Source organism: Schistocerca cancellata, chromosome 5, assembly GCF_023864275.1.
Source record: "Schistocerca cancellata isolate TAMUIC-IGC-003103 chromosome 5, iqSchCanc2.1, whole genome shotgun sequence".
Taxonomy (NCBI): domain Eukaryota; kingdom Metazoa; phylum Arthropoda; class Insecta; order Orthoptera; family Acrididae; genus Schistocerca; species Schistocerca cancellata.
In genome coordinates this window covers 169,972,637-170,116,815 of record NC_064630.1, presented here as the reverse complement: position 1 = coordinate 170,116,815, position 144,179 = coordinate 169,972,637, and positions in this window count along the sequence as shown.

Here is a 144,179-nt window from a genome sequence, read left to right as displayed (position 1 = left end):
CTGCTTGTAGGGAAATTTACCAGAGATCTTCGATATTCTCTGCCGTGCTAACCTGGACTCCCCAGAGTGCGAAAATCCAACTGCCGCCTATCGGTGGCCAGGTTGTGTACCACCTGGGGTAAAGTTACATTTGCTTGCATAGTTCAGGTTTTCTTGTGTTTCATTGGTTTGGCCTGGGTGATACCGGGACCACACAGGACCAGAGGGTGTTGAAGCCTTTGGAAGCAAATATTTTCAGCCAAGCTCATTGAGCTAACAGACGGTGACCAGAGTAGCGGTGATTTTCACTCAGATGTGTCTGGATTTTGGGTTCAACGGATTGAGTAGCCGTTCAGAATTGTGTTAGTATTTGGTTCACCCTAAGTATTTGATTTCCTCGGTACCATCCATATGGGGGAGGGTTTCCCCAATCGGACACACGGGATTTTTATTATTACTATTATTGTCATTATGTGATTAGCAAATCTGATATGGAGTATCTTCTCACCACTGAGATAGATGTGTATTGTTCGATTCAGTATTTCCATCACACAAATATGGGTTATAATTACGTTACATTGCAGCTAGTCGACATATTTCTCACTTTTCCTTAGACAGTTGCCAGCTGTTACTCCATCATAGGAATTTATGTGCCCAGCATTGTTGCGATACAGATGTTCAAATTATCCGATTTCTGTAATTTCACATCGATACAAGATCGTCCTAATCGGATTCAGCCAGTCAGTCTGAATGTGGATATCCGACTACGACTCTCATCAAATGATAGTCTGGGGATAGAATGGGTGAACCACATTCTTAATCGGACTGTTGAATCCAGATCAATAATGTATGACAGGGCCTGAATTCTTAAACACTGTGGAAAATAATAATCCAAAGTGCTTATTACAAATACGTTATTTAAATATAAATATATGAACTAACGAGATAACAGTTTATTTACAGGAGCAGAGACCCATCCATCATAGCAGAGCAGTGCGAGATTGGTTTCAGGGCCAAGAGAGGATAAAGCTTTTGCCGATTGTTCCACGATCACCGAACATCAACCAGATAGAGAATATGTGGGCAGAGGTAACAAGGTCATTGCCATGTGTCCCTACAAATGCAAGCGACCTTTGGACGAATATAGAAAACGTATGGTGGGAAGTAAACCATCACGCTACACTGTCGACGACTTAATGAAATCAGTTCCCCTACGCCATCGAGAAATCTTACGTAATGATCGTGGGTGGGTTGGTTACTAAAAGTATAATCGTCTACAAAACCCATGTGGACAATTATCTGATAATCGGTCTAGCTTTGCTTTGTCGCAGCTCTTTAGCATACAGCAAGTCCATTTACTTTCAGTCCCCTCCTTACAATTCTCGCAATGCAAGGTAATTGAAAAATCTCATCCACTCGACGCCAGCTGAGGAACTTACTGGTGGATGTGTTGTTCAACACACAGTAGTTGTCACCCGCACTGGAATCAATAACTGTTTGTGTGTGTGCGTGCGTGCGTGTGTGTGTGTGTGTGTGTGTGTGTGTGTGTGTGTGTATGTGTGTGAATTTTCGTGTTAACGCACAATCTGAATCAATACTATTAATATTGGAGAGACAACCAACAATAAATATTGCAGCAAATATGACTGTAAAGAATTTTAATGCGATGGGAAGTTACAAACTGAATTTTTAACCATCCGACGTCCTGCGTATTACGTTAAGTAAGATGTATTAACTCCATAGTATCGTTAGCATAGACAGTGCGCTTTGTTGTCGAGGATCGCGACAAGTGCGGCATTTAGCAGTGCCCAATGGCGCCGCGATTTGTTTATGTTGGCTGAGCGTGGACACTGCAGAAGACGCTTCGCCCTAAACAGAAAGAAATCACCTTGGCTCTGACTGCAGTGAGCGGACATCACTGCCTGCGTGATCTTATAGTAACCAACGGTAGACTCTACTCACAGGCGCCATGGAGCAATTCCAACGGGTATCATGTCATCAGTCGTCAGAATATTAACCAGTGATGAAATGTCCACTCTATTTGAATCCCAAGAAAATAGGAACCTTCTCACAAAGGTATGTGAGGTGATATCAAACTTTATCCAACATACAATAATTAATTGCAGGGCTTTCATGTATGCAGTAATAGCACACAAAGAAATATTATGTCTTGTAAGCGTATATTTCATTTGCTCTTCTCATATTAACGCCCTTATTTTAACATGAAGTGAGAAAATAAACACGAAAAACTAATGTTCCTGAGAAGCATATAAGTCATTTTCTCTTCTCATATCACAACTTTTGTTTTAGTATGAAGTAAAAAAATAAACAATTTAGGGTTCTGAAGCACAATATGACACCAGAGTCTCATCGTAGGCGCTATCGGAAACGCCAAAAGCAGGGATCTGTCCATTCTTTTGTGCAACAGTCTGTTTCCTTTCATGTATTACTCCCGCTAGGAAATTCTTATTTAAGGACTTGTGGCCATCAAGTTCTTCAGCAGAACAAGACTTATGTTATTGTGCTAATTACGGTATGGAAAAAATGCAACAAAGACGAGTTCCGCTGGAGCAGTGAGGATATTTGCACATGTGTGTATTCAGCAATGACTGCCAGCTGCCACAACACTTCACAGAATCCTTGCGGCAGGCAACACAACTGTGCTTGCACTTCAGACTTCATTCAGTGAGACGTCAGGAGATGGATGAAAACGTCAAATTAACGTCGCTTTCCGAGTCTTATTCAATCCAGAATGAGGTGTTATTATGCTAGTTGAGCGTTCTAACAATTACACTTTTATGATTCCCATATGAGTATTTTGATAGCCAAAAGAATCCGTTAGTGTGAAACTATCGGGAACTGCATTAATATCTAACTGCAAGAACGTGAGACAATATGTGGACTCTTCTCATCGCTGCGTGACCTATTAATGTAATTTAGCATTCTCTATGTCCTAGTCGTAATGCAAATGGGACTTCAGAGGCGCTTTCCGCTATTCTTGACAAACATCAGCAACCTGAAATCACTGAGAGTCACAACTGCGTGATGATAATGGTTCAGGTTGTCAGTAGCTGTGGTGGTGTTATGCTGTCAAACTGCTTACAGTAACGCTAATGGTGGCGCACATAATTTACCGCTGACTACCTACGTAAGTAAAGATAGTGTTGTGGCGTCGTCGCTTGACTTTATTTGGCCTCAGCTTGAGTAATCCGATTTAACGAACATAGTACTCCAATCGCGGGCTCCTAATACAGTATGACTTCAGAGATTATCGTGCGGATATTACATTAATTCTGCAATGAAATGCTTAACATATCTTACCCTCAGCTATGCAGCTGGAATGACTCATTACACAGGTATTCCATGTTGCACTTGGTTAAGTGATCAGTTCGATGCAATCCTGCTCGCACTGTTCGTAAATACTCGTATACTTCAAAAAGTTCAAATGGCTCTGAGCACTATGGGACTTAAATTCTGAGGTTATCAGTCTGCTAGAACTTAGAACTAGTTAAACCAAACCATCCTAAGGATCGCAGAGACATCCATGTCCGTGACAGGATTCGAACCTGCGACCGTAGCGGTCGCGCGGTTCTAGACTGTAGCGCCTGGAACCGCTCGGCCTTCCCGGCCGGCATACTTGTATTCTGACCATTCGTTATTTGACTAAATATTAACTACAATCTAATTCGCATATATATGACGTCGGCTAGCGTTGGCACGAAGTAATAACTAAGGATTGGATGCCGTTGATGTCCTGTTACATTGATGGCAAGACAAATGTTCGCAAATCACCTCTATTGCCTCAAAAAACAATTGCATCTTAAATATCGAAGGACCGACGACCACACTGTCACAGCGTGTTGAAATACAGCAACGACGGCAGATGAAAATTTGTGACCGACTGGGCTTCGAACCCAGACATCCTGCTTACTAGACAGACGTTCTGATCACTGGACTATTTTTTCTTTAATGTTTGAGAAGACTTTCAGCATCAGGTAGGCGGAGGCAAAGAGGGCAGGGGTCGAAGATCCGGTCCTGTCATGGTCCTTCAGCAAGGTTCGGATGACATTCCGCTCCCAGTTGTTAGTGGCCATGCGCTTGGGAATCGCCCTTAACCACAGTTGGAGTTGGAGACTCTCTTCAGTTACATCTAAACAGTGCGCAATATGTTGCACTATTGTAAGAACCGAGATGCAGTATTTTGGTATTAAAATTTTGTAAATTTGTGGTGAGAACATAGGAGACCAAGCTGCTTAGGTCATCGTTCCCTAAGCTTACACATTACTTAATCTAACTTAAACTAACTTACGCTATGGAGAACACACACACCCATACCGGAGGGAGGATTCGAACCTCCGACGGTGGACACTATGATGACACAGCATTCAACCTCTTTGCAGCACCTATCTACACACGCTCCTCGTCAGACGCAAATACCCATTTTTGCCGCATACCACATGCGCGGTACTCCCCGGCCATTGTTCCACTAGCTTGCGTCCACACTTCATACCCGTGAGGGTCGGACGATGTCGTGCGTCTAGCACTGAAAACTTTCGATGACCCGTGGAGACCCAAATAGTTATACAGGATGTTTCAGGAGGAATAGTAAATATTCTAGGAGATGGTAGTATAGACAAATTGTTGAAATAATGACATATAACATGCGTCCAATTGTTATTGAACATACAGATAGCTGAGTTCAATGCATTTTCGTTTCGTATGTTGGCCCTTACAGGACCCAGTTGTCTACACTTCCTTGACAATGAGCTTCCAGCGTCAATGGAAGAGGTTCATTTGTCTACAAGAATGCGTATGTTCCTCCAGCTTGACGGGGCTCCTGCACATTGTAGTCGTCAGGTGACACATTATCCAAACCTAACATATATTGGAAGATGGATCATTAGATATGGGCACTTGTCTTGGCCTTCAAGGTCCCCGGACCTTATCTCTTTCGATTTTTGCCTGCGGGGATGGTTAAAGGCGAAGTCTACAAAGTAAACCCAAGAGCCGATTTGATCGTTCGGATTATGAATAGTGCAGCCCTCATAAAAGAACGCAAAGACGACCTACACGTGGTCTTATCAAGAGAAGTCAAATGTGCATTGAAGTTGGAGGGGGAATTTTTGAAAATCAACTTTGAATGTCCTCGATGGCTTTGCTTTGAGTTTGTTAGGGTTACGTACTAACAGCTGTATCCCTGTACACAATAAAAAATGGACGCATTTATATGGAATTTTGTATGCAATTCCTCTGTACTACCACCTGCTAAAATATCTAATATTCCTCCTGAAACACTTTGTATATGGATATATGTGTGGTGTCTGTTCTTTCAGACATGTCCGAAAGAAAATGCTTCATTGCATTCTGCAACGACCTTCGGTCGCAGGGGCTGATAGAGATTTCAGAGCTGCTTGGCTGTCTGAATAAAAGTAGATGCTACGGTTTTTGTAGGGTCTACTCTAATTCTCCTCCGTGCACATGCTGATAGAAGATATTATGTAATACTGTGGCCATCTTCCATAAAGAGATTCTAGGCAGTACACCAGACCCGGTGGTTTTTTCTGTTTTCGACCTGTCAGTATACCACTATATTATGTCTCCTGAACGGTGCAGTGGTTCGTTCTTCCATTGCTCCCTGCTTCCAACTGTTACATGGCAAAGTTTATTGAAACAGCTACAAGTTATTGTATAGTTAGTCGGCATTTCCCCAGCCATCGCCATACTGATTTGGGATTCCATATATTCTAACTATATCCAGTTATTTACAATTTTTAGCCTTTATGTCCCTGCTGCGGCCTCCATTTTAAATCACAAGTGTAAGGCGGGCATGTCTAGCCTAATATCCATCCCAAGAGTGGATGTCCTGCTAATTCCGTCTGTTTGTGAAAGCAGGCCAGTCTCTGCACTTTGCCAGACTCCCTAGCAGCCACCTTCTGTTCGACTTTGTTCATATTATATGACAATAAATTATCATTGGTATTTTTGCAGAGGAGTATATCCAATACGTACTGGGTTTAGACCCCAGTTTACCCTACAGCAGCTTCTAGTGCTTATAAGATTGTCTTTCGCAGTGGAATATATTCTTTATGTGAGGTGTTCATAATAGTTTTCCATCCAGGGCTACCTCTAGATACACTACAGCCCTCTCTAAAGTTTCATCGAGAAACATAATTTTTCAGTATATGTGCTGCACATGCTTCCCCATAAATAATACTACACCAATTTTCGTGGGGCTTGTGTTTAAATACTTTTTCACAATGTTCAGTGCACATAGGTTTAACAATACTATCAAATTTTCTAAGTCTTACTGTGAATAAATCGTCTACTTATTCTTTTCAAGAGTAGTCTCTCGCATTCAGCTCATCTATGAGTTCATTCACCATTAGGTTCTTCATCTCTAACCATTTACTCGAAGGTCGTATTACTAGAACCCCCTCGACATCCGGGAAGATACAGAGAGCATCCAGAAAGGGTAGTGCTTCTTCCACCTTCCCAACAAGTTGGTGAAGTGTTACCTCACATGATTTGCTTCGTAAGTATTATGAAAATGTGTCAGTTCATAGATAAAATTACGTATTCAGAACAACAAAAAAGATTGTCGGCAGAAAATAAAAGTGGCCTTATTAATTTGGCAGTACCGTAAGGTTTTTCGCTTTGACACTAAGGGTTACTAAAAGTAGCAAGACGAATTTTGCTAGAGCGTTGTCTTACAATTACCTCATTGAATTTGTATCTGTCTGCTTATAGTTCTGCTACAAAAGAATTAAAAATCTTGCATTCAGCGAGTCTCGAAAGGCGAACAAAGGCAGCATTCACCTGCCAGTCAAGCATGTTACCTTTCTTTTTTTTTCATGTTGTTCGTTGTTGATCGTTGTGTTTGGTCGTTGCGGACGTCACATGACATCCAGTCTAGTTCGTTTTGTTGATCCTTTCACTCGATTTTTTTATTACAAAGGCCAACCGGCTCTCTGACCGAACACGCTGAGCTACCGTGCCGGCATTACCTAGGAGCTAGCGAACAGGTGGGGCTCTTTGACGTACTTACTGGCTCAGTAGCCGCTATGGCAAATAAATCGCAACATAAGAGACGAGAGTAGTTGTATTTCCCGTGTGGAACCACTTTCGTTGACTCAAAAGCATTAACTGATATCCTTATGTCACGTCTCAAGAGAAAATCACTTACAGTATTCAATTGAAATGACACGATAATATCAAGTGAATTTAGCAGGATAGTTCTATGCCATGAAGGAAGTAACTCGTCGGTCACAGAGTTGAAAAACATATTCTGCGCTGTTGCCAAGTTTCAGTTATAGTGCCAGGAAGGATACAAGCTGATGTGTTCTGTGAGTGACCTCGGAAGTGACTATAGCTTCATCTCAAAGTTGCGGGTGGCAAGGGCCGCAAGATCATCATTATATGCCCATGAGTCTTATTTGCATTTCTGTAACTAGGTTTAGAGGCTAGAGTGCAATTACTTGTAATACATCGATCCACTGAATGCAAACTAAATGTCATATATTAATAACTGCGACAATTATTTGTGTTTTACTCTCTTAATCGGATCGAAACTTTGAAAGCGTATTCACCAGACGCGATTCACAATTTTGAAGCTTCTCCAGTGGTTGAGTTGGCAATGCCTCTTTGCTGTACAATATTGTTATTGAGATCACTGTCATTGGCACATCCACCAGAAGACAGGCATGGCCTGGCTTATTGTTGTCAGCTTTCCTGACGGATATTCTGCCTTTGCTCGAAACGTGAAGACTTGAGGTGAATTAGAACATTCCATATGGCGAAAATTTGATGTTTCTATTCTTCCAGCTCTAACATACAAATAACAGTTTCAATAAGCGCCAGAAAAGCACCTGTGAACCAACAGTTAATGATGCAATCATAATTAGTGGAATCTGACAAATTCCATCTGTCTGTTGATAATTGTGAAAACTACTTTTTCATCTTCACAGCACCGCAGTATGAACTCAAGGGTTTCATAGAATACCTGTACTTAATTTCGTTGTGATCGTTTTCAATGACAGTAGGGGAGGAGCAAAACCATCTGACTTGAAACATACTTTTCCAGTGGGATTTGAATCTTTGGCTACAGTTGCAGTAGCACGTCCAGTGAGGTATCAAGAATGTGAGCAATCACTCTTTGCTATAGTATAGCCTAGGGCAGAAAGAAGCAGGTTTCCGACAAAGTAAACGATGAGAGACACTGTCGCTGTCACTTATTAAACAGTAATTGTTCAGAAAATTACAACAATATCTAGTGAAATGAGTAGGTTGATGTAGCTCCAGTCTGGCACTATCATTGAGTTGCCAAACGTTTTCCGAATAGCACTTATGATATAAATGTGTGTGTGTGTGTGTGTGTGTGTGTGTGTGTGTGCGTGTCTGTTCTTAGGACATTTCCGAAAGAACGGACACTACGAATCGAAATAGACAGACTTCTTAATCAACTAAAGATTGAAGGACAGATGTCCAGGCTGTCATGGGCATTAAAATAGAACAACAGCGTCAGATGAAAATTGGTGCCTGACCAGATTCGAAACCGGATTTACAAAATTTTAATACGAAAATACTGCATCTCGGTTCTTACAATAGTGCAATAGGTGCGCACTGGTTAGATGTAACTGAAGAGAGACTCCAACTCGGATTGTAGTTCAGGGCGAATCCCAAGCGCATGGCCACGAAGAATTGGGAGCGGAAACTTAATGTCATCAGAACCTTGTTGAAGGACCATGACATGCGATCGTTAGACCGACTGCACAAAGTTCAGATTATAAATACATACATACTTAGAAAAATATATTACGTCGGAGCAGTCTTACCGATACTGCAGGTCACTGCACATAAAAATATAAGCTGTAGCCTCTTGGTATGTGCGGAAACAAAATATCATCAAAGTATCCTTCGACACGGCGACTTTTCAGAGGCAAAACGGTGGACTTGGAATTTAAGACGTGCTTTTAAACTAATGCACGCCACTAAGATAGGCATCACGAAACTTCTGTTCCTCTCGTTAGATCCTGGGGATAGGAACGCTCCTGTTAATGTAGCACGCCAGCCTAGATTACGCCCGAAAGTATTATGGCGATTGGAGCTGTATAAGACCTCTACGAGCACAAACCCACACTAGAAACGTTTATGATTATATTACCAGACATCGTCTTCACAACCAATTCTGGTAACTTAACCTACAAAAAACTGGAGGAACGTCTCGAAAAATATCAACAATAAAATTATACCAACTAGAGTAAGTGCCGTATGGTACGACTTTGTAATTGAAACCATACCCACAGCGGAACGATTATGGAAAATCAAATTGAGACCCATCTCCATAAGGCGACAAATTACGGCTTGTAGAAACTGTAGTGCACATCTTCTCATGTGAAAATAGAATCAGAATTTGGAACTGGGCTAGGAAGAAATTAGCACTCTCAATAGAACCGCAGAAAGTCAAATACCGATACCTGAAGCTTTACAACCCGACTGGAAATGTTACCCGTCCGCAAAGAATAACAGTTATTCGTGGCTTCTGGGACAGTTTGTGTTTTACGTCAAAACAAACAAATCTTAGAACTTAGTAGAGTACATGTTCTATATTGCAGTAGAACATTTTAAGCTGAAGAAGAATAACAAATATAAGGAATGGTTTTAAATTTTTTATCTATTGCTTTATGTGGGCTACAAAGAGGTGGTCAGTTTTATTCATTAGAAGAGGAATACTATTCTTTAACTTTTTCTATTCCTGGAATATTCTTTTACGTTGGATTTAAAATCAGAACTGTTCTAATTTAGCAAAACCCCACCGGCTCCGAAATTTCTTTTATTTGTTGAAAAATATATGGCTTCCTTACAGGCCTCATATGCATCCAGTGCATAATAAATTAAAATGTGAATATATTACTCAATGAATGTTTGTTATGTACATTTCCGTCACCCTTTCCATTGTTATAAGTTATGTTCTACAAGGAACGCACGCCATAGGAGGCGGCAATCTGTAATTTATTTTACCTAAATTAGTACTTCAATTTTGTTCTACAATTTAAAAGAATATACGGGTGCAAATATGGAATACATGGGAATAATGCAGCTGCTCAGTACCAGGTATGGGGGAGGCATTGTGGCCAGGCCTCGGATCTTCGACCCCTGCCCTCTTTGCCTCCGCCTACCTGGTGCTGAAAGTCTTCTCAAACATTTTAAAAAAATAATAGTGCAGTGATCAGATCGTCTGTCTAGTAAGCAGGAGGTCTGGGTTCAAAGCCCAGTCGGTCACAAATTTTCATCTGCCGTCGTTGCTGTATTTAAACGCGCTCTGACAGTGTGGACGTCGGTCCTTCGATATTTAAGATGCAATTGTTTTTTGAGGCAATAGAGTAGATTTGCGAACATTTGTCTTGCCATCAATGTAATAGGACTTCAACGGCATCCAACCCTTAGTCATACCTTTGTGCCCGCGCTAACCCATGTCATATACATGCGATTTAGTTTGTAGTTAATATTTAGTCAAATAACGAATGGTCAGTATACAAGTATGTAGGCCGGGAAGGCCGAGCGGTTCCAGGCGCTACAGTCTGGAACCGCGCGACCGCTACGGTCGTAGGTTCGAATCCTGTCTCGGGCATGGATGTATTTGATGTCCTTAGGTTAGTTAGGTTTAAGTAGTTCTAAGTTCTAGCGGACTGATAACCTCAGAATTTAAGTCCCATAGAGCTCAGAGCCATTTGAACCATTTCTGAAGTATACGAGTATTTACGAACAGTGCGAGCAGGATTGCAGCGAACTGATCACTTAACCAAGTGCAACATGGGGTACCCGTGTAATGAGTCATTCTAGTTGCATAGCTGCTGGTTTAAATTTGTTAAACATGTCATTGCAGAATTAATGTAATACACGCACGATAATCTCTGCAGTCATACTGTATTAGGAGCCCGCGACTGGAGTAATATGTTCCTTGAATCGGATTACTGAAACTGAGGCCAAATAAAGACAAGCGATGACGCCACAACACTATCTTTACTTAAGTAGGTAGTCAGCGCTAAATTATGTGCGCCACCATTAGCGTTACTGTAAGCAGTTTGACAGCATAACACCACCACAACTACTGACAACCTGAACCATTATCATCACGCAGTTGTGACTCTCAGTGATTTCAGGTTGCTGATGTTTGTCAAGAATAGCGGAAAGCGCCTCTGAAGTCCCATTTGCATTACGACTAGGACGGAGAGAATGCTAAATAACAGTAATAGGTAACCCAGCGAAGAGAAGAGTCCACGTATTGTCTCACGTTCTTGCAGTTAGATATTAATGCAGTTCCCGATTGTTTCACACTAACGGGTTCTTTTGGCTATCGAAATACTCATATGGGAATCATAAAAGTGTAATTGCTAGAACGCTCAACTACCTTAATAACACCTCAATCTCAGTCGGCCGGAGTGGCCGTGCGGTTCTGGGCGCTACAGTCTGGAACCGAGCGACCGCTACGGTCGCAGGTTCGAGTCCTGCCTCGGGCATGGATGTGTGTGATGTCCTTAGGTTAGTTAGGTTTAATTAGTTCTACGTTCTAGGCGACTAATGACCTCAGCAGTTGAGTCGCTTAGTGCTCAGAGCCATTTGAACCATTAACACCTCATTCTGGATTGAATACGACTCGGAAAGCGACGTTAATTTGACGTTTTCATCCATCTCCTGAAGTGCACGCACAGTTATGTTGCCTGCCGCAAGGATTCTGTGAAGTGTTGTGGCAGCTGGCAGTCATTGCTGAATACACACATGTGCAAATATCCTCACTGCTCTAGCGGAACTCGTCTTTGTTGCATTTCTTCCATACCGTAATTAGCACAATAACATAAGGCTTGTTCTGCTTAAGAACGTGATGCCCACAAGTCCTTAAATAAGAATCTCCTAGCGGGAGTAGCACATGAAAGGAAACAGACTGTTGGACAAAAGAATGGACAGCTCCCTGCTTTTGGCGTTTCCGATAGCGCCTACGATGAGAATCTTGTGTCATATTATGTTTCAGAGCTCTAAACTGTTTATTTTTTTACTTGATACTAAAACAAAAGTTGTGATATGAGAAGAGGAAATGACTTATATGCTTCTCAGGAACTTTAGTTTTTCGTGTTTATTTTCTCACTTCATATTAAAACAAGGGCGTTAATATGAGAAGAGGAATTGAAATATACGCTTCCAAGACATAATATTTCCTTGTGTGCTATTACTGCATATGAGAGCCCTGCAATTAATTTTTGTATGTTGGATAAATTTTTATATCACCTGACATACCTTTGTGAGAAGGTTCCTATTTTCTTGGGATTCAAATAGAGTGGACATTTCATCACTGGTTATTATTCTGATGGCTAATGACATGATACCCGTTGCAATTGCTCCATGGCACCTGCAGTCAGAGCCAAGGTGATATCTTTGTGTTTAGGGCGAAGCGTCTTCTGCAGTGTCCACGCTCAGCCAACATAAGCAAATCGCGGCAGCATTGGGCACTGCTAAATGCCGCACTTGTCGCGAGCCTTGACAACAAGAACGCACTGTCTCTGCTGACGATATTATGGAGTTAATACATCTTACTTAACGTAATACGCAGGACGTGGGATGGGTAAAAATTCAGTTTGTAACTTCCTATCGCATTAAAATTCTTTACAGTCATATTTGATGCAATATTTATTGTTGGTTGTCTCTCTAATGTTTATACACTCCTGGAAATGGAAAAAAGAACACATTGACACCGGTGTGTCAGCCCCACCATACTTGCTCCGGACACTGCGAGAGGGCTGTACAAGCAATGATCACACTCACGGCACAGCGGACACACCAGGAACCGCGGTGTTGGCCGTCGAATGGCGCTAGCTGCGCAGCATTTGTGCACCGCCGCCGTCAGTGTCAGCCAGTTTGCCGTGGCATACGGAGCTCCATCGCAGTCTTTAACACTGGTAGCATGCCGCGACAGCGTGGACGTGAACCGTATGTGCAGTTGACGGACTTTGAGCGAGGGCGTATAGTGGGCATGCGGGAGGCCGGGTGGACGTACCGCCGAATTGCTCAACACGTGGGGCGTGAGGTCTCCACAGTACATCGATGTTGTCGCCAGTGGTCGGCGGAAGGTGCACGTGCCCGTCGACCTGGGACCGGACCGCAGCGACGCACGGATGCACGCCAAGACCGTAGGATCCTACGCAGTGCCATAGGGGACCGCACCGCCACTTCCCAGCAAATTAGGGACACTGTTGCTCCTGGGGTATCGGCGAGGACCATTCGCAACCGTCTCCATGAAGTTGAGCTTCGGTCCCGCACACCGTTAGGCCGTCTTCCGCTCACGCCCCAACATCGTGCAGCCCGCCTCCAGTGGTGTCGCGACAGGCGTGAATGAAGGGACGAATGGAGACGTGTCGTCTTCAGCGATGAGAGTCGCTTCTGCCTTGGTGCCAATGATGGTCGTATGTGTGTTTGGCGCCGTGCAGGTGAGCGCCACAATCAGGACTGCATACGACCGAGGCACACAGGGCCAACACCCGGCATCATGGTGTGGGGAGCGATCTCCTACACTGGCCGTACACCACTGGTGATCGTCGAGGGGACACTGAATAGCGCACGGTACATCCAAACCGTCATCGAACCCATCGTTCTACCATTCCTAGACCGGCAAGGGAACTTGCTGTTCCAACAGGACAATGCACGTCCACATGTATCCCGTGCCACCCAACGTGCTCTAGAAGGTGTAAGTCAACTACCCTGGCCAGCAAGATCTCCGGATCTGTCCCCCATTGAGCATGTTTGGGACTGGATGAAGCGTCGTCTCACGCGGTCTGCACGTCCAGCACGAACGCTGGTCCAACTGAGGCGCCAGGTGGAAATGGCATGGCAAGCCGTTCCACAGGACTACATCCAGCATCTCTACGATCGTCTCCATGGGAGAATAGCAGCCTGCATTGCTGCGAAAGGTGGATATACACTGTACTAGTGCCGACATTGTGCATGCTCTGTTGCCTGTGTCTATGTGCCTGTGGTTCTGTCAGTGTGATCATGTGATGTATCTGACCCCAGGAATGTGTCAATAAAGTTTCCCCTTCCTGGGACAATGAATTCACGGTGTTCTTATTTCAATTTCCTGGAGTGTAGTATTGATTCAGATTGTGCGTTAACACGAAAGCACACACACACACACACACGAACACACACACGCACACACACACACACACACACACACACTCACACACACACACACACACACACACACACACACACACACACACACACACACGCACGCACACAAACAGTTATTGATTCCAGTGCGGGTGACAACTACTGTGTGCTGAGCAACACATCCACCAGTAAGTTCCTCAGCTGGCGTCGAGTGGATGAGATTTTTCAATTACCTTGCATTGCAAGAATTGTAAGGAGGGGACTGAAAGTAAATGGACTTGCTGTATGCTAAAGAGCTGCGACAAAGCAAAGCTAGACCGATTATCAGATAATTGTCCACATGGGTTTTGTGGACGAGTACACTTTTAGTAATCAACCCACCCACGATCATTACGTAAGATATCTCTACAGGGCGTAGGGGAATTGATTTCATTAAGTCGTCGACAGTGTAGCGTGATGGTTTACTTCCCACCATACGTTTTCTATAATCCTCCAAAGGTCGCTTGCATTTGTAGGGACACATGGCAATGACCTTGTTACCTCTGTCCACATATTCTCTATCTGGTTGATGTTCGGTGATCGTGGAACAAACGCCAAAAGCTTTATCCTCTCTTGGCCCTGAAACCAATCTCGCACTGCTCTACTACGATGGATGGGTCTCTGCTACTGTAAATACATTATTATCACGTTAGTTCATATATATATATTTAAATAACGTATTTGTAATAAGCATATTGGATTATTATTTTCCACAGTGTTTAAGAATTCAGGCCCTTATCTGGATTCAACAGTGCGATTAAGAATGTGGTTCACCCATTCTATCCCCAGACTATCATTTGATGAGAGTCGTAGTCGGATATCCACATTCAGACTGACTGGCTGAATCCGATTAGGACGATCTTGTATCGATGTGAAATTACAGAAATCGGATAATTTGAACATCTGTATCGCAACAATGCTGGGCACATAAATTCCTATGATGGAGTAACAGCTGGCAACTGTCTAAGGAAAAGTGAGAAATATGTCGACTAGCAGCAATGTAACGTAAATATAACCCATATTTGTGTGATGGAAATACTGAATCGAACAATACACATCTATTTCAGTGGAGGGAAGATACACCATATCGGATTTGCTGATAATAAAATGACAATAATAATAATAATAAAAATCCCGTGTGGCCGATACGGAAAACCCTCCCCCATATGGATGGTACCGAGGAAATCAAATACTTGGGGTGAACCAAATACTAACTCAATCCGTTGAACCCAAAATCCAGACACATCTGAGTGAAAATCACCGCTACTCTGGTCACCGTCTGTTAGCTCAATGAGCTTGGCTGAAAATATTTGCTTCCAAAGGCTTCAACACCCTCTGGTCCTGTGTGGTCCCTGTATCACCCAGGCCAAACCAATGAAACACAAGAAAACCTGAACTATGCAAGCAAATGTAACTTTACCCCAGGTGGTACACAACCTGGCCACCGATAGGCGGCAGTTGGATTTTCGCACTCTGGGGAGTCCAGGTTAGCACGGCAGAGAATATCGAAGAACTCTGGTAAATTTCCCTACAAGCAGAAAACATTGACTTGAAAACTAAACATCGATACATTGATGCAAACAAGAAACCTAAATAATCTCACAAAAGAAATCGTCCACCAAAAAATCCTCATCCTTACTCTTCAAGAATCACGATTATTTGACAATTAAAACTTGCGTTACGGAAACCATGGCATCTTAAAGAGCACAATACAACAAAAGGTAGGGAAAGGCGTACCAATCTTCGGCACTGCGTTTCTCGAACACAGATCTATCATCAACTCTGTCGAAGAAATCGAGTTATGACTATGCTCATTCAGAGCCCCTATAAAAATTATATACTCATAAATGCACATGCCCCCACCAACATCGAAAATAAGGAAAACACCGAAAATGTCGAAAAATTGTGGAACACACTCGAAAATACTATGAACTAAATTCACCAAGATGTTGTGAAAATACTAATGGGAGACTTCAACTCTCTATTTGGGACAGAAAAAACCTGTAGATAATCATTGGTACAAATTCAACACACCGAAACGCTTAGACCAACGGCACACGTCTGACTGACATTTGCCAACAATTCAACCACAAAAGAATGTCTTCCCACTTTAGGAAGTAGCCTGTTCCCAAGAAACATGTTTGGCTACCAGGTGCAAGCTGCTTTCGTTCGCCTTTCGAGACTCGCTGAAAGCCAGATTTTTAATTCTTTTGTAGCAGACCTACAAGCAGGCAGATACAAACGCAATAAGGGAATCGTAAGACAACGCGCCTTGCTACTTTCAGTAACCGTTAGTATCAGAGCGAAAACCTTACGGTACTGCCGAATTCATAATGACGACATATTTGTTGTTGTTGTGAATACATAATTATATCTATGAAATGCCACTTTCCATAATAATTGCGAATGATACAGGAAATGAAGAAAATACAGATCTTTTCGAAGTCAAAAATCGGTAATGTCCTACTAATTCGTGGTAAAATAGGCTCAATCGTCTTACAGATACTTAATGCTTTATTAAGATAGTCTGCCGTCGTGATGATTCTGTAGTAAGCTAAATTTAATTTGTATTAGTACAGTGAATATTTTAACTGGATTATCCATTAGTTTACTAACCGCAACAGTAATCATCAAAGAGAAATTAATCAGCAAAAGAATTTTTTTTCACGATATCTAAAACGATCTGATAATGCTAAAGTTGTTTACAAATTCTACGCCAGTTGAAACCTACTGGTTCCAACGATATCATTATACCAGAGTAGTTTTAAGGGTATTTTCGTCTAGAAATGAATTGCGCTGACGGTTGATCGATCAAGAGCTGGAAAGGTAAAACTTTACGAATATATGACGAGAGGGACAAGTGCTTGAGAGAGGACTTCTCTATCAATACAAGTGCCTGAGAGACGACTTTAGTTTCAATCTCCTGGATAGTTTTGTTCCTCAAATCAAGAAGTGCGTTATCATGCAGTAGCACATGTGATGTAATTGTGTTGCTCGATTTTCTTACGCTGAGACCGAAAGGTGTCTCAGTTGTTGGCAACAAATTCCAGCTGTGTTGCACACAGCCCTTGGGGCAGAATTCGTAGCCCAAAACACACTTTTGGAGCTATCAGATGTAAAATATTATGTTCACACTACTCTTTGCTCGAGTTTATGTCTTTTGGAGGGGCTCAGCCTTTTATTTCTTCTCAGGACGTTAACGATAAAAGCATCATAACACGTCACCAGTAACAGTACTGCATATGAATGCTCAATGAGCGACCTGATGACATTCAATAATAGTCACTCCGTTGACTTTTGTTGTTTCGAATTAGAGCAGGCAGTACTCCTACACCAGACTTCTGAACTTTGCCTGTTGAATGCAAATGTCGCGTGATGGTAAAATGGTAATCTATCACATATATCAGTAGTCGAGACTTGCTTAAAGTGGAAAATCATTCATGCCAGAACGATCTTTGTTGAAACAAGAATATCTTTTTCTGGCGTATTTTTCCCAAAAGCACTCGCTCCACACACAATTCAAATCTTCCTAGCTGCCTCCTCTGCATTCACCCCTCTGTTATACAAAAAGTAAACGTTGTGTTGCAGATGTTACCCCTATTTCCACTTGCGACTCAATTTTACAATGCTTAACTGTAGTTCATGATTTTCAAGTATGTAAAATCCAATGCTTAACTGCAAGATGATAACTAGAACTTAAAATTCGAAAATGACAGTTGGTACATACACTGACAGCGTGGCGCCGCGTTCACATGGGCGGCGCCGGATTTCAGGCGGCGGGTGGCGTCTAGCCGGTGGCCGGTAGCCGCTGCAGCGCGAGGAAACGCTCGAGCGTAAGCTGTTCTGATCGCGACGCAGCCACGAGCTGTCCTGCGGAATTGTTTCTGGAATACTTGTTATTGCTGGTGGGTAGAATGTTAAGCGAATTATCTTCGATGTTCAGTCATACTCATAGCCTTAGACCGACTGTGGTAAAAAAAAAAATACAATTGGAAGCGAACAGGCGACTATAAGTTTAGAACGGACGAGGCTTGCCACTTTTTTTTTCGCTGACCACATTTTTTGTTTTTATTAAGCGAGCAAGTGCTCTACCAACTTCTTTTATTGTTTTTTTTCTACCAACATTTTTTTGAAAGCCCCTTAATTAAAAAAAATTAAATGCCACCGCCACTTTTCATACTATTAAAAAAAATCTGGTCCACTTCAGGCGTTGGCTCCTGGCTAAACCTACTACAGAGAGCTGCGTATATACCAGGGGAAATATGGGAAATCAAGGTTAGGGCTATCCTTACAAACAACAAAATCTTCCTTTTTTTTAAATTTTATTTTTATTTTTTTATTTTGTATTGTGTAGTTTTGTTGCGTATTTGATCAGAGGCCTTCTGCGCCCCGCTGATAATATGTTGAGTCACGTCTTCTCGAAATTGATGTGTTCCGTAGAATTGTTCAGAAATGTTCATTGGTTCAAACAGGAAACCTTCTTCTCTCTTGGCTTAACACATTCCAGCTGCGAGGCGGCTCGTGGAAAGCACTCCCAAGGAAGTTCGAGAAAAATTGTCTGTATTTTGGGTGGCGGACAACGACATAATGACGGTCATTGAGGTATGTCCAAAAATCGGGTACAGAGTCTACAGTTTGTCCAAATAGGTAGTGAATGGCATGTCCGCGAATTCAATTCACTGCATTGGTCTTTGTCCGAGGAAAATAGGCACGTTCCGGAAATAATAATGAAAGGGGTGTAATCCGATCCGGAATGTCCCGCGTGAGAAAAGCCACAATACGTCGAACCAAGTGCCAAACCTCCGCCGCCGGTCCGCAAACAAACCGATGTTCATCATTGTCTGGCACTCCAGACGTGGAACATAGAGGTGATTGGGCGAGGTGGATACGATGAAGGCGAAATTGATTGATTTGCTTACCATTGACCAGTTAGGTACCAGACAGATTGAACATTCGTGTCAAGGTAACAGGCGAACACCGCGCGCCATACATGACGCCAGTCAACCTTGGGGAACTTTTGTTCAATCGGTTTAGGTGGACGACCTAATTGGAGGACATTATATACTTCCTTTGTCTTGAGTAAAAGCGGTCTTGGTAAGGTGAGGCGTAGATAACTGAGTTCAAGAAAGAAGTACCGTATATAATGGAACTGGGCCGGAACATCCGAGATCATCACTGGGGCTGACATTGAGACCGGCGAATATGCCGACAGGTGGAGACCAGTGAGGCTCGTTGGGCAACGTGTCCATACCGTCATCTGGGAGCTGACAAATAGGGCGCGAGCTCTATCCGGCACGTGAAACAGACCTATCCCACCTCGTTCACGGGGAAGAGTAAGGGTTGCATAGTTAACTTTGAACAACAGCCCAGAGCTGACGAAAGATGCCATCGCTGCCAACATGCGACGTGCCACAGTAAGCGGGAAAGGTAGAACTTGTGCTACATGGGGAACTCGGGATGCGATATATATATTGACATATCGAGCTCGTTGGAGAATATCTAGGGATCGAAGGCGATGGTCCATAAGACCTGCTCTGATCATTAAAAGGAGGCGTCGGCAGTTGATGGTGGCTGAACGCTGGAGATCAGATGAAAAATCTATTCCCAAACAGCGAATGGTATCAACGGTGGTGAGAGGTGTAACGCACTCCACGGGAAGTCCCGTGCCAATGAACATAACTTGTGACTTACGTACGTTTAAAGAGCTACCCCACACCTCACCATAAGTCGCTACCCACGTCAAAACAGCTCGAACCTCGTCGGCATTACGTAAACAGATGACTACATCGTCAGCACAGGCCGTGCAACAGGATCGGTAGCAATCTATGGACAACTCTACCAAACGTTGTCTTAGTCCACATAGCAAGGATTCCAAGGAAAAGGCGTACAAAATTGCTGATAGAGGGCAACCGTGACGTACGGATCGACATATTTTTATCGGTGGAGTGAGTCTGCCATTGTACATAATCCTGGACGAGGCACCCCGCAAAAGGCGCATCACTACCGTGATAACGGCGACTGGAAAACCCATATGCTGGAGAACGGCCGTGAGGAACGAATGGTCAACCCTATCAAAAGCTTGACTAAAGTCCAAAGACGCAAGTGCCCCAGAGAGGCGTTGTGCCTGGGTAACGGCGATCATATCCCTGTAGTGGCATAAAGCCGTGCGGATATTATTATCCCCTCCCAAAGATGCTTGGTCTGGCGACACAACATATCGGGCAACGTTTTTAAGTCGTGCCACCAAAAGGCGAGTGAAGATTTTCATATCAGTGTTAAGGAGGGTGAGTGGCCGATAATCACTGATATTGTTGCCACCATGCGGTTTATGTACAGGAATAATAATTCCTTCCATGAAAGCGTCCGGCACAGGTACTTCCGGAGACATCAGTTCCCGACAGATGGAGGTGAAGGTGGACTCTAACAAATCACGGAAGGTGCGACAAAATTCGAGGGGAAGACCGTCGGGTCCTGGGGAGCGGTTAATGGTTCCTGCCCGGATCGCATCGCGGACTTCCTCATCAGTCACCTCTGACATCAAGTCAATTGCCGCATCTCCTGGGATACCACCGAAGTTAAGCTGTGTGACTTCCTCGATCAACTCTGGGGAATGTGGAATTGCGGCGTATAGCTGCTGGTAGTGGGTGTGAAGCACATTCCCTATTGCAGATTGGGTTACGTAGCGACGCCCTTCTTGATGTGTTAGGACGTGAATCAATTTTCGGCGTCGATTTTGACGTTCTTGGATGATATGGTACATCGACGGATGTTCATGAGGAATGCGATCATCAGTACGAGATCGTACTATCGCTCCTTCCAAATGCCTTCGCATGAGATTGGAGATTTGGGCCTTAGCATGATTCATCCTTGTATGGCGCTCAGGGGTGGCTGCCATCGTGGAGCATTCTCGTAGGATCCTGTAATAAAAGTCCATAGTGCTCTTCCTCCAGGCGACAACATCTTTGCCATACCGGAGCAAAGTTTTTCGAAGAGCAGGTTTTGCACACTGGATTGGGTCGGCGTCTATTACATGTGATTCAAGTGTCTTCTATTAGAAGTCGACAGTCAGGTGAATTAAGAAGTGCCGTGTTCAGTTTCCATAAACCACGTCCGTGCCATACTGCATGTCTTGTGAGAACAACATCACAGAAGTAAGCCTCATGATCTGAGATAGCAACAGGCCAGATTTCAGCCTGTCGAGTGTGTTGAATTAGGGATCGCGAGATGTAGATGCGATCCAGTCGGCTAGAGGAATGCACAGTGTTGTACGTAAAGCCCAAAAGATAAAGATCACCGTGCACATGTCTCCACGTGTCAACAAATTGTAGCCGCGTGACGACTGTTTCCAGAGCTGCGCATGGTGAGTGACGCGGCAATTGATCCTGAGGTCGCTGGGAGCAGTTGAAGTCTCCACCCATGACCCAGTCATCGTGTGGTCCCATAAAAAGGGGTGTAACTTCATTCGCTAAGAAGGCATTGCGTTCACGACGGTAGCTGGAGCCCGACGGCGCATAAATGTTGATGACGCGTACACCAAAGAGAATAAGGGCCATACCTCTGCCGTTGGGGAGGTATAGGACATCTTCGGCAGGAAGACCTTCGCGTAAGATGATGGCAACACCACTACCGGTGTCTGAAGCGGGAGAAAGATGCACCGTGAAGCCGTGTGGTGGTGAAAAATCGGCGACATGCACTTCCTGAAAAAGCGCAATATCTACGTCCGCATCATAAATCATATCGCGAAGCTGCGCTAGTTTGTGGGGCGCACGAATGGTCGCGAGGTTAATCGTTGCGACACGATAATGCTGGTGTTGGAGTCCCACAGGCACAGGTGGGGCTTCTTCTAAAGGAGCGAGAGGTCGTCGATCTTGCCGGTCCGCTGAAGAGGCTGCTATTGTGGAGAGTTTGCGGGCGCGGGCGCAACCGATGGGGGCGCCCCATCATCAGCACCGTCCACCCCAGTCCCGTCGATCTCCACGTCGTCTGCCCAGGAGACAGATTCTGCGGTAGGGCATCGGCCGTGCACATCATCCACGTGGAGAGGAGACGTAGTTTTCGTCTCATCGGATAGGCTCTCTTCAACGTCGACCTGTGGGGGCGACGGCGCCAGTACGGAGGGATGGTCGTTGCCAGTGGTCGCCAGTCGTTCGCATCAGACTTTTGGTCATCAAAGAGCGGTTTGGCGTCCATCTTCAGGTCTGCATCCCTGGTATCCACCCGTAGAATGGATTCATCAGGGGGTGTACGGCTACGTTTCTTTCTCTTTCGTGTCGTCTCTTGTTTTCGAACATGTCGTACAGAGTCTGATTGCGGGTGGCTTTCGTCTGACTCCGGACCAGTCTGAAGGAAAGCAGAAGTAGGTACCACTCCCGGATCAACGTCCATCTCGGTAGCATTTTCAGTCACATTGCTGCGAAGATTCGGCATTCAGGATCTGGCGTCTGTGGCACCTCAGAAGGATTCTCAGTAGCGATTGCATCTACCTGATCAGACGACGTCAACGAAGTAGAAAGACCCTGTGGAGAGGTGCTACCTTCCTTGGCAACCTTGGCATATGTGACAGGGATCTGAGTGATCACCACTGGGGACGCTTCCTCGCCGACCGGCGTCTGAATCAGGCGGCGTCGCATTCAGGCGGATCTGACGTGGCCTTCTTGTCCACAACCCGCACATGTTCGGGGTTGGCCGTCGTACATGACAATGGCTCGCACCCCGCCAATTGTCAGATATGATGGTATATGTTTTTTCAGTTCAATTTTGACCTGACGCACACCATTAAGGACGTGGTAGGTCGTGAAGGTTTGCCATTTTTCCTCTACGTAACCGATGACGTTACCGTATGGTTGTAACGCAGAGACAGCTTCGTCCTTCGGCACTTCAAAAGGTAGTTCAAACACCCTAATTGTGCGTTGACCGTACTCTGCGAGTTCAAGTGTTACAGCTCCGACGTGACCATCAGAGTATTTGAACTTAAGTCCATTGGCATGGCGGCGAATAACAACTTCACACACCTTGGTGTTTGTCATTTTAATATAAACGACACTACTCATGATCGAAAAATGGATTCCGATAACGTGGTTAGGATCTAAACGAACTTCTTCACGTATGAACGTTTCAACTTCATGTGCACGAGGTCGCGCATGTTCAGCTGGGAAGGAAACTATAAGGGTCGCACGGCGGTAAGCGCTCGACATGTTGTTCACGGTGGACGGACACAAGCCTTGAAGCTACGGCGCGGAAGTAAACAACGCCTGCAACGGAGCACTGGCCGGCGCGCGGGGCCGTCCGCACGCTGCCACGGCTGAGAGCTGACTTACCACTAGACCACGGCCTCACGTAGTCCGACGACGTCTCGGAAGTAGACAACACTTCCTCCTACCACTTCTTACAGTGTTGCCAGATTGTGCATATGGCCGGACTTAAGTTGTCAGGGGCGGTCAGTTTTATTGGCCACCTGAAGTGAATGACTCGGACTTAAGTCTCTGTGGCGGCCGGCCGGCGGTCAGTTTTATTGTCTAAGATTGTACGTCTACATGAGTCTTATTAAAAATGTCAGTGCCGGTTCAAACATTACCGGAAAAAGTATTGCCTCTTAATGGTGTATTTTTGAAAATAATTACACATGAATATACAATAAATACTATCAACTGGTTTGCGTCACATGCAATCGACTGCCACATAGATTTACTACTCATGTCGACCAAGTCATTAACTTTGCACGAAAAAATAATAAACAGATGCGCTTCCACATATTCCTCTCTCTTTTTCTCCTGGGACCCACTGCTGACCAAAGTTTTCGTGAAGTTTCCCTTTATTTTAACGCAAATGCTAGAAATGGAAATCTCCCACACCAGCCGCCTGGCGTTTGACTGAATCGTCCGGACCTCACTGTGGGTCCTCACTCGATGGACCAACTCTATCTAGAAAAATGAAAAATGCGATAGGCGCTCAATAAGTGACACATCAATTTCAGTTGAAAAAGAGCGGAATTTATTGTGGGACATCATGAAATTTTCCTGCTTCAGCCCCTATAGTTTCAGGAAGTTCTGATAGCATGAGGCAACATACATAGCCTTCAAATTGGCGTCTATAACAGAGGTGCGTTCCAAGCACAGAACTGCCGTTGAGTTTCTTTTGGTGGAAAACCAGTTCATCGTAGATCTCCATGGGTGCTTACAGAATGTCTACGGAGACCTCTCAGTGAACAAAACCACAATGAGTCGTTGTACGATGCGTCTATCATCATTGCAACAAGAGCTGTGACTCTTGCAGTGTCGGAAACGTGCGGACACTCTCATTCGATTTGATCGCTGGATCACAGTCAAGCACCTCGTTGCTCAACTGGACGTTTCTGTTGGTAGTACTGACACACTCGTCAGCCAGCTCGGATAGTCAAAGATATAATCCTGGTGTATATTACCTCTTCCAGATCTCCATTAAGAGTAACGAAGGACCACTTCTGCAGAACTGCATGCTACGATGCTGATAGTGACAATTTTTGTCGAACGTCGTCACATACGATGAACCATGATTTCTAACTGGAAATAGAACGGTAATTCATGGAGTCCATAGATAGTGGCGCCACACCACCTCACCTCCAAAGGAAAAGTTCAGAGCCACACCCTCAGCTGGTAAGGTCATGGCGACGCTCTCTTGGGACACTGAAGGGATTTTTCTGGTTGATGTTCTCTCTCATGATACGATGATCAACTCTAAAGTGTAATTTGATACCATAACAAAATTAAAGAAGATTCACACAGACTTCTCCATGACCGCAAAAGGCCTCACGAGGGGAGCTCACGAATCATTATTGGACTCTTTATCCTCATCCACCCTACAGCCCAGATATCACACCTTCGAGCATCCATCTGTTTGAGCCAAAGAAGGATGCAGTTCGCAGGAAGCAGTGCATGGATGAAGGGAAGGTTATTGAAGCAGCAAGACATTGGCTACGACATCGACCGATAGAGTGGTACCATGCAGACATACAGATCAACCTAGTTACTTGTTGCAAGGTCGTCACAGTGAATGGAGGTCATGTTGAAAAATAGGATTTTGTAGCGAAAAGAGTGAGAGTTAATATGGTTATTGGAATCCTGAGTAAAACCAATCTGTTTTCTGCAAAAAAAGTGCTGGATTACTTACTAAATACCCCTCCTACATAAAATGTTGGGGATCAACATACCCAATGAAAAGAATTTCCGTAGGACATTTGCAGGAGGTGAAATGCTGCCATGTCGTCTCATGGTCCATACTTAGTTTTTCAAGCTTACATTCTCAGCAGTGCCCAACCGTCCTCCTTACATCTTTATAGAGCGAGGGTGAAGTCGCAAGTTCCTTGATCTTAAGTGTGGTTCTGTAAGTAGCTAACTGGCTTATTAAAATATTTAAAGATGGCGGGAATGAGATCCTGAGGCAAATAAATTTTCTACTGACCATCGATCTGGGTTTGTAAACACAAAATTCTCTTTTTAAGCTTGTACCTGAACACTTCATCAACCTAGATTAAAGATTAATAAGTGACAATCCCTGGTTGAAATCTTGTTGCTGAGTAAGATCACCAAACAACTCAACCAAGAGTGCACTAATAGTTGCTCTCTAGTCGGTCACTAATGGAAATGAAAACTCCTCATTTTGCAGAGGAACATACTGGTTAGCACATCAGAAACGATGACTTTACTGCCGCTTAAACACTTTACTGAGAACTTGAACGCAAAAAAGTCTACGGACCATCTCGCAATACGCGCAGTGAGCCAAGTGTGGCGCATTTCTTTCTGTAAACAACATGAGAACCAGTAACTACGGGTTTTAATTGCTCGAAATTACAAATACCTAAGCCAAAGGTACTGTTCTTAGCTCAATACGGGCACCAAACCACCAAAATCAAGGAGACCACCTTGATTAATACTCATGCAAGCTCAAGGCAGGAGATGGAGATCAGTCACACTTGGGCTGTTTACAAGGGTGAGGGATAGAGGCTGAGCCTCGGCGTCTGTTTGTCCTATGGCGTCAGCTGTTTTGAGCTGGCTTAGATATTTGGTGACATGAGCGGGTAAAATACCCCAGCTGGCCACAATGGAGACTCTGTTAGTTATTATAGTTCTTTCACCTGGAGGGCCCCTGGATTCCCTAACACTCACGTCTAGCATCCACTTGAGAAATCCCAATGATGTCAGAAACAGGAAGCTGCAAGTCCTGATACGTGGTAGGCCTTTCCGACAACAAAACCTGGGAGCGATCCTCTTGATTGATGACCAATACAATTGTAGCCACTATATCTGACTCTGAAAGTTGCACATCAAACACTAAGGCAGTAGTATGCACTTCACACATGTGATCAGTCACAGGTTCCCCAACCAGCTGTATGTGAATATATATTGGTTAATTAACTCGTTCGTGACCTGAGCAGACACTCTTTGCTGAAGGATCATGGTGTGGACACTGCTCATCAATTCAGCTAAAGAACTCTTACCGCCCGCATCTCGTGGTCGTGCGGTAGCGTTCTCGCTTCCCACGCCCGGGTTCCCGGGTTCGATTCCCGGCGGGGTCAGGGATTTTCTCTGCCCCGTGATGGCTGGGTGTTGTGTGCTGTCCTTAGGTTAGTTAGGTTTAAGTAGTTCTAAGTTCTAGGTGACTGATGACCATAGATGTTAAGTCCCATAGTGCTCAGAGCCATTTGAACCATTTTTGAACTCTTACCTGAGGAAAGTGCCATGCTTCTCTAGGTTTGAAGAAAACCACAAAAATTTCACCAAATGATTGGTGGTATCTATAAAAAGACAGTCTATGACCTTATTCACGCTAAGGAACGGATCTGGAAGTTTGGCAAAACAGGCTGCCTCACTAGGCGTATTCCGTTCTATGACGCTCCTCTGTCACACTACTCGCCCCCCCCCCTCCCCTCCCACTACTCTCGGGATCGCTGGTCTCATTCTAAAGCACTTTGCTTTCTTTTCACAGGCGTTACTGCCGTCAGTAATTCATTCACTTCGGTCTTAGAGGGAACATCAAAAATTACGGATCCCAAGTCCTTCACTCACCTCGACAAATGCATGATATCCACTTGGAGGCGATATATTTGTGTGCAGGGGAGAACTCCAAGAACTCCACACTCTTGTATACGTCTACCAGGGAAGCGGCGCATCTCTCAAGCATTGCACTAACCTGGACTGCACGTTCCGCTGTGACATCCATGGGAAGCGTGACTGTTGCTTGGAGTCGTGCGCATAACTCACTGCCATCACCATCCTCGCTCTGGTTTCGTACTCGCATTTCGTTCTTAAGCTGATCCTTCTTCAACGTTCCCACATCGATCATGGCACAAGCTTCCATGTTGCATAGGGTACTTCAAACAATAATGCGAGCAGTTTCCAAGCAATACAAATGTTACACAATAAAAAACGTTTACCAGAAAACAAACGGTGTTCGATGTTGAATGAAAGGAGAGCTAGACTAGACTGTAACCACACTGTAGCTACCAGAATCGCAACAAGGGCGTGTACGTAGTTAGAGGTCAAACAGTTAGTTCCTAGAGGAAGACTGGGGCACAATTTGTTACAAAGCATCTCCTCCCAAAATTTATTAACTAACAAGGGATTCTTTTCCAAAACAGTAACAAGATACAATCATCAATATTTTCGTTTCTATTAAAAAAAGGAAAAATACTAAAGATCAATTTTAAGAATTATTGAACTCTAAATACCACATGATAAACAATTTAGATACGCTTCAAGATTTTATGAAGACTACAAAGATAAAACACATAAAATACTAATAAGTTACAATTGACCACCTTGATGTAAGTTCGAGACACTAGCCTGCTGGTGGCACAACGGACCCCTGGTGCAGACCATGGGCTCCAGTCCCCAGCGACAACAAGGCATGCGAGAGTAAGTTAACCGCTGACATGTACAGGAAACACCCTCTTAAACAGTGAAAGAAGAAAAAAAGTCTTTGGCTCAGCTCTGAAATGTATCACAATTAGAGTGGATATAAACATGGGGGTAGCCATTATCAAAGGGTATATATATATATATATATATATATATATATATATATATATATGTGTGTGTGTGTGTGTGTGTGTGTGTGTGTGTGTGTGTGTGTGTGTGTGTGTTTGTGCGTGTAAAGCAAGTATCACCACAATCTTGAGCCGCGCGGTTAGAGGCGCCATGTCACTGATTGCGCGACCTCTCCCTCGGGCATGGGTGTGTATGTGTTGTTCTTATCATAAGTTAGTTTAAGCAGTGCGTAAGCCTAGGGACCGATGACCTCGGAAGTTTGGTTAGGAATTCACACACATTTGAACACAATCTTGACAAATTCAAAAGCCGCATTCAAAACTAGTATGTACGACTCAGAATGGACCTTAAGATTTCTTACAGTATCATATATAATCTAAAGGATGGAAGCACGGTTTGATAATCATATAAAATATTCCGCTTATTCCGCTAAAAAGTGTAGTTCCGCTGTCTAAGAAGGGAGACATGCTACTGACTGCAAGAACTACTGATTAAAGTTGATCCCATTCTTCTAGTTCAACACAGTGGTAAGATGAAGTCTAAACTTAAAATTGAGCAAAAATCGCAAGGCCTTAAAATCAAATCAAAAGAAAACAAAAGTGTGAACTTTGACTTAAGTTCGGGCGTCTTTTGTCGTTAATATCGATGTGTCTGCTTCCATTATGATGGCCAGTTGGTGCCAAAAAAAGCTGCCCATATTGTCGCGGTAAGTAAAAAACTAAATTTTGGAACCAAGTCGGCAGAGAAACAGTACTCATATAGATGCATTAAAGCAGGTTCCATCTTCTTGACACAGAGTGAGCACCTATCATTATGCTTGAAATATCTATGTAACGTACTGTACACCATCTGAAGATGAGCCTGGAAAGGTTCGAAAACCGGTTCATGGAATGAATAAACAACTATTTAAAAAAGTGACTGGTTACAATGTATTTGCATTCGATAAACAGTTAGGTCTTGACGCAGTGGTAACACCAGTTCCCGTGAGATCACCGAAGTTGAGCGCTGTCAGGCTGGGCTAGCACTCAGATGGGTGACCATTCGGTTTGTCGAGCGCTGTTGGAAAGTGAGTGCACTCAGCCCTTGTGAGGCAAACTGAGGAGCTACTTGACTGAGAAGTAGCGGCTTCGGTCTCGTAATCTGATATACGGCCGGGAGAGCGGTGTGCTGACCATATGCCCCTCTGCATCCGCATCCAGTGACGCCTGAGGGCTGAGGATGAGGCGGCAGCCAGTCGGTACCGGTGGGCCTTCATGGCCTTTACTTTATATCCTCATACGGAGAGAGGTATGAGCACGTGATGGACCCAGTAACAATGTCGAACAAGATCGTTTTGGCGGTCAGAGTCTTATGGTGCCGGAAGACGATGGGCATACTGACCTCCAAATAACAGAGAAAACTTACCGAGGGACGTTATTGTGACACTGTAGTCTTTCGTCATAAGCGTGTTTTCATGGATGCTTCGGCCCTCACTTCATTGCTTAGGATGACAATGCAAGCCTTAACCGAACAGCTCATGTGGAGGATCTTTTGGAACAAGAGGCTTTTCGGTGAGCTAACTGGCTTCCCGTTTTCCGCCCCTCACTCCCCCCCCCCCCCCCACATCCCCTCACAACTTACATGCCGTCTGTTGTCAATTGAACGCCCTACTACAAGAAGTCCTTGCTCACGTACGGGCAGAGCACGAACTGCTGTCCGTGGTAATCACACACCCTATTAAAAACCGTGTCCCGCCTCCTGTCATGTCCAGGGGCCGTCATAATTCGCTGTGACTTCAGTGTAATTATTGTCTTTGAATAAAAGTGCGTTTTTGTTCGCTCATGAAACGTATTTGCCAATTGCGAATACGATACCAGCACAGTAATTAAATTTACTGGAAATAAGTGGAAATTTTGTACTGGACTGGGACTCCAACCTCGATTTCCTGCTTTGTGCGAGACTTAATAGCTGTGATATCTCAGCACGCTTCATGAACAGAACCAAACTTACACCTGTCCCAGTATCTGCTACCCACAGAGATTGCACAGTTATTTCATTTCCACACAGGGAGAGACTTGCTTTGTTTTCTCATGAGTTTGCTTTGGCGTTGGCTTGAAATACATAAGTGAAGTAAGTGTACGCTTTTGACAGTGTCTGTAAATTATGAAATCTATTCGCAGACTGCGAGTACAGCTGTAAACAGGTTATACGATTTACTAGTAACGTTTCCAGTTTTACGCAAACTGTTGCCTTAACTGCTTTGGCTATCCGTGTACGATTCATAGTCAGACCCAGACTAAAAAAAAAAAATGGCTCTGAGCACTATGGGACTTAACTTCTGAGGTCATCAGTCCCCTAGAACTTAGAACTACTTAAACCTAACTAACCTATGGACATCACACACAACCATGCCCGAGGCAGGATTGGAACCTGCTACCGTAGCGGTCGCGCGGTTCCAAACTGTAGCGCCTAGAACCGGTCGGCCACCCCGACCGGCACCAGACTTTTATATGTGCTAGTGTCTAGGTCCCATAGTGCTCGAGTACAGATCGTATGATTCCCGCAGAGGCAGAGACATTCTGTTTGCTCGTCATCTTGCCTTGCTTTCGCCAGAAATACGGTAGAGCAGTGGCTACTTTTTCCAGTGTCTATGAACTTCGATACAGTGTTCCTTCGGATGCGCTTGCATGTCTGAAGGAACATTCCATCGAACCTTATAGACACCGCCCTACTGTATTTCACTCCAAAGCAACGCAATATGACGAGCGATGTCCAAAGGAACAATACAGACACTGCAGTAATCCATTTCTGACGTCTCATTGAGTATTTCTTTCCGTTACCCTCTGTACTTTGGTGTTGCAGTTCTGTCTATGTATGGTCCGAGAGACATTGAACTACGTTACTTTTTAGTTACATCATGTGAAAAATAATTGTGTCCTTCTGTTTGATGCGCCAGTGTATTACGCGAGTTCCTCTGCTTTGTTGAAGCGATTTAAATCCTGGCACTTCTCTGCCAGTGTTTCAATATTTGATCACTAGAAGGTACTTCCAGACAGCACCTGCTGAAGAGAACTACTCACGTTATCGAAATATTGTGCACGGACGACACATATCTCACAGATTACATGACACTTAAAAATGTCCGCAGCTGGTTGGGAAAGTCTGAAAAATTACAGAATTTAAACAGTTTTGTGAAAAAAAAGGAATACACCGTTTTGCTCAATACGCTCAAACTACAGTCACCTGGCCAGCCGCTTCTGCTGTGTTGTGCACACTTGGCGCATTAGGGCCACCTTTTTCTTGTGAACATGATGAGTAATTATCAATAATGCTCACATAAGATGTGACACAGACAAACGTGGTATTTTTTACTCCAGGGATATCATTTCTCGAGTTCGGGTTATGAGCTACCAACTTTCGCCACCATCTGAGAAACGAGAGAGTGGTGCAAAGGGAATCTCAAACTAGAATATCTGTATCTTCAGCTGCAACGGCATCGTCTAGAAACCACTTGATTGTACGTCTAAATATCTGTGAGGTAGGGCACTTGATACCGACGCATATCTTAATTTAATAACGGTGGTTCATATCTCGCTGCAGAACCACTTGAAGTCAGTTTTTCGTCACTCCATTTCAATCAATTTGCAAATAGCCAGAGTGTTATGTAGTACCGGAATTGTGGGGAAACCTGAGCATTCTCAATGCGTAGACTTAATCAGCCTTTGACAATCATTACCACTCAGATAGTCAAAACTGATACAATATTGGTACTTTATTATCACATATACACTCCAAGGGAAAAAAAGAAAAGAAACGACGCAACAAATGACATTATCCGAATGTGACAGATACGGGTAGACGTGATGATGTACTTGTATAGACGCATAAATGGTTGTAGTTCCTGAGAAATTGGATGATTTACTCTAAAGAAAGAGCTTAACAAATTGAACAAGTCAGTAACGCTTTGACCTACCTCTGGCCCTTATGCAGTTATTCCGCTTTGCAATGATTGACAGAGTTGTTGGATGTTGTCCAAAGGGATATCATGCCAAAATGTTGGACAACTGGCGCGTTATATTGCGAAAATACCGAGCTGCTTGAATAGTCCTGCCACGATGCTCCAAACGTTTTCTATTGGAGAGAGCCCTTACTGTCCAAGATAAGGTTTTGCAAGCATGAAGGCAAGCAGTAGAAACTGCCGGTGTATGAGAGGGCATCATCTTTGCTGGAATGAAATCACAGGATGGCTTGGCATGAGGAGCAACAAACCGGTGAGTAGAATATTGTCGACGTCCCGTTGGGGCATAATGGTGCCACTGTTGACAAGCAAAGAGGTCCGTCGTGCTATGAAAATAAAAAGGCAGACCAAATCAACACTGGTTGTCGGGCTGTAGGGCGAGTGACCGCTGTTCGAGCAATTCTGCTCCAGTATTGGAGATTCCAGGCCGAAGACATGTGTGAAAATTTTCATATCATGTTCACCGCACATGTAAAAACTGTAAACATGTTCATCCTGTGGCTCTTTTGTTCTATGGTTAGAAAACACGTTTGTTGCCTGTCTGTATTACATTGATGTGGTTTTGTACTTATCTACACTTAACAAAGTCTAATTACACCCCAATTGTTGCACTTGATAATGGCTTAAGGGCAAAATCATGATCGTATAATAAAATTAATTTTGTACAGTCAAATAACAGAAATACCATTCAAGCATTTGTTCTGGATTGAAGAAATATAATTTCACGAGAAGCACGTGGTGGGACGGGCTTGAAAGGAGCAGAGTATTTGTGGAGTGCAGCTAAGGGTTTTTAAGCTTGGCAGTACTTTGAGGTGCTTTGATGAACACTTGCCAGGGAAGTCAAACGGCGTTCATAGCAAAGACACTTCGACTGTCAAAATTTTATCAGTAAACTGTCGGAGTATTTGTAATAAAGTTCCCGAATTTACTGCCCTCCAGGAAAAGTACTTGCACTCAAATTATTCTTGCGGCTGAGAGCTGGCTGAAACCCGAAGCGAGTCTTGGAACGTCATCGGAAAGACAGATTAGGTACAGTAGGAAGGGGAGTGTGCTTTGCAGTTGCCAAAAAATATTGTCTCTACTGATGTCGAAGCTGAGTGTCACAGTGAAGTCATCTGATAGAGTATAACAAGTGTAGGTGAAACAAAGTTAATTGTTGGATGTTTTTACCGGTCTCCCGATTCTGCTGTGACTGTTCTAGAGCCATTCAAAGGAAATCTACGGTCAGTAGTGCGTAAATACCCAGATCTTGCAATACTGCTTGGGGGTGACTAACCTGCTGGGTATAGACTGGGATGTCTATGGATTCACTGCTGGGGGTACAGACAGAAGGTCATACGAAATACATTTGAACACGTTTTCTGATAAATGTCTTGAGCAATTAGCTCGGCAGCCCACTCGCAATGGAAATAACTTATAACTTGTGGCTACAAATTGACAGGACCGTACTGGCAGTGTCAGTACTGAAACGGGGATTAGCGATCATGATGTCATTATAGCAGCTATGATTACGAAAGTTAATAAATCAGTCAAGAAGGCTAGGAGAGTTTCTGATAGATAGAGCAGATAAGCATTTATTAGCATCTCTCTTAGAATAGGCATCACTTAGTTCTACTAAGATGTGGAGGAATCATGAGCAACGTTTCAGCAGATTGTAAATCGTGGTCTTGCGAGTTATGTGCCGAGTAAGTTGACGAAGCATGGAAAAGACCCAGTTTGCAGCTCGTGGTCGTGCGGTAGCGTTCTCGTTTCCCGCGCCCGGGTTCCCGGGTTCGATTCTCGGTGGGGTCAGGGATTTTCTCTGCCTCGTGATGACTGGGTGTTGTATGATGTCCTTAGGTAAGTTAGGTTTAAGTAGTTCTAAGTTCTAGGGGACTGATGACCATAGATGTTAAGTCCCATAGTGCTCAGAGCCATTTGAACCATTCTTTTGAAAAGACCCACCATCGTTTAATACGGAAATTCGGTGGATAATGATAAAGCAGAGGCTGTTGAACTTTCGTTTCAAAAGGGAACACACAAATGACAACAAGCGAAGGTTAGTAGAGATTCGTTCGTCTGTGAAAAGATCTATGCGCGAAGCATACACAACTACCGCGTCACACCTTAGCAAAATATCTGGCAAATCAGTGAAAATTTTGGTAAAATAGCTAAGCGGGCCTAAGTCTTCCATTCAGTCCCTTGTTGACCAGCCTGGTGTGGCAGTTGAAGATAAAAAAACGAAAACCGAAACTGAAAATTTCACGTTCAAGAAATTTTTCACTCAAGAGAACCGTACAAACTTACCTTCATTTGACCATTGGACAGACACTCGTATGGACGACATATTAATAAGCATGCCTGGAGTAGAGGAACAACTGAAAGATTTGAAAGCAAGTAAATCGCCACGTCCGGATGGAATCCCAGTTCAGTTTTACAAAGAGCACTCTACAGCAATGGCCACTTACCTAGCTTGCATTTATCGTCAATCTCTCGCACAGCACAGAGTCCCAAGTGACGGGGAAAAAGCTCAGGTGACTCCAGTATATTATAAGGGTTGACGAACAGACGGGCAAAATTACAGACCCTTAACTTCTGTCTGCTCCAGAATACTTGAATATGTTCGCTGTTCGAATGTAATAAACTTTTTGAGACTGAGAAGCTTATGTCCACGAATCAGCATGACTTTAGAAAGCATCGCTCATGCGAAACACTGCTTACCCTTTTTTACATGATACATTGCCAATAATGGAGATTCCATATTGCTAGATTTCCGGAAAGCATCTGACACGATGTTAACTGATGTGTTGTATTTACAGGAGGCCGAAATGCATCCTAAGCTCACGCAGGATGGCGTGAGGTCTGGAACAGGTCAATGTAATTTAATGTAGCAAATAAAGTACGGAGTTGAAGTAATACTTAACTTTATTCCATAATTGGAATGCATCGGTCTGATGGTTCATGCTTCCTTAGATACATAGCAAAGGATAAATGGCACCTTGCTAGGTCGTAGCAATTGACGTAGCTGAAGGCTATACTAACTATCGTCTCGGCAAATGAGAGCGTATTTGTCAGTGTAGCTTCGCTAGCATAGTCGGCTGTACAACTGGGGCGAGCGCTAGTACGTCTCTCTAGACCTGCCGTGTGGCGGCGCTCGGTCTGCAATTACTGACAGTGGCGACACGCGGGTCCGACGTATACTACCGGACCGCGGCCGATTTAAAAGCTACCACCTAGCAAGTGTGGTGTCTGGCGGTGACACCACATTAACGAAGGTGCAAGCATATGGAGTAAGTTCACAGGTATGTGATTGGCATATCAAATAAGTTCACAGGTATGTGAGTGGCTCGAAGACACAGTATGTTGCACTCGATCGCGAGTGTTCATCAGAGACAAGGATATTATCAGGAGTACTCCAGAGAACTGCGATAGGACCGATGTTGTTCTGTATACAAGGTGTCTATTTATCTTGACCACCACAAATAGTTATTTGTCCAGATGCAGATTATAAAACATTTCAAGCAAATGTTCTTTAGCAGTCAGGGGACATCAATCAGCATGATTGCCTTCGTTGTAGCTTTGTTTTTTTTTCTACAAAGATATGAACAGCGGTATGACATTTTTAAATGGCACGCTGTATTTTTTTTCGGTAATTCGTTTCCTCTCCTAAAAATCTATTCAAAAATGTATCACAGTGTGACATTCACTGAAACATAACGTTATTAATTACGTAACACAACACTGACTTTGAGCCCGGGCTCACAAATTCGTTCACTTGCTGGAGTTGTCAGATAACAAATGAAAACCAAGTAAAAACATATCACAAAATTGACTTTGACTCTCCTGTACCATGGCCCAGGAGTAGAACATTCAAAGGTGCTCAAAGTGGTGACCCTGGACATCGATACACTGGTGCACTCGTTGAATGAAAGAATTATTTACTGCTTCCAGTGCTGCCTTCTGCAGAGAATTAAAAACAAGCACGATATGTTCCTGCGTGTCCTCTGGAGTTGTTGGAATATCGCGATAGGCAACGTCGTTAATGCATCCCCAAAGAAAACAGTCCAGAGGATTTAAATCAGGAGACCTAGCAGGCCAAATAACTGTTCCCCCTCGACCAATAGATCTGGTACCATACCTTCGGCTCATAACACGACGTGCACGCGAGGCATTATGTGCTGGACATCCATCGTGTTGATACCACATAAGCATTTTGGTTCTTAGCAGCACTTCATCCAGAAGTGCCGTTTAGTCTACCATTGATGAAATCAGGACCAATAATTGTAGTACCACATACGTTAACTCTCCATTGACTCTGATGTTCCACCTGTCTAAGTCATCGTGGGTTGTCACTGGACTAATAATGCATATTCCTTGTATTTACCTGTCCTTTGTTTGACAAGGTACATTCATCGGTAAACAGAACATTGGAGAAGAAGTTAGGGCTGGCGAGGATTTGTTGCTGTGCCTACTGACAGAACTGTACACGAGTCTGGAAGTCATTTCCATGCCATTCTTGATGTAGGCGTACATGGTAAAGATGGAACAGGTGACGTGTAAGAATACGATGTACACTAGTTTTAGGAATGCCAGTCTCGTGTTCAATCTGTCGTGTGCTCACACGTGGATTCATAGCAACGGAAGCGAGAACACTGACTTCGGCAGCTTCGTCTATGCGAGTGGTACGACGATTGCGATGTCGTGGGATGAAACTTCCCGTTTCCTGAAACGTCGCAACAAGACGAGAAATATCCTTTGGGAAGGTGGGTTCTTGTCAGGATATCGCTCCCTGTACAGTTCCGCTGCCTGAGTAGCATTTCGCCTACCTTCAACAACAACAACAAAAAAAGAAGCGTTATGTCGATGCAGTTTGTAGGAAGGACAGCCTTTACTGTATGCCTATTCTACACAACAGTATTTAAAAGGACTAAACTACTATACTAAATGTACCCGTACATAAGAAAACAGTATTGCATTTACTGTTCTGCTAACTTAAATTCCCAATAGATGAGTAGCATTTCTGCCTTCTCTTCGTTGATGTACATTCTACTCACACAACTCTTTAACTGACTATGGCTAACGAAATGATGGGTGTGCATTCTACTTATGTTTTCATCTGTCAACGTCATCTCGTGGATGTGTTCCATTCCCCGAGTACCTGTACTAAGGGCTGGTAGCGTCAATGTCAATGTTGTGTTATGTAATTAATAACGTTATGTTTCAGTGAATGTCACACTGTGATACATTTTTGAATAGATCTTTAGGAGAGGAAAGGAATTACCGAATAAAAAATACAGGGTGACATTTATAAAAGTCATACCGCTGTTCATATCTTTGTAAAAAAACAAAGCTACAACGAAGGCAGTCATGCTGATTAATGTCCCCCTGACGGCTAAAGAGCATTTGCTTAAAACATTTTGCAATTTGCATCTGGACAAACAGCTATTTAGGTTGGTCAAGATAAAGGGGACACCCTGAATATATTTAAATGATCTCGATGGACAGTGTGGGCAGCAATCTGCAATTATTTGCTAATGATCCCTTGGTACACGGTAAGGTGTCGACGTTGAATGACTCTAGAAAGATACAGGACGACTTAGAAAAAATTATGAGTTGGATGAATGTGGAGAAAAGTAAGTTAATGTTGGTGAGTAGGAAGATAAAACCTGTAATGTTCGCATTTAGTGTCGTGTGTAGTGTAGTGTAGTGTAGTCGTTTAAATATCTGGGTCTAATGTTGTAAAGCGATTTGAGGTGGAACGAGCATGTGATAACTGTGGTAGGAAAGGCGAATGGTCGACTTCGGTTTACTGAGAGAACTTTAGAATCGAGTGGTTCGCCTTTAAAGGAGACCGCTTATGGGATGATGGTACGACATATTCTTGAGTACTGCTAGAGTGTTTGGGATCCATACCGGATCGGACTGAAGTTAAGAGACTTAGGTTCGAACAACACATAAATATTACGGAGATGCTTCGGAAATTCAAATGGGAACCGCGGGAGGGAAGGTAACATTCTTTTCGAAAAACAATATTGAGAAAATTTAGAGAACCGGCATTTGAAGTTGACTGCCGAACGATTCTACTGCCGCCTTGATACACTAGGCGTAGGGAGCACGAAGGTAAGATACGAGAAATTAGGGCTTATTCGGATGCACATAGACAGTCGTTTGACCTTAGCTCTATTTGCAATTGGAAAAGGAAAGGAATGACAAGTAGTGGTACAGGGTACCCTCCACCACGCACCGTACGGTGGCTTGCAGAGTATCTATGTAGATGTAGATGTTGATGAAGGCGTAGCGCGTGGTTGGACGGGCTTGAGAGCTGTAGCCATGATATCCGGTTCTGTAGAAACTGTCCCACACAGTCAAGCACTCTGCTAGTAAATGTGTTGACTGTGAGCTAGTGTTGTATCACTTTTGCAGAGATGAAGGGGCCCGCACAGCATACACTAGCGTAGAGAGCATCATCATCTTCGGGCTGAAGACCACAACAAGAACAAAATGGCTCTGAGCACTATGGGACTCAACATCTTACGTCATAAGTCCCCTAGAACTTAAACCTAACTAACCTAACGACATCACACACACCCATGCCCGAGGCAGGATTCGAACCTGCGACCGTAGCAGTCCCGCGGTTCCGGACTGCAGCGCCAGAACCGCTAGACCACCGCGGCCGGCACAACAAGAACAGAGAACACTAATTTCGTCATATACAATTATATGATCACAAAGGCTTCAGTGAATGACAGTTTTTGTCACTTGCGAATACACAATTATAATAATCTGCATTTTAAGACTATTTTATTAGGTCGTTTTCTTTCCTGTTTGTTTATCTGTTCGGTACAAATTCTCGATGGGCTGGAGACTTGAAAATTTCAACGCTGCTCACAACTGGATGACAGTGCAATACAAACTTGCTTTTTGGCCTGTGTGCAGCCGAGGGGTCTCTGCGTACCACTGTCTATTCTCCCCTTTCTTTTTCCAGTCACGTATCTAATTTTTATCTTCACGCTATTTCCACTAGGTATGCGCAGGAAGAAGCATGGTATTGGTTGATTCAGGTGAACAGAAACTGAAATAAGGTGGAGTTTATGTTTCTCTGTTGTAATATCACCGAAATGTTTGACATCTATTGAAAAATTTCACACATACACAAGACTAGAAGGAGATATGTTCCTTTTTTGCAACGAAATGAAAGGCTGTTTTTGGTCGTACACGCTTTTGGTACTTTTATTTATGAAGCTTCTTCAGTGGCTTATATTAAATGTTTTATGTATATATAATGAATGCAATATTTAGTCATTACAGGTATATCATCATCCTTGTTTGTAACCTGGGAAAAATAGAGTGAAACACAAGTTTCATACGGTTAAATTATCGTTCCCTGTTACTTACGATTTCCAATGTTGCTAGTCCATATGTGTTGTCCTAGAGATCTGTTTATTTGGTCTCCGTACTCCAGATGGCTGATTTTCGGCGTTTTTTCACCCACATTTATTACAGAACTTCACTTGCACTCTTCACTGTGAGTTGAAAATGTGTATGCTGTTGCCAAATATCGCTTTGAGTTTATATGCAGACTACCGTTTACGTTGCGTATGTGTGGTTTGATATTTGTTCACTTGTTGTCTGTATGTGGGTGTGTGTGTGTGAGTGTGTGTGTGTGTGTGTGTGTGTATGAGGGAGAGAGAGAGAGAAAGAGAGAGAGAGAGGTTTAATTAATTATTTATTCTGGTTATGTTTTACATTTCTGTTTGTTATTGTTTTAGTGGCTAACATGATGAGTGACTTATTGCTTATACTGATTTGCTCATTAATTACGTTCTTTTCGATTGCAAGAGCTCTTTGTGTGTGAATGCTTTCCTGTAAACACACACACACACACACACACACACACACACACACACACACACACACACACACACACACACATACACACACACGCAACGAGTGAACAAATATGAAATCACACATACTCACCTCAGACAACAGACGAAAGACAAACACACAGCAGCAGGTGGTAACACTATACGCTATAAACATACACACGTTCAACACACCGTGGAAAGTGCAAGCGAAGTGTTGTGATAAATATGAGGGAAAAAAGGAAAACTGGCGAAATGGAGTACCAAATCGAGCAAACACACTTCCAGAACAACTCACATGGACTACCAACTTTGGAAATCTTAACACAAAACGATTATTTAATCTAACGAAACTTGTGCTGCAGAAGTTGTTTCTAACACGGAAAACAAGAGAATAACATAAGAAAACGTAACATGGTAACAGACTTATAACTACTACATAATGCATTTATCATATATATAAAAAGAAGATGTTAAGGACACTGAAAGTGCTTCATAAATAAAAGAAGCGAAACCCCTATGGCAAAAAATAAATTGCCTTTCATTTCGTTGCAAAGACGGAACATACCTCCACGAATGTCGAAGCAACTAAGAAACGACGGTAAACGGAAAAATTGGAGAAAATAATTATTTTAATAAAATTCGGTTTATAATGTGCCACATTCTTAAATCAGGCTAAGAAACGTAATATAATTTCTCATGGTCCTGTCATATTCCTAAACCTACACGGACAGTATCGAGAAATACGTGATTCTGACCTTTTTATAGCTTTGAAAATACTTGTAAGATCTGAAACGAAGAACACTGGGCTCGTGATATATCAAAATTGGTTTTGATTTAAATAATTGATATATATTCTTTCGCTTGTTTCCAGGGCTGTATATAGACTGATGCCTCATAAATTTCATGTATAGATGAGACGTTTTTATATGGGAACAAAATATCGTTGCTCATAGTAATTGTTTGAAAAAGCTTGTTCATTGTGTCAGTGATGGCAAGTCTTCTTAGACGTCCGCCCCCTGTAGCTGAGTGGTACAAGCTTTCTGCCGGCACGGTAGCTCAGCGTGTTCGGTCAGAGGGTTAGCTGCCCTCTGTAATAAAATAACTGAGTTAAGCGAGCAACAACGAACATAAACGGGTGTCTCGCGACGTCCGCACCGAGCAAATACAACGAACGAAAACGAACAAAATTAGAAAAAAAAAGAAAAAGAAAAAAAGTGGATAAGCTTTTTTTAAAAAATAAAAAAGTGGATAAGCTTGAAAAAAATTATAAAAAAGTGGTCAGCGCGACGGACTGTCAGTCCTAAGGGCCCGGGTTCGATTCCCGTCTGGGTCGGAGATTTTCTCCGCTCAGGGACTGGGTGTTGTGTTGTCCTAATCATCATCATTTCATCCCAATCGACGCACAAGTCGCCGGAGTGGCGTCAAATCGAAAGACTTGCACCAGGCGAGCGGTCTGCCCGGCGGGAGGCCCTCGTCACACGGCATTATTATTATTATATTCTATTACACAACTACTTTACCGATCTTTTCAGAAACTCTGGTCTCTTGTTTCGTTAAGAACTGTATTAAGCCATTAGAACGGCGTATCAATACGTTTCAACGTGTAGTTTTCAACTGACTGAAGAAATTAAGTATTCGCAGTGGACTTAAGCAGCTAACACCACTGATAGTGAAGTTAGGTGTCAACATATGTCAACGGAAAAAGTTCGTCGTTCTTGCTACTATAAAACGTACTCACTGTGACTGTCAATTAACCTCACGGAACGAGAATGGTGTGAAAAAACGTTGGACGGAAGTAACATACACATGATGTGACACTGCCAACTAATAAAGCTCGAACTTTGACTATACGTAGAAAAGAACCGCTACCATACAATAGAGAAGGTAACTGAAAAATCACACTTAGGCGAACAGAAATGACACTTTTATTCAAAGACAATAATTACACTGAAGTGCCCGCGATTGATAATGGTCCTGTGGACACGGGGCGGGTAAAGGCTGAGAATGTTTCTTAATAGGGTGTGTGATCACCAAGGACATGTTTTGGAAAGTGCTCCCATGTTGGTTGCTAAGGAGTTCCTAACGAGATGCTAAGGACTTGCAAGGTTGCTAAGGAGTTTTAGGGAGAGGGCTTTCCATTCCTCCACCAGCGTGGTTAACAACAGGTGAATGGTCGTCAGTGCATGTGGACGTGCGACAGTGCCCCTTCCCAACGCACCCCACGTGTTCTCATTAGGAATCCACAGACCAGCCCATTCACGAATAATGTAGCATGGGCCGACTGGCCTCCAGATCTCTGAACTCGGCAGACTCGCCGGTAATATTATAGTGACACTGTACTATTTTCCCATGTGCGCTTGTCCAGAGCTACATTCGGGTCTGACTTCATTTTTAAGGATGACAACACTCGTCAGCGTTTAACACCGCAGGTGAGGGAGCTATGTGAATGCGAGTATATTTAGCGAATAGACAGCCCTGTATGTTCCTCCCCCCCCCTCCCCCCCCCCCGACTCAAATCCGACAGAGAACATGAGGTATGCATTCTGGAGGGACACTGCAGTACGTTCACACTCACTAACCATAATTCCGCCGTTTCAACCAAATGGTTCGAATGGCTCTAACCACTATGGGACTTAACATCTGAGGACACCAGTCCCCTAGAACTTAGAACTGCTTAAACCTAACTAACCTAAGGATACCACACACATCCATGCTCGAGGCAGGATTCGAACCTGCGACCATAGTGGTCGCGCGGTTCCGGACTGAAGTGCCTAGAACCGCTCGGTCACAGCGGCCGGCACCGTTTCAATCCCGCTGGTGCATGAATGGGACGTCCGACCATAAGAACGTCTTGCCAACCTTAATGGCCAGCATGTGAGCACGTTGCAGATCATGAAGTTCTGTCCATGGTGATCACACACCCCATTAAAAACCATTTTCCACCATCTGTAATGTCCAGGGGAGGATCATAAATCTCGGTAATATCCAGGGGAGGATCATAAATCGACTTGACGTACTGGGGATAGGAAAATAATGTGAAAAGTGATAGTAATTTGATGCTTGTGTTTGACGGTCAACAACGCAGGTAAAGCACGTGTCGCGCTGGACTGTACGTGTTCAGCACTTTCTAGCTATCAGTGCAGATTGTTTACGAGCAGTGCACACTTCGTATTTGCATTCAGAGGCCGGGTCGACGTGCAATGAAACACCTAACAGAGTTCCAAAGAGGGCAGATTGTGGGGGCCCGATTAGCTGGAGCATCAGTAACCAAGACAGCCAACTTCCTGAATGTTTCAAGAGCAACTGTTTCAAAGTCATGACTGTCTACACTAAACAAGGAAAGACGTCATCATGTAAACGTAATAGTAGGCGCAAATCAAGACAAAATGACAGAGATCGTCGTACGCTAACACGCATTGCATCAAAACAACACAGAAATACGGCGGTTAAAGTGACTACAGAGATCAATAGCCATCTTGAACACCACCTGTCGATACTGTCCGCAGAGAACTCCATAAAGCGAATATTCATGGACGAGCTGCTATACCGAAGCCATTAGTCACGACAACCAACCCAAAGAAGCGTAAAAGTGTCAGGAGCATAATTCCTGGACGGCTAATCAGTGGAAATACGCCATGTGGTCCGACGAGTCAACGTTTTCGTTATTTCCAACATCGGGCCGCATCTACGTCTGGAGAACGTCAAAAGAAGCATACAATCCTGACTGGTTGATTCCGACGGTTAAGCATGAAGGTGGAAGTGTGATGGTGTGAGCAGCTGTATCATGGTATTCTGATGGTCGCATCATTACTCTCAAAGACCATGTTACAGCCAACGATTACGTGAACATTTCAGATGATCAGGAGCACCCCATGATCGAAATGTTGTTCCCCAACAAGGATGCCATATTTCAGGACGATAATGCACCCATTTACAAAGCCGTGACAGTGACAGTACAGTCGTGGTTTGAGGAGCACGCAACTGAACTGCTGCACCTTCCTTGGCCAGCACAGTCCACGGACTTGTGCATTACCGAACCCTTCCGGGCGATATTGGAGCGGAGGCTCGGGAGCAGATTTCCGCCTCCCTCATCATTACAGGAGTTAGAAGAGGTCCTGATCAAAGAATGGCATAACATTCAACTGGAGACTATACAATCATTATATGGCAGTATTCGAAGAAGAATCGCAACTGTGTTACAGGCAAACGGGGGTCCAACCCCCTATTAATAAACCATTCCCAATTACGTACTGGTGTTCACATTACTTTTCCTATCCCCTGTAAGTGAATTATTGTCTTTAAATGATAATGTCTGTTCTGTTTTGCACACCAATGTCCTTTGCCTGTCTACATTTTAATTTACCATTTGTAGCTAATGAAATCCGAACAGCCACGTCGCTAGATGCACCCGATAAAAGGAAATGTACAAAAAAGCACTTCGTCGAAATAAACGTGCAGCTTTCTTATACGTCCATTGCTTAATTCTTAATGGCTCATTAAGTTGCCGACTACTAAGGCATGCAAAAGTTTGAAATTGATAAAATTTTAATGATCTGTAAGTTAACGCGGCGGAATGGAACGAGCAAATTCCTTTGAACTTGTAAACGTTGAACATATTGACTAATGAATGTCGGTGAAACTTTTTGCAGCTTGCTCCCTCGTCCGCTCGCTTGGAGGAAAATTTATAGTGCGGACGAAGCCATTTGCACATCACAAGAGCTGGATTACACAGACCGATGCCGGCAGAGTTGGTGCAGAATTTACTTGGTTTTTGCTACTCTTACGCCCATAATTTATTTCTCGCTAGCGATCCCAAGAGTAACATTTTCTCCTTATCAACCAGTTTAGGTTACGTTACCACGTACAATGAGATCAACGGTGAAGTTAAACACGTACTCGTTTCCACGGAGCGAAACGGCAGACCGTTGCTAGTTAAGTGTAGAGAAATATATCGAACAGTTTTTCCTTTGCTGACGATGGTTTTCTGCTTCATAGCAAGACTTTTCTTAGCAAATTGTGGAACGGGCAACAATGGAGTGAAAGAACAAGTAGTTGTATTGAATAATTTGGAAGGCATAATAGATTTTCTTCACTGTGCAGAACGGACATTTTCCTCTCAGATTTGGAGATATTTCAAACAACGGAACTTTTGATTTTCTTCTTCTTCCAAACTCATGATAGGCCTTCAAGTGTTCGTGGCTTTGACGGTAATTACTTCCAGAAGAGTAACTGATGTAGATCCGGACAAATATGTCGGATGAAATTGGGTACATTATTCTTCCAGTACTTCTATTAGAAACTGAATCATCTTTTGACATGACTCAACATAAGAGCATTTAACTAGAAAATGCGCATGAATAAAACGAAACAGCTGATCTGCCAGAAAAGAAAAAAAAATACACGATGTAGTGGGGTCATACGAATGGGCAGTAATAAGATGTGAATATGTCTTACTGGTTTCCTCAACATTCTCTGGATATCAGGAAAGAACTAGGAACAGAGGTGGACGATTATATGAGGAGTAAGCGTGTAGACGTACGTATATCATAAACGACATGTCTATTCCTAGCATAGCTGCAGATAGCGCACTATCAGTTTCATAGGTCATTGCCAAGAGCAACCCAGAAATATATCACCATACAAATAAATTTTCAGTTTAAAATAAATTTAGAAAATGTTGAAATGCACAATGCAATGTAGTTTAATTTACTAATAATATTGTAGATGATATGATATTAATGCTCTTATGATAATTCATTCAAGTTGATATAATTATTTAAATTGTATTCTCCACTTTCAGACAACTGTTAAGCGACGATAAAAAAATACATTGCAGTACTAAATTAGCTCAGCGGTATCTGGTGTCAGTATAAAAGATTCATATCTCTTTACTAATGGGAAAAGGAGGGATCTGAGACCAGCATAACTGTCATGGAACCGAAAAGATAAACCGTTTAAAATTACGCCTATAGATGAATGCACATGAGGTCTAGTGTAGATTCATTGAGAGACTCCTCGGATTTGATTAATGCGGCACACAGTGCGCACTCAATCAAAATGTTCGGAAACAAGTGTAAATAGTAACCAGAATGTACACAATACATTCACATTACACAGAATTATTGCGGTTCTTCTATGGCTCGCCAGAGTCAGTATGTGGATCTCGTAACTAGTTACATGTCCTTCGTTCGGAACTCTGTTAATACATTTATATCTACATTAATAGATTGCGAACCACTTGCAGAGGGTGCATTTGCACCTTGCATTAGGGTTTCTAGCTCTTATTTTTATGGGTTTGTAACCTCCCCCTCACTTACCGACCTTAATGACAGTGAAAAATGAAACCGCGTGTACCTAATGGGAATTTTGGAAAAGCAATCGTCACCGAAGTTAATCTGTCGGTAAAGAGTTACATCTTAATGAAAGGAAATGTGCTAATGAAACTGGTGGAAATTAATTTTGAAAAGGGGTAAAGTTAATAAAGAAAGTAAATGTGCAGCCGTTACGTTAACAATTAACTAGCGGTAATTAGGTATTTGAGATTTGGGGGAAATCACGGTCGCCAGTCCTAAGGACAATTACTATAGTAACAGAAAAAGAAAGGTTATTACACATATAATTAGCACCTGAAGCGTGGCAACTGAAGGTTGACACGTGTAGTGTGAAAACTGAAAGTTTGTCAGAAGTAATAAATTTCGCTACACCCTGACTTAATTTAGCAAAAGAATTAATAAAACCGGAAAATCGAAAGTTAATTTAGTGACTGAAGTTAATAGTGAGCTTCCTTTCTGAAGCACATCGAAATTCAGTAAAATACGGTTAGTCTTGGACTACCTCAACAATCATTTCAAAAGCTACTTGAATCTACGCAATTTAGAAATAAGAGATTTAACTTTGAACTTGAATTAAATGATTCTGAACAATTAACAATTGTAAAATTTAGTACGTACCAAGCTGAGCTGCCGTCACAGGTAACTAAAATACGGGAACAAAACTCGCACTCTTAATTTGTGCTTGTGCAATCTAAATATTGTAGCCAGCTATAAATACTTTAATTGAAACTTTGAAATTAAAGCAGTGAAAACGAGTTAGCTATATTACTTTAATGCTGGCGTTTGAATTTCAACGACACTCGGGTTCATTTCGGAAAAGGAAGGGACTCTGCTTGGTAATGCAATTGGGACAATGAGCAACAAACGTTCATGCTAAGTTGCTGTAATTATAGTGACGAAAATGGAACAGTTTGAAAAGCTGAGGTCTGCCATACAGTTCTAAAACTTTACGTGCGTCCAGTCTTCCTTGTCGGTTGATTGAAGGCTTGAAGCCGTCGGTCGAGGAGGTGGCGACAGTCACTCATTGTCGGCCGTCGCTGTTGCAGAAGCTGGATGTTGGCGCGCCTTCTTCTCGACACGGTCACCAGACGAAACGGGCTCTTGATGTGCGCTAGTTAATGTTTCCCGTCCGCGACACCATGTCAGAAACTATCATCGCAAGTCGAGCGCAATTACATGCTGCCAAACCCCGAAAGCGCGGCAACTCGCGGGAGCGTCACACAACACACCTGCTCCACTCGCTACTCCCGCCACACTCCTGCACAGCCCGCGCTCCACGCGGCAGAGTTAACACTACCAAAGATCCTACACACTTTGATTCTTCACACGACCTATCGACGTAATCGTTCGATAGCAGTTTTCCCTAGGCAAGACCCAGCGTAAAAATACAAATAATATTTACGAAACAAACCAATTATACATCGACATAAATGTATATATATATATATATATATATATATATATATATATATATATATATACAAACAGTAAAACAATTATAATATACAAAGAGATAGAAATGTCATATCTTGAGGTAACAAAGCAAGGAAAAAAAATAATAGTACAATAGATGGAAATAGGAGGATATGCATTTCCGTCGTTACACGTGCCCCACATTGTCTGAGGATGTTCGTGTAACGTAAACAGACTCAGAAAATGTCCCAAAAAGGAAACAGCCGAAATGCAAATGCTCAAAACATCAACAAAATTTAGCATTCTTCCAATTAACCATAAACCAATTTTTAGACGATAATAATTGAGTGGAGACACTCCTAATCTTATTCCACTCTGTCATCTTGATCAAAATAAAACAGGTTGACAACATATTAAAATTCATAGAAAATATAGAAAATGGTTTAGCTATTCCAAAATCGTCAAATTCCGTAACACTATCAAGAAACGGAATACTATTTACAAAATTAATCAGAGTACATGGTCATAAAAACAGGTAGATCAAAATACGCAAATAAATTATTAATTACATAGAATACACATTTTATATAACCTTTTCATAATTAATACTCTCGCCATGAAAGTCCACGCTAAACAAGAAATAATATACAGCAGATCGACAAAAACATAAATATTGACAGCAGAATTCTTTCAGCTGTCCAGGAAGAAAAACAATTCCGCCTTCCGTACCCGCAAGTACAAAGAATGCCGACAGCGGCACAAGAGCCGACAGCGGCACAAGAGCCGACAGCGGCTTCGCCTCGCAGGTGTTGTTGCGCCCGCCTGTGCGGCACGCTTGATCTCACTCGCCTGTGTAACGGCATTTCCAGAACGTCCGTTTCACTGAATTCTTTAAGAAAAACTCACTCCCGAGTAATCTCAAGGAGTCCATTAATACTATCATAGTGGATAAATCAACACTGTCCATCATCACACGCATGTACAAGCCTGAAACTTAAAACAGCGTCTAAGTACATCGGCAATGACTAGTAAATTACACATTCATTAAATCTTACAGCTAGTTACAAAACCATATTTACATTCCTTAATCTACTGTGACTCAGCTGAAAACTTAAACTAGCAGCTTGGATTTTTCAGATGATTTGATCATGATTAAATTGACTAAAATTAAATTGATTAATCAAAATTAATTACTTATTAATTACAACTTCTTTAATGACCTCTAGGTCAGGCAAGACCATCGCAACATGGCACTTCCTTAAATCTTACACTCTATATTTACATACTGTACAAATTACCCTTTCTGTGGTATTAATCGATCCTAGGTTAGTACAATTTCAAGTCTACAATGTTCCGTATACCTAATAGCTTTCCAGAGCTTGGATACTCTAAGCAATAAGCATTTGTGTGAGGTATACCAATGACTTTATATGGTCCATTATAAACAAACTTAAATTTAGAGATTTCATGGTCTATCTCGCTCGATTTCTCATGAGCTTTTACAAATACTAAGTCTCCGATTGCAAACTTAGCAAAACGCGCTTTAGCGTCGTGACGACGTATGCGAGCATCGGCTTTTAGCTTCATTACTTCTCGCAAACGATCTTTTTTCACACCAATACTAATGTCAATCCGTGGAGGGAATTTGATTATCTCTTCCAATTCACTTTCTACACTTGTGTCAATGCCGAAATTCCTCACGTTACGGCAGTTCAAATTCATTCCTACGTCAATGTCATCCGGCCAGTTTGCTTGTGTATAGGCTGGTATTGCTTATGCACACCGTCTCCTGCCTCGTCAAAACTAACTACTATTGTTTTATCTTGTGACGTACATGTCAAAGTTTTGCATTCGCAATTAATCACTGCACGGTACTTTAATAGCCAATCTAACCCGATAATTACTTCCGTAGTCAAGTCTGGCACGACGACAAACTCTTGTTCAAATCGTGCCCCGCACATCTCGAAGTTGACAAAAATCTGTTTTGTGTCCGGTTTACTGGCCTTCCCAGTAGCACCGATAATTTTCACTCCTGTTACTGGCATAACTACGATGCCAGGTCTGTCTTTCAGTAACTCAAATATTTTCCCAGATACAGCACTCAATTCTGCACCGGTGTCAATCAACACGTTTAGTTGTAGGTCGTGCATATTAACAGACACTACTATCTGTCTACACTTGTCCTCGACTGTTTCTTTATTTTCCCACAGTAAATCCTCGTCTATATCCAGGTCAAACCAGAAAAAACCATCCGGCTTTGATCCTAAAGCCGGCTTATCTGGCGGCCTTTTCAGCCTCTGTTCACATACCGTTTGTCCTGAGGCGTAGTCTGTAGCTTCGCCTCCAATACCGAAACCTTTTCCTGTAACTCGTCAACTAGTGAGTGTTGCTTTGCTATCAATTCACTAATTGTCACCTTCGTTGATTCCACTTTGGTCAGATTGATCTCATCTGCCAATCTACCTGGAGGAATGTGCCCAGTAGTATCTACAATTACTTCCTCTGGACCTGCTCAATCCACACTGCTATCGTCTGAGCGTATAATGTCAGCTCTAACCTCATACACGCTGTAATCTATGTGCTTTTCTACCAGTCGTGTCCGGCTATCACTAAAATTTTCGTAATCTTTCTCCTTAATACTCTCGCAATGTTTAAACTGGAGGTTTGCGTCGGATGGGTCGGCTACTCCTACCACTATAACTTTCGGTAAAGTCTGCCGGTTAGGGCCAGAACTTTCCGTTACTACTTCAACATCCAACACGACGAATCTTGCTCGTGCTCCCCATTAACGTCAACTATTTCTAGTAAAGTCTGCCGGTTAGGGCCAGAACTTTCTATCATTTCACAAACACTATCTTCCTGCGGGACGAGGCGCGGAAAATCCTGCACGCGCTCCCCATAAACACTTCTCCCATACAGGCCCCTATAATCTCTTAGTTCGTCGTATAAGCGACCGAACTGCCTTAACCAGACTTCATCCCTCTCTGCATCCCCTCGCTCGATGACGGACATTTTATCCGACATCTGATCTTCTCTCAACACTTGCGAATCGTTCTTAAACTTAATCTCCAGTTCCGCTGTGGGTATTACAGCTGCCACTTTATAATCGATTTCCGAAACACTACTTAAATTGTCCTCACTGACAGTGAATGTATTTTCTACTGCCGTGTATACAGCTGATCTACTACTTGTGGGCGCACTCCTTTCTCCTAACACTGGCACACACTCCCGCCGTTGATTATTCCACACGGAATTTTCATAATGACGATACCTGGGTTTTCTCCTGTTATTGGGCCGCCAAAATTTCTCCACGCCCGCTCGGCCCCTCACCGGCGCGGCTAATGGTTTCCCTGTCTCGTCCCAGCAGATACGCTCCCCGGATGCTGCTGAGGCGGCTGATCACACCCTCTGGCGTTATTATTATTCTGTGAAGCCCGTATCACGTTAGTATGATACTGGTTTCTGTCATTCCTGTTATTATTTGCATTGTACCGATTGTTATTACGGTCCGAACCATTATTGTTATTGCTGCGGTATGCATTATTCCCATGGTTATCGTTGTTATGGTTGGGGTGGTACCAGTTGTTGTTACCACGGCCTCTACCACTGTCGCGATTATTGCGCCAATTGTCCTCGTCCTCAACTCTTTCCAGGAAATCATTGATTGTCCTGTAATTGCTTCCTACGTAGCGTTTTGTATCATCTGGAAGCTTCTTGTAGAGTTCCCAGACTATTTCGGATTCCGTGCGGCGATCACGCAAATATTTCAAGTTGCGGATCCAGCCCTCACAAAACTCCCTCATCGAACCACGCGAATTCGCATCGAAAGGCCTCGATACGACAAATTCGCGTCAGACACTTTGCTGTTTTTGCTCTGACCAGTATTCAGCCAGAAACAAATTTTTAAACTCGTCAAAAGTCAGGTTCGTAATGTTGAGGTTTAAGCCCCAACGCTTGGCATCACCAGCCAGCACATCAATAACCGCATTAATTTTTCTCTCATTAGTCCATGATCTGGGTAAAACTCTTTCACAATTCTTGATGAAATCCGTCGCGTGTATACCGCCTTTTTTCAAGGGGTCGAACCGCTCCTCTTTCGTCAACAATTCCGAACTATGTGCATAGATTGGCACATAGCTCTGTTTTTCGTCAAGTTTCTTTTCTAATTCCGACACTCTCGTAATTACTTGGAAAGTGGTTGTCGCAAGCGTTTCCACTTCCCTCCTTTTCTCTTCGCAGGTATTAGCCTGCTCCCTCACTTTAGTATCTACTTCGGACACTAAAGCCTTTAAAGTTTCCACTTTCTTTTGATCCTCTTTTTTCACTAATTGAATTTGTTCCGTCACCTTATTCTCGATGATCGGAGCAACTGACTCTCCTACACTTTTCTCGATTCTGCTAATTTCGGAATAAAAACGAGTATTTATGCTCGCAATTTCCGCCTGAACGCCTATCATTTCCTGTTTAAGATTACTGATTTCGGTATTAATTACAACAATATCTTCTTTGATTTTATCAACTTTTGTGTTAACAACTCCAACATTGTTGTTAACAACGTTAATAGCTTTGTTCTGATTGTCTAGCATCCGTTCAATTTTTTCAAACTGAGCTTCTTGCTTGGCAGCCTGAGCTTCTTGCTTGGCAGCCTGATCTTCTAGCTTGGCCGATTGACTCTTGATTTCGTTAATCAAAACATTCAATAAATCAGTTAAATTACCAGAAACTACCGGTTTCACTTCCGTAGCGGCTTCCTCTTTAATTGTCCCCCCGTATTCGTCATCAAGGGATTCAGATTTGGTTTTCACTTCCGATTCCGATACATTTTCTAAAGTTTGGAATTCCATTTCTGCTCTTTGTTGCGTTTCGGCGGTCGCGTCTTTCATGCTAGCCGCCTGCCCCTGAACAATGGGTACCGCGGTGCGCGTTTCCCACTTTTCGACCGATTGTTCCGTACCCAAGTCTACCAAATTTTGACAATTGTTGCCTTCACTCATTTTAATAATTTTCGATATAAATGCCAAATCTCAAATATAATTGGGATTTCTCCCACTACTTATTCTCGCTGACGTAACGGCCTGTACAATACTTTGTTACAAGATTTGCACAATGCAAAATTCGTGTCCAGAACAACCTCAAATCTGAAGATTGTCCTGTCACCAGGTCGCCACGTGTAACCTCCCCCTCACTTACCGACCTTAATGACAGTGAAAAATGAAACCGCGTGTACCTAATGGGAATTTTGGAAAAGCAATCGTCACCGAAGTCAATCTGTCGGTAAAGAGGGAGGAAAGAGTTACATCTTAATGAAAGGAAATGTGCTAATGAAACTGGTGGAAATTAATTTTGAAAAGAGGTAAAGTTAATAAAGGAAGTAAATGTGCAGCCGTTACTTTAACAATTAACTAGCGGTAATTAGGTATTTGAGATTTGGGGGAAATCACGGTCGCCAGTCCTAAGGACAATTACTATAGTAACTGAAAAAGAAAGGTTATTACACATATAATTAGCACTAGAAGCGTGGCAACTGAAGGTTGACACGTGTAGTGTGAAAACTGAAAGTTTGTCAGAAGTAATAAATTTCGCTACACCCTGACTTAATTTAGCAAAAGAATTAATAAAACCGGAAAATCGAAAGTTAATTTAGTGACTGAAGTTAATAGTGAGCTTTCTTTCTGAAGCACATCGAAATTCAGTAAAATACGGTTAGTCTTGGACTACCTCAACAATCATTTCAAAAGCTACTTGAATCTACGCAATTTAGAAATAAGAGATTTAACTTTGAACTTGAATTAAATGATTCTGAACAATTAACAATTGTAAAATTTAGTACGTACCAAGCTGAGCTGCAGTCACAGGTAACTAAAATACGGGAACAAAACTCGCACTCTTAATTTGTGCTTGTGCAATCTAAATATTGTAGCCAGCTATAAATACTTTAATTGAAACTTTGAAATTAAAGCAGTGAAAACGAGTTAGCTATATTACTTTAATGCTGGCGTTTGAATTTCAACGACACTCGGGTTCATTTCGGAAAAGGAAGGGACTCTGCTTGGTAATGCAATTGGGACAATGAGCAACAAACGTTCATGCTAAGTTGCTGTAATTATAGTGACGAAAATGGAACAGTTTGAAAAGCTGAGGTCTGCCATACAGTTCTAAAACTTTACGTGCGTCCAGTCTTCCTTGTCGGTTGATTGAAGGTTTGAAGCCGTCGGTCGAGGAGGTGGCAACAGTCACTCATTGTCGGCCGTCGCTGTTGCAGAAGCTGGATGTTGGCGCGCCTTCTTCTCGACACGGTCACCAGACGAAACGGGCTCTTGATGTGCGCTAGTTAATGTTTCCCGTCCGCGACACCATGTCAGAAACTATCATCGCAAGTCGAGCGCAATTACATGCTGCCAAACCCCGAAAGCGCGGCAACTCGCGGGAGCGTCACACAACACACCTGCTCCACTCGCTACTCCCGCCACACTCCTGCACAGCCCGCGCTCCACGCGGCAGAGTTAACACTACCAAAGATCCTACACACTTTGATTCTTCACACGACCTATCGACGTAATCGTTCGATAGCAGTTTTCCCTAGGCAAGACCCAGCGTAAAAATACAAATAATATTTACGAAACAAACCAATTATACATCGACATATATATATATATATATATATATATATATATATATATATATATATATATATATATATATATATATATACAAACAGTAAAACAATTATAATATATAAAGAGATAGAAATGTCATATCTTGAGGTAACAAAGCAAGGAAAAAAAATAATAGTACAATAGATGGAAATAGGAGGATATGCATTTCCGGCGTTACAGGTTTCTCGTAACATGCTTAGAGCGTAATCTAATTTTCTCTTCACGTTTTCTACGGCCAAGATAGGTGTGATTGTTCACGGATTCCAGTTTGGAAACTGGTTTCTGAATTTCTGTTACTTGATATTTAAGAGATACTAAACGTGATTCCTCCAAAGTCTGCTAACAGAGACTTTTCTACATTTTCTTGCGTGAAACTGGTCACGCTACCGTTTTTGCGTACGCTCCATGTCCTATGTTAGCCCCACCCACTGGGATCCTATAATTTTTGCCAATAATTCCTATCCATCGTACAAGCATTCTGAATGCACATTCGTTCGCAGATAAATCTGGCTTCCACAATTCGTAATTCTGTCAATAAACTGTAGCACGACATCTACTGTTGCCTATAACTGTGGGTCTGTAGAACATCCATTTAATATACACACACAGTAATGCTATCAGATATAATGAATTGAAAGACGGAGCAATGAGTACGAATAACCTCTTTGCCCGAAGTCTGTCATTTTGAGGAAGTGTTTGAGTTACTTTAAATAGAACCTGTAGTAATAGCCTTTCAGAAGAATATTAGTACACAGAAGAATATACAAGTAGTTCGAATGGCTCTAAGCACTATGGGATTTAACATCTGAGCTCATCAGTTCCCTAAACTTAGAACTACTTAAACCTAACTAACCTAAGGACATCACACACATCCATGCCCGCGGCAGGATTCGAACCTGCGACCGTAGCAGTACCGCGGTTCCGGACTACAGCGCCTAGAACCGCTCGGCCACAGCGGCCGGCTAGAATATACAGATCAATGACAAAGCTCCATCAAAATACAAAACAATAGAAATTCTGAATTAAACGAGTGGTGATGAAAGAAAAATCCATTTTAGTACTACAGCAAGCGTTGATACACTTACACTGGGCTAAAAAAAAAAAAAAAATGTCGTATATTACACGTGTGCAGCAACCACAAAGGATGAGGTGAATTTATAACATTTAGTGACCGTTTCTCTGGAGAGAATAATTTGATAGTGAACGCGTCATGTGAAAGAAAAGGATCAATAATGTGATAAGCGTCTGGTAGAAACGGTAACTTAGAGATACACTGCGCAAAAAAACTGTTACTTTTTCGAAAACCGTATTTGTCTGAAGTTGTGACGCAGAAGTTTGAAATTTGGCTCACAAATACCTTCAGCCTTCCTCTGTAATTTTTTAAGTTATTTAACAAAGAAATTCGTCAAAATTACGTTGCAAATTGAGAAGATAGTTCATTTTTGCTACCAGTTTCGGCAACTCAGTATGCCATCTTCGGGCCCTAAGTGCACCTCTCTGAAATTATCGATATTTGTGTACTGGGGCCATCTGTTTCTGGACGTCGAAAACTCTCAAGTGCTTCGTTCGAAGACTTGACCTCACTAATGGTGCCAAGGAGTGGTGCCCAGCGATACCACCCTCTGGCTCGATAACCCCACCAAAGGGGTGTCGAAGGGGTTGCCTGCGCTTATGCGCTAGATCAGCCGCGAGGCACTATTGAGTTGAAAGGGTGTCCAACTGTCTGACAGGTGCGTATTTATCGTGCTCAACAGGAGTGCGTGGGTGGCACCGACGGTGTTGGAGTGTTAGAGAGGCCGTTTCATTGAAGCACGTGACAAAATTGCACTCTTCCGTGATCAAGCCATAGGCGGGCGGAAAACAGGAAGGCTGAAAAGCTTAAATACGCTGGCTGGTTTGGATGAAGTTCAAGTTTCGTCGAGTTGCTATAAACTGTGCCCAGTGGTTTTGCCCTGTAGACCAGAGCAAAAATTCCAGTCGCATTACACTTCGGGTCATATCACGTTCAATTGGATTTCAGCCCCATAACGTCCTTAGTTCTGGATCGTCTGGGGGTGTCAGAAGCGTCGGACATTATCAAGAACATTGTCCTATTGCTCATCGCACTGTGAACTGTCGTTTTAGATCGGGATATATGTGGGAGTTAACGCCCCAAAGGAAGGGGTTGTTTCATTGCCGTCATTTGTGCCACCTGCCTGACAGTGCGTCTCAAGTATTTTCCAAGGCTATCCATTAGGAATCCGCCTGATTTTTTACCACGACAGAGGTATCAAAAGAAGGGGTGAAATGTGGGTAGGAGGTAGGATGACGACCTTTCCACCATGTGACACGTCCCCGATGGGGTTGGATAGAATTGTGGTGCATCTCGGTGCCGATGTTATGTCATTAACCCAGTTTAAACATCATGTTAACTTGTGAAACGCTGTATCTTTTTCGCTAGCTTCGTCACCTTGTTGTCCGATGCGTCGCTGAACTCGAGGATGATATCGCAGGGCGCCACGCTTTTACACCGTTACAGAGGCGGGCTGTACGTATCTTTGTACTAACCTTCAAACTTATGGGTCGCAATGGCAGGTAATTACGGGATTACGAGAAAGCGATAGCTTTTTTCTCATAGCGAGTATGCCAAAGGTGACGCACAGATCTGTTCGTAGTCGAATAGTCTTCTCTACCTAAGACCGTGCTGAAACTGGTTCGCTGGCCGGGGTGGCCGAGCGCTTCTAGGCGCTACAGTCTGGAACTGCGCGACCGCTATTGTCGCAGGTTCGAATCCAGCCTCGGGCAAGAATGTGTGTGATGTCCTTAGGTTAGTTAGATTTAAGTAGTTCTAAGTTCTGACCTCAGAAGTTAAGTCTAATAGTGCACTGACCTCAGAAGTTAAGTCTCATAGTGCACAGAGCCATTTTTTTTTTTTTTTTGAAACTGGTTCTTTTTCTTCATTCTGTTATCCGAGTGCACCACGTCTTTATTTTTTGGGTGGTTCCATTAGCATTACTATCCTTTTTAAGGTGTTCAGTTCGTTACTTATTTCGTCCCCTGTTAACGGTACTCGATAAATAGAAAATGGTGTAAATCAATCCGTCTTGTAACTCACCAGAGGACAAATATTAGCAATATTAATTGTTCCAGTTTATCTTGGCATCCCATAAACCACAAATTTATTTGACATCGTCTTTGAATTGCTATTCAAGAACCAGTATATGGTTAAGATACCAGATCCTAGAATGTACTGTTATCACAGTGCTAATATGTGAACAAGGTAATCAAATGTTCAAATGTGTGTGAATTCCTAAGGGACCAAACTGTTGAGGTCATCGGTCCCTAGGCTTACACACTACTTAAACTAACTTATGCTTAGAACAACACACACACCCATGCCCGAGGGAGAACTCAAACTGCCGGCCGGGGTGGCCGAGCGGTTCTAGGCGCTACAGTCTGGAACCGTACGACGGCTACGGTCGCAGGTTCGAATCCTGCCTCAGGCATGGATGTGTGTGATGTCCTTAGGTTAGTTAGGTTTAAGACTATCTCGCCAGAATACAAGCAGGAAGTCGATCTTACGACAGCCTAGCACAACTGCTTCGGCCCAAATCTCTCTTCAGACAGTTCAAGATTCGACTGTACAAAACCCTGACCCAGCTGTTGTTCTATATGGCTGTGAGACATGAAGTATCCGGAAACAGGACTTCCATAAGCTCCTTGTTTTTGAGAGAAAAGTGCTTCGGAAGATCTTCGGTCCGTTTCTGGATGCAGATACAGGGGAATGGAGGATCAGATACAACCAGGAGCTTGAGGAACTATACTAGCAGCCCAACATAGCAGGAACTGTCAAAGCCAAACGAATGTAGTGGCCCGGATGGAGGATCACAGATGGCCTCGGAAGCTCCTGGATTTCACACCTACAGGAAAGAGACCGCCAGGGAGACCCAAGAAGCGTTGGAGGGATGGACTCCATGAAGATTTAAACCAAGTATCAATAGATGTGGACGAATGGCGGATAGCAGCAATGCACAGAATACAGTGGAGGAGGAAGCTTGTAGATGTGTGCGATCCACTGGGCCTGATCACGTAGTAGTAGTAGTAGTAGTAGTAGTAGTAGTAAGTAGTTAGTTCTAAGTTCTAGGGGACTGATGATCTTAGAATTTAAGTCCCATAGTGTTCAGAGCCATTTGAACCATTTGACTCGAACCTCCGGCGGGAGGGTCCGCACGGCCCGTGACATAGCGCCTCAAACCTCGCGGCCACTCCGCGCCGTGAACAAGATGATCATGAAAGATAGGAAGTAAAAGTCCGATTTATTATAAATGAGAAGTGATTTGTGGACCTGTGGTGTACGGGTAGCGTTTCTTATTAGTAATCAAAATTATTGCGCGCCATTTTTCGAATTTAGGTATCTATGAGAAACCGTTCTTAGCAATGTGTTTGCAAAACAGATGATATACTGTATATTCATTACATACAGTGGCCCATTAAAACACACAGGCGACATGTGGTGAACGAAAACTTAAAAAATTATGTGTTCTATTCTGAGGGGCGTGCTAACGCTTCGGAGCCGGAGAAGTTAAAAATTTAATAGCCGCATCTGATAAATATGAATCGAAAGTGGTTTATTGCTTAGTACCAAATTCACCTCTAAGTGTCACGGACTGTTTATGCTGATGCTAATGCCAACAGACGCTAGTTAGCAGCAACATGACGCACGTATCGCAGTTGGTAGCTTCTGCTAAAATGGATAACAGCTCGAAATTAATAATGAAGCGCAGCGGTTAGCTGAGGCCAGCGCAAAAGTATGCAGAATTTGATTTTGCAGAGGACCTAAACACGAGCGCATACGCTCGTTGCGAACGTGGTGGTGCTATTAATGCATGATTAAACATCAGAATTTATTGGCTGTATTAATTTGAGCGCTGCGTGAAATTCGATAAATGGGGAAATGCTTACAGACTGCGAGGCCAAACGGAGACCGCGTGCTGGTAACGGCAGGGGAGACACAAGTGGTTGGAAGTCGATCGCTGTATCGTTGCGTCGCGATATTTACTGCACCACTCGCTCGCGCGCCGGTCGATCGCCAGATCGCTGTGTATTACCCATTAATCTTGTACGGAAAAATTGACGTTTGTCCGCAGTAATTAATGTCGGTGCTATAAACCACCTCTGTCCTGGTGTTCGCCTCTTGCCATTTAAATGCAGTAAAACACAATGGCTACCACGCCGCACGGCATCACTGCACAAACACTGGCGTCTGTAACAGTTTTTAGTCCACAAGTACACTGACTCGGGTTTTTCACGCCTTAGTAAATATACTAGCTTAGTACCCGCTGCTTCGTTCACGTATACTGTGCTCCCTGCACATATTTTTTGTTTTTCTTCATTTAATAGAATTTGTGGCCTTCAGATATTTTTTTCTTGTTTTCATTAATCGAATTTTTATGTTGTTCACAACTTGTAACACCCTCTAAGCTTTTCACGCCAACTGAAGCTATATAAGCTTCATGTTTTCCAAATGTACTTCTGACCAAAAAGCGATTCTGGTAGCTGGAGTTCAAAGTCCTTGTTAATCATACATTTTGCGTTCTTGTGGAGATATTTCCGTAGCAATTATTATCCCCTAACAAATAACTGATTTTCATAAATTTAGCTTAAAATTTGTTTGATACAAGGAAATATTTTCTTAAAAATTGTCATTCCCTATTGCACCCCATTAGGGGTTGAAATTACAGAAAAGCGTATTTTTTCTTTTATTTCTGACGGAGAAGTCAAATATCAGTTGTCATAGATGTAGCCGTAAAAATCCTTTAATAGTTCATTAGCATGCCGAACCCAGAAGAATGCAAATTCCCCAAGACTGGCTCGGTTTCACGGAAGCTCGAAATTTAGTGCGGACGTCAATGCGAGATGCTTTTAATAGGTTCCACAACGAAACATCGTCTCTAAATATGGTAGAAAACCCAAAGAGATTCTGGTCGTATGTAAAGTACACCAGCGACAAAAAAACAGTCAATACCGTCACTGCGCGATAGGGATGGAAATGTTACCAATGATGGTGCCACTAAAGCGGAGTTACTAGATACAGTTTTTCGTAATTCCTTAGTTGTGAGCATAAGTGACATGAAAGCAGATATCTTACGTGTTGCGAAGCAACTCAAGTCACTTAAGAAAGGGTAGCCTTCCGGTCCAGATTGTATACCAATCACGTTCCTTTCAGAGTATGCAGACGCAATAGCCCCTTTCTTAGCAATCATATACAACCGCTCACTTGACGAAAGGTCTGTTCTGAGGCTGGAAAGTAGCACAGGTCACACCAATATTCAAGAAAGGAACTAGAAGTAATCCACTGACCCATATCACTGACCTCAATTTGCAGTAGGATTTTGGAGCATATACGGTACTCGAACATTACGAATCACCTTGAAGAAAATGACTTATTGATACATAACCAACACGGATTCAGAAAATATTGTTCTTGTGCAACGCAGCTAGTTCTTTATTCCCATGAAGTAGTGAGTGCTGTCGACGAGGGATCTCAGATCGATTCCATATTCCTAGATTTCCAGAACGCCTTTGATACCGTTCCTCACAAGCGACTATTAATCAAATAGCGTACATACGGAATATCGTCTCAGTTGTGTGACTGGATTCGCGATTTCCTCTCAGAGAGGTCACAGTTCGTAGTGATAGACGGCAAATCATCGGGTAGACGAGAAGTGATATCTGGCCTTCGGCAAGGTGGTATCATAGGCCCTCTGCTGTTCCTGATTTACATAAATGATGTAGGTGATATTATGAGCAGCCCCCTTAGATTGTTTGCAGATGATGTTGTAATTTACCGTCTAGAAGAATCATCAAACGATCAATTCCAATTACAAATTTATCTAGAGAGAATTTCTGTATGGTGCGAAAAGTGGCAATTGTCACTAAACAAAGAAAAGCGCGAGGTCATCCACGTGGGTAATAAAAGAAGTCCGATAAATTTTGGGTATAAGATGAATCGCACAAATCTAAGGGCTGCCAATTCGACTAAATTCCTAGAAATTACAATTAAGAGCAACTTAAATTTTAAAGACCACATAGATAATATTGTGGGGAAGGCGAAACAAAGACTGCGCTTTGGTGGCAGAACACTTAGAAGATGCGACTGACCCACTAAAGAGACAGCCTACATTACACTTGTGCGTCCTCTGCTGGAATACTGCTGCTCAGTGTGGAATCCTTACCAGATAGGATTGACGGAGGGCATCGAAAAAGTTGAAAGAGGGGCAGCTCGTTTCGTGTTATGGCGCAATTGGGGTGAAAGTGTCACTGATATGATACATGAGTTGGGGTGGCAGTCACTGAAAGAAAGGCGGTTTTCTTTGCGGTGAGATCTATTTACGATATTTCAATCACCAACTTTCTCTTACGAATGCGAAAATATTTTGTTGACACCCACCTACTTAGGGAGAAATGATCATCATAATAAAATAAGAGAAATCAGAGCTTTAAGGGAAAGAGTTAGGTGTTCCTTTTTCTCACGCGCCATTCTAGAATGGAATGGTAGAGAAGTAATAAGAAAATGGTTCGATGAACTCTCTGCCAAGCACTTGAGTGTGAATTGCAGAGTAACCATGCAGATGTAGTAATTATTTATTTTTAAAAAACGACGTTTCACCTACTACTTTATCTCCTTAGTGGCTGAATTACCAAAAATGCTGAAACACGCTCTTTTTATTTTCTGACGGAGAAAATATTAGTTTTAGTAGTTCTAGCTTCAAAATTCCCTTAATAGCAACGTACTTTCAAAAAGCCCTTCATTCCCTATTTCACCCACTTAAGAGTGGAATTTCAGACAATGCCTTCTTCAACGATGCCTACACTGTAAGATCCACATCCTTTAGAAACTTCAGGTTTCTCTCCTTAGCGGTTTGGCCTGGGCGATGATGAGTCAGTCAGTAAGTCAGTCAAAACATTGCCTTTAATGTACAGAGGCTGTACGCGGGTATGTTGCGATGTTTAGCATAACCACTAACTCAGTGCATGGTAGTGACGTAACTCACTGGTATTCGCGACCCACTTGGTCTATTCGTGCTTTTTTCAAACTCGTTTCGAGTTGCGTGGATTGATGGTGTAGGGCACTGAACTGGTCGCAGTTTCCACAGCAAACTGGAGCAGGGGCTGCAGATAAAATTGTATTGCTCCTGCACTGAAAATTGGATGGTGGCGCTGTGTTGACTGGTGGCCGACCTGCCAACTTCGATCCGTAGACAGCAGCTAAAAATTACCAATGTCACATTGCACAGTAACATTCAGCCTAATGGGAAGTTTGATAATGGATGACCTAATTCAGAGACGTATGGGTCTCTCACGTCCGCATGTATTGTAAATTTAGAATGAACGTAGCTCTAGAGCACAGTAAAAAGCTACATTAGACGTTAGCGACTAAAAACAGCTGACATCGAAAAACTGAAGAAAATCTCCAGGACTCAGTGGAGTGAAACCATATCTGACTGCCTACAACTTTTCTGGCTGGACTGGTGCTCAGTATAACAAAAATGTACCGTACATTCCTCTAACACAAGACTGTTCCCAGTTGTTGAAAGAAAGCATAGGTCACACCCGTTTACGAGAAGGGTAGAGTACGATCTCTACAAATCTAAAATCAACTATAATATCTTATAACATATTCTCAGCTAAAACTTAATGATATATCTTGAACAGACCTCTTCGATGCCAACCAGCATCGGCCCTACAGACATCGGTTATACGAAATCCAAACAAGATATTCTGAAAGTCATGGATCAGGCCAGTCAGGTAGATGCATTACTTCTTGACTTCTGAAAAAGATTTCACTCAGTACTGCACATGCTACACGGGACACGCCCGGGTTCCCGGGTTCGATTCCCGGCGGGGTTAGGGATTTTCTCTGCCTCGTGATGACTGGGTGTTGTGTGATGTTCTTAGGTTAGTTAGGTTTAAGTAGTTCTAAGTTCTAGGGGACTGATGACCATAGATGTTAAGTCCCATAGTGCTCAGAGCCATTTGAACCAGCCATTTGCTACACGGGAGACCCAAATAGTTTTGTGGCTGGATTCAGGATTTCTTGATAGGTTGGATGCAGCTTGTTATCTTAGATGGATACATCGACTTACGTAGAAGTAACTTCAGGAATAACCGAAGAATCTCTGTTACTACTCCTGCTGCTCATGTTGTGGATTATTTACAAGACAGATAATATCAATAGTAACTACATACATTTTTCAGTTGGTACTGGTGTTCGTAATGAATTATGATCTAAAAATAACTTCAAAAATACTCTCAAGTCTATAAAAATTTCAGATTGGTGTAAATATCTGTAAATTAGGTTTAAATGTTGAGAAATATAAAACTCTACATCTCGCAAAATGTAAAAATGGAGTATAGTACGACTACAATATGAACGAGTCCTAAGTTTTAGTTTGTTAAGTCACACAAAAACGTTTTCAAAGATATAATATGGAATCACATACATTCATTATATGTGATACATGTTGCAGACTTCGGTTCGTTGGTGGGATGCTGGAAAAATGCAGACAGTCTACAAAGAAGACATTGTATACAGTTTTGTGCACCCATATGAGAATGCATTCCAAATCTGTGGGATCCACACCAAAAAGGTTCCACAAATAATATTGTATGTATTAGAATTGCGGTAGTATGAATGGTCAAAACTGTTGTGGACTGACAAGACAGCCAGTCCACAGTGACGGGTAACCGAAAGGCACGCGTTTAATTCACGCAGGCTTGCTTAAGTCTGAAACAGGATACGGAATGAATGCTATAAAGAAAAGTACGTAGATGCTAGAATACTTAACTTTAATTCATCCTTGAGGTACATCGCTCTTGACGATACAAATGAGACTCTTTCAATACAAGAACTGTAAGGCTAATGTCGCCTTGCTAGGTCGTAGCCATGGACTTAGCTGAAGGCTATTCTAACTATCTCTCGGAAAAAGAGAGAAAGGCTTCGTCAGTGTAGTCGGTAGCAAAGTCGTCGTACAACTGGGGCGAGTGCTAGTCCGTCTCTCTAGACCTGCCGTGTGGTGGCGCTCGGTCTGCAATTACTGACAGTGGCGACACGCGGGTCCGACATGTACTAATGGACCGCGGCCGATTTAAAGCTACCACCTAGCAAGTGTGGTGTCTGGCGGTGACACCACAAAAACGTTTTATAACTCGCGGAAGAGCATCACGTTGAAGGTGAAAGAAATGGGAAACGCTTGGGGATAGACGCCAACCATCTGGCGAAAGCCTACATACGAAGTATCAAGAACCAGTATGAAGTGAGGTATATGGTTAAGATACTAGAACCCTGAACGTACATAATTAACGTAATGAAATTGTGTGAAAAAGATTATCACGAAAGTAAGTAAGAAAACCTGCAATTTACCATAATTAGGAAATGGTTTATGCACCTGTGATCTACCGGTAGCGCTTTTGTCAGTAATCAAAACGTCCTAGATCGCAGTTCGAGCCCCAGCACCATTTACATTTTGAATACAAATCGTCAGCAACGGCGGCAGAAAGCTTCCGGCATAAGAAGTTACCCTCATTCTGCGAACGGCCTTGTCAAAGAGGGCGGGTGAGTGGAAAAAGTTTCAGGGCATTCTCTTGTCGTTGGGGTGGGAAACTACCCCTAAAGGCGGAAGAATCGGTATTGATTAATGCAAGAGGATGCAGAGGGCAATGTGTACCCACAGGGCATGTGGGCCCGTAGTTAAAAAGTGTTCGCGACAACCTCTGCAATCTATCCAACATTACAGAATAGCCCCGCCCCCCCCCCCCCCCCCCGACCCTAGCCTCTCGGATCTCCTGGAGGGGACTGCCCAGGGGGAGGTGAGAAAATAATTGAACAAAGAAAGGTTAACGTACTACGTGTTCGAACGTGGAATGTCAGAAGTTTGGAAGTGGTAGTGAAGCTAGAAAATAGGAGAAGGAAATGTTAAGGCTCAAACTAGATGTAGTAGGTGTCAGTCAAGTGAAATGGAAGGAAAACGAGGATTTCTGGTTAGATGAGTGTAGGATAATATTAGCAGCTGCAGAAAATGGTATAATGGGTGCAAGGCTCTTATGAGTAGGAAGATAGGGCAGAGAGTTTGTTACAGTGAACAGTTCAGTGACAGGGTTGTTCTTGTCATAACTGACAGCAAACAAACACCGACACTAATATTCCAGGTATACATGCCGATATCGCAAGCAAGAGACGAACAGACAGACAAAGTATATGACGATATTGAACGGGTATTTCAGGACGTAAAGGGATATGAAAATCTAATAGTTACGGGGGATTGGAATGTGGTAGAGGAGGAGTGGAACAAAAGGTTAGGGGGAATGTCGGCTTGGTAGTAGGAACGAGAGAGGAGGAAGACTAATCGAGTTCCGCAATGTCAGTAACAGCGAATTGTTCAAGAATCACAAGAGGTGGAGCTATACTTGTAAAAAGGACGGGAGAAACGGGAAAATTTCAGTTAGCTTACATCATGGCCGGGCAGAGATTTAGAAATGAGGTATTATATCGTAAGGCGTACTCAGGAGCAATTATAGTCTGAGATCCAATTTAGTACTGATGAAGAGTAAGGTGAATTTTTACTAGTCAGGAAGGATCAGTGTCCAAAGAAATGGGATACGGAGGTACTAACAAGGCAGAAGGGATAGATAATATTCCATTGGAATTTCTAAAATCGTACGGAGGAGTGGCAACAAAACGACGATTCGCGTTGGTGTGAAGAACTTATGAGACTGCCGATATACCATCAGATTTTCGGGAAAACATCATCCACACAATTTCGAAGATAACAAGAGCCACAAGTGCGAGAATATTTTTGAGATGTACATGTGGAGCACAGCATTAGTAGTAGGTTAGGAGGGATGCCAGCGAATTTTCTTTGTGCGGGTTACATACATTTAGGAGCGAGCATACATTCACAGGCAAACCTGATTGTTTCATGACCTGAACCTATTGTTATGCTAATTCATTTATGACTCACTAGAGGTTGACTTATGACACCCTTGGGATAAAACTGCTCAAGAGGAAGGACTGAGGAAGTTTATTTTCCTTATTTTGGGTGCTACCCTGTTGGAAATTGGTGGGAATAGCTCAGCTCCTGCCCGCCACTCACAGCCCATTTGGAAAAATGATGGTGAACGGTCCATCTGTGCAGTGCTATTGGTGTGGAAGGTGCATGTATTACCTTGTCCAGCAACTACAAGCACTAATTACTTAGTTGTACAGATCACACAACACGAAATTCAAATCAATTTCAGTAATGTGTTGATGCATATCCTTTATTTAATCAGGTTGTGGCAGACAGGAACCTGCCACTTGGGTAGGGCTCATGGCTGCACTGTTCACCCCCACTTCTCATGACATAGTACCTGTAAGCACCCAGGAATTGAATGAAGTGCGGTCTAGCAGCTGTCATTTGCCCCCCCCCCCCCCCCCGGAATGGGTGTCTGTCTTCAGAAATCCACCACACATGTCAAAAACTGCCCAGTGTCCTAATTACAGATTAAAATACTAAATACAACTGACTACGGACCGGTTATCGGCCTCCTTTGATCTTGCGATCCCAAACAAAGCATCAGTTGACAGCATCCAGTTGATTGGGAAATTCCAGACTCGCTTCCTCTCTCTCTGTCTGTTTCAAATAGCTACTTCTTGTTTGTGTGTGAACTAACATCTCCAAACACAAAGACAGAGGTTTTTACCTCTCCTCAGAATACTGTGTTCCTATTGGCTAACGCTGGCGACAAAGTTTATGCAATTTCTATACCAAAAATAGAAGGAAATATCCATTTGCACTATCCTGTCAAATTAATTGTTTAATAATTTGGAGGTGTCAAATAGATTGCTTAAAACAGTCACCACTACTTTACAATGATCCTCCTCCACAATAAGACATATTTTCAACTTTGAATATCACACGCAAACATTATTCAGATCATATAATTAAAATTACGCCACAGATGGATCTTAGCGCTAAATACAACTGAGTTGTCGTATGTACCAACTTTTGACAACAAAACACCCTCCTCCACCGCAATATTTCCACTAAACACATGTGACGAAGAAAACATTCTGACTGCAATCGACAGTTGAGCAGCAGTCTCCTGGTAGCTTCACGCCTGATGTACCAGGTGCTCAGGGGCCAGAGAGAGTGTCACCTCGGCCAGCCAGAAATCAAATGGTCAATTTACACGAAGGGGAATAATTGTCCAGCGGTAACAATCGCCATTCTGAAGCTTCTCACGCAATACATTCATCCGCTTGTGGATAGTTCACTATTCAGAGGGCGCTGCAAGGGCCACCTCTGGGAGCTGTGTGCAAGAGCTGAGTAACCAGTGCAGCCAGAACTTTTCTTTGTACCTACAGCTCTTGACAGCCTTAGGCCGTGACTTCAATTCTCTGACCCCTCGTGATCATTGCTGCCGCTGGACATGGCATGTTGCAAGAGAGCAGTGGCTTGCATGTTTACAGTTACGTCTAACGAATTCCACCCTGACATAGAGTCCCAATACAAAATATCCACTTTACTACCTCCAAGACAGGGAAGTTGATGACCATATACCTGGAAGTTTTCAGGCAAAATGTGGATTTCTCACTCTTATACGGGTTGTTTTCGAAGATCAACTTAATAACTGCTACATTCTGCATAACAGGACTGGAATATTAAACTCGTTTTTGGTTCATTGAGGAGTGCTAAGTGCATGTTATACCTCTGTCGCAGGATGCTTCCTCCCTTTCGAACTCTCTTGAAGTAACAGAATGCTTTGTCACATACCAAGTCTCTAGGTAACAGCACAGAGAAGTTGTACCAGGTTTATATGCGTCTTCATATTTTCCCGGCGCAAACTCTGTTCCATAGAATTTCGGGCATGCAGCTGCATAAATTCAACTTCTTCCTCTAAGATTTCGGCTGAATACCGTCCAATCACGTCGGCTCACTCCGTAGATGGCTGGACGGTATTCAGCCGAAATATTATAAGTTGAATTTATGCGGCTGTATGCCCGAAATTTTATGGAATCAGGTTTATACTATGTATCACATTATAATTTCGGGAATATAACGATTTTGTTACTATGCTCATTTCTACCTGTGTAGGTGGGAGACGGAAATTTTGTTAAAATGTCTCGCCACAACGAAGAAGCGCCTGATTACCACTCCTACTCCCAGATAATATGTCTGGTACTCTAATCCTAGCCTCCACCCCCTTCCTTCCGGCAGCATTTCTTGATATCAAATTCATGAACTAAGTAACTAAACTGATGATGAGAGTCACTTTCCACGATAAACAATTTTTTTCCAGCTGTCGGATTACACTAGTGAGATAGCATAGTCACGCTAAGGTTGACAACCATACTACATTTCCATGCAATGTCAGAATATGTGGCGAGAAGTGATGTAACGAACATATGAGCAGAAGAGACATAAAATCGGTTGAACTGCTTAAATTGACGGAAAATACGTATAAAATGTGGGAAAATCGAGCGAGACTGGGTGAGTATTTGCATGTTCTCTTGGCGCGGTGTAATTCGTGTACATGGGAACGATTGTGTGACATTTCTGTTAATGCGAGAAAAAGTGACATGGCTGCACTGGGAACCAGGGAAAGAGACATTTTTCGTGGACAGTGATAAGACAGTTGGAATAGATTGTTGAATGTGAATGACCACCAAATGTTGAGTAATAAATTTAGATATGTCGCATCACAAGTCCAGGTGTGACCTCAAACTTGTGTGCAACCACATTATCGATTTTTATGAAGTGTCCTCAGCCTAAGAGCATTGTATTACTGGTTTCGGAGCTGCAATATACAACTACAGAATAGATCACATGTTTGACCCTGCGCAAGACTGTTTACATGTTTTAAATACTTGTTTTAAACTCTAACAAACAGTATTTACAATTTGCTTCCCTGTACTCTCTACCAATCACAACCATGCAGTGTCAGCTAAAAAAACCTTACAGAACAGTTGCTGCATGGTTTTTAACAACACTCTGATGTATCTCTATTGAGGTAATAGGGATAAATACAAGTTGACTTCCCTCCCCTCACCCCCCTTCCGGGATAAGAATAGGCCCGAGGTATTCCTGCCTGTCGTAAGAGGCGACTAAAAGGAGTCCCTCCCCAGCAAGGGGGTAGTTTGCACCAGCGTCCGGAGACGGACGGTTCAACGACTTACATTTGTGGTCATTTTGGTTTTTCGCTTGTTCTGGTTTCTTCCTTCGTTTGTATGTTTCCTTTCTTTGTCCTTCTCCCTCTCTCACTGTCTTCCTTACTTTTTACCTTGCCTTCTTCTCCTTGCCTTCTTGTTCACCCTATGGTCTCCGCCTCGGCGTTTGAGACAGTCTGTCCTTTCTCTCCCTCTCCCCCTTTTTTTCCTATTCTTCTTTCCTCCCTGTGCTTGCCTGAAGGCCGACCGATGCGTTCGAACGCGTAGCCGGTGACGGGGTAACGCGTAATTCCTCGCCCTGGGTAGACAAATAAGGCACTCACGTACCCCCTGGTAAAGGCCACATCCAGGGAGGAGTGATTGCCTGAGCTGACACCTTCCGACTATGCCGATTGGTCCCTCCGTTCGTTTCTCGCGAGGTGTGACCTGAGGTGTAAACGTTCACCTAAGGCGGGAGTGCCCTCTGAGAGGATCCCCACAAGGAAGGAGCGCGCCATCGGAGACGCTGGCAATCATGGGGGATTCATCCGCAATGGATTTCTCTTCTTCTCTCTCGACTTCTGCCCAAAAACGGAAACTTGACCAGCCACCAGTGACAAAAGTACTACCACCTGTCCCTAAGTTCATCGTAGTTTCTAGATCTGAGGACGGAAAGGATTTTTCATCTGTCACACCGTTCGTTATTCAGAAGGGCGTAGACGCCATAGCCGGACCTGTCAAGTCTTGTACTGGATGCGTAACGGTACCTTGTTGTTGGAAACTGAGAGATCCTTTCAGGCACAAAAACTCCTTCGCGCCACACTTCTGTACACGTTCCCTGTCCGGGTGGAGGCTCACCGCACTTTGAATTCGTAGCGTGGTGTGGTATCTACTAGATCACTCGATGTATTGACTGACGAGGAGATTCCGTCTTTCCTCGCTAAACAGGGAGTGACGGCTGTCCATAGGGTCATGAAAAAGGTCGACAATGACCTTGTGCCGACCCGGACACTTTTCTTGACGTTTGATAGTGTTCAGCTGCCTTCGTGCATCAAAGCGGGCTACGAGGTTATTTCTGTTCGCGCCTACATCCCGACTCCTACGCGCTGCTACCAGTGTTAGCGTTTTAATAACAACCGCCAGTCTTGTTCTAATGCGGCTAAATGCGTCACTTGTGGCAGGGACGCCGATGAGGGTGACTCTCTACCTCCGTCTCCTCGTTGCGTGAACTTTCAGGGTGACCATGCAGCGTCCTCCGGCGACTGTCCCATCTACAAGGACGAAAGCTGTATACAGGAAATTGGGGTCAAAGAGAAAGTGTCCACCTCGGCTGCTCGCAAGCTATTTGCTAGTAGGAAGCCCACGCTGCTCCCAGCGTGGAAATGCCGTACTGTCCTCGCCTCTCCTCGGCCTACCAGGGAGGTGTCGACGCAGACATGCGATCTGACCCTTAGCTCTACGATCGTTCGTTCGGCCAGTGCTAAGATCGTCAACGTCTCCTCTTCCTCCCGTCACCCCTAAGACACAAGCACCTTCATCTTCTGCCAAGACTAAGACCCAGAAGTCAGATGCGCGGGCCTTCAAGAAGGAACCGCCCCTTGAAGACTTCCTACGTACCCCGAACTCCCAGCCATCGACCAGTACTTCGACTAAACTACCTTCCAAGAAGGCTCATAGGAAGCAAAGTTCTGCTTCTCTGCCACTGCGCGTTTCTTCTACTGCGCCACCCAGCAGTTGCCACCCCAGGCCGTCAACCGTTTCGCCTGGCCGCACCGCTGGTAGCCGAACATTTGGCCGTTCACCGGCGGAGGAAGCTCCCCCTCCCGGCCATCTTCACCAACCTATTGAAAAAATGGACGATGACTCTCCGCCTATTGATAGCGCGCAGGGCTCGCTCGTAGCCAGGCCCTCAGCGGCTTTCGAGGTTACCCCTTCTTGCTTCTCCTTTTTCTTTTTCTTCTCACGATGGCACTTCTTCATTGGAATGTTCGCGGCATTTGCTCCAACCGAGAGGACTTAAAGTTGCTGCTACGCTTCCACTGTCCGCTCGTAGTAGCTCTCCAGGAAACGAAGCTACGCCCATGCGATTGAATTGACTTGGCACACTATGCCTCTGTGCGTTTTGAACTACCCCCTGTGGCAGGTATTCCGGCTCATGGAGGGATTATGTTGCTGGTCCGGGATGATATCTACTACGATCCCATCACATTGGACACCGATCTGCAGGCAGTTGCCGTCCGAATTACTCTCCCCACTTTCACATTTTCCATTTGTACCGTTTACACTCCATCGTCGTCTGCCGTTACTAGGGCAGACATGATGCAAATTATTGCTCAGCTAACTGCACCATTTTTGTTGACTGGAGACTTCAGTCCCCACCATCCCCTTTGGAACTCTCCAGCATCCTGCCCGAGAGGCTTCCTGTTAGCAGACCTTATCAACCACCTCAATCTTGTCTGCCTCAAAACTGGCGCCCCTACTTTTCTTTCGGACACAACTCAGACATATTCCCATTTAGACCTCTCTATACGTACTACCCAACTTGCACGCCGGTTTGAGTGGTACGCTCTTTCTGATTCGTATTCGAGCGACCACTTCCCTTGTGTTACCCATCCCCTGCATCATACCCCATCTCCACGCTCAACTAGTTGGAAAGGCTCTGAGCACTATGAGACTTAACTGCTGAGGTCATCAGCAGCAGCGTGGTTCCAGACTGAAGCGCCTAGAACCGCTCGGCCACAGCGGCAGGCGACGAACAATCAACTGATCACACAAGGATGAAAACAAGGCAACACAAAAGACACAGAAAATACTGTAAAAGCAACCATACTAAAATCTATAATGGAGGGAGAAAGGAAAAACGTATTTGGGGCGAAACTGACATGAGAATCAGTTAGCATCAGCAGGTATTGGAGACACGGCAGCAACATAAACACCATGTTTTGTAGAGCGGAAAAGTGTTACTTGCGAGTGAAGTTCCACTAAAACATGTACTGTGATTGTGTGTGCATTTCAACGACAGTTGAGGATGCAGATGATAACTGATTTTTTTGCAGTAACTGTAATTATGCGTACTCTCATGCTTTGAAAGACTCCCTTTTTCATTTTCAGGATAAATGTTTCAAAACGACTTCCTCTGTTTTCATCGTAAGCAGTTATCTGTAGGCTGCGTGCTACTTTGAACAAATATTGTTTATAGAATTATGTCACTGAAATATCACGAAGTCACAGAACTTTCAAATCTTACCATAGATTATCTCAACGAATATAATGGAGGAGCTTTAGTAGCGATGTGTTTTCGTTAGTGGCGCATGGAAACGGGTGACTGATGCTGAAAGGCTATACAGAATTAGGCTATGTTATCCAGCATCTAAAGAAATCAGGACTGTTAGTAATGTTGATCCATTAGAGACACTGACTCAATGTCTGGTAGGATATGAAAACATCATGACTCCGTCATGATATAATTCGACCAACAAAATACGGCCTACAGAGAGCTCCAGACGATGAGGATAAAGGAAGTCGTCGAAAAATTTAGAGTCATTTCGAATCAGACCCATCAACATCCTGCGAATATTTATCCAAGAATTTCGCTACGTAAATCCACGTTCCAATGGTATGCACGTAAAAGAAACCAATGTAAATATAATATTTTTGAAACAACTACCAAATATCTCAGTGTTCGTAATTGCTTTCAAATTGCGACGTCTCTTTCAATCCGTAATAGCAGTAGTAGTAGCAGTAGTAACTGTATTTGTAGACCACACTCTACTGATCCTCGGCAAATCAGTAGCTGAATTGACTAATTAAAGTTGTAATATGAGGGAAGTGATACCTGGGATCACGATCGTTAGTAAATTACCTGTTCGTTTATTATCCAGCGCCACACAAAAATTCAAAGTAATGAAGAATGGTGGTACCGTTACAATTTCTTATCCTGTTCCGGACTCCGACGCACTACTTCACGTTTCAATTCTCTACTCAACTAATAAAACCATCCTACGGTAGCTTTTCTGATCTATTACAAAGTTCTGCGTCTCTTAAAGTACAGTGAATTCAGGCAATTGTAACAATAAACAATCCTGTCGGAAGGACATCCACAACTAAGCTTTATACCTGCGGCTGAAAACACCGCTACAGTTATAAGGTTCTTTTACTTAGAACACGACCGGTTTCGGGCTCTTATACGCCCATCTTCAGGTGTCATAACTCGTTACTGTGACCCCGCACTGCGATGGACGAGTACAAGACGCGGTATGGTACCAGCGGGCGATATTTTCAAACTCTAGTTGTAACAATGTTTGTCCATAGACCGCTATTGACGGTAAGAGATACATTTTTCTTACTCTTTCATCAAATATGTATTATAAAGAGCGACCAAAAAGTTTCCGTTCTAAGGCCGTAGAGTTCAAAATCGGTATGCTTATGAGGCAAAATCGACGGGACCATTGAGGAAATCATCCAACGACGAACCAAGTTGAAGATAGCCTTTTGGTAAAACGCCGTGTCCTGCTGCCTGAAGAAGTCCGTAACGACTTGCTGTACATTCTCGTCTGACAGGAATCGTCTACCATTCACAGCCTTCTTTTAAGGACCAAAGATATGAAAATCGCATGGAGGGATATCGGGACTATAGTGCGGGTGATCAAGTGTCTCACATTCGAGTTGACGTAACTTCTGCGTTATTACATTTGCGGAGTGGGGACGTGCTTTATCATGAAGCAGCAGCACCCCTCGGCGCACCATTCCACAACTGTGGCTTTCGACAGTCATGCTGCCCCGTACAAATAACTCAGTGTCCGATGGGTATCTGCCGGTTTCATCCTTCGACAGCCCAGAAAAGAATAACAGCACGATGGTCCTGTTAGGACAGAGTTGGTACTAACGCCGGCATAGCTAATGTTTCTGCGTTTACCACATGCAATTTGTAAGGAAACGAATGCCGCACTGACCCCCTTGCCTAAATGTCGTTTCTTATATACCAGCATCGCTGTTGCGCTACGTTGCACGTACGCTCCTAGCCAGCCACACTCCACAAGAAGGCCGGCCGGTGTGGCCGTGCGGTTAAAGGCGCTTCAGTCTGGAACCGCGTGACCGCTACGGTCGCAGGTTCGAATCCTGCCTCGGGCATGGATGTGTGTGATGTCCTTAGGTTAGTTAGGTTTAATTAGTTCTAAGTTCTAGAAGACTGATGACCTCAGAAGTTAAGTCGCATAGTGCTCAGAGCCAGCCATCCACAAGAAAAGTAAAATAATAAGATGAAACACAAACAGAACTTTTACTTGTAAGACTACAAGGCCCTCACAAAATCATTACGTAGAGATCGTTAATTTTTGACCGTGTGCATTAACTGTGAAAGCGTTAGACAACTTGTAGCTCTACCAGTGAACAGCCAAGTAGCATTCTTTGCTGCTTTTATGCACACCTGCTGACAACGAGTTTTTATATTTTCACATTTATGTACATTCTGAACATCGATAACGAAAAACATTAGTCCAATACAGTGCACCGCTACACAAACAATCTACCACACGGCCAGTATCGTTTTCAAAACAACAAGACTGCGGCGGAAATGGTGTGCCTCATATTATGACAACGGTCCGCTCACTGAGAAGTGACGCGGACGTGCCAGCCTTTCCCCGGGGCTTTGCGGTGTCTGAGGGCAGCGCCGAGGCAAGTGTCGGTCAGTCACCATAGCACGTGGCAGCCACGGGTACCACAGTCGCATTATAAACAGAACAATAGTAGAGCAACGGCCCATTCAATCCCTTTGTAGGTAATGGTGATATGAAATTTCTTAAAAAGATTGGACGCTCTAACGGCAAAAGACTTCGCTGTTCTGTTCGCATTTCTTAACATAGGGCGTTCAGCATACAGCAGCTTGATACATGATCTCATGCATGTGACAGATGCAAGAATTTGGTGCGAATTACATGTCACGTAACACCAAGAGCAGTGATTGAGATAGCAATACGTTATAACTAAGTCTTCCTCCAACACGTCATTGTTCAATCAACATAGCTAACCATCGGAACTGCAAACAATGTGCCGGATGTACACTATCTGATCAGAAGTAATCGCACAGCCCTCCTGTAACGAGCATTTCACCACCAGATGTCGCGATGGAAGTACCCGCCAGTATAAGAAGAGGCGGGGAGCGTTGTCAGTAGAGAAGCAGTAGAGGCGGAATGGTTCACTCTGGAGAACTCAGTGTCTTTCAATACGGACTAGTCATTGGACGGCACCGGAGTAACAAATCCATCACTGACATTTTAACCATTCTAAATCTGCACGAGTCGACTGTTGGTGATGTGATTGTGAAGTGGAAGCGCGGAGGAAGAACCGCATTTAAACCAAGACAAGGCAGACCTCCTGTACTGACGCACAGCGGTTGGTTGTAAAAATTAGAATGGATTCAGAGGATGGGCTCACTCATCACCTCCAAACTACTGTCAACATTCCAGCTAGAACAATGATTTGAAGTATTTCCTTTTGTGTTTTATTTTTTTATTTCTCCTCATTTTACTGATGTTGAGATCATACCTGACAAGAGAGAGCTAATGTCTTACTAAAAACATGCTCTTATGAAAGACACTACTCGTCGGAGGACCAAACAAATTTTAAGTGTGTCAGTACATTGAAACTTGTAGACGCTATATGCTGTGAATGTCACACCTCTAAAATAAAAGATTTGTAGACTTTCTACCTTGACATGTTTCTTTATTGGGATCTAATGCTGATCATATGTAAGTCAGGTGATCTTGTAAAATTTACCACTACATAATAATCTATTTCGCCGTAATTTGTCGGGTTTATTGTCTAACGAGAACAACCACCCCTTCTCCTTGTTACGAACATAATCTGAATTGTATTTTTAATGTTTTACAGAAAATAGGTAGGAGAGGTTGGAGGTGGCTTCTTCAGAGGCCAACGACCGAGCACTATCAGTGATCATTTGTTAACTGCGTCTGTTTCCGAAGCGAGAACGCCCCTTAGGTACTTTATCTGAATGTTTCCCTAGTCGCGGATAATGTTTTGTTGTGGGACTTGTGTGGATCTCATTGGTCTCCGCTTCTGAACATGACGCCTGCCAGTCCACTCAAGGCCTATTACTGCCCCTATTATGAAAGAAAGTAAATGAGAATGGGCTCCTACAGCTACTATGTGTACACTGTAGCTGAAATTCAGTAAATTGCGCTTTGCGGCACTCTCATGAAGTATACTGGGCGAATCACCTAAAACTTCCACTGCAAATATTGCTGAAACGGAAAATGTTATTAGCGCCCGGTTTTCACAGAATGGTTTGGTAGTCAGGGGTCGTACTGTTAGCCAATAAACAGATTGTTGTAATACTTAGAATGTGCATTTTTTGTGTGAACATACTCTTTCGTAAATGGAACAATGCCTAATGACGTTAACAAACTAAAAGTATGGTAAAGTAGAATGTCTGTGGTGTTTGTTGCAGCATTCTAGTGCAAGTCGCTTACGAAATATCGTGTTCTGATAAGTTCCCACACCGACACTTGTACAGTACCTGTGGTAGCACACTAAAAAACAGCATAAGTGCGTACACTAATTACTTGAATTCTAACCAATAACGACGCAATTGACCGTCACAGGTTGTGTTCAAAACGACCACCGGCAGCGGCAATGGACTCGTCCAGTCTAGTGTGGAACTACAGCTGCATAAGAGCTAGAATTTAAGGGGAGAAGTCCGTGCAGACTGCGGTAAAACGTGGCTGCGTATCATTGGGTATATTTGGTATGTCCTTGTAGACAGTGTCTTTCAACTTTCCTCACAGAAAAATAAAATGTACGGGTCTCAAATCCAGGTAACGAATCAACCGAAGTACAAGTCCTCTGTGTCCAATCGAACCACCTGGAAATAATTCCTGAAGACATGCTGTAGTACGTCGTGAAACATGGGTTGGGGAGCCATTGTGTTGGTAACATAAATTCTCCCTAGCCTGCACATCTATGTCTTCTATCATCCGTGGAAGACGGTGTGTTAGGAGGTTGCGATGCTTGTGCACGGTCAATGTTCTGTCTCTGAAAAGCAGGCCTATAAGCTGATGGTTCGCTTAACTACACCATGCGCTTATACTCCATGGACACTGTCGTCCCACTTGACTAAGCCAAGAGGGATTGTCAACAGACCAATAGCGTGCATCTCCGAGGTTTACCTGGCCAACATTGCTAAATTTGGCTTCATCACTATAAAAGGATACATGATACGATCTCTGTTAATGCCCATTTACAGAAAGTAACACGAGTCTCATAATGATTTCTATACCGCTCTTTATGGAGAGAGATGTGTTAGGAATGTACCCTGTGTTCATGGAGAGTACGTAGTGTAGGACACTTGCCTGATTCACGCCACTTCCTTGTTCTATTGCGTGGGAGAAAAAGTGAGGATCAACTGCAACAGCAGCGATAGTATTAATTTCCCTATCTTCTTTCGTCACTTCTTTCATTCTGTTACTTTGTCTAGGTGTTACGCTACCACTTTCATGTAAATGTTTGGAAAGGTTATAAGTAATTCCTGAGATGTTTGACTTCTGTTGGGATAGCTTGCCGTATATACCGTACAAGAACGAACTGCATTCTCCCTACTCTCACCATACAGAATGAGCTTGTCAGCTTTTTCTGCACTGGTAAATCCCATCATCCAGTCACGACCTATTGCCTGGCCTACCAATCACGATCTATTGGCTGGGTTGTCACACACTCACTAACAAGTCACGTGCACTCAAGGACTACCCAAACACACTCTAAGCAGACAGAATAACGTCATACCTAGCAACTAAGCACGATCAATGGCTCAGACAAGCATCAGTGTAGAAATTTTTTAAAATACAATATCTCGAAAAAGACTCGCACTAGAATTCTGCAACGAACACCACTGACATTCTACTTTACCCTACTTTTGGTTTGTTAATGTCAACAGCCATTGTTGCTTTTAAAGAACTTTATGTTTGCACAAAAATACACTTTCTACGTGTGATTATGATCTGCTTATTAGCTAACAATACGAGCTCCTGACTACCAATTCATGCTGTGAAAACTGCACATCAGTAGCACTTTCCATTTCCCCAATATTTTCGGTGTAACTGTTAGGTTATTCATCCTGTAGATGTACTGTATTTTCTTATATATCTGAAAGAAAAGACATCACGTATATAATAAGATGAGGGCGGTTAATGATCATTTATGTGGAGATGCACACCATGGCCGAACTCTTATAGGAATCGGCGAATTTCAACGTGTAAGGAAGATAACGGGCAAGGTACACTGCATGAGAAATGTGTGGATAAGTTGAGAATTTGGGTCTGACGGGAAGTGCGATAGAGTAGTCCGTGCAGTTGCGATGATAACTACACTCCTGGAAATGGAAAAAAGAACACATTGACACCGGTGTGTCAGACCCACCATACTTGCTCCGGACACTGCGAGAGGGCTGTACAAGCAATGATCACACGCACGGCACAACGGACACACCAGGAACCGCGGTGTTGGCCGTCGAATGGCGCTAGCTGCGCAGCATTTGTGCACCGCCGCCGTCAGTGTCAGCCAGTTTGCCGTGGCATACGGAGCTCCATCGCAGTCTTTAACACTGGTAGCATGCCGCGACAGCGTGGACGTGAACCGTATGTGCAGTTGACGGACTTTGAGCGAGGGCGTATAGTGGGCATGCGGGAGGCCGGGTGGACGTACCGCCGAATTGCTCAACACGTGGGGCGTGAGGTCTCCACAGTACATCGATGTTGTCGCCAGTGGTCGGCGGAAGGTGCACGTGCCCGTCGACCTGGGACCGGACCGCAGCGACGCACGGATGCACGCCAAGACCGTAGGATCCTACGCAGTGCCGTAGGGGACCGCACCGCCACTTCCCAGCAAATTAGGGACACTGTTGCTCCTGGGGTATCGGCGAGGACCATTCGCAACCGTCTCCATGAAGCTGGGCTACGGTCCCGCACACCGTTAGGCCGTCATCCGCTCACGCCCCAACATCGTGCAGCCCGCCTCCAGTGGTGTCGCGACAGGCGTGAATGGAGGGACGAATGGAGACGTGTCGTCTTCAGCGATTAGAGTCGCTTCTGCCTTGGTGCCAATGATGGTCGTATGCGTGTTTGGCGCCGTGCAGGTGAGCGCCACAATCAGGACTGCATACGACCGAGGCACACAGGGCCAACACCCGGCATCATGATGTGGGGAGCGATCTCCTACACTGGCCGTACACCACTGGTGATCGTCGAGGGGACACTGAATAGTGCACGGTACATCCAAACCGTCATCGAACCCATCGTTCTACCATTCCTAGACCGGCAAGGGAACTTGCTGTTCCAACAGGACAATGCACGTCCGCATGTATCCCGTGCCACCAAACGTGCTCTAGAAGGTGTAAGTCAACTACCCTGGCCAGCAAGATCTCCGGATCTGTCCCCCATTGAGCATGTTTGGGACTGGATGAAGCGTCGTCTCACGCGGTTTGCACGTCCAGCACGAACGCTGGTCCAACTGAGGCGCCAGGTGGAAATGGCATGGCAAGCCGTTCCACAGGACTACATCCAGCATCTCTACGATCGTCTCCATGGGAGAATAGCAGCCTGCATTGCTGCGAAAGGTGGATATACACTGTACTAGTGCCGACATTGTGCATGCTCTGTTGCCTGTGTCTATGTGCCTGTGGTTCTGTCAGTGTGATCATGTGATGTATCTGACCCCAGGAATGTGTCAATAAAGTTTCCCCTTCCTGGGACAATGAATTCACGGTGTTTTTATTTCAATTTCCAGGAGTGTATGTCTGGATGGCGCAGTGGTCAGCCCATCTGCCTAGTAAGTAGGAAAACCAGGTACGAATCTTCGTCCGGCGCAAATTTCCAACCTACCCCAGCGATTTAAATCTGTGCCCACTGGCAATTAATGTTGTTGATTCCTTTGTTTCTTGGTTCATACTGGCCATATGGTCAAAATGGTGGCACCACCTATATAATTGCCCAGCGGGATTAGCCGAGCGCTCTTAGGCGCTGCAGTCATGGACTGTGCTGCTGGACCAGGCGGAGGTTCGAGTCCTCCCTCGGGCATGGGTGTGTGTGTTTGTCCTTAGGATAATTTAGGTTAAGTAGCGTGTAAGCTTAGGGACTGATGACCTTAGCAGTTAAGTGCCATAAGATTTCACACACATTTGAACATTTTGAACCTATATAATTAAGGCGAGGATAGCCAGTGATAATTTCTGTGAAGATGAACACCACACGCGAACGCTTATGGGAATCAGCAAAATGCCGCGATTAGTGAGGAAAATGGGCAAGCAGAACATCAGAAGTATGTGGATAAGCTGAGAATTTGGGTTTGATAGGAGACATGATAGCGTAGTCCGTTAATTTGTGATGACAACTATGTCCAGATGACGCAGTGGTCAGCGCACTTACCAAGTAAACAGAAGACTCGGGTCCGAATCCTGGTAGGACTTCAATTTTCAACTTTCCACATTTCCCCATTGATTTAAATCAATGCGCACTGGCAGCTAAAGTCATTAATTTCTTTGTGTCTTGAGTTTCATGAAGGTTTCTTTTCATATCAAGGAAATTCATTTAAAGATAACTTATTTTATTATCTTCTAAGACAGGGCTTCCCAATCTTTTCAGCTGTCAGACCCCTTCTTCAGTCGAAAATCCATGGCGGACCCCTAATCAGTCAAGAGCAAAACCCATGTGAATTGAAAGCTTCTTAGTGCAAGTGCGATGTTCCAAATGACTCCCTCCCCCCCTCCCTCCAAAAGTATGAATAGTCTTTGGTTTAGAGATGAATGAAAACAACTTGAAATTAACGATCCAATTTGAATTCCCACTGTATCCAGACACTTGCTATTGGATTTACTCCCTTTTTTCAACACACTATAGCCTGATTAAAATTACTTTGACATTTCACACGTTGGAGCTGCCTTCCTCCAAGAGCAATCAACGTCACGTCCAAACTGTTCGGTGATTGGTCGACAAAGCTCACTCCGCGTATGCGTAAAAGGTTTCAGCGCACATAGCGCCGTAAGCCGGCGCACAAACGACCCCCGTATTGCCGCGAAAGAGTCTGTCAGAGAAGCCAAATTCTCCGGCGCTCAACTGTGTATGCGTGCTCGCTTAAGAACCGCAGAGGCTGCTTGGGAATACGACCTGAAGTAAAAGTAAACATGTGTTTCACACGAAAAAAATTATGATGAATTTGATTTTCCCATTTTTATTCAATAATTTTACTCATTATTTTACACGATTTGGTGAAAGGTGGCCGCGGACCCCCTAGAAAGAGCCGGCGGACCCCTAATGGGTCCGCGGACCACAAGTTGGGAAGCCCTGTTCTAAAATATTCTATTCCTTTACATTAATTCAATTGTGCCATCTAATTGACAGATAGGTAGGAAACGCCACAGGCTGTTCTTAGCGTTTCAAAAAGAATACTGTACAATAGTCGAGCACCTTCTCACAAACTATCGACACTTAAGGTGGTGTAAACAGTGACCCCACTGGAAAGGGGATGACTGAAAGAAATGGAACGGAGTGCTGAATCACGTTATACCTTGTGGCAGTCCGATAGAAGGCTTTGGGTTTGACGAACGCCTGGAAAACTTTACCTGCCATCATGTATATTAGCTACAGTGAAATATAGAGTAGGTGACGTTACGGTATGGAGGTGCCTGTCGTGGTTGTGGAACATCTCTGGCATGAGTTGAAACGTCGACTTCGCTCCAGACTCTCAACGTTTAACATCGCCATCTTCTCTAATTTCGGATGTTGGGAAGAATGGGCCGACAATCATCCATACACATTCAGACATCTAATTTAATGTATCCCTACCAAAATACAACCTGTGATAAATGCTTATGGTGAACACGCTCCAAGTTAATGTCCACTAATAGGTGTCTGGATACTTTTAATCACACAGGGACACTTAATGGCATGATGATGAAGATCGATATGGAGCTTGTAAATCGAATAAATGATTGAATATCTGTCCAGAAGGAATTCAGCTTATATCTGTAGAAGAAGACTTCTCTTTTGTTATATACGATTTCCGATGCGAGTATGGGCTTCGAGGTTTTGGTAAGTACAGAGAGGTACTTTTTAATAACTTTATGGTCGTTGACCATGGATAATGAGGACTTGCAAGAAGCTTTAAAGTCGAACGAAGGGTTGAATATCCACCCTGGAGGAAGTCAGTTTGCTTTTGCAGAAGAAGACGTCTGATTTGTTATGTAGTATTTTAGAAAGGAATACAAACTTTAAGGTTTCAGTAAAGGCAGAGAGACATATTTTAATAGCTCTGACGTAATGAATCACTTCAATAATTGTTTACTATATTATGTTTAATTTCTGGTTCAAGTGTAACTGAGGTTTACTAACTACACCGCACGTGAAGATAAATATATAATGTTAACTTGCATAGAAGTTTCCTGATCATCGATTACGTCGTAACCATTCTTTCACTAAATATAAATTACCTATGAGACACCATTTCATTAATTAATTTTCGTGGAAGCAAAATTTATTATTTACAGTTACTGATAACATAGTCAATAACAGTAATACGATGATTAGATTTTAATGTCCAATTGCAGGTGTGTACGCATTTGTGACCGACCCCATTTTCGCCATTGGGTGCATACTGTCATCATTTATTGTGAATACAGCAATCGAACTTCGGTCTTTAGTGAATATCAAGTTGTTGAAGTTATTTAGATGCTGATACACAGCAACTGTTAACACGAAAAAAATAAATAAAATGGATCTTAGCTTATAGCGTGTTTGTTAGAGTTCCGAAGACACATCATTGGTAAATAACATGTGGAAATTAATGGTGTGCTTCCAGGTATAAGGTCGAGTGCCGTTTCAGTTGTATGCACGACAACTCTGCTTTATACCCGAAAGCACACCATTAATCAATCACGCCGAGAAAGCGTGAGATGTAACAGATGGAAATAGTTCTTGAGAAACTGGTTTCGTGATGTCTACGCAGGCCAGCTTCGTACACTTCGAAGCCAGTTCCTCAGCCATCATTTCCATCTGATTACATACCTAAATGTTAACTGTTAGTGTGTTTAGTGTCGAAACCTCTTCACAATCTCTTAAAGCTGAAATTACCATAGTGGGTATTGCAAAAATACAGTCAAAGGTAAAAGCATTTTCGTTCAATAAATTCAACCATACTGCAAACCACAACAAAATACAATTACGTAGTCTACTTATTGTGTATTCAATCGACCAAATCATTATCGCTGATCTCCAAAATCTCACTCAGGGTCCCACACCTTCCTAAATGTGACGTCGCCGCACTAGGTGGTACACTGTGAGCACTTTATTAGATGCCCTAGCTGATAGTGAAGTTGAACATGTATAGAAAATCGGTGGGTAAATATGAACAGTAAACAAGCGAAAGATTCATTTCACTCAAACCAAATTTAAAATTGTATTTGTGGACCATATGGTTATATGCCTGTCCACCTCTGTCATAGCGAGAAGAATGCTGGCACGTAAATTCTGTATGGATGCATTGTTTCATATTATATATTCAGCAGTAGCTTAATTTTTGCAATGAGTACAGTATTTACTTTCCTGATATTTTTAATCTGTTCGGTGCAGATTTGCTTAAAAGTGTGGTAATCGCAAAGATATGATAACCTTGAATTTCACGAGTAACTTTGTCATAATCAGTTTTAACGTTCTCAAGTAGGATTGCTTGGATGTGGTTGGGTGGAAAGCGTACCTCTCGTGTTCGCATAGATACTTAGGTTTTCTTTCTTAAATTCTTCTTTGGTAACCTCATACAGCAACAAGTCTAAAGCACGAATTTTGCAGCGAAAGTTTACTGGTGTATTTTACTCCCTTCAAGTACTTTCATATTTCATTTTCTCTGGGAACTCACTTTCATGAAAGGAAGCTTATTTCTAACCGCAAGTGAAAATTCCCTAATAATATTAAGTTACATTTACTTGATTCATAATGAAACATCGAATACATTATGATAATACAGTCAGCCTAAATATTTAGCAGTACCTTCTCATGAGATTAGGCAAAATACTGCTGACTAGCACTGGGAATCATCACTGGGAGTCGTGAACTCGAACGAGCAGTTTTGATATCTTGACGCGAAACGCTCACAAAAAAGGGTTCAATATTTCAAATTTTATTTTATTTTTACAGTTAAAGTAGCATGTCTTGCTGCAACAGTTGTGTAAGTGGATCGAGAGAGAGTTCTATCGGACAGCCATTATTTGAAGTATAACACAAGCTTCTGGAGCCAATACTATTGTCATCGAAGTCCATGAATTTCCATATTATTTTTTACGTGGATGCAGCTATCCCTCTTTACTTTCGTAAAAAAGTAACGATAGGTGAACATAAAGCTACATGTGATTGACAAATGTCTCTAGAATAGTCTTTTAGGACATTATTAATGATAGTACGAGTGTCGATATGTTCAGTGCATTCTGACAAGAATAAAGATGATGCAGTAATTCAAACTGTTTGTAAGATACGTAATTTTATCGAATTCATGATGTCATGATCTTATGGACAACTCTCATCAGGTGACAGGAAACCGTAAAAGACATACCAATGTTACGTAGCTTTTTAATCAGCTGCGTAGTTTCTTTCTAAACCCAAGTGAAAATTCCCTAGTGATATTAAGTTACATGTACTTGCTCCATAATGAAAGTATTTGAGCTGAAACTACTTCCGAGAACTCTGTAAACAGTTTTAGACACATTAAGTTGTATGTTTTTGTTTAGTTTGTTTCTATCCCACAATTAAATTACACTTACTCAGTTCTGATATTTCAGTGGTAAACGCATCTCTTCCTTAATCTTGAGTACTTTCGTTGCTGTATGCAGTATTATGCGATACTAAATATATTTTCTCCTCAAGACTGTCATTATAAATTCCGAAGTTATCGTAGTCTGTTGTGTCCCAGGTACAGGTTCTGTCATACATACAAAACAAATAACTTCGAGGAGTGTTAATCACACAGACATGACTCATTGTGTAAGAGGAAAAAGGCCTATTCAGCTGTCTATGAGAGCTGATGACTGTGTTCTCGGACTTGGGAACCTGATGTCATGCTTCAATTCACTCAGTAGTGCCAATTTGCATACTGTTTGTTGAATCTCCGCTGATCGTATTTGATTACGCTGGAAGCGGTCAGGTATCCTTTACGGTTTTTACAATTTATTTCACAGGATAGCGAGTAAGCGTATATCAGTAAGTCTTCAGCCTTTCCCTCATCTCTGTTGCAAATCTCTTAGTGCACTAACTGTCACTCCATTCGATATTTCTCCGATATACTCTTAATATTTTCTTTTGAGTGCTGTTTCTACTGCTTTGAGCTTAACGCCTTTCATATTTAACAGTTTGACATTAATTGGATCTCAGGTTGGTGTACGGCTTTACATGAGGCAAAAATCGGCACTGCTCGTTTATTTTTATGAATTATGACCGAAAAGTCTGTCAAAGGAGTTGAAAGACACACCATAATCTTTTTACTGTACTCCTCTTATGCACCCTTTTCAAGCCCTCATAACATTACTGCCAATGGATAACTTACTCCCGAGAAGGCAAAGTTAAAATTGTGTAACAGTTAAAACATTTCCCTTTCTTGCTAACATGAAAGCATGCTTTTTTATGAGAAACGTTTTCATTTTCATGGTCAGAAATTCACGGGTACAGACAATTTAGATGAGAAAAACCAACAACTCGAACATCTTATTCACTTCGGAAAAGATTACGCAGAGGTACAATTTAGGTTGGAGTAATTAACATAATTATATTTTCTTACTTATCGTCACGTGAAGTGTGATACTAATATCATAGTACCATGGATGATATCTATGTAGACAGTTTTGTTGGTTTTTGATTTGTTGAATGAAACTGACTTTTTGGTGATATATCCACTTAAGAAAAGTGAGTGGGTGCGATTCACAGCTGGGAGCCCTATTAAAGGTTACAACGTTATATGTGTTATCCTCGAGATCTATTTATGCAACCTCCACGAAGTCACATGAAGAATAAAGCATAAAGTAATCGTACAACGATAAGGATATGTTAATGCTATAATGAATCTGAATCTCCGGTTCAATCTGCGTGTGAAACATTTTATGTTTTTAAAACCAAAAGATATATACTTCGTCAGAGACTCTGCAAACGAGCCAAGATTCCTGAAACCAATAAAGTGCATGAAAACTTTGGTAAACAAAGAAGACATCGTAAGGAACTCTTTTATCGCCTGGACATTGTAACATAAGCATTCATTTTTTATATGTACTGTAATTCTGATTTATATAGAGAGTTTTGTTTTACATTTGTATGTAGAATTCTTGTAAAATGCTATAATTGATTACCTCCCACATTAATAACCATAATTTTGTATGAATATTGGGACTTTTTTTGTTTCCCAGAGTCCTTAAAGAAAGGTTGGTGACGAATCGTTCAAGGGTACAAAGGTAGAACACCTTACGTGTTAACTCGTTATTTATTCTGTATCGCTAAGCAGAACCTCCCGTAGATTGTTTTTCCTATAATTTCTTTCAGTTTCTTGCGTTTGTTGTTACGTAAGAATCTTGTTACGATGATCTGTGATTTGCTTTCGAACAATAACGTCAGCAATCGCTTCATTGTCTTGTATCGTGCTTCAACAGGACCAACAGGTGGCAGCCGGATATTATGTGAATGCGCAGCTTTTAACGCAGTCATTACTTACCTACAATTTCAGATCAGGTTTGCCGCCTTTGGACCATTCTGTCGCTAGTCACGATATTTCATTGCGACTAGCAATTTATTATTCGTGACTTAATGAGAAAATTGTTATTTAATATAACTAAGGCTTCTTTCTTGTAGTAAATTAAAGAGTGAAACGGTTTGAAATGTGCAGGAGTTTCACTTAAAATACTTGGTGAGCAAGTTCTGGAGTTCACTAGATATCAGACTACGTCTCTGTTTACAAGTTTTTGTAGCATTCTGTCTCGTCAAATTGAATCATACATTTGCTGCAAATGGCATGTGAATTATGAGTTACTTTTTCTCTGTTGGATGATGTAAATTGTGTGCTGGTAGCGCAAATCTGTAAACTTATTTCTTCGCTTCATTTGTAGTAATTGAGCACCAAGCTTGTAGTGTGAGCGGAGTACGATGGTATCACACGTTTTAGAAAACTTATATAAGAAAATATTAAGTTTCCATTATTTTAACGTATTATATTATCAATCCATAAGAAGACATTACTTATTACACCTTGTAGTAGGAAATGTTACGGATGCTCGGCGTAGGTCGACGTTGTTCACGTCAAAGGGGCGAAGTACACGTGTAACACTATGTAGATAAGATGCCATATACTGTGTTCATCACAAAACGTTTGAGAAGTTTTACCGTGTGTAACCTACATTGACGGCATTGCCTGCTACCCCCGTTAAAAGCTTCCCATGTAAAGAAAGTATACAGGGTGAGTCACTTAACAAAACCGCTGGATATATTTCGTAAACCACATCTAATACTGACGAATCGATTCCACAGACCGAACGTGAGGAGAGGGGCTAGTGTAATTGATTAATACAAACCATAAAAAAATGCACGGAAGTATGTTTTTTTAACACAAATCTACTTGTTTTTCAATGGAACCCCGTTAGTTTTGTCTGCACATCTGCACATATAAACAAATACGTAATCAGTGCCGTTTGTTGCATTGTAAAATGTAAATTACATCCGGAGATATTGTAACCTAAAGTTGACGCTTGAGTACCACTCCTCCGCTGTTCGATCGTGTGTAGCGGATAGCACCGAATTACGTAGGGATCCAAAGGGAACGGTGATGGACCTTAGGTACATAAGAGACTGGAACAGCACATTACGTCCACATGCTAAATTAATAAAGGAATTTCTAAAATATACTCACAACGTTAATTACAGACTTACGTGTCACACTTAGTCAAGATTTACTATTCAGTGATTACTATCAGTACTATGACGAGCAAAAGGTAACGAAGACAAGTTCCATTTTTTATAATGTGGGTATTTTTGAGACTAGTAGACTTCTTTTGGCTATGAATGCCTGCTTTCTCTGTCCATCATGGGTTATTTTGATGGTTGGGTAGCAGAATACTTTAACTTCGTCTACCCTGTAATCATTAATTCTGCGTTAAGTTTCTTACTGTTCTCATTTATCCTACTTCACATTACTTTCGTCTTTCTTCAACTTATTCACGAACCATATTCTGCGCTCATTAGACAGTCTATTCCATTCATCATATCCTATTACTCTTCTCCACTTTCACTGAGGACTGAAATGCCATCAGCGAATCTTATAGTTGATATCATTTCACCTTCGTTTCATTTCCATCGTTGTTTCTTCGATAAATTGATTGAACAAGAGGGGCGAAAGGCTACATCGCTGTCATACATTCTTTTAACTCTGAGTACTTCGTTCTTGGTCCTGCAATTCTATTGTTACCTCTTGGTCCTTGTATACACTGTGTATCACCCGTCTTTCTCTACAGCTTACTAGTAGTTTACTCTGAATTCGAACATTTTACACCATTTTACGTTGCCGAACGGTTTTTTCAGGTCGACAAATACTATGAAAATGTCTTGTTTTCCTTCAGTCTTGCTTCAGTTATCAAACGCAACGTCAGAAACTTCTCTCTGGTGCCTTCACCTTTCCTAAAGCCAAACTTATTGTCGTCTTACAGGTACTCCATTTTCTTTTCCATTCATCTGTATATTCTTCTTGGCTACAACTTGGATGCAAGAACCGTTAAGTGCGCAATATTTCTCTCTCCTGCCGACTCTTGCAATCTTCGCAATTTTGTGTATAATGTTTCTCCGAACGTCTAATGGCCTACCGCCAGTCATACACTGTACACACTGACGTAAATAGTCGTTTTGTTGTCACTCCTCCCTCCCTCCTCTCCCAATGATTCTGGAAATTCTGATGGAATGTTATCTATCGCTTTCCCTTATTTGGTCTTTTAAATTGTACTTCTAACATTAGAACCCCTATCTCTTCCGTACCGATTCCTGTTTCTTCCTGTATCACGTCATGAGACAAGCCCTCCCATTCACAGAGGCCATCATTGTACTCTTTCCACAATCATACAACTAATAAGTGGTGACCTGCACCTTCTCCAGATGTCACACCACCACTCGCTAGCGACTAACGATCTCTCGCATAGCTTTAAAACACAAAAAAATGGCTCTAAGCACTATGGGACTTAACATTTGAGGTCATCAGTCCCCTAGACTTAGAACTACTTAATCCTAACTAACCGAAGGACATCACACAGATTCATGCCCGTGGCAGGATTCTAACCTGCGACCGTAGCAGCAGCGCGGTTCTGGACTGAAGCGCCTAGAACCGCTTGGCCACAGCGGCCGGCTTTTGAAACACCATGTAATAACGTACTCAGAACTGTCATCCTAATTCAGTTTGATTCGATGGACAGTTTTATGCAATAATCGATTGTCAGAATTCTTCTGTCAGCATTTCAGTTTAATTCATCAGTGAAGTAAGACGTTGCTCTTTACGGTCTGTGAAATAACTTCCTCGATAGATGAAAGATTTGAAATTGCGAAAGCAAATGTGAAAACGGGTACGATTACGGGAACTCGCGAAATTTTCGTTGTTAAGTATCCGTCTAGACGACTACCAGCCAAGAGAGCTATACAGAGTCTGTATAAAAATTGGCGCACCTACGAATCTGTGCAGAATGTAAAAATGACAAATTATTCCTTCCGTTCGCACACGAGAAGTTATTGCAGACATTAGCCGAAGAACTATTCAGAGCCCAAAGAAGTCTATAAGCAAACTGGTCCAACAGGAGCATGGAAGTAGGAGGAGTTACCAGAGGATATTGAAAACTCTTAATTTCGAGCCACATACTGTAACGGTAGTGCAGCAGTTATGGGAAGATGACAGTCATAAACGTGAAGACTGACTGATTGAATAACATCAACGATGTTTTGTTAGATCCTTCCCATTACATCATGTGTAGTGAACCATGGTTTCATCTTTCCCGTCTCGTGAATTCACAGAACACGTGCTATTGCGCAACGGACAACCCCACGATCGTGTGTCAGCAACCACTCGATGATGAAAAAATCGTGTTTGGTGTTGTGTAACAGAAACGTGCATCATTGAACCGATAGTTTTTGACACTATCCTTAACATGGTCCCATGTAAGGAAATTTTTTGTGTATTTTGTGATCTACTCACTGAATATGAAAGATAATACTACTTCTTCCAGCAAGATGGGACAATACACCACACGTCTGAGATATTCCTGGAACGAGTCCGTGACGTCTTCACTGAGGAACGAACTGTCAGAAAACATTTACGGTCAACACGTTCGCCGGGTCTGACAACGTGCGATTTTTACCTGTGGGGACGCCTAAAGAGCAAGGTTTATGAAACAAATCCACGCACTCCACAGGAAACTGAAAGATAACATGAGGCCGGCTGCTGTAGCCGAGCGGGTCTAGGCGCTTCAGTCCGGAACCGCGCTGCTGCTACGGTCGCAGGTTCGAATCCTGCCTCGGGCATAGCTGTGACTGATGTCCTTAGGTTAGTTAGGTTTAAGTAGTTTCTAAGTCTAGGGGACTGATGACCGCAGATGTTAAGTCCCATAGTGCTTAGAGCCATTTGAACCATTTCATAACATGAGTCGTAAAGTAGCGCCATTGATATCTGAATTTTACTCCGGGTTCATCTGAATATGCTTCGACTTGTATAGCTGTGTACTGCTGTTGCAGGGGTCAGTTTCAGAATCTCCTATAAAATATATTTAGAGAAGATTCTGAAAGTAGGTATTTTACACTGTATTTTTCGTTTTAAATAAATGGTAAGCACATTAAGAGCATTTCAACAGGTCGTTTCTGTAATTCCTCTTCATTTCTTTTATGATTGCATGGGCTCCTTCTACCTACACCGCCCTGTGTGATCTGAGAGAGTCCGCGGTGACCTTTGCTGACGCTGAGAGCTGCGGCCGCCCACGTGCCCACGTGCCTGCAGGCTGCCACGTGCTGCCCTGCACAAAGCCTCGGGGCACCTCTGGGCACGTGCACTGCTTGCCCACGTAGCCGCTGGAGCAAAGCCAGCGGTTTACCTAGCTCGCTGTCCTATTGCTCTTTGTGTCTGTTTGCGAGCGAACAGCCCGCAAAACTGATTATTTTTCCCGCTCAGCAACGTAGGATGGTCTGGTTTTTCATTCTTCCTTTTACATCAGACGTACACTGTACACACACAATGTAAACACCTACAGTAAGGAGCACTTGCCAGTAAAAATACAACGTGAGCTCTGAAGGAACAAAAAGAAAAGAGTTTCAGAGCCGCTTTGCTACTGGTGCTGTATACGTGGTGAGTCACCTAACGTTACCGCTGGATATATTTCGTAAACCACATCAAATACTGACGAATCGATTCCACAGACCGAACGTGAGGAGAGGGGCTAGTGTAACTGTTTAATACAAACCTTACAAATATGCACGGAAGTATGTTTTTTAACACAAACCTACGTTTTTTTAAATGAAACCCCGTTAGTTTTGTTAGAACATTTGAACATATAAACAAATACGTAATCAGTGCCGTTTGTTGCATTGGAAAATATTAATTACATCCGGGGATATTGTAACCTAAAGTTGTTACACTCAACTTTGATTTTTGCCATGTAGGTTTCATTTGATGATGCAGAAATAAAGAACGTTTGGTGGGTGCAAAGGTAAGCTTCACTGATGTAATGGAATCAACTATGTACCAAGCTGAAATACTACGAGGATTGCTCGACAACAACATACAATCCATTCTCTCGAAACATTCTCAGCAGGAATAGTTTCTCTATCATTGACATGTTTGGCAGTGATACGATAATGTTAACGTCTCAAGACCCAACACAGTGCATATATTTAAAGCATCCAAGTGGCTTCTACGGTGCAATATGAATCACCAACGACAGACTCAGTCAGTACCAAGATATATGATGAATCAGCGTCTGATGATACTGTGATGCATGTATTGGAACATAAAGATAACGATGACGGGGTGGGGGGAAGGGTTAGATGTGTATATATGTCTGTGTACGTGTAGTTCACCCAAGTTGTCAGTATTACTTCTATTAAAACCAATTCCATACAAGTGGAGTTTGCAGATGGCATTCCTAAGTCTATTAGTGTTTCAATTGGTTTGTGTGAATTACATGCTGGATTTAAAGTGTGTAAAACCAGTTATGGTACTTGTAAATTATTGCAGAGCGATGATTGGGATTGATGCAGATACAAAAGAATGATAATGTTTTAACGATAATAGCATGTTTTCCACAGTTTGTAAAGTACGTAAATGTATATTAACAATGTGTTTATATATAAATGCATTTTCTGCTATTTCAAAGAAACTTAACACAGTTTACATGAGATTAAATTTAACAGTTCAGGGAGAGAGATTTAACAGTTCACACGTTTTCATTTGTTGTCATTGTGGTAGAAACTAAGTAGTTAATGCATTTTCAGCGAACAGTTCACTACTAGCAGAGATAAAATGTGTGTAGAGGATGGTGGCTCAAAAATTAAAGTATGTACAGGTGAATGATACAAGGTGCCTGTGGGAGGGAGGCCACCCCCTCATGATTCCCACCCTTATGGATGGGTTGGTACCATCTGGAAACAGCACATGATGTCAAAGGGAAATTGGAGAGAGAAATCTGGCAACAATGCAAAGCACGTAATGACAAGACGACAAGCCAGGGTAATAGGGCGTTGGTTCAGACATCAGGGAATAACATCCAAGGTACTAGAGACCGCTGTAGAATGTAAAAAATCGGAGTACACCCAACCAATAAATGAGGACATACGATAAAACAGGTATTCTGATAGGAAGAGGTTGCTACAGGAGAGAAATTCGTTGTGGGCTGCATCAATCAAGTTAGAAGACTGAAAAGAAAAGGTTGTCGTATACAGATAGTCCTCTGCGTTTAATGGGCTCGTTATCGACAGAGAACTTTGTAGGCCATCCTTCCTGCCTTTCTTCAACAGACCTAAAGCTGCCGCCCGGGAGAACAAAGGTTCGCCATTTATTACTATTCGCAAGAACCACTTCCGCACAATCCCCTATTTGACTTTTCTCAGAAATTTACAACAAAGCCGCCCATTAGCTCTGCTAACGAAACGTTTTCGTGCGAACAAAGGGGCCATTAAATGCTTGATTTTTTTTCTGAAAGTGGCGTAAAATGCGACCGTTCGTCTCCGTATTTACTCTCCATTTCTGTATTACTGTTCCGTAGAGCGAAACTGGCGCGTTCAAGCTGACGCGGTCCAGATAGTTGTTGCCAGTAAAATTTTTCTTTCGTAATTGATCATACGAAAAATACGATTAAAATTGCACGGAACACATCAGTGTATTTTTCTTTAACATATACTACAGGAAACGTTTCATATTGCGATTTATTGAGTAATCGTACGTGGTACAAAGCAATCATTCGTCATTCTAGTGCATTTACTTTGTATTCATTTATACTGTGTAGAGTTTTAAAGGGCTCATATATTGATTATGAATTACTGTTTTTTGGCGGTGCACATAGTCAGGTATTGGAATAAAAAATAGTTCTGTATTAAAAAATTGTTGAATATATGCTACTTCTCTCCACTGAACAATATTCTCAAATTTCTTCCATTTGTAGAAGTTTTGATTTTCAACAGAGTGATTCTCTTCCCAGGATAACTATAAGAATACAGGATTGTTTGTACAATGTCCTATGGTTACTAATAGGATTATTTGTATGAGATCTCTTTTCTACCTATTTGTCTTTAACTTAGTGACACTGTAAAAAATCTCTTTTCTACCTATTTGTTTTTAACTTAGTGACACTGTAAAAAAGTCTACATGGAGAATGTTGACATAAGTTATCTGGTGCCACAGACCCTGCATGTAACATGTGAGAAATAATAAAGGCAGAAGGAAAGGGAATGTCCAGAGGAAGGATAAATGGACCACATTGTTGTCTTTCGGGGCAGAAATTACGTAACTCTGAATCCACAGTTATTTTATAATGATGTTAGAACGTGGAACATTGTATACATGCTCCTTTGACCACTGATTTGAAAATGTACAGCGTTTTCACAATCACTGATTGTCATCAAGAGTGTCTGTGAACTGAAGGCTCATGTGAATTAATAACATTGTTAATGGCATATTAGAGAACATACAGTTAAATCATTCTGTGGTGTGGATACTGGGATTCTCAGCCAGTACAAAACTGTGCAGGTGTGTATAATAGAAGCACATCTAATCCAGCCTCCATAACACGAAGACCACTATGGAACAAGGATGACACATTTCAGAAGAGCGTATATTTTCCACATATCCTGCAGACACAGATGTGCCATGGTATGGTAAACAAGTGAATCAGAGTGGAAAGTGAAAAGGAGCTGCAAATGTTAACATACGCTAAAGCTGAAGTACTTGGAAGAGTACAATTCTTATTGGAAAAATATATCTAAACTGCTCAAAGATTCATCATGGATTTCTTGCTGTAAGTGGACCAAAAGCAAAACTGCGTCCAACCATGTTGAAATGATGCCACAAAATTCATCAAACCTGTGCAGACATGAATGATATTGATCAGGGGAAAGGCCATTGGCATCAACCACAGACGATGGTTACCAATATTTTCGGTAAGCTGAAATAACGTGTGCTGGAAGAGGAGGGCAGGGAGATTTCCAACGATGAAACTTTCACACAGTGGTTCTCGAATGGCTTTGTGACCATTCAGTGGATTTCTGTCGTCGAGGACTTGAACGATTAATAGAACGTTTCGGCTTTTATTTTCAGGAACTTTGTGGTTACGTTGAAAAACAGTGTACTGTATGTGAGTCATTCTGAAGTGTAGTGCAGCATTCAAAAAAAGTTAATGGTACAGCCATAATAATGTATGATTTACTCTTTGAGGTTCTCTTGTAGCAGTTGGAATTCCAAGTATACATAATCTTATCAGTCGAACTATGGTAAGAAAACCAGAAGATACGCAAACAAATAAATACATTTATGTACACTTGCACATATGGGAAGGCATGAATGGCAGACAGGCTACATCAAAAACATATACGGGCCTGGTGGTCTAGAGGTAAGACCCATGCCTATAAACTGAGAGTGGGCAGGACAGAACACCAGGTAAATGACAGAAGTTTTTGAGTTTACTTTCAAGCTAGCCTTCGCTTCTTAATAATACGAAGATTCCTCAGGAATGAAATGTTGTCTGAATTGCAACTAAGCTGTAGGTCCACAGTCCTCAGTAGAATTACAGAGTGGGGATCCGATTGAAAGACTTGCACAAGGTCGTTGAGACACACAATGTTATTATTATTATTATTATTATTATTATACATTGTATATTAAGATACAGCAGAGAATTGATGACAGAAATTTAGGCAATCGAATATAACATACATCTCTGAACAAATCTTTCTAACATCATCACATCTGGACAGTGGTACCAAGGCCATTATATCATCATGTCCTATATTTTGAATACCATCCTCACTATATGCCATCCCACACCCCTCCGACACCCCATAACCCACACCCTCACTCCTCCTGCCCCCATCCTCCACCCCACTGACCCTGCACTCTGTACTCTCCCCACCCTACACATCCCACACACACCATATCCAGCAACCGCTGCCCGCTGCAACTCCAGAAGCCTTGCACACCCTGCTCACCCCATCGCCCAGAACTTCGTGGCAGTTATCTAATCAATTTGCACATGTACTAAGCAATCTATCAAAAATTGTGATGCTTAACATAAACAGGTCAGTGGCGTAACATCATCATGTAAATGTCTTGATGCTCTTACCAATTGTTGCATTGCGTGTGAGCTTGGCTTGCCTACCATGGAGCAATTTTTCGTATAATATAACATTTCCTATGTTGGCAAGAGGTACAAGACCAGGTTCCTTGAGACATGTACGCATGTCTGAAATGTAATTGCAATTTTGAATCAAGCAACCGCCAGCTGTAGAATGGAATGAGGACACTGAAAATTTGTGTCACACTGGGACTTGGACCCCGATTTTTTGCCTTTTGCGTTTGGTCGCCTTAACCATTTGGCTCTATGCGGGTGCTTCACAGCCAGACACATACTTCCATAAGTCGCTGGACATGTGTCATTAACCTGCGCTCATACTGTTACTGTTATTCCCATACAGGGAAGACACTGAATAGAAAATCGCTAGCCTGGTATTGGAAGACAAATATCACATTGCATGTTGGTCTGAAGGAACATTACATCGTAGATGCGGGCACTGCAGTATTGTGTAGCAGACTAGCGACTCTGGATTAAATGTCTCACCTGTTTGGGCAGTAGCACAGCCACAGCCAGAACTGGAGTCTCAGCTAAATTCTAGCAGAATACTGCTGTTTGCCAATATATACCATTTGATTACAAGTGGATCTAAAAATGTGAATGTAAGACTAGCACTTCACGGTGACTTTGATGTGGTAATTCAAACAGAGAATGCTCAACAACTAAGAAGTAGACTGCAGCATGTGTGGTACAAATGGGAGTGTCTGTGTAGTATGACAGAGTTCATAGAGAGAAAGATGATAATAGGATGCAACGCATCATTTTCTGCTACTAACATCAGTATGATATGGGTTGAGGGGTCAATATTTCGATATGTATGGAGAGGTAACACTTCAATTTAAATCTGATGGCGTTGTCATATACATTAAACATTCCAGTGTGATGAATTTAAAGAACCTGTACAATGCTTCACTGACTGTGGTAGAGTGGATTTGCCACTGGCGTTCTGATATCAGAGCTGCAAGCTGTGGCTTTATTGATCATTTATGTGTGCATAGTGTAAAGATAGATAAATTAGAACGGTGTGTAAATGTGTGTTTACAATCATGATGAAGATATGCATTTCAAAACCCTATAAGCAGCAAATCTGAGGGAGCTAAATTAACTGAAGGAATGCCTATGATCGTAATTGCACCCGTGGGTCTGAATATGACTCAGGTGGAATTCAAGGTATATAGACAACAGTTATTTGGACAATACTGCAATATAACTGAATGATAGCGTGTGATGACGTGAATATATATATATATATATATATATATATATATATATATATATATATATATATATATATATATATAGATGCTTAAAAATGTTCTCCAAACGAATGTTCTTGTTTGTTTTTATGCTATTGGCTCTGAGCACTATGCGACTTAACTTCTGAGGTCATCAGTCGCCTAGAACTTAGAACTAATTAAAAATAACTAACCTAAGGACATCACACACATCCATGCCCGAGGCAGGATTCGAACCTGCGACCGTAGCGGTCTTTTATCCTATTCTGCTATCAATACTAAAAATGACATACACTATGTGATCAAAAGTTGAATGTGGTTGAAAATGACTTACAACTTCGTGGCGCCCTCCAGCGGTAATGTTGGAATTCAGTATGATGTTGGCCCATCCTTAGCTTTGATGACAGCTTCCACTATCGCAGGCATTAGTTCTACCAAGCCCTGGAAGGTTACTTGGGGAGTGTCAGCTCATTCTTCACGGACTGCGGCACTGAGGAGAGGTATCGATGTCGGTCGGTGAAGCATGGCACGCAGTCGGCGTTCCAAAACATCCCAAAGGCATTCAATTGGATTCAGGTCAGGAATCTGTGCAGCCCTGTCTATTACAGGGAGGTTATTGTCGTATAAGCACTCCGCCACAGGCCGTGAATTATGAACAGATGCTCTATCGTGTTGAAAGATGCAATCACCATCCCCAAATTGCTCTTCAAGAGTGGGAAGCAAGAAGGGGCTTAAAACATCAATGTAGGCGTGTGCTGTGATAGTGCCATCCAGAACAACAAGGAGTGCAAGCCCCCTCCATAAAAGCACGACAACACCATAACAACACCAGCGCCTCCGATTTTTACTCTTGGTACTACACACGCTGGCGGATGACGTTCACCGGCATTCGCCGTACCCACACCCAGCCATTGGATAGCCACATTGTGTACCATGATGTGTATAAGTGTGATGTGTGGTTTATGAGCACCCACTCGACCATGAAGTCCAAGTTTTCTCACTTACCGCCTAACTGCGTCGTACTTTCAGTGGATCCAGATGCAGTTCGGAATTCCTGTGTGATGGTCTGGATAGATGTCTGCCTATTACACATTACGACCCTCTTCAATTGTCGGCAGTCTCTGTCACTCAACAGTAGAGGTCGGCCTGTAAGCTTTTGTGCTGTACGTGTCCCTTTACGTTTCCACTTCAGTATCACACGGAAAACAGTGGTCCTAGGGATGTTTAGGAGTGTGGAAATCTGGGTTACAGATGTGTGATACAAGTAACACACAATCACCTGACCACGTTCGAAGTCCGAGAATTCCGTGAAGCACCCCATTCTGATCTCTCACGATGTCTAATGACTACTGATACGGAGTACCTGGCAGCAGGTGGCAGCACAATGCCCCTAATATGAAAAACGTTCCTTTTTTGGGGGTGCCTGGATACTTTTGATCATATAGTGTATATTAAATTAACTTATAGTTTCTCATCCCATTAACAGTACATTTTTGGAAATCGCAATAAATAGTTTGTTAAGAAAAAATTGCTTTCATATATAGAGATGCATTTTATCAACTGACAGATAGTGTCTGTGATTGTAGTAATCGAATTAGATAAAGTTTTGTGTGCAAACACAGCACCGCAGTGATCTATCACCTAAATAATTTTGCAGAACATAGAAGCTGAATTTTTGAAATATAAGAGGCAACTATTTGCGAAAGAAATATTGCAGTATGTAATGTAAATTTATCTATGTATATAACTCTATCACGTTGTACACATGTATATGTGTATCCATATCCTCTTAATGTACTCGACTGATTTCAACCATACTTGCTACACATATCCCTTAATGTCAGGCAACTATCGTTGTCAGTGGTCCGCAGCACGTGGTCTAGTGGCTAGTGTTGCTGCATACGGAATACGGGTGTCTGGGTTCGATTCCCGGCCGGGTTGGGCATTTTCTCTGCCTGGTGACTCGGTATTTGTGTTGTCCTCATCATTTCATCATCATCATCATTCGTGACACTTCCTAGATTGGACTGTGAAAGGAACTGGACTGTGTAAAATTTGGGACTTTGTACGGATGCTGATGACAGCGCAGTTGAGCGACCCACAAACCAAACATCATCACCATAATCGCTGTCAATGTAAGAACCACGTACCTTTCTCAATTCAGGAGATATGATGTCATAAACAATGAAATGCGTGAAAAACTACTGCACCATTCATTATGTTTAAATGTATTATTTGTGTGCTGCTAACTGTATTCGCAATAAATTTCCGAGGCAGCATCTGTATGTGCCGCTTAAGGCATCTACAAGATTATATCATGTCATCATACATAATTCAGGAGGTATGACATCATAAACACTGAAGTATGCAAAAATGTTCTGAACCATTCATGAAGTTTTAACACATTTAATACATTTATTCTTTCCTACTAAGACTCTCCTACAGTCGGGTCAGCGTAAGGAAAGAACACCTGGCAGTGCTGTTGACAGCTGTCAACCGCTAAGCACAAACGGCTTCAGGCGAAAACGTCGGCCTTCTACAGAGCTAGGAACAGGCGTTAAAACAGAGACATTTACAAAATCGCGTTGTGGACACGCAATGTAGCTGCACCCAGCGTACAGAATCTGTTTCGGCCATGTTTTTTAATCTGGATAGTGTAGTTATACTTCTATATTTCTTTGTATGATTTTCTAATTATGTCAAAGTTTTTTCCACGAATACATGGTAATGAAACTTTTTGATACATCACTACAAACAGAGTTTCTTATTTGGTTTTGTTTCTCATAGAAAACTGGCAAAATGAATGTACAGACAATGTCAGGTTTGTCAGCTAGTAAATAATATAATTTCTTTGTAAACTGTTTGTTTTCCAATGCCTGGCAATTCAAAATAGTGATACAAGACATTAGAGTCCAAAGTGATAGACCTGGAGATAAATATGGTAGTTTAATGCACCTCACTGGTTTTATATGTCAGTAGGGTGTAAGAGGTGTTTGCTCAGCTTTGGTTGGTATTAGTTCACTCCTGCATAAAATATAGTATGTATCCAGTTTACCAGCTAAAAATAAGATGCACTGGGTTGCTATAAATTACATCAATCTTACTCTGAACGTTGATATTAGCAGAATCAGTGTTAGGCTGAAAGTTGATAGCAACTAATCAGTAGTTTATAGATAATTTTACTGAAGGTAAGGGCAAAACCAAATCCTGTATGAGCTTCTGGTAGCATGGAACTGCGCATTGCCAGGTTTTTCGTTTCTTCTCAGAAACCTCTTTGATTGCCAAGGAATACACAGATAACGTTCTCGGCTGAAAGATCTATATGAGTTGCGAGTGGAGCCACATACGATGTGCTCTTTAGCTGCCATGGATTTCACATTCCAGCCTATCGATTGGTTGCAGAGGAACTTGACTTCCGGGTGATGGATGGCGCTCGAATTAGCATGATCGCTTCTGATGATTTCATTCTGGACCTGACAACACTCTAGCTGGCCGGAGTGGCCGTGCGGTTCTAGGCGCTACAGTCTGGAACCGCGTGACCACTACGGTCACAGGTTCGAATCCTGCTTCTGGAATGGATGTGTGTGATGTCCTTAGGTTAGTTCGGTTTAAGTAGTTCTAAGTTCTAGGGGACTGATGACCTCAGATGTTAAGTCCCATAGTGGTCATAGCCAGCCTGACAACACTCTACTACGAGTAGGATGTAATTTATGCAACACAGTTAATGGAGTATCACCAGCAGCCTAGTACGTATTCATCCGGTGTAGCACTGGAGCTGTATACGTTCCGTTATTTCAACTGGGTCACTTTTCTTTGTGAAGGGCTTGGAGAAAGCGAAGAGGATTAATAACTTCTTTTTGGAGTATGATGTTTATAATATTTAGAACAGGGGGAACCCCTCACTCCCTGGACTCCAACTGAAAATACGTATCAGCGACTGTTGAGTTAAATGGTTCAAATGGCTCTGATCACTATGGGACTTAACGTCTATGGTCATCAGTCCCCTAGAACTTAGAACTACGTAAACCTAACTAACCTAAGGACATCACACAACACCCAGTCATCACGTGAGTTCAATATGAAATTGTTTGAACAGTGGTGGTGTGATCATGACTCGTGAAGTTATATGATGAATGCAACAATGATAGAAAAGTAAAGTTTTTAATCTCAAAATGCACGTGCAAAAAATAAACATTTTAGTGAAACAGTGACTTTTGGTGTGAAAATTACATCTACAATATTGAAACCGAACCCACCGATTGCACGTGTGGCCGATATGCCGTTTTATTTTAGATGTCCGATTCGCGTGCAATCGAACCGATTTTTAACGTTAAGTAGCAGGGAAAGGAATGCTTTCTAACCATGAATGTGACAATATTTACACGTATTAGCCGTAAAAATTGCTTAAAACAGAATTAATAATACTCAAAATAATTTTTGTATCTCTCCAGAAGTGAAAATACGACACTAGCCACACTATGGAAAGTGAACCCGGTTGGCAGTTGAGTTTACGACACCACCCGGTTGTACCGCTATCCACTTGGACTGCCTCACAAGAAAATAACTGTAGTCCATGCCGTGCTGCCTGCATGCTACTTCTCAGGAAAGTTCAGCTTATAGTTCGTTCAGTAGAGCATTTTCGTTAAAACTGAAAGACAATACACTGTTTTTACTCACATTACCAACAATACTTTAACACGTGTTACCTAACGGAATACTATTATTACAAAGGCACCTATTTATGATTTAAACTTCACTCCAAAGTAAGGTGTGGATAATGTGGTTTGATTTTCAGGATTGGTAGAGGACATAAGTTATTCCACACCCAACACCTTATACATTGATGCACCAAAGAAACTGGAGTAGTCAGGCGTATTCAAATACAGAGATATGTAAACAGGCAGAATATGGTGCTGCTGTCGGCAACGCCTGTATAAGACAAACGTCTGGTGCAGCTGTTAGATCGAAAACTGCTCCCACAATGGCAAGTTACCAAGATTTAAGTGAGTTTGAACGTGGTGTTATAGTCGACGCACGAGCGATGGGACACAGCGTCTCGGAGGTAGCGATGAAGTGGGGATTTTCCCGTACGACTATTTCAAGAGTGTACTGTGAATATCAGGAATCCGGTAAAACATCAAAGCTCAGACATCGCTGCGGGCGGAAAAGGATCCTGCTAGAACGGGACAAACGACGACTGAAGAGTACCGCTCAACGTGACAGAAGTGCAACCCTTCCGAAAATTGCAGCATATTTCAATTCTGGGCCGCTAACAAGTGCGAACCATTCAAAAAAACATCGTCGATATGGGCTTTCAGATCGGACGGGCCGCTCATGTACCCTTGATGACTGCATGATACAAAGCTTTATGCCTCGCCTGGGCCCGTCAACACAGACTTTGGACTTTTGATGACTGGAAACATGTTCCCTGGTCGTATGAGTCTCGTTTCAAGTTGTACCGGGAGGATGGACGTGTACGGGTATCGAAACTACCTCATAAATCCATGGACCCTGCATTTCGACGAGTGACTGTTCAAGCTGGTGGAGGCTCTGTAATGATGTGGGGCGTGTGCAGTTAGAGTGATGTGGGGCCTCTGATACGTATAGATACGACTCTGTCAGGTGACACGCCATCAATTCATGCCCATTGTGTATTCCGACAGACTTGAGCAATTCCAGTAGGACAATGCGACAATGCGACATTGCACACGTCCAGAATCGCAACAGTGTGGTTCCATGAACACTCTTCGGAGTTGAAACACTTCCGCTGGCTGCATAACGTCTCAGACATGAACGTTATTGAGCATATCTGGGACGCCTTGCAACGTGCCTTCAGGAGGGATCTCCACCCCATCGTATCTTACAGATTTATGGATAGCATGATGTAAGTTCCTTCCAGTACTACTTCAGACATTAGTCGAGTCCATGCCTCGTCCTACTGCGACATTTCTGCGTGCCAACTGAGCCCTACACGATATGAGGCTGGTGTACCAATTTTTTTGGCTCCTCATTGTGTGACCTATCTGGCTTTGGTCTTAAAGCAAACAGCTTGCAGCTATGTAGCCTTACTGCATGACAAATTCACTGAAAGAAAACTATATTTATTAACATTGTTTTCATTGGCATCTCAGAAGGAGCAATTTAAATAGTTTCTTTCAGTTTGTGTTTTTGAATGTGCCAGAAATAAAATGATTTTAATGACTTTTGTGGCAACAGTTCTATTTGGAAACAAGATGGAGGCAGACTATGATATTCTTAAATGGCTTAATGGCTGCCATCTTTACTTTGAATAATTACATAAAGTTGATATTTATCTAAAGCAAGTATAAAGATACGATGTCTCATAAACTGAATTTGGCAATGACATCTCAAAGCGGCCATACTATTTGTCTCTTCAGAATGATGGTACACAGTTATTCTTGGTAGTTACTTTTATACAACACTGAAAGAGTGTTGTAACACCAAAATTAATTAACTATGATCTTTTGACTGTACAGAATGACAGAAAAGTTATATTTAACTAAATGGACAGGGAATTTAGGACCTGTGTATGACTTTAAGAACTTGATTCTAACAAATACTTTTACCAAAAATATATTACAACTTTGGCAAACTATGGGGTTGACTGTAACTCCGTGGCGTACTGCTAAATACGGTTAATACGGAAATGTCTTGCCTTCTTGGTTGCAGTTATATCAGTGTTGAAGTTGTTGCTTGCTGAATGAAAATTTTGATAGACTCTTCACAACTTCAGTAATGGAATTAATTTATAGCTAACACGCACGTACTGTAGCCATGTTAACTTGCTGTATCGTCGGCTCCACATTCCATCATATAAAACTAGTCAGATATCCTTGCGTTCCGACTCAAAATAGGCTGGAGACAACTTGAGGAACTGTACACCACTGCCACACCAAGTATTAAGCACTTTCACACTGAGTTTTTATTGTTGAAGCCTCACATCACCAGACATAGCATGTCACAATACGTACACCGCCAAGGCTAGACTGCTACTGCTTCTGGTTTTCCGTTTTTTCCCCTCTTTCCCGAGGTCATCCAAAAGAATGGCGGCCGACAACCTGTATTGGATACCCTACCCTTATGATTTCACTTTATTTAAATGAATTACCTATTCTAATACATTTAGCATGTTACCGTAGTATATTTATAAATTACATCCATTCCTGTAATTTATTTTCTATAAAACTATTGAGTTTTCACAAAATACAATCGTCTTCCAACGAACATTTATCACAGAAATAACACTTTCGTATCTTGACGTAGTTATGGAGGTTTCCTTAATACTAACATTTGTAAAAGATGGGTAATTGTGCTAAGTTGATTTTCATTAGACACCGGTTTAATGAATAAAAGGTTTTAGACATTTCAGTTTGAATTTAACTGTATCATATCAGTGTATATCACAGCTTTCATGCACAACGCCTAGCTATTATTTTAAGTGCTCTTTTACAAGTAATTGTAAGTGTTATGTACATCGAATTTTACACTACGTGGTTTATATGTGTATGTCAATTTCATAACTGACAGCATGCATTTGATGGCTGCATAAAATGCCAGATGGTAGTACCGTCTCCAATGTGTTGGAAAGTTTACTGCATGTCCCTGCCAAGCAGAGGGATCAGAGTCGTAATGTTACTGATGTAGCAGAAAGGTGGAGCTGTAGTGGCAATAGGATTCAACCGCTACATGCCTATATCAAGTAATGGGAACAGTTTTTGTAAAAACCTGTTTACTTCAACATTTAATAAGTCAGTTCTCACCAGGACACTGACATGGGTTGACACACAAGCCACCACCTCTGAACCCTACTGCCCCAAGTCTGTTGCTGATGACTTAGCATTCAGGTCTATGTCTAATGCATTGTAAAGTCTACAAGCATCTTGAATTGGATGACTTTCTACATAGCGCTATAGCAAAATGAAGGAATACCTGATTACCAGTTTACATCACAATAGCAGCATATAGTACTGTGATATAAATACTGCTTCCTAATGTGAGAAAAAATGCGTAGCACTGCATTTGAATAGTAGAGAACCTCTAACCATAGAATATCCACACAGAAACATAGACAGTCACTAACAGTGCCTTACAGCATCACCATCTAAAAACGTCTTAGGTTGTGTTCCAAAACTGAACAGCATAGAGACAGAAGTGATGACACTTTCTGCAGGACCTGACCATCATTTTGCAGGACAATGCTCTAGCATGTAGAGTGAAAGCTTTTACCGTTTTGTTTGACTGATAGGGCTGCTAAGTGCTATACCACGTACTGCACTCCCCTGAGTTAGTATATCGTGAGTTAAACCCGATTTCTAAACTGAAGAAAACACTTCACGGCATTCGCTTCAGAACTGCTGCAAATTCGTCTGGCAATAGGCGGTGCCGCTCGAACTGTCAACACAACTGGCACTGCTAAGAGTAACCTACGACGTCCACATCGCTGGCAACGGCTTATACACAATGCTGGTGACTAGTTTGAAGTTCTGTAAAACGTTGAAAGACGTATCTATTTTGTACGAGGTGTAAATAAATAGTGTACACTATTAAAGTTCAGTCCCTCGTATGTACATGCTTGGGACCAAATTGCAAGGGATAGATGTCATTGTCAGGGACGCATGGAAGAGTTATCTAAAGTTTTAACACCCAATACTAACTAACAGCATAGGCATCAAACTTGGTTGGAGCTAAGTACTTAACTTATTCAACGTAAGTACTGCTCGTTACTTGTTTTAGTTTTGAAAGAAAAACTGAGTGTGCGACCTGCCTATGATTAAAATGAAAACGTACATAAATGAAAATGTATAAGGTATACTGAACTACATGCATACATTATTTGATAACAATACCTTATCATCTATTATATAATATATTATAGTGAGTGGCCCTCATTGCAATGAGATATGTTTTAGTACACGAATTCTTGAATTCACTAGTAGTATCAATGTCATTGTCTCTGATTCAGACACTCACAGATACATATTACTCTGTAAACTGCAGAGATTACATACTGCAAAAGACAAACTATTTACTGATACAGTTTGAATCACATAAGATAAATCTCACTGCAGATGCTACAGGCCTCCACATGAAGAAATGCAGAGTGCATTTTTAAAGCATGTAGGGTCATTTTGTTTATAAGCTGAAAACTCCATCTCCACTGTCTCTCCGCATAAGAATAACATGGAGCTGGTGAACAAAAATATTTTTTTCTTCTGAATGCATCAAAAAGATTGTCAGCATACCAACATATGTGACATTGGCACTGAAAAGATTTTTAATAGCACACATTTCTATAAATCGCTGCTTGCAGCTGCAGTGCTGAAAGAAATCTCATGCATGCCACCACTTCTGAAGAATGTTGCATTCCCATGGGAATGATTTTAGTGCACAAATGCACAATGTTTCTATGAAAATGACTGCATCGTACCACTAACAAATGTAGATTTTTACTGCACACATGTGGCCAACTTCATCATGTGTTTCAATAAGTGTCGGCTGTATGTAGCGTCAATTCTGCAGTAGTTAAAATCTGTCGTACACTCCCGCAACCATGTGTACAGGTGTGGAACGAACGAAGTATACAAGTGTGGAACACAATTACGGTAAGATGACGATGTCACGCAGTTCCGCAGTTTGTATTGTCTACCAGTAATCGCAAGGTGCACCACTGCAGAACAACTCAAGTACAGTCAGCTGCAGGCATCATAGAGATCTAAGCAAGTCGCTGCAGCTTGAGCATGCAGCTGAGTGCTAAATTTGTGTGTGGCGTGACTGACGGGATTTGTTAGAAAATAAGATAATAATCACATACCTGCGGTACACCATTCAGCAGATGCTAAGAGAAGAAGAATTTATTTATTTTTCTACAAGATCATCAAGTCACGAGACATACCAACAGAAACTATTTCGCAGACCATCTAATGCAGCATTGTATGTGATATGCGAATCGACACATGTGGCTGTCAGGATGTGAGTCGGTAATTGTGGCAGATTCTGAAACTGGAGTGAATTGCATCATCAGACGGCTACTGGAGCAGAAGCACCATATCCACTCATATCTACTGGCGTAATACATGGTTCTCAGGTTATGTGTGCACATCAGGGTTCAGGTATTGGATTATTGGCTTTGTACTATACATACAGACGCTCACAAAGGCTTAAGAATGCAAGCAGTCATCAACTGCTGCTGTTTACAATTTTGTATAGATAAGGTGCCCAAAATTGTGTCTCATTCTCCATGAGGAGTGTAGACAACGCAAGTCAAAAATTTACCTGATCCTTGTGGTGAGGATGCGGAATATGAGGTCAATAAATAGTTACAAAAAAAATTTTAATTTGGTAAGGCAGTTTAATAAGAGTTGAACGTTTTCTGAAACATTTATGAACTCATATTGCTTGTATCTCTTCTTCTTCAAATCACTGAGCACTAGACATTCCTATGTTTAAAGGCTCTGAATAGATGCATTTTTATAAATTCCCTAAAACCAGGACATCTCACGACTTTTGAAATAAGCTATGCTCTTTCCACAGTTATAGGTTGAGAATGATGACTCCATATCTTCATATGCCACTCCACCAACATCCCTGTGATTTTCATGATAAAACTGTGTCAACCACATTGCTGTTTTTCTAGTTTTAGTACACCTTGCTGAGCTAAATGGTTTTGGTGAAGCTACAATTATGGAATACCACGTTCATACTTGTCCAATGTTGGAAAATGCGATGAATATGTCATATGGAAACACACATTGTCCAAACTCTTCTTAAAACCCTGTGTGTATCTGTGATGATGTTCACATTTCGTGGCATCATTGTAAAAAGAAAAAATTCCCTCGAGATGTTCTGTAACTCTTCTACATGCATCCTACACACTGTATAATTCCTGTTAATGGCAAGAAGCTTACGAGATGATCATGTAACAATAATGTGTATGCTGTGGGCCTACAGGCAAGTTTTGCAAAGATTCAAGCTCAGTAATACATCTACAGTTCTGGTCCTTACCAATTCACATTGCTCTGCTCATTCTATCACACCTATGCGTGATTAATCCTTAAACTTCTAGTGGATGAGTGTGCTTCCAAAATCATCATCAATCTGATACCAAGCTGAGTAAGTAAAACCTATCGTACATGCCATGCCATAGTCCATTCAAATTTTTGTCCCAGTCAGGCTGTAAATTGTTGCATGGAAAAAACTGGGAGTTTAGTTAAATTCTAGCACTGGTCAGCTTAATCCTTTTTAAGATTTCTGCTCCTATCTGTTCGCAGTGCTACAGAGGCGATTCTACCTGACAGATGTCTTAATCGTCCAGGCTTGTGTAGACGACTCTTGAAAGTTTCGATACTCAAACAACTCCCATGAAGGGGAAGATAACAGCTGTTGAATTCTGGAATTCAGTATGTGTAAAAGGTCCAGGTTATCTTCATATGATAGAGACATATATGGCATATTCGACACCAGTTTATGAAGTACACACTTATGCACTTCTTCTGCTTCTCCTGGAACTTATGAATTATTATTAGTACCAATTCGAACTAAAATCTGCTTATGTTTAGCGTTCATAATGATGTGCTTATTATCATCAAAGAATCCCATGTACATTTTGAGCAGCATATATTCACCAAAGGGACTATTTGTCGATTCATCTATGATTCATCCAGCATTTTGATCCAATGACAGAAAAGAGACGTATGTTTTCACATTTGATATGATCCCAACGTTTCTGTTGTAGTCGATTTTGATGCCATTACTTTCATATCTTATTTCTTGAAATAGAAAGGAGAGTGCATTACGTATGACTACTGCTGATGGAGTGCCTCTAGCCCCCTTCTTCTTAGGACTAAATATTCCTTCCAGATATAGACTGCTCTTGCTTGGAATTAATCCTCTATTTACCAGGAAATCCATATAACTTTACCTACTGATCAGGCCTGTGTTATTTAAATTGACAGAAATTGACATTATCTTGACTACTACTTGTGCACTCTATATTGTAATTATAGGAAAAAAGGATTTACAAATAATCATGGAAATATGAATTAAAGGGATGAATGATTTTTTAAGATTACTCTGTAATATTCCGGCTGTGCAAGCAGTCACCATAGCTAATAATGAAAACGTTGAACACTAAGACTTCGATAAGAATACAAAGACATAAAAATTAAAAATGCTATGTCTCTTCCTGGAGTAAATTTTTCATGACTCTTCAACGATGTAGTTCTTCGCTCCGTTACTACTGATGTCCTTGCAGGCAATCAAAACCGTCCAAATACTTGTAGCAATGTACTTTCATGGACTAATAAATAAATATTCAAACAACTTTTTATAACTGTCCTGAATAAATTTGCACGCACAAACTTTACGCAATACATTGGCGAGGTTAAACATGTGTCGTGCGTACACATGCATCTAGTCTCTTTCAGATCTCAACAAAGACAAAGAGGTAGCTACTAATTAATTAGTGCACACAAGGTTTCTCATTAATAATCATTTCTTGCCTCGCAATATTTCATCATTGTCACAGATGATGTCCCTATCTAGCGGCCGGAGAGCGCGTCTTTTAACCAACTTAAAAATTACCGCCACAACTGTCATAAAAATAATAGTACGCGTGGAATGACGACTTCGTATTTGATCCAGAGATGTCATATGCCACCTGGAGGATTAAAATTCACTGATAATGGTTTCAACGGCGTCTGCCAACGTATAGCTTAGTGGCATAGATTCCAGTGCTCCAATGCGCCGTTTGTGTCTACCGTTTAACAGGGAATTCTCATAGAAGAAGGCCCAACGGCTGCAAACCCGTGAAGCAAGCATGCCACGGACACGCCTTCATACTTTCTGCAGCCAAATGAGCTAATTTGAAAAGGGTCAAATTGTGGTCTTCTGAATGGTGGGATGGTCCTTTTTGAGAAATGCTACGCAAGTTAGATGTGTTGGGTCAGTTATGCAACGATGGTGGTGTCGGTGGTCACGTGAACATTCTCTGCTCATTGAATGTAATTTTCTTTAGACAACCCATAGGTTTTTTATTCTTTTGTAATTTGACGAACTGAGTTCTTAACTTACCTGAAATTTATTCCAGCATCTAATTTAAGTTCGGTACTAATTACTTTATTGACTGTGAATGCAGCAGTATGTTGTCCTATAGCAATGGCCATTCTTCGACATAAATGCTTGGCTTTATGACCTAATATTCGATGCAGAATGTGACAATCTGCTAAACCTTGATCTGCAGCATACATGATATAGTGCTGATTGTATACAGGGTATTTCAGAAGCGATGGTCAGTATTCAAGGATATGACCGGAATATGCATTCGAAACAAAAAAGTTAACATAGTGTTTAATATACATACCTTAAGTGGAGCTGTAATGGTCCAGCTCTTCCATGTTAATTTTAGCAAATGGAAGGAACATTTTTTCTAAAACCATTAAACATATTTCTCTAAAAGTTTGGACTGCATGTTCACTGAATATTTCTCTACAAAAGTATAATGCCATGTTAAGAAATATTTATAGGTTTTTGTTAAACAATTTTTAAACATGCTTATTTTTTTCTCTAAAATTTTGCTAATATTTCTTCCGAAGCTCTTGAATTATACAATTTTTTTTTTTACAATTTGTTACAAAAATGAAGGAAAAGAACTAAACAATATTGTGTATAAATTTCATTGATATACTCACTAGGGGTAAGATAGATACAGCCTACAGGAAAATTAAAGAGACCTTTGGAGAAAAGAGAGCCACTTGTATGAATATCAAGAGCTCAGATGGAAACCCAGTTCTAAGGAAAGAGGGGAAAGCAGAAAGGTGGAAGGAGTATATAGAGGGTCTATACAAGTGCGATGTACTTGAGGACAATATTATGGAAATGGAAGAGGATGTAGATGAAGATGAAATGGGAGATACGATACTGCGTGAAGAGTTTGACAGAGCACTGAAAGACCTGAGTCGAAACAAGGCCCCCAGAGTAGACTACATTCCATTTGAACTACTGACGGCCTTGGGAGGGCCAGTCCTGACAAAACTCTACCATCTGGTGAGCAAGATGTACGAGACAGGCGAAATACCCTCAGACTTCAAGAAGAATATAATAATTCCAATCCCAATAAAAGCAGGTGTTGACATATGTAAAAATTACCGAACTATCAGTTTAATAAGTCACAGCTGCAAAATACTAACGCGAATTATTTACAGACGAATGGAAAAACTGGTAGAAGCCGACCTCGGGGAATATCAGTTTGGATTCCGTAGAAATGTTGGAACACGTGAGGCAATACTGACCTTATGACTTATCTTAGAAGAAAGATTAAGGAAAGGCAAAACTACGTTTCTAGCATTTGTAGACTTAGAGAAAGCTTTTGACAAGGACGACTGGAACACTCTCTTTCAAATTCTGAAGGTGGCAGGGGTAAATTACAGGGAGCGAAAGGCTATTTACAATTTTTACAGAAATCAGAGTCGAGGGGCATGAAAGGGAATCAATGGTTGGGAAGGGAGTGAGACAGGGTTGTAGCCTCTCCCCGATGTTATTCAATCTGTATATTGAGCAAGCAGTGAAGGAAACGAAAGAAAAATTTGGAGTAGGTATTAAAATCCATGGAGAATAAATAAAAACTTTAATGTTCGCCGATGACATTGTAATTATGTCAGAGACAACAAAGGACTTAGAAGAGCAGTTGAACGGAATGGATAGTGTCTTGAAAGGAGGATATAAGATGAACATCAACAAAAGCAGAACGAGGATAATGGAATGTAGTCGAATTAAGTCGGGCGATGCTGAGGGAATTTGATTAGGAAATGAGAAACTTAAAGTAGTAAAGGAGGTTTGCTATTTGGGGAGCAAAATAACTGGTGATGGTCGAAGTAGAGATGATATAAAATGTAGACTGGCAATGGCAGAGAAAGCGTTTCTGAAGAAGATAAATTTGTTAACATCGAGTATAGATTTAAGCGTCAGGAAGTCGTCTTTGAAAGTGTTTGTATGGAGTGTAGCCATGTATGGAAGTGAAACATGGACAATAAATAGTTTGGACAAGAAGAGAGTAGAAGCTTTCGAAATGTGGTGTTACAGAAGAATGTTGAAGATTAGGTGGGTAGATCACGTAACTAATGAGGAGGTATTGAATAGGATTGGGGAGAACAGAAGTTTGTGGCACAACGTGACTAGAAGGAGAGTTCGGTTGGTAGGACATGCCTTGAGGCATCAAGGGATCACAAATTTAGCATTGGAGGACAGTGTGGAGGGTAAAAATCGTATAGGGAGACCAAGAGATGAATACACTAAGCAGATTCAGAAGGATGTAGGTTGCAGTAGGTACTGAGAGATGAAGGAGCTTGCACAGGATAGATTAGCATGGAGAGCTGCATCAAACCAGTTCAAATGGTTCAAATGGCTCTGAGCACTATGGCACTTAACATCTATGGTCATCAGTCCGCTAGAACTTAGAACTACTTAAACCTAACTAACCTAAGGACAGCACACAACACCCAGCCATCACGAGGCAGAGAAAATCCCTGATCCCGCCGGGAATTGAACCCGGGAACCCGGGCGTGGGAAGCAAGAACGCTACCGCACGACCACGAGATGCGGGAAAACCAGCCTCAGGACTGAAGACCACAACAACAACATACTGTTAGCAGTTTTTCAGCAAATTTTCCTCAAAGATGAAAATTTTAAAAATACGGGAAATGGCTTCCAAAGTTTTTTAATACGTTTCTGCATCATATGATGGCTTACCAGCATCCCCTCCTTTTCCAGTGTTAGTTTCCTTTTCAGTGGCCTTTCCTTCCCTTTTTCTGCATGTCGTAGGCTTTTGTCTCTTCTTCCTGCACCTCTTAGTCTTTATTTAACGATTAGGCGCATTGTGTAAATGGTGTTGTGTTCTGATTGGAAACCTGAACGTTTTAGCTCATCACATTTAATAATGTTTCCTTCAATGTATGTTGCCACTGCATCATACACTCCAAAATGCAATTTTTTTATGTGTACAGACACTCTTTTGGGAATCCTAATCCAACTTAAATTATTTACACTTCCATTTGGATTTTGGATTTTCCCATTTAAACACTTTTCCGATAAACTTGGATGTGGTAAATCTCTGAATATGGGCTTAATTACATCAATTATAGCATGTGGCAAACTGTTTTTATGGTCGTATTACTTTCCTGATTGTACTTACACGATGAGTCATCACCTATGGGGCACAGTGCATGTTGTAGGTGCTCATTTGTTGATGGAGTATGACAAAATAATGCCCATACTGCTCTCCTCATATGCTCAATGCTTCTTGTATTTTGCCTAATTGCACACCCATAATACCTCAGCAATCTATCAATTGCTTCATCTGTCTATCTTCCTCTTCCTCCAAGGGTCTTACTGTCATTAAGCTTCTAGAATCCTAATGTCTGCTATTTTTAATGTGAATTTAATTGCCGTAAGGTTTGAGTTCCTCTACAGCTCTAGATCCCTAATGACCATCGCCTAGATAGTTAGTGTATCGTACATTATACCACTCCTGTGATCTGGAAAAAATTGCTTTCACTCACTCTGCTTCCATTGCTCCACTTGTGCCATGAAAATTTGCCTCCCAACTTTTACTATGTTCGTCCTTGGTACTGCCCTTACATCTACAATGTTTTAAGAGAATAGCAACATCAATTACTTTGCAACTGTCTCTACTGGTAGCTGTTAGAACTCCATTTAGAGATTTATGACCTCTACGTTGCCATGAGCCATCTAAAGCCACAGTTAAATCTTTACAATTCCCATTATCTGTCACAGCTTCTTCATCTGCTTTCTTCATTGTTGCACGAGCAAAATCTTCAGCAGAAGATCCCACCAATTCATTATAAAATCCTAACTTGGTTGGTGGTTTTTGCAAGTTCATAATTCCACATAACATTGCCCCTGCAGCACTGCCCTTGCCAATGCAACGCAATCCATACACTAGCCTAACATTTATATCATACACGGTCTATTACCACTACGAGGAATACTGTCAGAATTAGCAAACGAAACTTCTGCAGCACATTTGTTACACTTCAATAACATTTTACATGCCAAACCAATGTGTGAAGTTATTTTCAATTCCAGTCCTCTTTCTTTGCAAACTTGGCATAATACGTTATGTTTCAAAATATTAGAGATCAAGGAAATGTTAATTATTTCATTCACATCATTACTGTCACTTTCATAGCTTTCAAATTTTTCCTTGTTGTCACAAAGTTTCTTGATGGAAGATGTTCTATCACATTCATTTGGAGTAGTCGGTGAAGCAGTCTGAGCAGCATCTTCCTTCGAAACAACAAAAGATTTCTTCTTCCACTCATTGTACCTTTTCTTAAACACTCGATTTCTGAAACGGGGCAAATTGATATCCACAAACCAAATACGTAAAACAGGTGCGAGCAAAATTCGTCAAATACGCAAAATTGAACAGTTAAACAACACAAAGCAAACTCCACAAGTCAACACACACAGTTTACCGATATGAACAGTCACTCGTCACAGAGATAAAGCCATACAACGTTGGAAATAAAACACTGTTTAATTCCGCAAAGATACCCGGCTTGCAGCCAGCGAGCGGCGCCGTCAGAGGTCGCGTCAAATTTGCAGCGATAAAGAACACACTTAGAATTCATTTAGAAGGGTGAAACTTGATTTGTTTTATTCAGAAAACTCCAAATAATTTTATAATAAAAAAAACAAAAAACGTTAATTTTGTCATTTTCATCGTTCCCTCTTAAGAGCTTTGAGCACTTGTTCATCTTTGCTATTTTGAAACACAACTATTCTAATGAAGAAGTGCTCATAACTTGTAAGGTATGCATTTTCGAGCACATGTTTACTGTACATTTTTTTCTTGTTTTGGTCCATACTATCACTTCCCAAAGTATGGAAAGCAAAGAGCTTGCAGTTGAAGAGAATTGTTTCAAAGTATCGAAGGTCAAGAATTGCTGATAGCTCTTAAGATATGCATTGTACACCCCATGTTTACTTGACTTTTTTTTATTTCGAATGATAATTCCCGTTAGATCCCTGAATATTCACCACCACTTCTGAAACACCCTGTATATCGTCTAGTACATTAATTACGTTATTGCCATGATCTAGACACTTTTTCATCTTCATTCCATCTCCACAGAAGTTGAATCCAGGACACGCATTTCAACTGGTAGGTATTAACCTACTTCTGTTGATACTTTTACTATCACTCTTGTCACATTACTGCATGGATTGGGTTTGTATGCCGTTTTGTACAGCAAACTGCGAGTGTTCACCCAAATATTTTGCTTTAGTGGGAACGGAAGGTGTTTCACTATGCGTTGCTTCCTCTATGTTTGACAATCCACTATAAGAGGAACATGTCTGGTTCAGAGTTTTCCTGCAATTCCTCTGTGCAGAAACTCCATTATCGTTGATTTATTTTCTGTGTACCAATTACTAAGACAATAAAGCAATCAGGTCGTGCAGACATGTAACTTGTAGATCCAGTCATTTCGTAATTGTCACCAACGATAAAGTTAGACAGTTGCCCAGATTGTCCCCCAAATAGTTTATATAGATAAGGAACAGCAAAGGGCCTATAACACTACCTTGGGGAACGCCACAAATCACTTCTGTTTTACTCGGAAAGTGATAGAGTAAAACAGAAGTGATGTCTGGCGTTCCCCAAGGTAGTGTTATAGGCCCTTTGTTGTTCCTTATGAATATAAATAATATGGGAGACAATCTGAGCGGCCGTCTTAGGTTGTTTGCAGATGACGCCGTCGTTTATCGACTAGTAAGGTCATCAGAAGAACAGTACCAATTGCCACATGATTTATAAAAGATATCTGTGTGGTGCGAAAATTGGCAATTGACGCTAAAAAGCGAAAAGTGTGAGGTCATCCTCATGAGTGCTAAAAGGAATCCGTTACACTTCGGTTACACGATAAATCAATGAAATCTAAAGGCCGTAAATTCAACTATATACCTAAGAATTACAATTAGGAGAAACTTAAATTGGAACACACAGGAAATGTTGTGGAGAAGGCTAGTTAAAAACTGCGTTTTATTGGCAGGACACTTAGAAAATGTAACAGATCTACTAGGGAGACTGCCAGCACTACGCTTGTACGTCCTGTTATTGAATTCTGCTGCGGGGTGTGGGATCCTTACCAGATAAGATTGAAGGAGTACATCGAAAAAGTTCATAGAAGGGAGATATTTGGCCAGGTCACGATCAATGGACCACCCTAAATATACAGCTACAGAACATTCTAGTAAAGTGATTCTTGACGTTTGTGGATACTTCTAGAATCTATTCGAAACGAATATAGAAATTAAAATTTTACGGATCAGGTGAGCTATAAATTCACGACCCTCCATGCAACAGTCTAGTATCATAACCACTACACCACGGTGACTGTGCTGCTCAGCTTCTTCTGCGACAATATTACTGGCCGTAAGTGTACCGGGAGTCAGTACGCCAATGCAACATTATGCTGCCGGATGTACCGTGATATGGCGAGCGATGGGAACACGTAATGCGCCCAGGTACGTTGTCGAATGTGTTCGTTTTGGTGGTTCAGTTTTAATGGCGTGGTGAAACTTAATGTTGCAAGGGCGTACTGATTTCCAAACCAAAACACTCGACGGTCAACGTTATTGTAACACTGTACTCCTTCCCCATGTGAGTCTTTTGGCCCGCATCTCGTGGTCGTGCGGTAGCGTTCTCGCTTCCCACGCCCGGGTTCCCGGGTTCGATTCCCGGCGGGGTCAGGGATTTTCTCTGCCTCGTGATGGCTGGGTGTTGTGTGCTGTCATTAGGTTAGTTAGGTTTAAGTAGTTCTAAGTTCTAGGGGACTTATGACCACAGAAGTTGAGTCCCATAGTGCTCAGAGCCATTTGAACCATTTTTTGAGTCTTTTGAGGGACTTCAGTTTGATGGATGGCAATGCGTGACAGAGCCGATCAGCGTAAGTGGAGGGGCTCTTGGGACGAGAGAATATTTGGTGAATTGACAGCCCTGCCCATTCCCCCGACTTAGATTCCATCGGGTCCGTGTGGGATGCTTCGGGGAAACGTATTGGACCATTCTGCAGGTGTCAACCGCGTTGTTAGAAGAATAGAACGCCCTATCACAAGAACTCGTTACCAGCCTTGTGGCCAGCATGGGAGTGCGTTCAGAGCATGCTTTGCCGTCTGCGATGATCTATTAAGAAACATGTCCCGCCCTTTGTATAACCCATGGGACCATCTTGGATCGCGATGACCTGAGTGTAATTGTTGTCTTTGAACAAAAGTGTCATTTCTCTTCGTCTCATTGCGTGTTCCTTTCAGTTACCTTCTGCTCTGCACCGTATCAGTTCTTTCTGTGTGTGCGTCAGGCTTCATAGAGTTATTTCACTTGGCAGAGATACATGATGTGAAAGTTACGCGCACCGTTAAGTTTTGCACATCAGTGTAAATCCACATTAATACATTGCAAATCACTAAGTGCATGACAAAGTGAACTTTCCACTGTACCACGTACTGGCACTTCTTTCCGCGGAGAAATGATTCCTTACATGCCTCTGTGCGAATTACAATTAGTCCGGCGATCCCTAAGGGAACAATACAAAATGGATCGTGTATAATCCAAGGTTCCCCGTTCTTGAAACTTCGCAAGTAGGGTTTCATACAACAGTGGACGTTCGATTTTCAAGTATCTACCTGCTTATGTTCTCCAGCACTTCCGTGATGCTCTGGCATTTAACAGATACCCCTATCAACTTTCTTCTGCCTTTCTTTGTAGACGTCCAATATCCTCTATCTCTTATAGATACCGTACGCTTGAGTAGTATTCTGTGGCTAGTCGCACAAGTGTTCAGTAACCAATATGTATCGTAGACGGCATTTTCCCAGTACACTATCAACGATTAGAAGTCTGCCACCTACTCCCCGTGCTGTTGAGATTATGTGACCGATCCCTTTCGTATCTCTACAGACAGTTACAACTAGGTATTTGTATGACGCTAGTGATTGCAAAAACATATACCGGTACCTTTGTCTTTAGCTACCATTACGGCTTCATACGCAATAAGTTCACATTTTTTAGAATTTCCATGACGCTTCCCGGTCGCAAACAACTGTGTGACCAACCATGCCTCCTTTCTTTATTACTTCCCGTTAGTCCTGTTTGGTGTGGGCAATATTCTAAGACGGTTCGCGCGAGTGCTTTGTAAGCAAATTTCTTCGCACACCAACTGCATTGCCCCAGTGTCTACCACCGAATCGAAGTGTGTCACCTGTTTTATGTACAACTGGACCATTGAGATGTTTCCATTTCACATCCCCATGAACTTCTTCAGTCAGGTATCAATATTAGTTGCCTGGCTATCAATGTACCACCCTGTATACCAGGGATTTCCTGAGTGGTCGATATCGACCCCAAGGGGTCGATATCGGTTTCCCAGGGGTCGACATAAACGAAAACTGATTTTGGGGGTCGACGAGGTCTAAAAATCGACCCCTAATAAATTAACACAAGTTCTTATTTAAAAGTTTCAAGGTAGGTAGGTACTGTATTGTTTATGTTGTGTTACGTGTACTAATAATAATTAATATTTTTGTAGGAAATAGCATTGTTGTAGTAATGTAAAGTCTCAAGTTCGTACAAGATGAAAAACTCGGTAAGTCTGTGTGGACAAGTTTGTGCAAGACAATGAGTTCGAGTGTACGTCTTTCAGGCGCGTTTTGACTTGCTCTCTATTTGACGCTTACGCGATTTAACACGAATGAATTCATGATCAAATCCAACCATGTTCCTGATATTTTACTATTTAACGAGCTTGCACTTAGGTTGAAAGTTCATTTGCGTTTTGAAATTCGTTGGAGCTTGAACGATAATAACTCATATAAGTACTCATTTATTTCAAGAGATTACGAAGTTATTACATAGCTAAATTAAGAGAAGTGAAGTGACTGAAAAAGTGGTAAACACAACATACAACATATTTAAATAGGTAGGTATAAAAGTATTTGTAAAAATTACTTACACTTAAGTTGTTAAGTAGGTAGGTACCAAAACTTTGAAGTGTTCAGTTTGCTTTGGTTTTCGTTCTTATGCTGGTAGGTACCTACTTACCTGATACGAATTTTCTATACTTAATTACCTACTATAGTTACTTACCTAATATAGGTATCCAAGTTTATTAATGAGTAAGTCAGCAATACGTAACAAAAATCCATTACATGGGTGTGATAAAAATAAGATAGTGTGCAAATTTAACAGTTTATTATTGTTTTTATTTAGGTAGTTTTTTATTTGCAGAATTACTGAGAGTTTTATGATGGCGGACACGAAAAAAAAATGCAGGCAATACAGTTTGGACTACTTGAAGTTCGGATTTATTGCATCTCCATCAAATCAACACTTGTCGATGTGTCTCATATGTGAAAAATTATTCAGTAACGATGCCATGAAGCCTTCAAAAATGGATGACCACTTATCAAGTGTACATGCTGACAAAAAGAGTAAGCCCTTGTCCTTTTTTCAAGCACTTAAAGAAAAACTACACAAAAGGCCATCCATAAGATCGATGTTTGCGTCATCATCTATTGAAGACGATGATGGTTTACGAGCGTCCTATAATATATCTTTACTAATAGCGAAGTCGGGGAAACCCCACACAACTGGAGAGCAGCTTATCTTGCCAGCCATTGCGGAGGTCCTTAACAATGTATTGCACAAACCCACACATGATATTTTAAAGAGAATACCTTTGAGCAATAACACCGTTCAGAGACGCATAGACGAGATGGGACGCGATGTGGAAATCATTTTATGCAGGTTCTTACAGACCAACAGATTCTCTCTCCAATTGTACGAGTCTACATTACCCGGCAATGAAGCTATGTTGTTAGGATATGTTCGATTTATCAAGGATGAAAATAGTTGCCAAGAACTGCTTTTTGCTACACATTTAGAGACTGATACCAGAGGAGAATCGATTTTTCAGGCCGTGGAACATTTTTTTACTGACAAAGCTATTCCATGGAAGAACATTGTTTCTGTTGCGACTAATGGTGCACCGTCTATGGTTGGTCGTCATCGTGTTTTTATAGCTCACTTAAAGCGACAACTGCTTGATGTACTGGTCATTCACTGCGTCATTCACAGGCAGCATTTAGTAGCAAAAAATCTGAGTCCTAGATAGCATAAGTCTTTACAATATGTAATTAATGCTATCAACAAGTTTCGAAGCAATTCCTTGAACTCTCGGTTATTTGCTCAGCTATGTGAGGAAAACGACGAAGTCTTTACTCGATTACTTCTGCACACTGAAGTTCGCTTGCTTTCAAGAGGCTCTTCCTTAGAAAGATTTTCAGCCATTTTTGAATCTGTGTTGGAGTTTTTACAAGAAAAAGATCCGAATTTGAAAGAAAATCTGAACAATTGTAAAACAGATATTTATTACTTGACTGATATCTTTGGAATGTTCAACAAAGTTTATTTGCAACTGCAGGGTGACGATCTTAACTTGATTAAAACAAAATCAATAATATCGGCCTTCGTGGGTAAACTAATCCTTTATAAACAAAATTTAGGCAGAAAAGAATATTCGCAGTTTCCGCATTTGTCAAAATTACCAGAAATGCTTCAAGATGATGACATTTTATTATATGTCACTCACATGGACGCATTACAAAAGGATTTTACGGAGAGATTTGAGGATCTTTTTAATTTACAAATTCCTCAATGGATAATAAATCCGTACAAAACCACAGCCATAGAAGAAGCCAATGTGATAATGCAAGAAGAGTTGATTACCATCAGCACAGACGAAGAGCTTAAGCAGAAGTTCAACCAAGGCTATCAGAAGTTCTGGTTGCAACGCAACATTGAAACACAGTATCCTACATTGTGGAACATTGCTGAAAAATACCTGATCGCTTTTCCATCATCATACCTAGTTGAAAAAAGCTTCAGTGTAGTAATAAACATTTTGACGAAACTAAGAAACCGTTTGAAAATCAACGAACGTGGAGATTTAAGGCTGCAACTCACCAACATTGAACCAGATGTAGCTAGATTGGTAGATAGTCACCAGGTTCATCCATCACACTGAATGTTTTATTTTCTCTTTGCGAATTAATACTTTTTTGAATATAATTTCCTACCTACTTAAGATTCTTTAAGTACATAATTTCTAATAATCATTATAAATTAAACTTGATATTTACTGAATTGTATGTCCTTTTATTTTGTTAAATTTTGATGAGAAAATGAAGTCAGCTTTACTCACTTAACCAAGTGCAAAGTTTTCCAATTGGTACCGTAGTACCTAGGTATTTTGTATCAGTAGGCAAAAACTAAAGATAGGTCCCCTTATTCATAATAGTCTGCTAACTTAAAGCATTGCTAATTCTCACTCTGTCTTCTTCTATTGATCTAAGTCAGAATGAAAAACAACAGCTGTTTTAAGTTAGCGGACCATTGTGAATAAGGGGGTTGATCCTAAAAGTAGGTAATTTGGCCATGGGGATCTGAGGTAACAGTTCATTTTGGAAAAGTGGTCACTTGTCCAAAATAGTTTGGGGATTCCTGCTGTATACCGTATGTGTTCTGGCCGGAAGCAATTCGCTTTGCGCTCTTGTATGTGCAAATACTGAATAAACCTTCGTTAAGTGAAGTTAGTGTTCGTCATTCATCTAATTACAGCGTCTTCTACGTGGCAATATTTTGATACTGTACTTCTTCCCCACACGCCTATTTTTCAGTGCATGCGGCACTAACTTCACTTGTATGGTTTACTCTGTGCGACCGCATCTCACTGCTCAGGTGAAGGAGCTCTTAGAATGAGAGGATAATCAGAGACTGGACTGGCCAACCAGTTCTCTCGACTTCAATCTCATGGAGCAAGCGTGGTATCTGCTTGAAGTAATCAATGTAGATTGAAAAAAGAATAGCCATGCGGGGACGCGAATTCCGTTCCTTCGCAAAATCAGCCCATTAGCCCAACGACAGCAGTCCTAGCTACTGGCGGTATGGTTCCCTTGAAAAAGTCACGACATTTCTTTTGAGACGTCCCCTTAGAAAAATTAATGAACTGCTGTGCTGATAAACCTCTTACATTATTTGATTTTCAAACAGCTGAGCCGAACTGAACGTACTCAGACATTTCGCTCTTTACCTATTCTGATTAACACTAAACTGACAGCCAATATTTTTAGCGCAACGCAATCTGACTTTCAAAAAACCCTACAAAAGAATGGCCCTGACTAACAATAACCTATACCTTTCACAAATCACTTACCTCACAAAAATCTTCGTTAGTCGAACTACTGCAGTACAGCGAGCGCCACTAGTGCCAGCTAAATAAAAGATTCTACTGAAGGGACTAACAGCTGAAAATATTAGATACAGGCTCCCAGGTAGATGCTATTTTCCTTGACTTCCGGAAGGCGTTCGATACAGTTCCACACTGTCGCCTGATAAACAAAGTAAGAGCCTACGGAATATCAGACCAGCTTTGTGGCTGGATTGAAGAGTTTTTAGCAAACAGAACACAGCATGTTGTTATCAATGGAGAGACGTCTACAGACGTTAAAGTAACCTCTGGCGTGCCACAGGGGAGTGTTATGGGACCATTGCTTTTCACAATATATGTAAATGACCTGGTAGATAGTGTCGGAAGTTCCATGCGGCTTTTCGCGGATGATGCTGTAATATACAGAGAAGTTGCAGCATTAGAAAATTGTAGCGAAATGCAGGAAGATCTGCAGCGGATAGGCACTTGGTGCAGGGAGTGGCAACTGACCCTTAACATAGACAAATGTAATGTATTGCGAATACATAGAAAGAAGGATCCTTTATTGTATGATTATATGATAGCAGAACAAACACTGGTAGCAGTTACTTCTGTAAAATATCTGGGAGTATGCGTGCGGAACGATTTGAAGTGGAATGATCATATAAAATTAATTGTTGGAAAGGCGGGTACCAGGTTGAGATTCATTGGGAGAGTCCTTAGAAAATGTAGTCCATCAACAAAGGAGGTGGCTTACAAAACACTCGTTCGACCTATACTTGAGTATTGCGCATCAGTTTGGGATCCGTACCAGATCGGGTTGACGGAGGAGATAGAGAAGATCAAAAGAAGAGCGGCGCGTTTCGTCACGGGGTTATTTGGTAACCGTGATAGCGTTACGGAGATGTTTAACAAACTCAAGTGGCAGACTCTGCAAGAGAGGCGCTCTGCATCGCGGTGTAGCTTGCTCGCCAGGTTTCGAGAGGGTGCGTTTCTGGATGAGGTATCGAATATATTGCTTCCCCCTACTTATACCTCCTGAGGAGATCACGAATGTAAAATTAGAGAGATTAGAGCGCGCACGGAGGCTTTCAGAGAGTCGTTCTTCCCGCGAACCATACGCGACTGGAACAGGAAAGGGAGGTAATGACAGTGGCACGTAAAGTGCCCTCCGCCACACACCGTTGGGTGTCTTGCCGAGTATAAATGTAGATGTAGATGTAGATGATAGGCATAGTTAGCAAATGAAAGATTTTGGTAAAGAACAAACAATGTATTTACCTTAATAGTTTTCATATATATATAATATCATCCAGTCTTACAAATTTACTGTCTCTGATGGACACACGTCCAGATCATCCGCTCTCAAAACTCCGCCATCTCTCTACCCTTATCCATCACTGCTGGCGGCTCACCTCCAACTGCGCAACGCTATGCGCTGTTAACAGCCAACTGCCCAACATGACAATAGCGAATATTACAACAATGCTAACGAGCCACAGACTGCACACAGCACAGGCAGTGATTTTCATACAGAGCGCTACGTGGCGTTACCAAATAAAAACCTAAACAGCCTACTTACACTTTTAGTCATTCCAAGATGGAGCTTAGTCTCTAACGACCTCGTTGGCAACAGGACTTTAAATCCTAAACATTCCTCTTTGGCCTACATGTTAGATAATTTACCGTGGAATTCCAACTAGAGTGGTATTTGACATTTCTGGATATACGAATTATTGACAAAAGTGAAAAATACATTGAGTGAAAGCAAAGGGGAAAATCCTGCAGTGGAATGACATCTGATATTGCAATTTTTGGACTGGTAACTCATCACTTGCCTTAGTACCATCAAGGTGTAGAACACACAGAGTGAATAACAGGGACCCTGATGCTTCTGTACCCCAGGGCTGTTAATGTACGCTTTTGCATTGGCGCTCGATTAGTAGGTAGTTATTTCAAATCCTGGTAGTCCAAATGCTGGTGGCGAAAGAACTTTTCCACCAGCAGCATTTGACAGGCAAGACGAAGAGAGTCGGTTTCGTATAGTTCCCCACCACCAAGATTTGCACCAGTGACCTGCATTAAAGTGAAAAACTCTACACGGTGTCTCATTTGAGCTGGGACGTTCAGATCGACTTCTCCCTTATCGTCAGTCACAACATAAGCAAGATACTAAAATTCCACACACATTCATTACAGGCATTTACAGTGAACAGATATTTTAAGGCACTATTGTATGTGAAGACAGAAAGTCTTTCTTCTAGTTGTCTTTCAGCCAAATATGTCACAAGACGTTACTTTTCCTGGTACTGACAGCTCAGTACGAAATCAATCCCGGACAGACATGAAAATCAAAAAAATTCACTGCCTTACAAAAATGTGCATACTCGGAAGACGTAGTCGGATGTGAGTGTAACTTCGTACACGTACACATGAACAGTGGGTATGTAAATGGTTCTCTGTGACAGGGAGAACGGCCGGTGCATCAGTGTTGTTCGTGTTTACTGTTGTTACCAGACCCATGGGGCTATGTTAGGGACGTAAACAGCGTCTTATGTTGAGTGATCACTGTGGAAGACACGGATATTCACACATACGTATGAGGCACAGTAATCAGAGTCTGACATAGTTTGAAAGGCATCTGATTCTGAGTTTCCACTTGAGCGAACGGTCTAATCATGCAATATTCAGATTTGTGGGGCATTGGGAAGTGACAATGGCCTCCTTGGGGACGGGAGGGCAGGTTCACTCGTCTCCAAGGTTCCGGTCAATCACGTTTGACTACAAGATTTGGGAGACAATCTGAGAAGCCGTCTTCGGTTGTTTGCCGATGACGCTGTCGTTTATCGACTAATAAAGTCATCAGAAGATCAAAACAAACTGCAAAACGATGTAGAAAAAATATCTGAATGGTGCGAAAAGTGGCAGTGGACCATAAATAACGAAAAGTTAGAGGTCATCCACATGAGTGCTAAAAGGAGCGCGTTGAACTTCGGTTACACGGTAAATCAGTCTAATGTAAAAACCGTAAATTCAACTAAATACCTAGGTATTACAATTACGAACAACTTAAATTGGAAAGAACACACAGAAAATGTTGCGAGGAAGGCTAACTGAAGGCTGCGTTTTATTGGCAGGACACTTAGGAAATGTAACAGACCTACTAAGGAGACTGCCTACACCATGGTTGTCCGTCCTCTTTTAGAATGCTGCTGCGCGGTGTGGGAGCCTTACCAGGTACGACTGACGGAGTACATCGAAAAAGTTCAAAGAAAGGCAGCACGTTTTGTATTATCGCGAAATATGGGAGAGAGTGTCACAGAAATGATACAGGATTTGGGCTGGAAATCATTAAAGGAAAGGCGTTTTTCGTTGCGACGGAATCTTCTCACGAAATTCCAGTCACCTACTTTCTCCTCCGAATGCGGAAATATCTTTTTTGACGCCGACCTTTATAGGGCGGAACGATCACCACGACAAAATAAGGGAAATCAGAGCTCGTACCGAAAGAAATAGGTGTTCATTCCTTCCGCGTGCTGTGCGAGATTGAAATAATAGAGAATTATGAAGGTGGTTCAATGAACCTTCTGTCAGGCACTTGAATATGATTTGCAGAGTATCCATGTAGATGTAGATGTAGATGAAGAAGGTACTATCGCTGTATTGTGCCCCAAGTCCATCGTAACTCATTCACATCTGCGGGTGGAGTGCAGGTAGAAGTAGAAATGAACTTCCTGTAACATTCTTATCATCTCACACCATTAGCAGAAGAGTACCAGCAGCCGTACTATGGTATTACCGCTGCATCCTACGCTGTCGATAACGCCACAACACGAAACTGCTGCGTCTGGAATGGTGTCATGAAGGGCAAGAATGGACTACCGACGAATGGTGTCGCGTAGTGTTCAGCAATGAATCCCGGTTTCCCACTAGAGGGAATCATGACATCCACTACTCTTAATTTTTTTCTCAGTCAATGCAAAAGTACAGTCGCAGAACAGAAAGCTATGCCTGAAACCGTAAACTTTTGCTTTATTGTCATACAATATCCAGTCAAAATAAGATAACTGTACAAATGTATGATTGTCCAGTAGTTAAGTCTCACACAGCGGTCAGACCAAGGAATTAATCGTCTTCCTCTAGCACTTGCAAGTATGCTATTCTTACTTGCATCATACTGAAACAGACTTGAGGTAATTTCAGGTGATCCTCATTTACCTTGGGATTCATACCACAGTTGCATTGGAGTTTCCATTTTTCTTGCGTAGAAGTCAACAAAGCTACATGTGAAAAGTTGCCTCTGATAATACACCCCTGAATATTGTAATGTAGTTCAAGATAAAATTTTCTGCATGTCCACACATAGTACAATATAATCTTTGTCCTTACTGGATTTTGCATTCTTAATATCAACATCCAGTGTTTTGTATCGTAGTTCAGATTTCAAATGGTGGTGTTTACATTCTGTCTGAATTTGTTGTCTTACTTCCATATCACTTGCAGCAATAAGTAAATGTGCATCTGACCTGGGTGCAACAAATTTTAAATTAAATTCAGAGTTAAAAATACTAGGGTGTTGAATAAATAATGGAAAAAGTTTTTTATCCAGAGATTTCAGTTGAAAAATGTGGAATTTGTTGTGGGTCATCAAGAAATATTTTCGCATCAGCTCCCTTTATTTTCAAGAAGTTTCGATGAGTGGCGAAGCTACACGCAGACTTTAAAATAATGTCTGTAACAGAGGTGCCCTCTCTGCTGATACGGTCACAGGTTCGAGTCCTGCCTCGGGCATGGGTGTGTATGATGTCCTTAGGATAGTTAGGTTTAAGTAGTTCTAAGTCTAGGGGACTGATGACCTCAGATGTTAAGTAGCACAGTGCTTAGAGCCATTTGAACCATTTTAACAGAGGTGTGTTGCAAGTAGCTAGCTGTCACTGAGTTTCCTTTGGCGGAAAACCAGAGCATCGCAAATATTCATAGGCGCTTGCACATTGCCTGCGGAGATCTGGCACTGATCAAAAGCGCGATGAGTCGCTGGGCGAGGCGCCTGTAATCACCGCAAACTTGTGCGATCTCCGTCGTGCTGGTGTGGTGCACACTATTGTGGCTCCTACAGTGTTGAAACGCATGGTCAATCACATTCGAGATAATAAACTGATCGCAGCCAAATACAGGGTGTACATAAAGTTCAGGAACACTTTCAATTATTTATTGCATGAGAATTAAACGTTGTACAGATCTCACACATATTTCATTTTGAAGAGAAACTCTGAAAGGTGTTTTTTTTACAGACATTAGATATGCGAACCATGAGTGACCCGGCAGACGTCAATACGGTAATTTAATTCTTGCCATACCCGTCCCAGCATAGCATCGTCGACTGTGGCAGTCACTTCCGTATTCTCTCCCGGAGCTCTGCTACATCACATGGTAGAGGTGGTACATACACTTGCTGTTGTTGTGGTCTTCAGTCCTGAGACTGGTTTGATGCAGCTCTCCATGCTACTCTATCCTGTGCAAGCTTCTTCATCTCCCAGTACCTACCGCAACCTACATCCTTCTGAATCTGCTTAGTGTATTCATCCCTTGGTCTCCCCCAAGGATTTTTACCCTCCACGCTGCCCTCCAATACTAAACTGGTGATCCCTTGGTGCCTCAGAACATGTCCTACCAACCGATCCCTTCTTCTGGTCAAGTTGTGCCACAAACTTCTCTTCTCCCCAATCCTATTCAATACTTCCTCATTAGTTACGTGATCTACCCATCTAATCTTCAGCAATCTTCTGTAGCACCACATTTCGAAAGCTTCTATTCTCTTCTTGTCCAAACTATTTACCGTCCATGTTTCGCTTCCATACATGGCTACACTCCATACAAATACTTTCAGAAATGACTTCCTGACACTTAAATCTATACTCGATGTTAACAAATTTATCTTCTTCAGAAACGCTTTCCTTGCCATTGCCAGTCTACATTTTATATCCTCTCTACTTCGACCATCATCAGTTATTTTGCTCCCCAAATAGCAAAACTCTTTTACTACTTTAAGTGTCTCATTTCCTAATCTAATTCCCTCAACATCACCCGACTTAATTCGACTACATTCCATTATCCTCGTTTTGCTTTTGTTGATGTTCATCTTATATCCTCCCTTCAACACACCATCCATTCCGTTCAACTGCTCTTCCAAGTCCTTTGCTGTCTCTGAAAGAATTACAATGTCATCGGCGAACCTCAAAGTTTTTATTTCTTCTCCATGGATTTTAATATCTACCCCGAATTTTTCTTTTGTTTCCTTTACTGCTTGCTCAATATACAGATTGAATAACATCGGGGAGAGGCTACAACCCTGTCTCACTCACTTTCCAACCACTGCTTCCCTTTCATGTCCCTCGACTCTTGTAACTGCCATCTGGTTTCTGTACAAATTGTAAATAGCCTTTCGCTCCCTGTATTTTACCCCTGCCACCTTTAGAATTTGAAAGAGAGTATTCCAGTCAATATTGTCAAAACCTCTCTCTAAGTCTACAAATGCTAGAAACGTAGGTTTGCCTTTCCTTAACTTTCTTCTAAGGTAAGTCGTAAGGTCAGTATTGCCTCACGTGTTCCAGTATTTCTACGGAATCCAAACTGATCTTCCCCGAGGTCGGCTTCTACTAGTTTTTCCATTCGTCTGTAAAGAATTCGCGTTAGTATTTTGCAGCTGTGGCGTATTAAACTGATTGTTCGGTAATTTTCATATCTGTCAACACCTGCTTTCTTTGGGATTGGAATTATTATATTCTTCTTGAAGTCTGAGGGTATTTCGCCTGTTTTATACATCTTACTCACCAGATGGTAATGTTTTGTCAGGACTGGCTCTCCCAAGGCCGTCAGTAGTTCCAATGGAATGTTGTCTACTTTGGGGGCCTTGTTTCGACTTAGGTCTTTCAGTGCTCTGTAAAACTCTTCACGCAGTATCGTATCTCCCATTTCATTATCATCTACATCCTCTTCCATTTCCATAATATTGTCCTCAAGTACATCGCCCTTGTATAGACCCTCTATATACTCCTTCTACCTTTCTGCCTTCCCTTCTTTGCTTATAACTGGGTTTCCTCTTAAATGTGCCCCCACAGAAAAAAGTCACACGGAGTGAGATCTGGTGATCGGGGAAGCCATTTCATGAAAAAGCTCGCTCCGCACCTAAACTCGCCTTGTTTACGACTAGCGCTGACTATCGGCAAATTGCCAAACTACGCTGTGTTGGTATACATGAAAAAAGAAATCTTTCAGGGTTTCTCTTCAAAATGACATATGTATGATATCTGTACAATGTTTGGTTCTTGTGCAATAAATAATTGAACGTGTTCCCGGATTTTGTGTACACCCAGTATTCCGCTGCACAACTGGACGTCTCTGTCGGCAGCGCTAACACATTCGCCCCACAGTTGGGACAGTCAAAGGTGTGTGCCCGGTGGTCTCCTTGCCGACTAGCAAAAGATCGTAAAGAGCAACGAACTACCACCTGTGCGGTACTGCTTGAGCTTTACGGGGCTGATAACGACAATTTTTCGTCGAATATAGTCACAGGGGACATTGACGAGTATGCGTGCTCTCAGTCTCCCATGTAGCCCAACATCGGGCCACTGTCACATCCAAATTACCCAGAAATCAAGATACTGCACAATTCGAACAGCAAGCCAAACGCAGACTCACAATGGTGCAACTTAGAGACTGTTACTGATAACATTGTTTCAGGCTTGTTCAAGCCATCTCCATGTCCTAATTGTAGCTTTGATCATTTGTATACCCGTCGAAGGTGTGTAAGCGTAGGGAGAAATATTGACAGCCGACCATGTCTTTCAGTTACTTTACTTTTTTGTCAGCTATGTCTTTCACATTGCTTAGGTCTTAGGAAGGTCCAACACTTATTCCGTCCCTCTCACAGTGACACGCGAGTGTAACGCAGTAGGCCTACTAACTGACGCACGAACTGACAACGTCTTAAAGTGAATTCTGTAGCTTCATTGTGCGATAGGAAATTGATATACTGACCGACCGCAACCTCATACTGTCCTAGAGCAGTCTTTGCATTTGAGTACCGCAGGGACACCACGTAGCCCTGCAGCTGTCTTGTAACCTCCGTTAACGGTTATGCAGTAACTAGGATCCAACCAGAGTCCTCTGTTTAACTGTCTCATACATTACCTACAATGTGAATTATGCAAATTACCTTGGATGGGGAGAGGGCACGTTAGTTTTCTGACTGGTTTTATGTGATGTGCCCCCTGTAATAACGCACTTTCCTTGTAGATAGACATTAGGCATTTTAAATGCCATAGTCTCCATTGACTACTGCATAGTCATATTGTTAATGATTGCTAATTATTCTCCATTTTAAGGATAGTTTCTCACACCAAGGGCAAGCCGGTTCCTTGAAAAGTAATGCAGTGGAAGCTTTGAATACTATATCACTTCGCAAACAAGGTCACGAGGGCGAATGCTAAGGCAGAAAAGACTTGGAGTGCATTCGGTTGTGTTAAGCAGTGGAAAGAAAACTTCTCTAATATCCAAAGAATATCATATTTTGTGTGTCGTCTGAATCCTTGTTAAAAGCTAGGAATATGTTGCTTCAATCCAAGATAACATAGAAAGATTAAAAATGCTGTGCACTGGATATTGTCTGCAAGTTACGTACAATTTGTCTGGGAATAAAATCACCGGGTTTACCATCTAAATCCTACCCCCATGAACCATGGACCTTGCCGTTGGTGGGGAGGCTTGCGTGCCTCAGCGATACAGATGGCCTTACCGTAGGTGTAACCACAACGGAGGGGTATCTGTTGAGAGGCCAGACAAACGTGTGGTTACTGAAGAGGGGCAGCAGCCTTTTCAGTAGTTGCAGGGGCAACAGACTGGATGACTGACTGATCTGGCCTTGCAACACTAACCAAAACTTCCTTGCTGTGCTGGTACTGCGAACGGCTGAAAGCAAGGGGAACTACAGCCGTAATTTTTCCCGAGGGCATGCAGCTTTACTGTATGGTTAAATGATGATGGCGTCCTCTTGGGTAAAATATTCCGGAGGTAAAATAGTCCCCCATTTGGATCTCCGGGCGGGGACTACTCAGGAGGACGTCGTTATCAGGAGGAATTTAGTCGAATTAAGTCGGGTGATGCTGAGATAATTAGATTAGGAAATGAGACACTTACAGTAGTAAAGGAGTTTTGCTATTTGGGGAGCAAAATAACTGATGATGGCCGAAGTTGGCAATGGCAAGGAAAGCGTATCTGAAGAAGAGAAATTTGTTAACGTCGAGTATAGATTTAAGTGCCAGGAAGTCGTTTCTGAAAGTATTTGTATGGAGTGTAGCCATGTATGGAAGTGAAACACGGACGATAAATAGTTTGGACAAGAAGAGAATAGAAGCTTTCGAAATGTGGTGCTACAGAAGAATGCTGAAGATTAGATGGGTAGATCACATAACTAATGAGAAGGTATTGAATAGAATTGGGGAGAAGAGAAGTTTGTGGCACAGCTCGACAAGAAGAAGGGACCGGTTGGTATGACATGTTCTGAGGCACAAATTTAGTGTTGGAGGGCAGCGTGGAGGGTAAAAATCGTAGAGGGAGACAAAGAGATGAATACACTAAGCAGATTCAGAAGGATGTAGGTTGCAGTAAGTTCTGGGAGAAGCTTGCACAGGATAGAATGGCATGGGGAGCTGCATCAAACCAGTCTCAGGACTGAAGACAACAACAACAACTACCATCTAAATATCCGATATAGTGGGTTAGCCAGTGTATACTTCCTAGGACTATCTTCCACGAATGGTTGTGTCGTATTGTTATGAACAACTGGTGAAGAAATGGCGTCAGAAAAAAATGGCTCTGAGCACTATGGGACTTAACAGCTATGGTCATCAGTCCCCTAGAACTTAGAACTACTTAAACCTATCTAACCTAAGGACATCACACAACACCCAGTCATCACGAGGCAGAGAAAATCCCTGACCCCGGCGGGAATCGGACCCGGGAACCCGGGCGCGGGAAGCGAGAACGCTACCGCACGACCACGAGCTGCGGACAAATGACGTCAGAGCTCATTTCCATCGATACGACTCTTAGCATTGTCTTGCTTGTATATAAGAGAAGGCGCTGGGACGATTAGTACAGTTTCAGAGGCAGGTCGCTGAGAGGAGACAGCATGATGAACAATTCACATATTCGGATTTGGACGACGCTGCCGCCGTGTTCAAGTTGCTGGAAGCACGAAAGCTGAGGGGGTGGTGGCGTCTAAGCTACTTACGAACGATACGAAGGTATGCCGAGGTGTCTGAACGGGTGCGACCTCTTACGACTCGCAGTAAACTCTCGCTCATATAATCTCGTTTCCTTTTTTTCAGAGCCTTACGTTTATTTCATACGGCGGAGACGATGACGACGCCACCGTTTACAAGTCGCTTTAAGCGTAAAAGCTGACGAAATTGGGGCTTCGACGCTGTCAGCAAATTATACGGAGGTATGCCTTGGTATCTGAGCATTTATGTGCTGGTACGACTCATAGTTAACTCTCGCAGTTCTTTCTTTTTTTCCACCTTGCATTTATTTTAGCAGGACGACGATAACGACGACGACGCCACGTAAAAGTCGCTAAGTTACTAGAGGAGATAAAGCTGAGTTGGCGGCGGCGTCGAGGCTGCTTGAGAAAGATACGAAGGTATGTTGTGGTGTCCTAACACATACGAGCTCCGATGACACGCAATAAACTCTGTCTGATGCACTGTGTTTTTTTTTCTTCCAGAACGTTGGATTTATTTAAGTAGGACGAAGACATTGCTGCCACGTAGAAGGCTTTGGAAGCGCCAAAGTTGATGAAGTAGCGTCGACACTGTTTTCAAACGATACGAAGCTATGCCGTGATGTCTGAGCACGTGCGACTGCCATGACTCGACTTAAACTTGCTAATGTACTCTCTTTTTTTTCAGAGCCTTTCCATTATCTTTATAACCAAGAGGACGCCTACGTCGCCATCGCCGTGAACAAGATGATGGAATTGTAAAACTTGAGGAGGCGGCGACGTCGCCATTGTTTACAGGCGAGACGAAAGTACGCCGTGGTGTCTGACTGCTTAGGCTGTTACAAGTCTCAAGGCAGGTGGGGATGCCGGAGAACCAATCTAACGGAGATGTACCAGCCAAGAGTAGAAGATGGCGTGTCCATGTTAAATAGTTTGGACTCAATATTAATGCACTTGTAAATAAACTAAAATAAAATGTAACACAATAAGTGAACTGATTTTTAATTGGTATAGTGATAGAGAAATGGGTACATAGCTATAGACATATGGATACAAGCGAGAGACGCAAAAGTATTTAACAAATACATAGAAACATACTAGTTTGAAGCTCAAGCGAAATAATTTCTCAAACCTCATCTTAAAAAACACACAGCCTCACAGAGGAACGGATGGACGGATGTATGTATGTATATGTATACGTATGAACCTTCGTGTTACACAGTGGCATGTTGTTGCTTATAAACAAGCGCCTATGATTTTTATGCTTATATCTGCCTTACGTATGGAGTTAGTGGCACATTAACGCACTGTCCCACGTAAAACAGATGTAATGTTCAGTTATACTTCATCGTTACGGACGAATCTGACACTACCCTTGGATCTTAAATATTGAACTGATCCGCATATGGGAGCCGGCGTTCCTTCTCTATACTTACGGATCCCGCAATTCAGATGACTTTGACGCCAAGTGCGACTTCGGAAGGATACAGCACTGTGGGCAATTCCAGTGGGCAGTTCCAGCTTCCTCAGGGACCTCTCCCTACATTGAGAGGGCTCACGTTCTCACACGCTGTGAGAGTTGCTGCTCTCAAATAATCATGCAATCTGGAACACCTGCTACAACGAATAAGAGAATTACTACGCCAGTGCAAGTTATCAAGTTATCATGTTATGGGTGATGGGTCACTACGGTAACAGAGGAATTATTGAAGTCGATGTTCTCGCTAAGATGATTACTCACTATGGGAAAAAAAATTTATGACCATGTTCCGTAAACAGACCTTAAAGAGATGTGACGTTAAATCAGATTCACGGTAGAATAAGTTGCACCTGCTATACCAACTTAAAAGACGAGATTACGCAGATATAGTGCAGAATATCGTACGCAGCAATGATACACCTTTTGGATGTATCAAAAAAAATTCCTCGACACAATGTTTTCGTCTCCGCTTTAATCACGGGAGATTCGTGAAAGTCCTCTTCGTTTACAATGGACTGAAGAACACTGTAGCGGGACTTCGAATTTCACCGCGCTACACTCGTTCCCTCAGATAAAAAATATCTCGTCGCAGCGGTATGAGCGCTCGACGGCAGAGGAAATACTAAAATTGTAACTCTTTTTTTGTTTTCTGTCCGTTTTCTTGTTTGTCTCTTGATAGCCGAAGCTTAAGGCAGACGTGATCTAATGAAGACGTTAAAAAGAAAAAAACTTATTAGCTAGTCTTGATCTGATTTTAATGTGTAGACATATTGTGGAAGTTGTTAAGAATTTCGGATGATGGAAGTAGCAAAGTAAATTAAATTGCATACAGTATCAAGATGATTTTAATTGGTATTAATTAATGATTCCTGGACGATTGCAAGATTTCGGAGCAGACTTTTCACGCCGAAATGAAGGAGAGTTTTGAAGACCTGGACGCCGCACGAAAGAAGACAAGTTAACCTGGTAAAGGATGAACTCTTATCTACGCCACTTCCCCCTGTCAGTTACATTTTGTTATTCTCTGTTTCTTTTCAATAATTTTTGTAGTGGAAATTGGTTTAACTTTTGCTCAAAAACACCCCAAGGACCACCCCAACTATAGCTTTTCTGTAATACGAAGTCCGATCTGCATTTCTCTCTTTCTTTCCCTTTTTTCACGGTCATTAACGATTTAAAAAAAAACATTTTCACTTACGATTCCTTCCCACATTTTCAACCATTTTTCTTTTTCTTTTCTTCTCTCTTTTCTTTTTTATTAACCACTACAACACCTGTGAGACGGTTCTGCGGAGGAGAACACTCAACACATCAGTTTCGGTTACCACTACCATACCATTCAATTATTTTAATTACATCTGGCGGGCGTGTTAGCCTGAGAGTAACAGTACGCTCTTCCCACAAAATCACCGAAAGGTATTTCCTGTACAAAGTGTGTTTTTGAGCTTATGTCATATGATGACGTATGCAAGACATATGAAGGGGAAGACATGCGTCTTCCCCTTCATACCGGCCTTCAAAAATGGTTCAAATGGCTCTGAGCACTATGGGACTCAACTTCTGAGGTCATTAGTCCCCTAGAACTTAGAACTAGTTAAACCTAACTAACCTAAGGACATCACAAACAGCCATGCCCGAGGCAGGATTCGAACCTGCGACCGGAGCGGTCTTGCGGTTCCAGACTGCAGCGCCTTTAACCGCACGGCCACTTCGGCCGGCCCATACCGGCCTTCACTGTACTCTTTCCATCTATCTGCTCTCTCCTCTGCATTTAGCAGTGGAATTCCCATTGCATTCTTAATGTTACCGCTCTTACATTTAACTTCATCGAAGGTTTGTTTCACTTTCCTATATGAAACCCTTCCAATAATCATTACTTCTTCTATTTCTTCACATTTTTCATGTAGCCATTGGGCCTTAGCTTCCCTGCACTAATGATATATATTTCATTTCTAAGTGACTTTCACATCGGTATTTCTGAATTTCCCTGAACATGTTTGTACTTCTTCGGTTCAAATGGCTCTGAGCACTATGGGACTTAACTTCTGAGGTCATTAGTCCCCTCGAACTGAGAACTAGGTAAACCTAACTAACCTAAGAACATCACACACATCCATGCCCGAGACAGGATTCGAACCTGCAACTGTAGCAGTCTCGCGGTTCCAGACTGCAGCGCCTAGAACCGCACGGCCACTTCTGCCGGCTGTACTTCTTTCTTCCGTCGATCAACACCATGGTTTCTTCGCAAGCAGTCTCTTTGTATCTATTTCGTTTCTTTCCAATCTCTGTGATTGTCGTCTTTATAGATGTCCATTCATCTTTAACTGAACTACCTACTTATCTATTCACTATCGCGGTATCTTTCAGGCAACTTAAAGCGAATTCTTCATTGCTTAATATTTCCCGTATTTCCCTTCCCCCTTCTTCGTGGATTGATTCTTCCTGACTAGTCTCCTGAATGCCAGCAATCTCATCATACTAAATTAAGATCTCAGTCTCTATCTGCTCGTTGATATGCCATACGACCAAGTATCTAAAATGGTTCAAATGGCTCTGAGCACTATGGGACTCAACATCTTAGGTCATAAGTCCCCTAGAACTTACAACTACTTAAACCTAACTAACCTAAGGACATCACACACACCCATGCCCGAGGCAGGATTCGAACCTGCGACCGCAGCAGTCCCGCGGTTCCAGACTGCAGCGCCAGAACCGCTAGACCACCGTGGCCGGCGACCAAGTATCTGATTTCTGACAATGCTTGATAATTATGTAATCCAACTGGAATTCCGGTGTCTTCAGGCCTTTTCCACGTATATCTCCTACTCTTCCGTTTCTTGAACGGAGCATTCGCTGTTACTACCTCAAATTTTCAGAATGAGATTTTCATTCTGCAGCAGAGTGTGGTTCAAATGGTTCAAATGGCTCTGAGCACTATGGGACTTAACATCTATGGTCATCAGTCCCCTAGAACTTAGAACTACTTAAACCTAACTAACCTAAGGACATCACACAACACCCAGTCATCACGAGGCAGAGAAGATCCCTGACCCCGCCGGGAAACCGGGCGCGGGAAGCGAGAACGCTACCGCACGACCACGAGCTGCAGACGCAGCAGAGTGTGCGCTGATATGAAACTTCCTGGCACATTAAAACTGTGTGCCGAACCGAGATTCGAACTCGGGACCTTCGCCTTTCGCTGGCAAGTGCTCTACCAACTGAGCTACCCAAGCACGACTCACGGCCCATCCTCACAGCTTTACTTTTGTTTCCTACTATCCAAACTTTACAGAAGCTCTCCTGCAAACCTTTCAGAGCTAGCACTCCTGAAAGAAAGGAGACGAGGTACTGGCGGAAGTAAAGCTTTGAGGACGGGCCTTCAGTCGTGCTTAGGTAGCTCAGTTGGTGTAACCCACAGTGGAGTAGGCGCATGGACACGCGCCTCCTTTTTCTTATGCACTAAACCAGAACACACTGGTTTTCCCTCACTCCACTGTATATTGCTTCACACCTCTTAGCTTACATTAGTATTATTATTCTTTTTTTTCTACACCTTGTTCATAAAAAAAATTGCTCGACTTGTACGAGTATGTCTTCTGTTATCTTCGCCGGAAGGATGGCATTTCTGTTGTATTTAAGTTTGTACCAATAAAGATCTTGTGTTCATTTACCCTGTTCCTGGAAAAAAAGTAATAATAATAAAATAAAATAAACAAAAAAAAGTTGGTGGAGCACTTTCCCGCGAAAGGCAAAGGTCTTGAGTTCGAGTCTCTGTCCGGCAACCAGTTTTAATCTGCCAGGAAGTTTCTTTACATCAAATTTGTTGCAGAATTCCGTTAGTCTTTCTCATTCTTACTATCAAGCTGATAGTCCCCCGTAACTCTTCCTCCTACTCTTTCCCGATACAACCCCTTTTCAGTACCCCATGACTATTAGACCTTCGTCTCCCTTTACGTACTGAATTACCCGTTCAACATCCTCATATACCTTCTGTATGTATCTCTTCGTCTTCTGATTGCGTCGTCGGCATGTAAACCTGAACAATTGTTGCCGGTGCTGGTTTGCTGTTGAACCTGATGAGAACAACTTTATCACTGAACTGTTCGCAGTAATAGAATCTCCGTCCTACCTTCCTGTTCATAAAGAGACCTACTCCCGTAATACCGTTTCCTGCCGCGGCTGATATTAAAATCTAGTCGTCTGACCAGAAATCCTTGTCTTCTTTCCATTTCACTTGGTTGACTCCCACTGTATTTGGATCGAACATTGGAGTTTCCTTTTACGAATTTTCTAGCTTCCCTAGCACGTTTAAACTTCTGACATTTGGCAGCCCCACTCGTTAAACGTTACTCTTTTCTTTATTGTTCAATCTTTTCTCATTGTCTCCTCCCCCTTGGCAGTTCCCTCTCGGAGATGCGAATGGGGGCTAGTCCGGAATCTTTATGAATCGAAAGATGACGATGACACTTTTTTCAATTACTGGTCACGTGTCCTATGGATACACATCGTGTGTCTTTAATGCAGTGCTTTCCATTGCCTTCTGCATCCTCATGTTGTTGATCACTGGTGATTCTTCCGCCTTTCAGGGACGATGTCCCATTCTAAGAGCAAGAGAGTGCCGTGAACCACTATCTGCCTCTCTGCCCTCATTGACAAGGCTGTTGGCAGGTAGAGGGTGACTTATCACGTCGGAAGTCTTCTACCACCACTGCTAATAATTTCTATTCGCTATTTAAGAAGTGTTGAGGTTCGAACTCGGGACTGGGGTCGTTCTGGATACAGTAGCCATCGCGAAAATAGGGACCTCAGAGTCATCTTGCTGTCTTATAGCATTGCCATTTAGTGATAATTTCAAATGTTAGTGAAAATCCGAAAAAAATATTAAACATCTCTATTTTTAGTCTAGAGTATGGTGGAGTACTTTCCAAAAGGAAATTCTTGCCTGCTGCTACCTGCTATATTCTCTTTAGCTGCTTTTATGTCGTCTCGCTGTCTCTTTAGAGCTGTACCATGGGAAGCAACGAGAGGAGGTTGATTGTTGGCCGGTATACTCTTTCTGTAACACAAACTGCACGCAATTAACCACTGGGTTCTTTATTTATAAACAAAGAGCTACTTAAGTCTCCATGTGCTGTGGTACAAGTTCACTTCCGTATAGTCCACGTAGCCTCAATGATTTTGAAGAAGTCCGCTATTTCCACTATAATGTCGCTATGAGCTGTCTGTCTCTGTGCTAGACGCTAAAACGCTAAGTCTGCGGCTCCGTCTCGGTCACACGCTGGAACTCCATGGCGTACAGACTCGAACTAACTGGCTAAATTGTCATTGCCCACCCCCCTCCCGGCCGCGGCTGCGATTGCACATACTGTGGCGGCTGGGAGAGCGTTGGGGGCGTGTTTCTAGCGAGTCTTAAGTGGTTGGGCTCCATCGTTCCCCTCGTAACCTCTATATAAGTTGTGATGTCTGAACATGGGTGTAATCCCAAAACGCGTACGCAGTGTCGTCTTAACTGCCGCCTGCTTCACGTCTGCTGTGCAGCGAGCTACCTTAATTTAAGTATTAACTGTATTTTTCTGACTTGTCACTTCTTCTTCCGTGTGTTTTTGCTTTTAGGAAGCTTTAATTGTCGAGTGCTAGTAATAGTGTTCCATAGATTTCGTGTTTGTTTTGAATACAGTCAGAGAGAGTCCCTTTAGTCAGCCACAGTGCCAGTAGTGCTAGTGTTTGTTTTGAATACAGTCCAGAGACAGGTAGTGCCAATATCATTGTTTTCTACAAGAAGTGGCTAGCAATCACAGTTTAGTCAACAATCAGCCGCCTTTAGTGAATTAGCAGTCTAGTTAAAAGTTGATTAACTCTCTACAGTAAATTGATTCCTTAGGATTGATAGGATGTGTGACTGCTGTGTACGGACGCAGGAGGAGCTGGCCACTGTTCGCGAACAGCTGAGCGTGTTGATGGCTGCGGTCAGCCGTCTTCAGGCTGCTGCCTCGGAGTGTAGCGGCATTGGGGAGTCTGGTGCGTCGCATGGTACACCCCAGGTGTTACATGCTTCACCCACTGTCCCTGCTGTCGAGACATCTTCGCGGGTACCGGGGGCGGTTGGGCCACCCTCTCCCCAAGGGGAGTGGCGGGTTCAGCGGCGTTCGCGGCGCACGAGGCGGAGGGTAAATGTGGAGGCTGGCCGTGTGGCATCGCCCGCTCTGCTTGTGAGTGGACATGTGGCTGCTCCTTCAGCAAGGTCCGAGCAGGTACACGGGGGGAGGGGTTTATTAGTTATTGGGAGCTCCAACGTTAGGCGGGTGATGGAGCCCAATACGGAGATAGCGGAAAGGTCGGGGAAGAAGGCTAGTGTTCACTCTGTCTGCTTGCCGGGGGGTCTCATGCGAGATGTGGAGGAGGCCCTGCCGGCGGCGATAGAGAGCACTGGGTACACCCGACTGCAAATTGTTGCTCATGTCGGCACCAATGACTCCTGCCGTCTGGGTTCAGAGGTCATCGTCAGTTCGTACAGGCGGTTGGTGGAATTGGTGAAGGCGGAAAGCCTCGCTCGCTGGGTGGAATCAGAGCTAACTGTTTGTAGTATCGTTCCCAGAACCGAACGCGGTCCTCTGGTTTGGAGCCGAGTGGAAGGCTTAAACCAGAGGCTCAGACGATTCTGCGGAGATCTGGGGTGCAAATTTCTCGACCTTCGCTATCGGGTGGAGAAATGTAGGGTCCCCCTGAATAGGTCAGGCGTGCACTACACGCCGGAAGCGGCTACAAGGGTAGCGGAGTACGTGTGGAATGCACATGGGGGTTTTTTAGGTTAGAGAATTCCCTCCCTAGGCCCGACAAGATGCCTCCTGAGACGCGGCAAGGTAGGAATAGGCAAAATGCAACAGGGAATAACAATATTAAAGTGCTAATACTAATCTGCAGGAGCGTCTATAGAAAGGTCCCAGAACTGCTCTCATTGATAAACGGTCACAACGCCCATATAGTACTAGGGACAGAAAGTTGGCTGACACCAGACGTAAACAGTAATGAAATCCTAAACTCAGATTGGAATGTATACCGCAGAGACAGGCTGGACAGTGAAGAGGGAGGCGTGTTTATAGCGATTAGAAGTGAAATAGTATCGAAGGAAATTGACGGAGATCCGAAATGTGAAATTATATGGGTGAAGGTAACGGTTAAAGCAGGCTCAGACATGGTAATTGGATGTCTCTATAGGCCCCATGGCTCAGCAGCTGTTGTGGCAGAGCACCTGAAGGATAATTTGGAAAATATTTCGAGTAGATTTCCCCACCATGTTATAGTTCTGGGTGGAGATTTTAATTTTCCGGATATAGACTGGGAGACTCAAACGTTCATAACGGGTGGCAGGGACAAAGAATCCAGTGAAATTTTTTTAAGTGCTTTATCTGAAAACTACCTTGAGCTGTTAAACAGAGAACCGACTCATGGCGATAACATATTAGTCCTTCTGGTGACAAACAGACCAGAACTATTTAAAACAGTTAACGCAGAATAGGGAATCAGCGATCATAAAGCGGCTACGGTCTCGATGATTTCAGCCGTAAATAGAAATATTAAAAAGGGTAGGAAGATTTTTCTGTTTAGCAAAAGTGACAAAAATCAGATTACAGAGTACCTGACGGCTCAACACAAAAGTTTTGTTTCAAGTACAGATAGTGTTGAGGATCAGTGGACAAAGTTCACAACCATCGTACAATATGCGTTAGATGAGTATGTGCCAAGCAAGATCGTAAGAAATGGAAAAGGGCCACCGTGGTACAACAACCGAGTTAGATAACTGCTGCCGGCCTAGGTGGCCAAGCGGTTAAAGGCGCTACAGTCTGAAACCGCGCGGCCGCTCCGGTCGCAGGTTCGAATCCTGCCTCGGGCATGGATGTGTGAGGTTTAAGTAGTTCTAAGTTCTAGGGGACTGATGACCTTCGAAGTTAAGTCCCATAGAGCTCAGAGCCATTTGAACCATTTTTAGAAAACTGCTGCGGAAGCAAAGGGAACATCACAGCAAACATAAACATAGCCAAAGCCTTGCAGACAAACAAAAATTACGCGAAGCGAAATGTCGTGTGAGGAGGGCTATGCGAGAGGCGTTCAATGAATTCGAAAGTAAAGTTCTATGTACTGACCTGGTAGAAAATCCTACGAAATTTTGGTCTTATGTCAAAGAAGTAGGTGGATAAAATCAAAATGTCCAGACACTCTGTGACCAAAATGGTACTGAAACAGAGGATGACAGACAAAAGGCCGAAATACTAAATGTCTTTTTCCAAAGCTGTTGTAAGTAGGCTGTTTAGGTTTTTATACTGGTAACGCCACGTAGCGCTGTGTATGAAAATCACTGGCTGTGCTGTGTGAAGTCTGTGGCTAGTTTGCATTGTTGTCTGCCATTGTAGCGTTGGGCATCTGGATGTTAACAGCGCGTAGCGCTGCGCAATTGGAGGTGAGCCGCCAGCAGTGGTGGATGTGGGGAGAGAAATAGCGGAGTTTTGAAATTTGTAAGACTGGCTGTCATGAACTGCTGTATATATTATGACCTTTGAACACTGTTAAGGTAAATACATTGTTTCTTCTATATCAAAATCTTTCATTTGCTAACTATGCCTAACAGTAGTTACTGCCTTCAGTAGTTTGAATCTTTTATTTAGCTGGCAGTAGTGGCGCTCGCTGTATTGCAGTAGCTTGAGTATCGAAGATTTTTATGAGGTAAGTGATTTGTGAAACGTATAGGTTAATTTAGTCAGGGCCATTCTCTTGTAGGGATTACTGAAAGTCAGATTGCGTTGCGCTAAAAAAATATTGTGTGTCAGTTTAAGCACCGTCATGTATAATTTTTCTAAGGGGACGTTTCATGTGTCGACCCTTAGCCGAGGATACCTCACTGGAATCTTCTGATTTTTTTCTTGTAGTTTGTGTAATTAGTGTAGCCTTTGTTTATTGCTAGCGCGTAATCATAGAGAGAATTTCCTTTGTAGTTGTAGTTTTTCATTGTTGTACAGTAAAACAGTTGTGACATGCATGTAGATTTGCACCAAGTATTTCGCAGCTGCGCTTTCAATTAAGTAGACTTTTTTCCATTGTTATGTTAATGTGTTATCTTATTTTGCTCTTCAAATTGTGCTTTTCTGTGTTATCGTGTGAAATATTGTGACAATTATGGCGTGTGAAAAACGTAATACTAGGCTCCAAAGTAAAATGAGAAATGACAGTGAAGACGAAAGCAGTGTGTTAGCGTCACCGTGTAATGAATTAACTAATGTTCAACATAGTAATTTGGTAATTGTGCATAGGGAAATGGAGCGGGCTGCAAACAATGGCGTAGGCAGTGAAACAATTAGTGAACAGGGAAGCATTATCGATCGATCGCTCGGCAACAGCTCGCCT